The 144,179-nt window shown below is 35.8% G+C and overlaps 5 protein-coding genes and 2 long non-coding RNA genes across 7 annotated transcripts; 4 read left to right on the top strand and 3 right to left on the bottom strand.

Annotated features, from left to right (window-relative positions):
- Positions 1-32,979: 32,979 nt before the first annotated feature.
- Positions 32,980-36,142, bottom strand: LOC145556087 (uncharacterized). Its single transcript, XR_014091733.1, has 3 exons — positions 35,831-36,142; positions 35,526-35,609; positions 32,980-33,302 (listed from the first exon to the last, which is right to left on the bottom strand). It is a non-coding gene; the product is annotated as an uncharacterized LOC145556087 (long non-coding RNA).
- Positions 36,143-73,159: 37,017 nt separating this feature from the next.
- LOC145642997 (protein FAR-RED IMPAIRED RESPONSE 1-like) lies at positions 73,160-74,143 on the bottom strand. Its single transcript, XM_081694158.1, has one exon. The coding sequence runs from the start codon at positions 74,141-74,143 to the stop codon at positions 73,160-73,162; it is 984 nt and encodes a 327-aa protein (XP_081550284.1).
- Positions 74,144-74,414: 271 nt separating this feature from the next.
- Positions 74,415-79,872, top strand: LOC145556086 (uncharacterized). The gene is made up of 2 exons (XR_014091732.1): positions 74,415-74,564; positions 79,421-79,872. It is a non-coding gene; the product is annotated as an uncharacterized LOC145556086 (long non-coding RNA).
- Positions 79,873-94,056: 14,184 nt separating this feature from the next.
- LOC145642996 (uncharacterized) lies at positions 94,057-94,581 on the bottom strand. Its single transcript, XM_081694157.1, has one exon. The coding sequence runs from the start codon at positions 94,579-94,581 to the stop codon at positions 94,057-94,059; it is 525 nt and encodes a 174-aa protein (XP_081550283.1).
- A 5,807-nt stretch (positions 94,582-100,388) lies between these two features.
- On the top strand, positions 100,389-101,023 carry LOC145642995 (uncharacterized). The gene is made up of 2 exons (XM_081694156.1): positions 100,389-100,538; positions 100,589-101,023. The coding sequence occupies exons 1-2, from the start codon at positions 100,389-100,391 to the stop codon at positions 101,021-101,023; spliced, it is 585 nt and encodes a 194-aa protein (XP_081550282.1).
- A 19,440-nt stretch (positions 101,024-120,463) lies between these two features.
- On the top strand, positions 120,464-120,928 carry LOC145642994 (protein FAR-RED IMPAIRED RESPONSE 1-like). The gene has a single exon (XM_081694155.1). The coding sequence runs from the start codon at positions 120,464-120,466 to the stop codon at positions 120,926-120,928; it is 465 nt and encodes a 154-aa protein (XP_081550281.1).
- A 57-nt stretch (positions 120,929-120,985) lies between these two features.
- Positions 120,986-121,933, top strand: LOC145642993 (protein FAR1-RELATED SEQUENCE 5-like). Its single transcript, XM_081694154.1, has 3 exons — positions 120,986-121,086; positions 121,288-121,642; positions 121,703-121,933. The coding sequence occupies exons 1-3, from the start codon at positions 120,986-120,988 to the stop codon at positions 121,931-121,933; spliced, it is 687 nt and encodes a 228-aa protein (XP_081550280.1).
- The last annotated feature ends 22,246 nt before the right edge of the window (positions 121,934-144,179 follow it).

Below are 144,179 nucleotides of genomic sequence, written 5' to 3'. Positions count from 1 at the left end.
GCGATCTTGAACGTCACTTAGGTCTGGAAGCTAAGCACGTATATAGATGAAGTGATTATGAAAATTGCTTAGGTCAAGGAGCTAGGCACGATATGCTTTTATGATTACAAATCAAGACAATATGCTTTGTATGATTACAAATCATTGATATATAAATGTTTCTCAGCACATTATGCGATGGATGAAACAATGAACATTGATTAGGTCAGGAAGCTAAGCAAGTATACAACGTTTCTTCTAATGAATATTTTCTTGAAAGATGATGAAGCATGCGCGGTAGGGAAACAAGATTTCATGATAAAGGGTTCCAAGGGAAAGATGATATGGCTATGTATGTGTGAAAGAAGTGTGTGAAAGTGATACTAAGGTGAGGCTGCAAAGGCTATGGTGAGGGAAATAGATGTGAGAAGAGTCAAGATGGTGACTCTTTAGGCTATGTAGGCTATATTATGTAGGTTCAAGCCCCCCAAGACTAGATCCCGATGGATAGGGTCATAGGGATAAGCATTGGATATTCTTTGACTCGGTCATGCATATGAACGTGGCCGCACCTCGATGTGAGGTTGCCTACGTATCCGTTAGGAATCAGGCCTAACATAGCTCTAGCCGAACTTTGCACAAGTGTATGTACACCTCTAAGAGGTCTTTCAAGGGTTGTAATATGGTTAAGTTGATGGTTTAAGGAAGAAAGGGGTAAAAGGCTCAAGACCCGAGAGAAGCCCCCCAAGATATGCAATTATGTATTGGACTTTGCAAGATTTATTTTCCATATATATTTTTTTGTTTTGAATTTCCTTTCTTTTTTTTCATTCTTTTGAATCAATGTAGGCAATCTCAGATCATGCGGTCCATCACTCACTTAGCATTCATATTTCTCTGACACGGTACCAAGCACTCGATGAGAGACACAACTTGAGATGTGTTCATATCGAAGACATTGGAACACTTGCCTTTAGACATTGTTTTTTTTTTAACTTGCTTACAAATTACACACCTTCCCATCCCAGGGTTAAGTGAATGTGGATTGAAGAAATGAAGGCCAAACGTTACACGATGGTCAAAATGATTGATGAATATGTGATTGAATGGTTAATGGAGAATGAATGGGTTGCAAAGGTTCCTCAAATCATTGGTATACCTTGTGTTCAGTTCGGCAATTGTTTTTTTATTTTTATTTTTATTTTGCGCATGACATGATCGAATGCAAAGGAAAGAAATGCTCATAGATGGAACATGGCATATAGACATAAGGATAAGGAGAACCTATGCTTAACTTAATAGGGGAAAAGGGATGAAACGAAAGAAGAAAAAAAATGAAATCTTGTATAGAGACTTGTCTTGTGCTTCGTCTTCATGGTTGCTTAAGAATTATTTGTTACCGCCAGAGGAACAAGAATTTTGTTATTGCTGATGCTTTGATTGGAAGAAAAGAAGGAAAGAATGACATTCCCCTTATTCTTCCAACTCTTAACTAGTGATTCTTGAACTTGAGTATTGTGTAAGGATAAACTCACTTAATGCATTCACTCAATACTCGAATTTGAAAGGAAGAGTGTATGAAACAATTTTGAAAACTGATGGGAAAAACTCCACTCATTCCTATTACGACGGAAAACAACACATGCGTAGTCCTAATATACGATCATAAACAAAATAGTGCACTACTTGAAGACAAAGTGTGTGCAATGACTCTACATGTGTGATTAGGTGAGTATATTAAGACAGATGGTATGATCGCATGGCTAGACATGAGGACGTTGTGAAAAGCAAAGGACCCGATGACAAAATAGCACGGAAGACTAAAAGACAAACTAACTTGATTAATTTTGTCCAATTTTGATGTTTATGCTATTTACTAGGTGAAAACGGTCCATTGGAAATCATTAGTCATAAATAAGATCAACCACAATCAAAGACAAAGAACACATGTTAAGGTTAGCACAAAAATTGATCACAAGAAACTAGGAAGAGGACTAGAATTCTAGAAGAGCTAGGACTCAAGTGTATAATAAATAAATAAATAAAAATAAATAAAAATCTATAATCCTATGTTATATGAGTTGACACGGATTAAAGGACTTGGCTAAGACTAGCTTGACACGAAATTTTTTTTAAAACAAAATAAATAAATAAAAAAGGTAACGCTTAAAAGACACCTAAACTGGACAGGCTGTAGTATATCGGTTATAACTTTTGATCTGTGACTCAAATTAGGACGAATCAAGCTCCAAATGAAACATAAAACTCGGGGATACAGATCCATAGGTTGCACGACACGTAATTCTTTCTAGAACTCGGCTATGACCGTAACAAGTTGACTCTTGTGCAGGATACGATTATAAAAATCCAGGTTTGATTCAATTTTTTTTTTAAATCTATAACTCGACTCTAAAAAATAAAAAGGGTTTGATAAGAGAAAAAAATAAAAATAATTAAAAAAAGTCAATTAAAAAATGCACATATAAGCATATTGTCACGCATGATGCAATGAAATTCGCAACCTAAAGTCAAGTTCTATGTTCGACTATGGTCAAGCTTTTGGGTGTCAAAGGGTACCATGGTTAAGAGTTTGGACGCGTTAGCAAGGCAGCCTCCCTTGAGGGTGTATGCCAACGGGCAGCTTCGCGAGTTCGTGATGAAATCGAACTCGACTCCATGGTTTGGGTGGATTTAATAACTCGGATGAACCCTTATTGCCATGAGCGTTTTTGGGTTGATAGAGCTCAAATTCCCCGGGGCTAAGACGCATATAGATCACACACGTTTTTTAAGAAAAAATCGAAGGAAGTTCACTGTGAGAAGAGAAAACAAGCTACCGGACTGATTTTAGGACTGCCGTCACACGGCAGAGAGCACCGTGCCACGGTGCTGCACACTGTCAGACGATGTACTGCACCGTGACGTGGCAGATTCAGCCGTGGCACGGTAGCCAAAAAATCTGACTGGTGTCTCGTTTTCCTTCGTACGCAATCAAGTTATTCAATTTTTCCTACGGGACAAACCTAAACGCGACGTCTAAACGTCTATGCTTATGCATAAATGCCAAGTTAATCACAGGAATATTTTTCAAGAATCTTTCAAGTCTCATCCACTCATCTTTATTAAATATCGATCAATCAAATCGATAAATAACCAAGAATCCTCCCTAGTGGAGTCGCCAAATTGTAGGCGTCGCTCAAAGTGCGCCTACGTTAAAGCATGTTGTGAATATGATTGGCACTCATAGGAAGTGGGAATTGACATAATACGATTAGGGACAAGGAAAGTAGGTAGCCACCAACAAATTTTTAATGAACTTGTAAACCGTTCATGGATCATAAAAGGTAACCACGATAAAGGGACAACGATAGGCAACAACGATTGACCCGTGAAGGTTACACCCCATTCATAATCCATGAGATTACTAACTCCATATGGTTTGGAACCACAAAAGGAGGATCGGGGATGATGGTACGAAGTTAGTCATTGAGTCACATTCACCCGTATTGGCCTCTACTCGATTCTTATAGTGAAAAGTGATTCCTGCGATCTCAAATGCATACAAACAAAATTTCAATTTTCTCCATACTATTATTATGCTAAATTGTTTAAATATTAATGCAACACATAATTCTAAAATATTGTGATCACTTGATTTAACAACAAGATTAAAAAGAACCTAAACCGGTTGTCCAAATTATCTTATTAGGCGTGATTTTCAATTACATATTACCTTTAACATGCAATATGGTGATCAATAAAAATAATAATAGAATTATCATTAATATTGGAAGTAATTTGACAACAATAATGCGAGTCAAATCAAATATAAAATAACCTAATCATGATACTAGCAATATTAAAATAAAAGAAGAGTAATTAAATTAATTAATTATTCACATTCCGCGCGTTCCTTTAAATTACTACATCATGAATAAACTCTTAGTAACTTCAATAAAAATATAAATCAAATTGAAAGAATTAAATGAAATAAAAATTAGAATTGATTCATTCCAAACCCTCAGTCAATTATACCTTTCACACCTTGGTTTAAGTATAGAACTTCGGGTATTGTATGGACTCCATGGAGTGCTTAAGGGAAGAATGGTGAGAGAATAGGGTGGCTAGAATTTAGGCTAAATAGGGAGAAGGGAATTATTTTATGATCAAGCTTATTAATCCTTCAAAAAGGGAAGATATGACCTCTATTTATAGAGAAAAAAGAAGGGTCGGAAAAACAAGATAAGATCCGAATTAAATCGGAATAAAACTCGATTGATTGTAGTTTTTACGGTTGTTGTTTTTATCATATCTTTTGGTCCAGATATAAAAATAAGATAAATAAGATATAGATGGAAAGATCTTGAAGTCTAATTTCTAACCCAATTAGAATCAGATAAAAATATTTTGTAGAATAAAAGATATGGCCAAATAGTGAGACGATGTAAGTTTTGGATAGAGTTTTACATTTTATTCATATCTTTTCCGTTATAGCTCGGAATTGATATTATAATATATCATTGGATAGATAATTTCAAGGGATATCCAAACATAGAAAACTTGGATAAAAAAATATGAGGCACGAAAATAATATCTGACTATCTTTGAACGTCTTTCAATTCAGATAGAAATAGGATTTTCAAAAAGAAAAGTTTTTATTCTATTTCAAACTCTTTAATCTTATCTTTTCAAAAAGGATAATTAAGATCTTTTAGAAACTTATAGAAGTTTCTAATTAATCCTTATTGGTTTAGTAATGGGATTAAATAATTTAGACCCTCCACATGAAGATTGGGTCGTAGGTAAGGTGGGCCTAGGTTCGGTTTGGACTCAACTTAATATTTTGGCCATAACTTATTCGTTATAACTCGGATTTGGGCTTATGATATATCGTTGGAAAGCTCTTTTAAATACCCATCCAACTATTCAATCATTGAACCCAGATAATGGATAAAAATAAACTAGAATAAACGTTTTTATAAAAAGGACACGAAATGAATGATTTTAAAGGACGCGAAATGAATTATTTTGGGTTTAAAGGCACGAAAAGAGGAAAATAAGTTATGGTTTTGGGAAATGTGCTAGAATTTGGGTTTGTTTATGAAATGGAAATATGGATTTAAGCACTCAAAGATTAAATACTCAACCCAACCACTAATGGCGTTGAAAGGTTGTTCATCATCGGGTTTGGTTTTGGGGAGACATTTTTAGGTGTCTACACACGCTATAAAGATAGTCCTCGTGAAGTATCGTTGCATGAAAGTAACGTTTACAAGTACGAGACTTATTGGATTGGAAGACCTTTGTGGTCCATTTCTGCGAGTAACCAAGCTCCTCCTCCTTTATCTAGTGCATACAAGGCATGGTTCAATCCTAGAAGTAGAAGGGATCGAGTCGGATCGCGCAACTTTGATGTGAAGGGACTTCTTGGAAGTAAGAAGGCGCCTCCCAAAGATCGTCTAGGTCCGAGAATACAAAGAATTAAGTTTAAGACTCCTATAATGCCTAAAAAGAAGAATTATGTGAAAGAAAAAGGTCAGGAAAAGATGGTTTATAGAGAAAAGCAATCAAAAAATTCTAAGAAAGGTGAAAGGGGTGAAAGTTTAACTAGAGGTGTGAAGGTTTCGGGCTACAAAAGACACATTGATGGTTAAGGTCGACCTAGTTGAAAAAGAGAAGGAGGTTCCTAAAGTGAAGAAGGATTAGATCAATATTGCTTTGCTTACATTATTTAAATTTTTAATTTTTTAAATAAGGCGCATGATGCCAATAATTGTAGTCACATTTATTTCAATAATAATAGCATATTTATTTTTGCCTTAAATAAAAATTGCAATGACTTTTTTTTATTTTATTATTATTATCCGAGTCAAAAAGTCAGACGCAATAGAACAATAATAACAATCTTTTAACAAATATTCGTAAAATAATAAAAGAATTTGCAAAGTCCGGATTTGCCGCGCCACGGAAAAATCTGCCGCGTCACTCTGAAAAATACCATTAAGCGGGGATTGTCTACTATTTATTTTTCCTAGAAATCCACTGTGCCACGGTGAAAACTACTGTGACATGGTAAACATTCCCGGGGAGCGATGGATTTTGATGTGGCATGATGAGTGACATTTATGTCACTCTTAGGGAGTAGTTTCAGAGTTATTTTCGTGTTTATTTTATCTTATTTTCCTTTTAATTCTCTTATTTTCTTTTTAATATAGTTTCTAGTTTATTTCTTAGTTTTAGTACGTTTTAATTTAATTTCTTTATTCAATTAATTTCTAGTTTATTTTCATATTTTATTTGCTTTCGATTCATTTTATTTCGTTCCTTTTCTTTATTACTTTCATAGTTTTTATTAGTTTTATGTTTATTTTGTTATTTATTTGATTTTATTTACTTATATAGTTTTATTTAATTTTTATTAGTTTAGTGTTAATCCTTTTATTTTCTATTTTATTTTATTTATTCCATTTTATTTATTTTATTCTTTGTCCCAATCCTCTCCTCTATCTTGCTCGTGTTTGTAGGTGTGTTCGAGGTTCAAGGCATATGCTACAATATCCAAATGGAGTGAGTTTCGGGTTTAAGATAAGGGCATAAAAAGTTGTTGCCTCCTATCCTTCACCCCACCTCTTTCTTAACCTCCACCACACCAACCTTTCCCCTACTCCTTCACTCAACAAACCAACCACCAGCTCAAACTCCAACCCAATTAACAGTCATAGCCACGCACCTGGCAGCAACCCACCACCAATCTGCAATAGCACCACCTACAACCCAATTTACAGCCATCCCGCAAACACCACTCACCAGCCATGCAACCACCTCCAATCAACCCAATCACCAACTCCCCTGTTGCAACCACCAACCAAATCAGCCCACCAATTAACCGCACCAACCTCAACCATCACCCACCAATTCCACTCTAGCTCCCACGCAACCAACACCCCGCAATATCCCTCACACCAACCATCCCGCAACAGCTACACCGGTATACCACTCACCAGCCACCGCTGCTGCCTTCAATCACCACCAAAAGAGCAGCGCCACATCTCCACCAGCCCAAACCTCATCACATCCGCACCAATTTACATCCTCTAATCGACCTTTGCACCGCTCTATTGCAGTAAAAAATCGCCCACCATTGCATCCCAAATCAGAGCAAATAGAAAATTAATCAAGTTCGAGCAAACCGTTGAGAGTTCGGTCGAAGTACGAGTCAGAAACTTTTGAAGTTTTGTAATTTGAAGAGGTGTAGTCGAACACACCCATGGTTCGACCAAACTAACCCCGTAGTTCGGCCGCATTAACCCATGGTCCGACCGAACCATTTCACGAGCTTCGAGCGTGATAATTAATGAGATCAAACAATTGAAGCTTGGTGATGGTCGTTAATCTTCGATTTGTGATGATGATGTGCGGTGATGATGGTGTGCAGTGGTGATGAAGTTCAAGCAGCCAAGAAAAGTCAAAGAAGAACATTGGAGTCTGTTGGTTTTGTGGGAATTGATTTTTGGGGTTTTATTTTCTTTTTCTTTTATTTATATCTCTTTCTTTTCTTTTCCCTTTTCTTATTTCTTTCTTTTATTTTTATAATTAGTTTCTTATTTTATTTTTCCTTTTTACTTTCTTTTCTTTTCTTTTCTTTTATTTACTTAGTATTTTATTAGCTTGGTATATATGCCCATTTTTTGGGGTAATTAGAGGGGAGGAAAAACAATTACCAATTATTATATTCTCTAATTAGTTTTTAGGAGAGCTTCTCTCTAGGTTAAGGTTAGGATTAGAGTAGTTTAGAGAGATAATGTAAGGGTTTCACCATTGTTGAGCTTGGATATTGAAGAGGAAGATTGATCATCTTGCTTGTAGATTTTCACATTCAATCAATGAGAATCTCTAACTCTCTCTCCTTTATTTTTATTTGCTTTATTTTGATTATTATTTTAGTTGTTGGTATTGCTTCTTAATCATGTTCATTCTTGATTATTTGTTAATTAATCTTGTTATTAGCATGATTAGTGAGTAATTTCCCCATTAAGGGGATGGTTGTGGTGTATTTGGATCTTGATCATGTTCTAGGGTTTAGAATTGATTTATTTGTGATTAAAGTCTTTATATGCTTGATATTCTTTAATCTTCTTGCAAGTGCACATTGTTGGTTGATTAAAGGTGAATCTTTTCTAACAAGGAATGGAAGTTGAATTAGTTAAGGTTCATTACTATCGATTGTTATTTAATAGTACCTCCTAGTATATGGTTCTAATGTGGAAACATAGAGGCTATGTTAGGAGAAGCCAATTGACCCCGAAAGGAGGCTAGATTGGATCCTTTACTTCGATATTAGAGCATGTTTAGTTCATAATTAATTCAATTTCTATGCCTTTGTTTATGTTCAAGTGAATAATATACCAAAACCATTTCACTTAATGTTTTATTTCATGTTTTAGCATCTTTAGAATTTATTTTATTTTTCTCTTATTCCGGACTAGCTTAATTGTCAATAACATTTGGTGGTGTTTATTCGTTCCGTGTGGTTCGACCCCTATGCTTGCCTTATACTCGTATTAGGTTTGTTTAGGTTGTATAAATTGTATTTGATGAAGGGATAGACAATTGACGACGCGTTTATTCCCTTGTCAAATTGGCGTCGTTGCCGGGGAACGGCTTCCATTACCGTTGTGTTATCTTATTAAGACTAGTCAATTGTTTATAATTTTCATTCTATTTGTTGGCTTTTATTTGTGTTGCTTTATTTTAAAAATGACTTATATTTCTATTCCTCAATTTGATAATGAACCGTTTTGGGTGTGGCATTTTTTTTCCTTCCCACGGGGCATTTTGACGTGCGACAGTGGCGGCTCCATGGCGCGGTGGATGCTGAACTGGCGCAGTGTATGATTTTCTTGATTTTAGCTCCGTTTTGTTGCCTTGTGTGTTACACTTGGTCGACAGAGGAAGGATTTTATTTTTTAAATGTGGTCGGGCCCCCTTGTGGGGTTGCCTACGTATCCTTTAAAAGGAATCAGGCCAAACGTAGCTCTATCGGGTCATGAACCCATGCAACTAGGCATAAAATTTCTTGAGTTGATCCAAGTTGGTTAAATTGTGGAAACCATTTCCATTCATGCCTACCAATTGTGTCGCTCTGCCAGACAAAACGAATTTAACAATGTACAGACCTGACCAGTTTGGTCTAAATTTTCCTCTTGGATCCAACACATTTTTGCGAAGTGCCTTAAGCACCAAGTCACCTTCCTTGATGTTCCTAGTCTTGACTTTTTTTTATATAAATGTCGCGCCATACGCTGTTGGTAGTTTTGGACATGATGCAAAGCTGCCAAGCGTTTTTCGTCAAGTAAGAGTAGTTCATCAATATCTTGCTTTAATCAAGTCGGCTTCATCTAGTTGGCTTTCCGACGCGATTCGGAGAGAAGGGATTTCGAGCTCTATTGGTTGTACAGCTTCAACTCCATAGACCAAAGAGAAAGGGGTTGCTCCCGTTGATGTACGAACAGAGGTTCGATAACCCCAAAGGGAAAAATTTGGCTTACTTGGCCAATCCTTGTAATTTTTCGTCATCTTTTCGATGATAGTTTTTACATTGTTGTTGGCCGATTCGACCGCACCATTTGTTTGTGGCCTATAGGGTGATGATATGTGATGCTTTATATGATATTTCTTTAATAGTTCTGCGCACTCGGCTTGGAAATGCATCCCATTATCACTGATTATCTCATGAGGTACCCCATAGCGGCATATGATATTTTTCTCAATGAATTGAGCTACATGTTTTGCTGTGAGCTTAGCATATGAGGCAGCTTCAACCCATTTAGTGAAGTAATCGATCACTACAAGGATGAACTCATGTCCCCCTTGTCCTAGTGGCGTTATCTTTCTAATGATTTCGATACACCAAGTAGAGAAAGGCCATGGGGAAGTGTATGTGTAGAGAAGCGAAGGTAGAACGTGCTGCAAATTTGCGTAGACTTCACATTTCATACATTTCTTGACGTATTTGTTACAATCTCTCTCCATAGTAGTCCAATAATAACCTTATCGTTGAATCTTTTGGACTAACATCTTAGCATTCATATGCGTTCCACATATAACGGCATGAAGGTTTTCCAAAGTTTTGTGTGCTTCTTTCTTAGCTATGCATAAGAGATTTCTCCCTAGTGCAGTCCTTTTGTGGAGTTCTCTCCTGATGAGCACATACTGTGAGGCCAGGAGCCTCAAAGCACGGCGTTCCCTTTTATCAATGTTAGGAGGGTATTCTCCCTTGGTCACATAGTTAAGAATATCTGTATACAATGGCTCTTCATCTTCTTCTTGTGATTCTTGTTCGTCATCAAGTGCATGAACGTAAGCCGGCTCGTATCTTCTTTCTATAATCAATGGCATTCTGATTGTGTCTGTTGGAATTCGCACCATTTATGCTAACTTCGCCAGCGCATCGGGAAACTGATTTTCTTCTCTAGGTAAGTATGTATATTCCACTTCATCTAGTTGCTCCGTGAGAGTTTCCAGATGAGCTTGATACGTAGCGAAACTTTCACTTCTCACTTTCCATCTCTTGGAGATCTGGTTAATGATTAGCGAGGAATCACCGTCGATTCCGTGCTTCTTAATTCCCAAGGCCATAGCGGTTTCTAATCCCAAGATGCATACCTCGTGCTCTGCGGCATTGTTGGTGACATCAAAGTCAAGCTTCATGGAAATTGGGATATGCTCTTCATTGGGTGATACGAGCAAGACTCCTACACCACAACCCTTTTGGTTCGAAGCTCCGTCAAAATAGAGCGTCCAGCTATCATCTTCGGTCATGAGTAGATCTTCGTCAAGGAAATCATACTCATCTTCTTCCATTTCAACTTCTTTTAGTGGAAAATTTGCTAAGAAGTCAGAAACCGCAGAACCTTTGATGACCTTGTGGTACAAATTTCAAGTCAAATTGAGCAAGGTTGACTATCCACCTTGATAATCTGCCATTGAGTGTTGCTTTTTCGAACAAGTACTTGAGAGGATCCATTTTGGACGCGACATGCACTGTATGAGTGAGCATGTAATGTCTTAATTTCTGGGCGGCCCACAAAAGCGCGAGACACAACTTTTCAAGTGTTGTGTATTGCGTCTCATATCCTTGAACTTCTTGCTCAAATAGTAAATTGCATTCTCCTTGCTTTTGATCTCTTGTGCTAGCATTGCCCCCATCGTTTCTCATGTGACCGTAAGGTAAGGCCGAAGAGGAAAGTCGGACATTGATGGCGCTAGCACGAGTGGGTTTGTCAGGTACTCTTTGATTTTGTCGAAAGCTTTTTGGAAATCATCATCCCATGTAACTGGAATGTTTTTCTTAAGCTTCTTGAATATAGGTTCACATATCATCGTGAGTTTTGATATGAACCTACTTATATATTGCAGCCTTCCAATGAAGCCTCAAATTTCTTTCTCAGTCTTGGGTGGTGGCATGGCCATGATTGCTTTGACTCTTGTGGGATCTATTTCAATCCCTTAAGAACTGATCACATATCCAAGTAGTTTGCCTGACGTAACTCTGAATGCACACTTTGTTGGATTAAATCTCATGTTGTACTTGCCGAGTCTTTTAAAGAACTTGCAAAGTGCAATGATGTGGCCTGGGCGATCATCTTACTTGACGGTCATATCATCAACGTAGACCTCCACCTCTTTGTGCATCATATCATGTAATAATGATGTGGCTGCTCTTTGGTAGGTGGAACCCGCGTTTTTCAACCCGAATGGCATTACCGTATAACAATATGCAACCCATTGTGTGATGAATGTGGTTTTCTCCATGTCTTCCTCGGCCATTAATACTTGATTATATCCGGCGTAGTCGTCCATGAATGATATGAGTGCATGGTTTGCTGTGTTATCGACCCGAATGTCAATGTGAGGTAGAAAGAACCCATCTTTCGGGCTTGCCTTGTTGAGATCCCTGTAATCAACACACATTATGACCTTTCCATCCTTCTTCGAAATTGGAACAACATTAGCTATCCATTCTGAATACTTGGATACTTTGATGAAACCTGCAGCCAATTGCTTTTTTATTTCTTTCTTGATTTTGAGAGCCACATCTAGTTTCATATGGCGCAGCTTTTGTTTGACAGGCTTTATACCTGGAATGAGTGGTATTGCATGCTGAGCTATATCCCTGTCAATTCCTGGCATATCTTGGTATGACCAAGAAATTACATCAACAAATTCACTAAGCAAGTTAATTAGCTCTTTGCGTTCGTCTTGACTTAGTGTTAATCCAATTTTTACTTCTTTTATAGTCGTATCATTGAAATTATTAATTGTTTTTGTATCTTCAATTATTGTTGTTTTATTTCCGTGTTCTTCCATTGTTTTTATTATTTCTTTGTCATTTTTATCATTAGAAAATCAATATTGATCAGGGTTAGGGGAATGACACGCATCGTAAGCAAAGGTGCTCATTTCATTGAATTCATTGGTCATTACATCAAGGAGGGCAAGGTCAGATGCGACCTCGCCGAAATTATTTAGGATAGAAAGAGGAGACTCAAACAGAGACTCAGCATTAAGGGGAACTACATTAGACTGTATAGCAGAAAGGAGGTCGGCCTCAGATCCTAAAGACTCGTCTATAGACTTAGACTCAGGCTCAGACTCGGACCCAGATGACTCAGATTCATCGAACATAGGACCTTCGCCAGCGGTCACTTCTAACTTCTCTTCACTTGGCGTAGTGATCTTTACCGTCTTACGTCATCCCTTGAAACATTATCAGCCGGGACAATTAACGTAGAGGGGTCAAAATCTTTACTTGATATCACAGCTTGAATGAGCTCGAAATCATCATTGCAGACAGGCTTGAGTTCATTCTTTTCTAGTCCAAAAAGAAGATTAATGTTAATATCATCAAAGCTTGGACTAGCTGGTTTCTCAGTTGTAAAGAACTCGTTACCTTCATCGACGAAGTCACATTCAAGGAACATCTCGAAACCTGGCTCACGCTTCCCATCGTGTATGAAAGGCTTAGGGAATTCATAGCATGGGAAGTTTTTCTCTTCTTTGTTGTACTGGCCATTGAGAGTGAACGGACATGGGTCCATGGCCATTTCTGTCTTCATAGTTCGAGCATTATTCCGAGCCTTCATTTTTAGGAGATCTTGTTTCACATCTTGTTTTGTTTGCTTGAATCCCAAGCCAAGGGTATCCTTATTAAGTGCACAAGGATGGCCCCAAAGTTCAGCCATTTTCTTTTTGAGTCCAAGGGTCATTCCAGGGAAATGCCCTTGCTTCTTCATAATGGCATTAACATTGGTGTTCAAATAAGGATCAAAATTAAGGTGACACTTCTCTTCTCCTTCGATCATGAGAACATCATCCAACGAAAACCCCTAGAGATCTTTATCTTCCTCGTCATGTTCAACACGGACGATGGGAGTATCAATAACTTGTATACGCATGGGGGAGGAATCAATGGTAATTGGGACCCCTCCAACTATAGCTTTCACCTTTTGGTGCAATGATGATGGGATCGCCTTTAGCTCAAGAAGCCAAGAACAACCTAAAAGCATATTGAAAGAAACCTTAATGGCTCCAGTAGTTATATTTAGCATGATAGTACCCACGGCTTGACGGCGAGTATTATCGTAAGCACGAATACCTTAAGTAGAAGGGATCAATTCTTCATCTTTTATGCCCAACTTCTTTGCAGTGCAAAGTGGGAATACATTGATTTCAGAGCCATTAACAACCAGGCTCATAGGGACATTCATCTGCCTACACACCAAAGTGAGGTGTAAGGCCTTGTTATGTTGGTCCCTTTCCGGGGGCAGATCCTTATCAGAGAAGGAAATCAGATTACTGGTACTTGGCAATTCAGTAGTGATAAAGTTGACCAGTCCTTGAGGAGTCATATCATTATCAAATCCTATTTTTTACCAGAGCATTCATCGCAGCCTTTTAATGCTCATGAGAGGTGGCTAAAAGCTTCCATACATTCATTTTCACCTTAGTCTTTTGTAATTGTTTGATCACATCGTTGTTCACATGGTCGATGGGATCAACTATTGGTTGTGATTGCGGTGGAGGTGGACTAGGTTGTTGCAACCGTCTATTTTTGGTGAGAACCTTGACCTCAAGGTCTCCCAAAACATCTTAACTTGTGCCAAGAGACGAACAGGCTATATCTTTGAGATAGACGTCTTCATCGTCACTATCCCAAATTCCATTCACATCTTCACAGTTTGAAACAAATACAACTTTTGGTAGAGGTTCATTCATAGGTTGAATGAGTATTGACGGATCAAAAGAGACTTCATCTCCCATGATAGTCAAAGCATCAGAAAGGGGACCTGTTTGAATATTGGGCTTCTTGCCCCCTGGAGGGAAAGGAAGTTGATTAGCATCAATCAGGTCTTGGATTGCATCCTTCAACCTCCACCACTTCTTAGTAGTATGGCCCTTTCCTTGATGAAACTTACAATGAGAATTAGGGTCATAGCTAGCAGTTTAGTTCTTTGGTCGAGGTTAATTGGCATACTCAATCCTTGACCATGCAAGCTATCAAAGGAGCATCGTAGGTCATTCCCAAAGGCGTGTAAACCCTCCTTTGCCTTTGGAATCTCTGAGGGGGAGCATTAAGAGCTAGCACATCATTGATATTGACATTGTTGGTAGCATTATTGGGCTTGGAAGACGAAGAAGAAGGAGTGTCATTCTTCTTGTTTTTCCAAGTGTTGTTGTTATTTTTGTTGCTACTAGTAGTTTTCATCAGTTCATCTTCTATATTGATCCTAATATCGTACACAGATTCGAAGGTATTTAAAGGCAGAAACATCAAGTGTTGCTTGTACTTATGAGTCAGATTTGCAATAAACAGACGAACCATCTCTTTCTCCTTGGGAGGATCCACAAAGAGTGCAGCTGTTTCTCTCCACCTACTTAGATAAGTAGTGAAGCCATCATTCTCCTTCTGTTTGAGAATGGAGAGTTCACGTTCAGAAGTCTTGGCTTGGATGTTACACTTGTAGTGGTTCATGAAGCTTTCAGTAACATCCTCCCAAGTCGCAACATGTTTGGATTCTAGAGAGTAGAACTACTGTTGAAAAGCATTCTCCAAGGAAAGAGGGAACACAGAAGGGAAGAGTGTCACATCTAATCCCTTAAGAGCCATGGTCGCAGAAAAAGCCTTCGAGTGGAACACTGGATTATCAGTAGGCTTGAACTTAGGAATGTCAGCAGTGAAAAACTTTTCGGGAAGTTGTCCCTTATGGACGAAGAAGTGACAGGTTGCTTGAACTCTTCAGTGATCTTACTCATCTGTTCTTAGATCTTGTCCATTGCAGTGGAAGTGACATTGTTTTTATTGTCTTGCTCTACCGTGTTGACTCTGGTGGTGAGTGTTTGCATCATGTTAGACAACATCTCAATGGTCATGTTGATGTTCTCAATATCTTCCTTAGTAGTCGTTGGTTGAAAGTAGACTGGAGATGGACTTTGTGGAGATGATTGTGGTGGTTTCCTTGTACGCCTCTTTGGTATAAGAGGTTTTTGAGGTGTTGACTCGAACCGTAACAATTTACCCCTGCTTCTTGACCAAGTGTTGTGACATCGAAACAAATACACCTTTAATGACTAGACTTAACCTTGACCCATCCGAAAAAGAAAAAGAAAAAAAACAAAAAAAAATTTGAAATTGCTTTATTTTAAAAAAAAAAATCATGGGAGGATACCATCCGACTTACACCAAAAAAAAATAAACAAAAAAGACGACACATGACCACCCTGAAGTACTGTCATGAAATGGTGCACGACTAACGGAAGAGTGTGTGAACTTGACACGACATGTACGTGAATGATTAAGTGAGGTTATGGACAAGTGTTATGACCGTACAGCTAGACATAACATCAAACCAGACATACAGACCACATAAGCACGCACAAAGACAAAAAAAAAGACAGACTGGAAAAAATCCTGGGCACCATGTCACGGTGCTGACTGTCGTGACACGGTACAGTACACCGTCAGACGGCAAACTGCACCGTGTCACCGCATTTCACACCGTGGAGCAGCAGACCTGCCGTGACACGGTGCACAATTCCAGGCCTAAACTTTGCGTAATTTCCAGGTTTTAATCAATTTTAAGTCCGTGCTAATTACTATGTGGAAATAAAAATCCTTGATCATACGTTAAACAAAATGAGCAATCACATGTGGGTTATCACCAAATAAAGCATGTAGCATTTAGTCACGATGATGTAAAAAGAGCTCGCAACTTAAGGTCAAGATCTATGTCCAACTATTGGTCAAGCTTTGGGTGTCAAAAAGGGTACCATGGTTTAGAGTTCGGACGCGTTTGCAAGGCGGCCTCCCTTGAGGGTGTATGCCAACGGGCGGCTCCGCGAGTTCGTGATGAAATCGAACTCGACTCCATGGTTTAGGTGGATTTAATAACTCGGATGAACCCTTATTGCCATGAACGTTTTTGAGTTGATAGAGCTTAAATCCCCCAAGGATAAGACGTATGTAGAACACACAAGTTTTTTCAGAAAAACCGAAGGAAGTTGACTATGAGAAAAGAAAATAAGCCACCGGACTGATTTAAGCACTGCCGTGACAGGGCAGATAGCACCGTGTCACGATGTTGCACACCGCATGACAGTGTGCTGCACCGTGACATGGCAGAATCTACTGTGGCGCGGCAGTTAGAAAATCTGACTAGTGCCCTGTTTTCTTTCGTACGCAATCAAGTTATTCAATTTTTCCTACGGGATAGACCTAAATGCGACATTAAAACATCTATGCTTATGAAAAAATGCCAAGTTAATCACAGGTATATTTTTCAAGAATTTTTCAAGTCTCAACCACTCATCTTAATTAAATACCGGTCACTCAAATCGATAAATAACCAAGAATCCTCCCTAGTGGAGTCGCCAAATTGTAGGCGTCGCTCGAAGTGCGCCTACGTTTAAGCATGTTGTGAAAATGCTTGGCACTCATAGAAAGTGGGAATTGACATATACGATTAGGGACAAGGAAATTAGGAAGCCGCCAACAAAATTTTAAGGAACTTATAAACCGTTCACGGATCATAAAAGGCAACCACGATAAAGGGACAGCGATAGGCAACAACGATTGACCCGTGAAGGTTACACCTCATTCATAATCCATGAGATTACTAACTCCAAATGGTTCAGAACCACAAAAGGAGGATCGGGGATGATGGTACAAAGTGAGTCATGGAGTCACAATCGCCCGTATTTGCCTCTACTCGATTCTTATAGTGATAAGTGATTCTTGAGATCTCAAAGGCATACAAACAGAGATTCAATTTGCTCCAAACTATTATTATGCTAAATTGGTTTAATATTAATGCAACACATAGTTCTAAAATATTAGTGATCACTTGATTAACAACAAGATTAAAAAGGAACACACAGAACCCTAAAAAGATAAAAACCCTAAAAAGATTTGATTTGAGTAGAGGGAATCACTTGAGTAGAGGGAACACACAGAACCCTAAAAAGATAAAAACCCTAAAAAAAAACACCATGACACGACATTGCACACCGTGACACGGTGTCAGGCATCGTCAGACAAGGGAAAATCCCGTGACACGGTGGAAAATAGTGTGACGCGGGAAATAATTAGGTTACGGGAGATAAAACGCGTGAAGGGTTTACGCGAAAAGGACATAGAGTGGCCCCGTGTAACAGTACATGCACCGTGTCACGGGAAAGCACACCATGGCACGGCATCTTGCCCCGTGACGCGGGAATCTGTAGTCCATTTTTCCGTCTAAATTCATTTTTGCCCTAATTTCGTTCAGCCTTTTTAAGTGTCGATTGATAATTTCGGGCCATTTTTTATTTATTATTTATTAATTGAGCCAGAATAATAAAATAAATAAAATAAAAAGGTTTGGGACAAAATAATAAATAAAATAAAAAAGGTTTTGACTAAAATTAAAAATAACCTATGCTTTGACTAATCATCATCGGGTTTGGTTTAGGGGAGACATTTTTAGGTGTCTACGGCCCTAGACGTGAAAGGTTTAATATTTCTAAGGGTTTGGTCCCAAATTTCTATTTCAATTATTTAATATAATTTTTTTGATTTAATATTTTCCTTGAAGTTACTAACGTGTATATTTTGTAATTAGAAAGAGGTACGAGGCATCAAAGTAAGTACTTTAATTGTCTAATTATTCTTTTGATATAGAAATCATGCTTAGATTGTTTTATTGATTCCTAGTATCATGTTAGGATGTTTTATTGCTTCCAAGAATCATGTTTAGGGTAATAATTAAGTTTCTAATATAACGTATGATTATTATGATGCTTCCTATTTCTTTCCTAATACCATGTTAGTATCATGTTAGGGCTAAAACTTTGATTTTTATTGTTTAGTGACATGCTAGGGTTTGTTATTAATATTGTTAATATCATGCCTAGGATCTTGCTAATAATATTATGTTTTAACATGATTATTTTAATTATGATTATGATAATGATTGTTATTATGTTGCATGATGCTTCTATTATTTTTATTTCTTGATAACACCTTTTATGCATGTTTAAAGGGAATTTGTACTTGTAATCACGCTTAATAAGATAATTAATAATCTTGTTTAGGCTAATATGATTGTAATTCAAGTGATCGCCAATAATAGTTTTGTTTGTGCATTAATATTCAACCAACATAGATAAACAGGTTTAGGGTAAACCTATTAATTGTATATATGTTAGTCAGAAAGCGCAAATGAATACGAGAAGAATAAAGTAAAGGCCTATTATTAGGGCAGTTTTGATCTCTTTTAGGTTGGAATTGTACCTTCATCCCCGAACTTCCAGTCATGATTCCAGACCTATTAGAGTTAACGATCTCCTAAATCGTTAAGGGGTGTAACCTTCACCCTGTGAACGGTTTACAAGTTTCTAAAACTTGTTGGCGACTCTTTTACTCTAGCTTCCTTCCCTTTAGACGCCACCATGCTTAAGTGTATAATCACAGTGGGGCTCAAAAGTGGGATGGCTTGAAATATTCCCTACGATTTTTTGGCGGCTCCATTGGGGAGGATTTCTATTTTAATTCCTAAATTTTATTTTGGCAATGATTTAGAATGAGTGGATGAGACTCGAAAAGTTCTAAGTATTTCATGTACGTAATTTTGATTGACATTATTGCTATATGCATAAAAAGGTTCTCATTGAAAAGACCATCTGTAATGACTCAAAAACATAGGATTTTTACACGTAGGAATTTAGGGAAATATCTCTCACAACTAAAATCGAAATAATGCTACGAAAAAACTGGAAAATCAAGAACAGAAAGCTGCCGAGGCATGTAGGAATTAGCGCAGAGAAAAGAGCGTCAGCGCCAAACGACGGCGCTGTCGCCTGGCGACAAGCTTGTCGTCTGGCGTCGGTACTAGCGTCGACGACGCTATTTTCTAGCACCAAATTCTTCCACTACATAGCCAAAAATCTACCTCCTAGTTTTGACTAGTTTTCTAGTACTGTTTGCTCGGTTTTATTTCCTGATTGAGTTTATCCCTTTCTCTGAAACCCATATGTGTTCTATATATGGACATAACCCTTTGGGAATTCATGCTCCATCTACCCAATTGAACGATCCTGGCAACGAAGGGTACATCCGAGATTGTTGAATTCACCAAACCATGGAAGCGAGTTTAACTCGCGGGATCCCATCCACATGAGCCAACCCTTCCAAAGGTAATGCTTCCGCACGGTGCATCCGGACTCATAACCATGGACCCTCTTTGACTAACCCATATCCTTAACTTTAAAGAACTAGAGCCATGATTAGGTTGCAAACTCATTGTATCATGTTGTGACTATTTGACTACTTGTGCATTATTTGCTTGTGCATACTTACATTTGATTAAACTAACCGTTTAGTTTGACTTGTAATTATGAATATTCTTAAATAAACTAACCAAGGACTAAAGGACTTTGCTTAATTAATTAATTAATTAATTAATTAATTTGTGTTAATAAATATGTCTAAAATCGAGTCATAGTTCCTTTGATTCATCCCGGATTTTTATTCCCGTATATTGCACAAACGTCAACTAGTTTTGGTCATAGCCGGAGTTTTAGAAAGAGTTATGAGTTGTACAACCAATGGACCTGTAGCCCTAAGTTTTATCTTTAATTTGGCGTTGTTTTCGTCCCAATTAGAGTCACGAATAAGAAGTTGACTAAAATACTACAACCTTTCCAGTTTAGTGCACAAACATGAGGTCTTAACTTAGTCTTTGTTCGAGTCTAGTCACATAGTCTAGTCACATGGTCATGACATAAGTCTTAACATATCACCTAAACTCACTAGTCTTAGCACACACTTTGTACATACTCTTTTCACACCATGACCATGTTTTAGGTTCATGCATGAGTCGTTTTCCCGTCATTTGAGTTGAGGGTCCATCCCAATACTATTTCCTTCCATGTTCTCTTCCCATCCATTGCATGTTTAATAGAGCTTGAGTAAAAATAATTAAAAAAAATAATGCTAACTTCCCTTTCCAAAACACTTGGTCAAGGAGAGAAGGGCGATTAATTAAGGACGATACCTTTGTTCAAGTCTCACTTTTTGATAAACCGATAATGGCGTCTCAGGAAGAAGTTAATAAACTCAAGGAGGATGTGGCTAACCTAACTGAATTAATGAAGAGTATATCTCTTCAAGTAAATGATCCTATAAGGCAACAAAAAATGGAGTTCATGCAAGAAAGCTTGAGCAAAATATCCAGCGACTATAGGATTTTAGGGCATTAGCTTAGTGGACAAGGAACTTCTTCCGTAGAAGTTCAATGCCAGTGACATCCCAAAGTTTAAGCCAACTGACAATACTTACTTTCACTTAAGGGCCTTTGAAACTATAATGAATATTAAGGGGATTGATCGGAAGATTTTTCATTCTTTGTTCTCACTATCTTTAGAAACCGTTTGTCAACAGTGGTTCTTTTCTCTTGAAAAAAGAGAAAACCTCCTCTTGGGATTCCATAACAAACGCTTTCGTAGATAGATTTAAGTGCAACATTCAAAACGAAACAAACCATAGACAACTTGAGATGTTAAAACAAAAATAAAACAAAGGGTTCACTTCTTTTTTCAACAAATGGAGGGAAACTTCTTCTAATATGGTTAAGGTTCCTACCGAAAAAGAGTCTGTAAGGATGTTCATCAAGAAGCTTCAAGAAAAATATGCAAAGCACTTAAAATACCAACATAACTTGAATACTTTCAAGGCTGTGTATAATATAGGCATTGACATTGAAGATGACCTTCTAAAAGATAATAGTGTGAGAGGAAAGAAGAACGACCATCCTTCTTCTTCCTCTCCCATTAACAAAGTACATGCTACGAACACCTCTAAACCAAGAAACCAAAGGTCGAAAAGAGTGTTCACTTCTCTTGATATGAGTTATGAAATAGCTTTCAAAAAGCTACACAACAAAGGACTAGTCATGCCCATAGGATCTATTAAAGACCCAGTTCCAGAAGCCAGGCCACCGAAGTAGGATCCTAATAAAAACTGCAAATATCATCAAGGAAAGGGTCACGACACTGAGGAGTGTTGGAAACTAAAAGAAGCTATTCAAGACCTGATCGATGACAATAAAACTTTCGAGATTCTAGCCATTGCAAAAGATCAAACATCCTTAAATCCTTCACTCCTTATCACACCTGTAGGTGAGCCCATGATCGAGATAGCTTATATAACCTCTATTGATGAAGTGGCCATGATTGAGGAGGATGAAAGAATTTTCTTAGATAATACCGGGGAAAATTTGTCAAGTCTAAAAGAAGATGTTCGATAACTACAAGATGTCACTGCCATGCTCCTGAATGTGGTAGAAGGAATAGCAAATCGGATGATGGTTATTGAACAAAAGTCTCACCAGGGATTTAATAAAGAATTCAATGCTCCTAAGCCACGGGCAAAACGGACCACTGAAGAATACACACCAATAGGAATGACTTATAATGAAGATATTGACTATCTTCATGATCAAGGTCTCATTCATCCCATCGGCCAAGTCAATACCCACCACCTGAGAAACGATCTCCCAATTGAGATCCAAACTCTTATTGTAAATATCATAAAGGCCATGGTCACATAACCGAAAAAGTGTTTTACCCTTAAGGATCGCATTCAAGACCTCATTTATTCAAATCACCTTAATGTTCCTCTTAGCAACAGGAAGGCCAAGAGTAGTAACAATAATAACACTGGCTAGAAAGGAAAGAAGAACGACAATCCTTCTTCTTCCAAAAGTAACCACTCAAAGAACGTTAGCACGTTTAAATTGGATGAGGTCCTTGCCATGAACTAACCAGAGAAAAAGAGAACCTTTACATCTATTGGCATAAGTTATGACACAGCATTCGATCGCCTTCATGCTAAAGGTCTCATAACTCCCATTGGACCAATTCAAGATCCCGCACCTAAGAAAAGGTTACCTAGTTAGAATCCAGATGTACACTGCAAATACCATCAAGGTAGGGGTCATACTACTGAGAACTATTGGAATCTAAAAGAAGTCATCCAATATCTAATTGAGAATAACAAGCTTCCCATACCTCTAAACGGTAAGAAGTCAAAGTGATGATAAAGAATAAGACAAGAGGCAAGCTTTAACGACAAGATTTCGTGACCTCTTGTTCTTTTTTTTTTTTCATTTTTCCTTTCCCCAATAATTCTAGCAATAGGCACCTTTTATTTTTCCTTAGATTTTTATTTTGTATGTTTCTTTTCTCCCTTTAATAAAATGAGCATTTGTTTTCTTGCATATGATCATTGCATTGCATTGCCCAAAAAAAGAAAAAAAATCCATTTCAAACTAAGCACAAGTTATACCTATGATTAGAGGCACCTCTTGTAGCCATGTTATACCTTTCACCCTTCAAATATACAATCTTTTCATGATAAACCACTTTGAGCCTCGTCTAATGATAGACCTTTCTTTCTCCTACCCACATCTACCTAACCTTGGGATGGGATGGTGTATAACTTATTGAATTTTCAAAGAACAAAAGCTTGAGTGAATCAAAATATAAAAATAGCAAATTACAATAAAAGTGTACAAAAAGGCAAGTGTTCCAATGTCTTTGACATGAAAATGTCTTTGATATGAACACGTCTCAACTTGTGTCTCTTATCCAGTGCTCGGTACTGTGCCTAAGAAACATGAATGTCAAGTGAGTGATAGACCGCATGATCGGGATTGCCAACACTTATAGAAAAGATTCAAATATGAAAAATGCAAAAGCAAAAAAGAGAGGAAAATGTAAATAAAAGAGAGTTTAAAAGTGAGAAAAACTCAAGCATAAAAAAACATGGATCCAAATACAAGGTTTCACAACTTGGGGGTTTATCTAGGGGCTTGATCCTTTATCCCTTTTATTACCTTTAGCCTAACCACGTTACAACCCTTAAAAGACCTCTTTAAGGTATACACACACTTGTGCGAGGTTCGTCTAAATCTACGTTCGGCCTAATTCCTAACAGATACGTAGGCAGCCTCACATCAAGGTGCGGCCCTAATAAAAATGCATTCATATTTACGTTAATTATGGATCATATCAAGGAGATCTCCTATGCTCATCCTTATCCATTTAGAGCTAGACTTGGGGGATGGATCCCTACATCATTAGCTTACCCAGCTAAGAGTCACCACCATTTGACTCTTTTCAATATATTTTTCCGCACACTAAGCCTTTGCGGCCTAACTTTAGTGTCAATATCACACACATCAAAAATACATTGAGCAAATATACTTCCTTTAGGAACCCTTTGTCATGAAGTCTTAGCATAATGTTGAAGCATGCCCTGTCATATCAACATCACTCATTATCATAATCATCATTATATCGTGAAGTATGAAGTGCTTAGCCTCCGTGCCTAAGTTACCCAAATAATTTCATCATCAAGTCAACAATTCAGATAGCCTAGGATGAATTAATCCTTTCACTATGAGATACAACATGGACGCATACATTTGACTAAGCTCATTCAACATACCATTCAACACTTCTATTCTTTTGTACGTCCGTCTCATTCCACAATAATGATGGAAAATTTTTGCTTTTTCGCATTTTGAGTCAAGCACATCACAATACAATGCACATTCAAGTCATGAGTCACACGTGTCAATTCACCTTGGGTCAACCTCAAGTCAGTCAGTCACATTGAGTCAACCTCAAGTCAATTAATCACATTAGGTCAACCCTAAGAAAAACATCAAGCCTTAGGTCAATCCTAAGAAAAACACCAACAAAGTCTTTTGCAATCTTTTGATTTTTACTGGATACAACCATTCAGCAAAGCTCCTGTTCGCAGCCAACCAAACAATCTCAACAAACATTTAAGTATCAAAGCTCTATTGTTCAGATACGCGTGGACAATCCTTTCAAGCTCTTTTGTTCAGAGACGTGTGGACAATTCAAAAAACTTTTTTGCTCAGAGAAGCGTGGGCATATAATTCAAAGCTTTTTTTCAGAGACGCGTGGACATGTATTTCAAGCTCTCCTGCTCAGATACGTCTGGACAATCCTTTCAAGCTCTTTTGTTCAGAGACGCATGGACATTTCTCTTCAAGCTCTTTTGTTAAGAGACGCGTGGACATTTCTTTCAATCTCTTTTGTTTAGAGACGCGTGGACATATCAAAAAGGTCTTTTGTTCAGAGACGCGTGGGCATATCATTCAAAGCTCTTTTGTTCAGAGACGCGTGGGCATATCTTCCAAAATCTCTTTTGTTCAGAGACGCATGGACATTTCTTCCAAAAGCTCCGTTGTTTAGAGGCGAGTGAACAATCCTCAAAAAGAAACTCTTTTGTTCAGAGACAAGTGAACATTAGCAGCGGAAAAGCACGACCACAACATCAAAACATCAAGATGGTGTTCCCTAGCTTGTGGAAGGTTATCACAACAAAAAATGCAGCAACAAATCGATTACCCTCAGAGACGTGTGCTCGACGGTGCAAGATACGTGTTTGTTAACTCTCTTATCTGTTTTAACTAACACTAGTTTGCAGGTATCAGCGTTACAAGAATGATTTAGGATTGCAGAACGTTCTGAATCATTCTCCGTCCTTATCGTTACTTTGACTTTTGTTTTCAAAACTTAAGTTTCTCCTAACTCAGTCAAAGTGGGGGCTTTTGTAGGCACCCAAATGTGTCTCCCCAAAACCAAACCCAGTGATGAATACCTTTCATGTCATTTGTTATCGAACAAAGCGAAAGTGTGAAAAGTCAAGTGATGAGGATGTTTTTATTCAAATATCTCTTCTTTCTGTTTTTGAAAATATTTCTTTTTTTACTCTATTTATGTAAACCTGCATTCCAGTTTAGTTTGGTCCATGATATGGGTCCAATAATGGTGTATTTGGATGGGGCTTGAAAAAACCTTTCCAATGATATATTATAAACCCAATTCCGATGAATAATGAAGTTATTATTTTTTAGGTAATTAATTTTAAATAGATAATTACTATTTTTTAGGTAATTAATTTAAAATAGGAATCTATAAATTTGCTAATTTATGTTGATATTAGGTTGTTGGAGTCTTTTTAGGAGCCTTTTTTTTTTTTACAACAACAAAATTGACATTGATTAAAAAGCATTATTAGTATTGTAAAATAAGAAGAAATATAAAGATTGAGAGGGAATTGAAATGTGTATTCTACTTATATTTTATATGATGGAGGTATATACTGTGGTGGAAGGAAGCCAGGGAGAATTGAATCAGACGTAAACCAAGGTCGGAGAGGCCTATATATATATATATATATATATAGTACAATTGATAGAGTTTGCTTGGAGAATAATAAACCCTAAACTCTAGTAAATTCTAGAGTGATACAAGATGGACATCCACAAATATGTTTAGATAAGAATAAACCCTACATCTAGAATATTCCAGAATAATATAAGGAGCATAATGGTCATCCACATGATATTTCATAACATTCCCCCTTGGATGTCCATTATCGAAGACTGTGCCTCGTTTAAACTTTATTAGGAAAAACCCTGTGGGATAAAAACCTAATGAAGGAAAAAGAGTACAACATTCTTCGTAATATGCTCGAAATGTTGTCTCATTAAAAAACTTGCTAGGAAAACCCAATGTGGGACAAAACCATGGTCAAGGGAAAAAGAGTGCAGCGCGTATTTTCTCCCCCCGATGAATACATAACTTGAGGTCTTCTAATGCAATGGATCCAATATAGTTGAGTGTCTTCTCACATGATGAATAATAGTATCATTCCTTGATTTTCAATTCTCTTAACTCTTCACGTGAACAAGTGAGTCTACATATCACCATACCTTCTTTTGGAGGCCGTGAATAATACAAATCGATGATCATTATTTGATCAAACATTCCTAAATAATAATTGTATGGCAACACATGATATTATTAATGTTGTCTTTCAATCTTATATGAAATAATAACATATGTAATTATATACATTGATCATGACTCTTCTAGACCATAAGAAAACAGTCTCACGCATAAGTATCCTGTTTCTTTAGAAGTTTCGTAAATAACTACACGTTAATTTTTCGGGGAATACAAATAGTTTATCTCACTAACTCTTATATACTCAAACCTCAGGTTGAGATGTCAATGATGTACTCATGTAAAATTTTTAAGAGTTTGATAATAATTACAATATTCAAAAATTTGTAGGGCTAGGTTTTTAAATACGCCGTATATAAATTCTTCGGGAACTCTTTTTACATGATTCATAACATGCTATTATTAAATCAACATCACCACTGATTTATCATTAGTGTAAAACCATTGAAATATAAATATTTTTTTATCAAAGTTGTAAATATGACTTACTATATACATATAGTACAAATACTATATAGAAACTAATGCATGCAATTTGAGATATAGTAAACATGATAAAATGCCTAAACAAAATTACAATGAGTAATGCATCTAACAACTTTCGACATATGCAATATAATAAATAATCCATTAACCTATGACTCACACATGTATATGAACATACATATGACTCTTAATAATGCAAGACACTGTACAGTGTGGATTTAAAAAATCCATATTTCATTGGACTTCTGGTCCTTGATAAACTTATGATGATTATCATTATGTCACATCAAAATGAACATATATTCCAGATCCCTTATTTGCTAGTCCATTATATCATGCATATGCATTATTTATTGGTTCCATCATATACCGATATCATCATATAATTCCTCAAGATACAATTTTAATTTGCATGCTATTTTGACAATGATATCTGAACACATTTTTCATTCGTAGCATCATATTTTTTTTCTTACATCATAGGTCATCTATTGTAATAATTCAGATATCTATACCACTTTTAGGGTATTTATACACTATGGTATTTATATACTATTACACTATTAAAAGTGTTAAGTGTACTATCTTGCCACATATCATATCTATAGTTTGGAACCGATTACAACCCACACTTCTGGTGTAGTGATTCATGTATAATTGGCAAAATTTTATCTCAATGTATACACATAATTTTATATGACCAAATTGTATCTTCAACGTTATGCAACATGAGTCATAACTGAATACAAATCAAATGCAACATATCTTGATAGTATATAAACAAAAGTTGGCATATAACTTTTCAAACTACCATTATAAGGATCATCAAAATTTTATTATTTTTTTTTCGATTTTCCCAACTTTTGCTATTTCTTCTCCCCTTAAGTTGGTAAAATATATCTTTTATAAGGGTGTCTAATTCTATACCAACTTAGTATATAAATTTTCATTAAAATTCATTTCATTGGGAGGATCACAATAAAAATTTATCTCTTCTGGAGAACAATTTCTACGAAGAATCAATTATTCATTAACTTAATATTTCATGTGTATTTATTATTAAATTTTCAATAATATTTTCTCTTCTGGAGATCAATGTCAATGGGGAGACATATGTTGTGCAGTTGTACGTTTTTCTTTCTTCTCCTATTTCATATGTGCTGACATATAATAGCCCCAATCAAAAGAATTGTTATACAAGCATAAATCAGTTGCTCGTAATTCTAGTAGATGATGATTTTCTAAATCTTTAAAGACTTAAATAGTGTATTTGGTGAGCTTCTGGTCACCAGATAGTTGACGATAATATATAAGTTATTTTGGTAAACTTCTGGTCAGCCATTACTCCTTTATCAGCCATCAAAACATATTAAATCTTGAATTTTTCATCTATACAAATTATTTTATAACTCACAATCCAAATATAACTCAATCTCAATGTTACGTCTTGCCATTCAATTCATATTATATATTTAACATTGAGAAAGTGTCAGCACAGTACATTATCAAATAAACTTCAAGTTTTATAACGTGTAATTATTATTAAACCCGGATAGCCTAATTTAATTATCACATCCAATAACTTCTCTAAATATGAACTCTGGCCAGTTTTCAACACTAGTGGTCACTTTATTAAACTTACTATATGCATGCCCATGAATGTTATGTGATATTAGAACACCAACATGTATTTCTTTATACAATTGGCAAGACAATCAACTAATTAATATTTTATCTAATAATTATTTATATATACTCTGCTGGAGTTTTGACTATAATCTTGATACATGTTAATCTTGTTGGACATTTCATACTCTTCTGGAGTTTTTTACATAATCATGAAACATATGAATCTTACTAAAAGTGATTTTTATTCTACAAATGTAATGGGATTTATCATTTCCTTATATTTGTCATTGTCAATAGATGCTCCACTCCTTTTCCGAAAGTTCTTATATTTTAACTCTATTAGACTACAACGCTTTGACGTGTTTTAGGTTCATTAGTAACCGATGTTGTCCTTCTAGGACAATATTTTAATTGGAGCATTTATAATTAGTATATGATCAATCATTTATATCCATTTTCAAGATGGTATCATTTAAAAATATTTAAATAACATGCATGTGGCCACTTCTATTAAGTAAATAATTAATATTTGAGTTAATGTATGTTTCAAACTGACCATCAATATATTTTATTATTTATGTGCAAGGATAAAATATTGGAATAATTAATATGGATTCCCCCTAATCCTTGCACGTGGGACATGAAATGAATCCAACAACATTTAAATCTCATCCACAAGGCATAAATTCTTTTAGAAATACATGTATCAAACATAATAAAGTTATTCTTACAAAATTATTCTTACTCGTAATTCTTGCCCAATTACATTAATTTCTTATAAGTATGGGCATAATAAATATATTTTCCAAGCAATGTAAGTTGCTCACAATGTCATGTCTAATTACTTGAACTCATAACATTATTTCTAGGTCAAATAGATGATATATATAATCATGTTTGCAATTTTATGAACTTTATAATTAAGAACAATTTCATGCAAACATGCTTGTTACCTTTTTAATCATTCAAATCTCACCCAAAGTTCAATAACTTGAATACTATTCAATATCTTTTGTATAATATTATTTCATGACATTGTGTTTATAGAATCACGTTAGTATGTAGTGGATATCTAAGCAACATGCTTTATCTTTGTAGATCATGTACATTTCTTTGTATTATCTTTAAGGGTTTTGAGCCCTTTATATGTTCAAGCTAGGAACTTTAAGTCTATGTGTGTGAATACTCTTTATAAATATAAGGAACTTCGGGTCCGCACATCATATTCAATTTACATTCATTTCAATAATCTAACTTCAAGTAGGTACATAATACTATAATTGAATTTAATCACACGTCAATCAATATAATGTGTATAGTATACTCCAGGTTCAATATATGCCTATTTTCAATAATTCATAATAATATAAATTTAATTAATAACATGACCATAGTACTTACCAAGTTTAGATTAATGCGTAGTATAAGTTAATAGTAATAAGTGTAAATAACATAAAATTATGAGGCTTTCATAGGTAACAAATACTCTAAAGTATGCCATAAATTTATATTGATTGTTGCCTCATATAGTAGTCATGTATTTATTTGGTCATGTAATTTATAACTAGTTACATATGAGTATGTCACAAATTAAATTTAGGACTTCATATTTCATACGTAGTATATTATTATATAACAAAACTGAATTGATCATAATATTAATAAACATATATATTTACAAATATGAAAACTTCACCTTTTCAAATAAATAAACTTAATCTTTCGTAATTAACTTAATTCAAATTCATTAATCAATTTATCGACACCTTTTAGAATGAAAAGGTAAAAACAATATGAGAACCTACTACTTCACGCTTTAATAAAAACATACCTGAATCGATAGAATCAACTTTACTATCGGATCAATTAAATCAATATATTGCCAGATAAAGCTTAATTAGAAAATAGAAACAAACACATAAGCAATCAATATTAACACATTCACGTTAGTGGCAAACCACATGGTCCATATTATACTTGAAATTTAAAATTATGCATTGATGGGTGTCATAAATGGCACCCATTTGATGAGAATTTAAGTCGTTTTTACCTTCTTTTCATGGCTTTCTTGCTCAATAAATTTTAGTTTTATGCTTTTGCTCTTTGTTTTACCTTTTACTCTTATTTTGTGGTTTTGTGCATTTTGATAGTTTTTCTAGTCTTTTCTCCTTTATTTGCTTTCTTTTCGTGATTGTAGGTATTGTAAGAGGTTCGGATCTTAATATGGATGGATTACTAAGGTGGAATATGCTTTTAGAGCAAGCTCATGGCAATTGGAAAGCTCAAGATGCAAGAAAGTGATTCTCCAAGTTCTAGCTCTTGCGCTCTCAAGTCGTGCTCTCATAAAGATGGGGTGTTGAACCCACAATCAAGTGCTTTTGGGACTACCTCTCTTAGTGTTCATCATCATCATAATCGTGCGACCTTAGCGAACGCACAAAGCCGCAAAAAGATCGAAGAAAACCGGAAAGACGCGGGCGCGCCACCCCTGCAGCGCGGGCGCGCCTTCCTGGGTATTTGCTTGCTTGGTTTTTGTTTTCGCGCCCTCTACAAATATCATTGTAACCCGATTTTTGGGGTAAGTTTAGAAGAAGTATTATTCTAGTTTTTTATCATATTCTTAGCTTAGTTGAGGGCTTCTCTCTCTAGTTTAAGGGTTAGTTTAGGAGTAGATTTTAGAGAAAGAAAGTGAGGAATTTCAATGGTGATTGGGAGATTGAAGATTCAATGGTGACAATTGTGTTGGAGAACTTCTCTATTATCAATGAGCATTCTTAAATCTATCTCATTTTATTAGTTTGTTTAATATTCAAGTTTGTTTGATTTTATTTTGATGTTTGATTGTTGATTAGTGTAATTGTTCTTCTTATATTGTTGATTCTTGATTTCTTTAGTTATTTGTTGATTAGATAATGATGTTGGAGTAGTTATTTGATAGGGATTGGGTGAAACTTGTAAGATTGATTAATTGTGCTTAATTTGGGGATTGTGTTGATTAAATATTGAGATTAAAGTGATTAATGGAAGTTTGCATGTGTGTAATTCGATTAGGCTTTGAGAATTATGCTAAATTGCATTGTAGTTTCTAATGATACGGACCATTGATTTAGGAATTTCAATTGTCAATTGAGCTTGATTAGTGATGCTCCTAGTTAGAGTCTCTATTAGTTGGCGCTAGTTTGACTTCTAGGAGATAGCTTGTTGACTCTTTTGATTGAGCTTGCCATTAGTCTTCACAACCATTGATTTGCATGTTGTTCCCAAGTTGCTACAATTGTCATGATTACTTGTTTATCCTTGTTCCTAGTGTTTATTTGTTTGGTTCTTCATTTTGTTAGTTGGTTATAGTGCTTTCCTTTTATCCTTAGACTTCGACCTAGCTTAGGCGCATAATTGAGAGCGCTTGAACATTATCGTTCCTTTGGGTTCGACCCTTGACTTGCCTCTATACTAGTATATAGGTTTGTTAAGTGTTTATAAATTTAGTTTGATCGAGGGAGGATTAGTTTCAATGACCTAGTTCCACCCCTCGTCAAAATGGCGTCGTTGCCGGGGAGCGGTGTCTATGTTTGAGTGTTTTTGATTGCTTGAGTCTAGGTCTTTGTATATACTTTATTTTTATTTTTTTTTTTTGCGAAAAAAAAAATGGCATGTCTATCATTTCCTCAATTTGACAATGAGACTTTTTGTAAATATTTCCATAAACTTGAGAGATTTCTTGACTATAATCGTTGTAGTCTTTGGGAGGCTTGTGAGATTTGTTATTTTGGTTTGAATGAACAAACTAGGAATGAAGTTTAATGCATGCATAATGGTAGATTTAAAGCATTGTCAATTGACGAGTCTTGGGATTTTTATGTTTGGTTTGCTAGGGATGTTTATAATAGGGGTATTCATGATTCTAATATTGATGTGCAATGTCTTGATTCTTCTTATATTAGCATGAATTCCCATGAATTGTCAAATGATCCCATGAGTCATCCTAGAAGAAGTATTTTTTTATTCTATTTCCGCTTTTGTTCATGATGATGAGGTACATGCTCAAGTGGATGCTAATTACTACTAGAAATTCCGTGGTTTTTGGACGCTTTTGAAGCTTATTTTAGACATAAAAAAGCGTCGAAAAATATTAAAAACGTGATTCAAGAATTTGATGGACGCCAAAAAGCGTCGTAATTCTCGACACTTTTTATTGTCTAAATTTTTATACGAAGCGTCGTAAATAGTATTAGGTCACGCACTTTCTCAGATTTGGCGACGCTTTTTTGTGTCTATAGTCACAAAATTGGCGACACTTTTTTGTTTCCCCAGTTTCACATACTCGATAACCTATATATTGTCGACGCTTTTTTCTATCCCCTTATTTTCAAATATGGCGATGCTATTTCTAGTCCCTATTCTTTGTAAATATATCTATTGAGGACAATATTTTTAGCAAAAATAAAATATAATTCAATAGCAAATATACACTATCAAAGATTTAACAAATCAAAAGAAAAGTTGACTCAAATTCAATTTTATTCATAATCAAAGAAGAGTACAACTTAGCCCATGTACAATTTATAGTGCCAAAAACCAATTTATTCTAACTTTATTGATCTAAGCTAGAATGATAATAGAAAAGTACAAAAAAAATTATGTATAACACATAATATCTTATACAGCTAAAATTAAATAAAAAAATTTAACTGCAATTCTCCACTTATATCGAAAAATTGCAGCTTCTCACAATTGATTTTGGTACTACTAAAATGTCTTCATAGAACCACTTGATTAATAACTTTGACGTACACTAGGACATATAAAATAATCACAGCAATATCCTGCATCAATAACAAGCATGTCAAAACTAGTACCTTACTACCTTTACCTTTTCGATGTGTGTTCAATAGAGAACTTGTTTATTTTTGAAGCTGTGGAAGGTATAGCGAGCTTATACATATGAGTGTGTATATGTTTAGGAACATAAATTGATTATCAGAAATATACAACTTTTATAATAATAGGATCGGAATTTATATGAAACAATTATTATTGGTTAGGATTAAAAACATGTGAGGAACCCAGGTAAGCAGCCAACTCTTGTTATTTTGACCTCTTACTGAAAAAAAATTCCTTTTGCTCTTTACACCTCTTGTTGATAAAATTCTTGCCTCAGTATAAAATGTAATGACCAAACGAATTCTTCCCCTATTGCTAGTCACTTAATAGTTAATATTCAGTAAAGCACAAAAATCAAGCATTTGTTTACAATGCAAGAACACAACCATACTTCTTTAAGCTAATATATTATAATAAACTGGAGGAAAAATAGACTAAAAGAAATACAAAAAGCCAGAGTATTCAATACAGCAAACCTACCCAACTCAACACAACAACCCAAACGAGCGTCAAGTAAAAAACTAGCCCCACTAAAATATAATTAAGGCAGCAGACCACAGAAATTTCCAAAAGGCATTTCCTAGCACAAAATTCCAAATTGAGAAATTCTTGATCCTAGATTAGAGACTTTTTGAGATCTATAATTTTCATGAAGGGACTAGGGGCCAAAAACAACTGCAGGCCTTTGCCTTCAGAGTTGCTGCCCTTCTTAAACCAGAATGTTAACAAGAAATTAGTGTTTTAAAACAACTGTTATGTTCTACAACTTCTACAGCAATATAGCAAATGGATTTCACATGTTGTACACATTTAATTAAGGTTTCATAAAATTTTAATCAATGTAGCATATGGAGCAAGACGGAGTCCAATAATATCCAGGTAATTTTAACTTTCTAGAAAAATTGAAGATCCAAGAAACCAATAGTCCAATATTAACATGAAAAGACAACTTGTGAGGGAAAAATTACCCAAGAGAGAATTAGCAGAGAAAAGGCCTGAAAAAAAAAAAAAAAAAAAAAAAAAAAAAAAAGAATACTGAAACCAGCTTTTAATATCAAAGACCAAACTTTTCACACAAAATATTAATTAAAATTACCTAATTGACAAATGTGCCGAGATAGACATCCTTCTAAATTATCCATTCTATTATAAAACTGAACTTTAATAGTGACAACATAGACTGACATTCTTTATATTAAATATACAGACACTCAAAGGTAAGGCCCACACAAAATTTTTTCAACAGATACCTCTAGCAAAACAGTCTCCAAAATCAGTTGAAGAGTACAAATTATAATGGTGTGTTACAAAGTTAAATTTAAGTTAGCTCATTGTAACTTCAGAGTATAACTCAACAATCAAACGAACATTTTCTCTCATATTTATACTAATATTTAAACATGGAACTAACTACGTACAAAGCTATAGCTGATGGAGTGATAAGAATAGGATAAAATTAACATTAAACCCAATGAATTAGAGAAAGCTTTTTTTCTCAGCTATGAAGCATAAAAAGTTATCAAGAGCTTAAGCTAATTTGCACTTGATTTAATAGGCATTGGCTATTTCAACAAAAAGATCAGTAAATTTTTTCTAAAAATAATTAACAATAATAAAATGCTAGAGCTTATAGAAAAACAAAATTAAGATGAGTAACACCAATTACAAAACAGTGAGAAATGACAATTGACAATAAATTGATTAAAAACACAAATTACAACCATCATGAATGAATAGAACCCAGGCTATGAAGGTTAGTCATATCCGCCTCTATGTCACTAATGCTACTAAAATTCACCAGTAATCAGTAGAAAATACTTTATAGCGTAGCTTAATAAATGGATAATATTCATGTCAAATTCTGGTTATATATAAATAAATTAGCTGTTTTATGTGAGACCTTATTTATTGACATCTAAGAGTAATGTTTTTTTAAAACTCTAATAAGCAAAAAATTTCAATGTCAATTTTTTTCAAACCGTAATGAAATAGAGCTAAACAAATGAAATTTGCAATCCACTAATGTATAAAAAAAGTTATCTAGAAACTACGAGATTTAATTTAAGAATAGAAACTCAACAAGATCTATAACCTAGGGTTTTGAAATAAGTAAAATTGGGTAATTGCAACTTGCAAGTATTAAAACTTAAAAGAGAAGAATATACCTTTTATTGTTTAGATTTTCGGAAGAATTGAGATAGGTAACTGGAAAAATCATCAAAAAAAATTTCCCCCAATTTGTAATTGATCTGGAAGCAGAAAGATGAAAGAAAAAAAAAGAATGGAAGCGAAAATCAAAGAAAAATTATAGCAAAAAATCAAAGAAAAAGCTGATGCGAATATGCGATGATAGAAATATACTAGTCAGTAGTACAGAAATTCGAATGATTTATTAGCAAAATGACAATATGCAACAAAATTATGATAAAGATCAAGAAGATATTAGCAACGAGTAGAGGAAGGAAATTACCACAACTATAGCCCACTTTGCTGAATTTTTATCAGGTTTTGGGAGGCAAATTTAGCAAATTGAAGAAATTCTAGCGAAAATGACGAGTGCTCTATAATTAGGTTTAGGTTGATGGAGGAATATTTGTGCTGAGGGAGTGGTGTACAGTAAGTAATTTTTGCCGCATATCTTTTATTAATTGAAGTCATGTGTGGATCACATGAATTTCTAAACGCTTTTCCCAGCCGAGACTTTACTTCGACGTGAAAAAGCATCTATAATCTACGGAATCTAAATTTTTATATTGACGCCTACTACACTGTGTCTATCCAATAGTGTCAAAAAACTAAGGGATTTGAAGTAGTGTGGTATGTTTAAATTTTCTTCATTATTTGTCATGTCTTCTTGTGATGTAGTTCATTCCCTTAATAACGAATCTCATATGCTTGATTGTGCCCCCTCTCCCCTATTTAACGAAAATTCTCTTGATTTTAATGTCCATGGTCCTACCCTTGATTGTGAATCTTCTTTTACTATTGATCTACCCTCTTTGCCTTTTCATTCCCCAAACTCTTGTGATGAGTCTCCAGTCCCCTGTAGCCAAATTGATGAATCTTTGAGGGAATTAGAGATGAATCCTAATCTTAGGCCCTTAGAGAGACAAATTATGGAAACTTTAAAGAGCCAATTGGAGATGATTAGAGAGGGTGAGGATCTTTTTAATGACGAAAAAATATTGTGTAGAACGGACTCATGTGAGTCCGTTCTTTTAACAGGCCCGCGCGCGGCCCGTTTTTTAATAGTTCGGCCCGCGCGCGGCCCGACTCATAAATATCACTGATTTTTTTATTTTTTTAAAAAACACCAAAATTCTTCCAACGTTCCGCCTTTCTCCTTCTTCTTCTTCCCCACGTTTTCTGCAGTTACACTTCATTACTATCAACTTACCTACATTTTCCCTAAAATTTCGCATCTCTTCTTCATTTTCTAGCTTATATTTTACTTGCATGTACTTAAATTTTATTTTTTTTACATAAACCCTAATTTTCGTCTTACTCAACTACATTAATGGCTGATCTTCCTCCTGTTTATGATTCTTCTCCTTTAAAAGTTTATATGAAACGAACTAAACGATCATCAAAACAGCCTCCGAAGATAGTTGAAATGGCTGAAAGGTTAATAAATTTCTTAGTTATTTTTAGGTTATACTTTTTTAAAAAAAAATTGTTAGTCATTTATTTTTTCATTCTTGTTCTTGTTCTGTAAGGATGATTCACAGCATCCGAAGAAGCGTGGTCCTAAACAAGGTTCTAAACGAAGTCGATCTATGAGGTGTGATATTCGAAATGAATTCTTTTAAATTCGGAAAAAATCTTGTTTGTATATTCAGATGCACGCCACGTGTTCGATAAAATGCAAATTGTTGTTTTTACTTAGAATATTCATGTGTAGAATTAGGTTATTGTTGATGTAATTACATTTGTTGTAATTTTGATGATACATTATTATTGTGAGTATTGACTATTATATAGTCAGGAATTATATTTTTTATATCAGAAATAAGCATTTTATTATATTATCTTTAATTGTATTATTTTATTTTGATAATAGTATATGTTTGTCAGGATTTAGATGATTTTCATCAGAAATTAAGTTCTTGTTGTCTGTATTGAAATTACTTCATTAATGAATAATTTATGTTATTTTTGATAAAAGTTTATGTTTGACAGGATTTAGATGATTTCCATCAGACATTAACTTTTTGTTGTCAGTATTTTAATTACTTCATTAATGGATAATGTATCTTCAATCAGTATTAAGCTTATTTTGGTCAGAATTTAAGTTAATTTTGTCAGGAAAAAGATAAGTAGTCTCATAAATAAGATTGCTTTTATCAGGGATAACATATTATTGTCAGAAAAAATATAATTATGCTCAGAAATAAGATTATTTAAATTAGGTCTAAGATATTTGTCATTACATTTTATATTGCTTTCATCAGGTTTAACATTATGCCTGTCAGGAAAAAGATAATTATGCTAAGAAATAAGTTTACTATCATCAGGGATAACATAATTATTATCAGGAATAAGTTTGTCTTAATCATATTTTTTATTTTTCAGTGCTCTTACTGAAGATGATATTTCAGACCTTGAAATTGGTACTAAATCTGGTCCTAGTTATCTTTGTATAATTATGGAAGATTTTAGTGATGAGCAAAAGAAGGATGTAATAGAGATTGGTTTTGGTGGATTCCTTCATATGAATTTGCAGGAAAATATCAGTCATTAGTTGTACAACTATATAGTAACTCATTATAATCCTCATGCTAGAAATCTTATTGTTGGTAAAAAGGAACATGTAATTCATGTTGATAGTTCTCATATTGCTGATGTGTTGGGTATTCCTTTTACTGATATACCAATGAAAGAGATTTCTAAAAACAAGAAATCAATCAATCCTAATGAATATTTGAAGATAGAGTGGAGGAGGTTTTTGGGTTTGGATATAGAGGATGACTCTGAACAGGGAAATGAAGCTGAAACACAGAAGCAAAAGAAGAGGAAAACAGACGAAAAAGCTGTTCCAAGTAAGAAGGATTCTGAAAAAGAGGTTCAGGGTAAGAAGAAGAAGAAGACATATGTCAACATTCTTACTTATAAAATGCTGTTTGAGAAATATAGACATGGTGGTCCTGAATTTAAAAAGTTGTTTGTTATGTTTGCTGTGTCTACATTCCTGGCTCCAATTAGTGATAAGTCTCCTAATTTTAATATCATAAAGTCTTTAGAAGATGTGCATTTCATTAAGTCCTTCAACTGGGCTGGTTATGTCATTGACTTCTTATGTGGGTCAATAGCAGATTTTCAAGCCTTTGTTTTGAAAAAAAAAGGAAGGAAAGGAGTTGAAAACAAAATCTAAACAAGTAAATGGTTGTCTAGTTGCTTTTGTAATTGCATTGTTACAAAAGTTTGAGTTTGGGACAACTTTACATCGTAAGCCGTTTATTTTGAACTGGAGTTGTGAGAGTTTGAATGAGAGGATTAAGTCTGCTGCAGAAAATATGGATTATGGTACTATGAAACTGTACCCTGCTGCCATACCAAAACAATATGCTGGCAAATCTGAACAGGCTCTTCTAAAAACTTTAAGGCTGGACAGTATTGAATTTAAGATTGAAGATAGTGATGAAGATGAACATTTGGTTGAAAAGCAAGTTCAAAAGAAGGAAGAAAAGAATGAAGATCAGGTTTTACAATCTACTAGCTTTGAATTGAAGGATAAAGATGACAAAGCTAGATATGTAATGTACAAGATTCCTAAAGAGTATCCTACTGGTGCTGAGATTGATAATATGGATATCGATGTAAGTTTAAAATTCTATCTTTTTATTATTTTTTAGATTTTGTATAATTTGCTTTTATCAGAATCAACATTAATATTGTCAGTTAGAAATTAGATTACTATTATCAGCAATAAGAAACCGTTAGTCAGGAATATGGTAATTTTGGTCAGGAAATGAAATTAATATATTAAGGTTATTGTTGATTTATTTACATTGCTGTAATTTGATAATACATTATTATTTTTAGGATTTACTATTATATTATCAGGAATTATATACTTTCTATCAGAAATTAGCATTATCTAATATTATCCTTAATTCTATTATTTTATTTTGATTATAGTATATGTTTGTCAGGATTTAAATTCTTTTCATCAGAAATTAAGTTCTACTTGTCAGCAATAAGAAACTATTAGTCAGGAATAAGATAAATACCCTCAGAAATTAGATTACTATTATCAGCAATAAGAAACTATTAGTCAGGAATAAGAATTATGTTATTTTATTACATTTTACTTATTCAATTTTTATTTTATTTTTTGATTAGCCTGTGAAGAAGAAAATGATGAAATTTGGTCGAGACTTGAAGATTATATCAGAGAACCAAATAGACTTTGCTATTGATTTGAAGGATGAAGCAAAAACATATTCACAAGAATCTCAATCTCAAGGAGAGGATGATTTCTATTCTAATCCTGAATTTTTAGCAAAAATTGATGCAATAGTTGAAGCAGCAATGCAGACTAAAACTTTAGCTACTGATTTGGATCAATTTGATAAAAAACTTAAGTCTGATGCAATTGTAAGTTTGATTACCTTTATTATTATTATTTTATATATATTAAAATCATATTAGATTTATATCTGATATTATTCTTTATTTTGTATAGGTGAATAATGTTATTTCTTATCTTGGTTTGCAAAAAGATCAAATTGAAGATAAAGAACAAAATTTAGAGGATGCAAACCAAGGAAGCAAGGAACTAGAGAATAAGGCAGATGATTTTAATGTTTTGAATGTTGTTCAAGGAACTGATGTTGTTCAAAATTTGGATAGACAACCAGAATTAGTAGAAGGCACAACACCATCAGAAAAAGAGGTGCATTCAGTTAGTAATGAAGGTCTTCTTAGTTCCACATCACCTCCAAGAACACCAAAGAAACCCAAGGGTCTCAATGAAATTTATTCTTCTGCTATGAATAAGAATCAGGCTAGGCTTGTGCAAGAAGGGAGGAGTTTCCTCAAGGGAGATACTTCTTTGCCTAGATTTACTTTAATTACTCCTACTCCTCCTACTTCTCAAGATCCACAACTATCTGAAGAAGAAAATTCACAAGTTAGTGAAAAAGAACTTCAAGAAACTTCTGAAAAAGAAAATGAAAAAGACAAGGATGATGACAGCACATCTAAGGTGTAATATTTGTATTTTAACTTAATAATTTATTTTAATAGTTATTGTATTTAACTATCATATTTTATATAAATAAATGTGTTTATTTTTCTATTTTATTGTATTTATTTTTATTTGTATTATTCATATGCTTTCAGGTTTTTACTAAATCTGATGATGTAATTAAGTCTAAAGCTACAGAAGAACTTCCTTTAGCTATTTATCAAGCCCATCAGGTAATAATTTTTGTTAAAAATTTTCATGAATTTAATGGTTTTTGTCAGAAATTATATATATTTTTGTAAGGAATTCTGAGTGAATTAGATTGAGTTAGTCAGGAATAAAATTTTTATTGTCAGGAATTAAATTACTTTTGTCAGGAATTACATTATTTATGTTAGGAATTAGATTGAGTTAGTCAGGAATAAACTTGTGGTGTCAGGAATTAGATTGAGTTAATCAGGAATAAACTTGTCATTGTTAGGAATTAGATTGTGTTAGTCAGGAATAAACTTTTGGTAGTCAGGAATTAGATTGAGTTAATCAGGAATAAACTTGTCATTGTCAGGAATTAGATTGTGTTAGTCAGGAATAAACTTGTGGTAGTCAGGTAATAGATTGTATTATTCAGGAATAAACTTGTGATAGTCAGGAATTAGATTGAGTTAATCAGGAATTAAACTACTTTTATTATGATTTATATTATGTAGTATAGATTATTATTGTCATGATTTAGATGACTTCTGTTTGATATTTATATTTTTTTGTCCTTGTAGGAAATACAACCTCGGCCTAGAGATGCATGTGCAGTTTTAGAATTGTTGAGGAATAAAAGTGTTCCTGTTGAATCTATTCCAATTGAATCTCCTACTGCTGCTACTGCTGACATAATTGTAATAGATAAAACTCCTGCTCCTCCTAGTATTGATGATGAGTTTATGGTATTAGGAAAATAACCTCCCAAAACACACATTGAGTTAATTGATGTTAATAGTATTCCTAGTGCTACAGATGTTCCTGGTGAATCTATTCTTATTCCTGCTGAAAAATATTCTGGAAAAAGGGAGAAGAGATTTTATGAATTAAGACAAAAGCAAGAGGAGAGATTGCAAGCTGATTTGGTAGCAGCTGGTGATTCAGATTGGGTTCTACCACGTATTCACAAGATTCCAATTCAAAATAAAGTCATTCTTGTGTGTAGGAATTTGCAAGAAAACAAGCCTTTGTATCACAGAAACTTGTCTGAACATGAAATATACATGTGTGATTACTTGTTTTTTATGCAATATTTTGAGCAGCTTGAGTTAGATCCTACTAGTGAAGATGAGGGAGTTAAGAGGCGTAACAATAGTCTTTATATACAAGATGTAGGTACTGTTATCTGTCAATTTCCCACTGAAGATCTTTCACAGAGTGATATCATTTTGGTTAAGGAGGAGTTCTGTTCCCTACGTCCGTCTGTGTGGGTTAATTCTGCTATTCATGATGCTTGGGCTTCTATGCTCAACATTGAAGAGAGCAAAGTAACTGACAGAGGAGTTTTTCAATATAAAAGATTTGTTTTTAAAACTGAAGTTGCTGTAAGTTTTTTTTTCTTTACTTCATTAAGAAATAAATTTTATTTATAACATAATATATTTAATATATATTTTTTGTTTTTTGCAGAATCTTACATGTAGATACTTGGAAAAGAGAGCTATTTATAGAAAAGAAGTTGAAAAAATAAAGAAACAGGAATTAGTTTTGGAAACTTGAAAAATAACCCAGAAGAGTATGCTAAGTTTAAAGATGATTTGAAAAAAATGGAGCTTGATTTGCAATTGAAACAACATAATGGTCAAGAAATTTATGACAGCATTTGCAAGTGGGTTAGGCGTTTATAACTTTATTTCTTCTTTATAAATTGTATATTCAGGAATAAGCTAAACATAGTATGATATAAGCTTTTATTAGTCAGATTTTATCTTGTTATTGTCAGGTTTTATATTATTTTTGGTTAGGTTTATGGTGATGTATTAGCCAGGTATTACATTATTTAACTAAGGAATTAAATTTGCTTTTATCAGGAATTAAATTACTTTAATCAGGAATTACTTTATTTATATTAGAAATTAAATTGTGTTAGTCAGGAATAAAATTGTATAGTAAGGAATGAAATTGTTCTAGTAAGGAATAAGATTGTTTTAGCCAGGAATAAGATTGTTTTAGCCAGGAATAAAATTTTTTTAGTCAGGAATAAAATTGTGTTAGTCAGTAATAAAATTCTGTAAGTCAGTAATAAAAATGTTTTACTCAGGTATTATGATCTTTTAGTCTGATATTTGCTTCTTTTAGTCAGTTAATAAATGTGTTACTTATTGTGTTTTATTTATTTTGCAGTTAATCTTTCCCATTGCGTACGATGATCGTTTTACTATGCTGGTTTTCAATTTCATTGATGGTATTGGTCCAAGAATAGATTGGATAAATAACAGGACTGATATTGATCGAGATAAATTACATGGAATAGACAAAGTGTTGGTAAGATATTTTAAATTAAATTTGTGAGTATGTTCATTGGAAATTATACTTTTAGATGCTTATAAATTTATAATTTATATATTTATAATTACAGATTAGAGCTGTTGGTATTTTTTTGAAAAAGCATGAACATCCAGAAGGTGACACTAATTTGGAAAAGTTGAAATGGCATGAACCTGAGTTCACATGGCAAACAACCAATGAAAATGTTGATTGTGGGCTAAAAAATATTTTTTAAATTTATAATACTTAAGAATTACCATGTCTTAGTCAGGAATTAGATTATTTAAATCAGGAATTACTAAATACTAGTCAGGAAATAAATCATCTCAGTCTGGTTTAGGATTATATTAATCAGGAAACAGGTAATATTGGTCAGGAATAAAATTATATCATTCAGAAATAATAATATTTGTATCTGATTATAATATGTTGTTCATTGTTCATTATCTTCAGAAATTAGATTATTTTTGTCATTTATTAGATTTGTTTTGTCAGGAATTAAATTCTGTATGTCAGGTATTAAAATATTTTGATTAGGAATTAATTTGAATATATCAGGAATTAGATTGTATATTTCAGGAATAAAATTGTTTCAATCAGAAATTAAATTGAAACAATTTTATTAATCTAATTTCAGTCACAAAAAATAGTCAAAATATTACTCAAAAAATAGTCAAAAAATTGTTTGAATTAGAAATTAGATTATAATAGTCAGGAATAAAATTATCTCAGTCAGGAAAATAGATAATAAATTACTCAAGACATAAATGATATAGTCAGGTTTAAGATAAAAATAGTCAGTTAGATTATTGCATACAAGAATTAGAATTTGAAAAGTCATGACCTTCCCGCTTCCAAAACATAAACACTCAATACACTTAAAAAACACGTAAAATCATTTACCAGACATAAAATTAATTGAATAAAATGAAATGAATTTACTAGAACAGAGGTTAATTATAAATGAAAAAGACATATTTGAAAAGGCATGACCTTCCCTCTTCCAAAACACTGCACCAATTCACGTTCTAAACATTATATATAAGAAACCACAGTGTACAAGAAACTATATTCAGAAAAAAAAAAATTATTGCATACAAGAATTAGAATTTGAAAAGTCGTGACCTTCCCTCTTCCAAAACATAAATACTAAAATAACACGTAAAATCATTTACCAGACATAAAATTAATTGAATAAAATGAAATGAATTTACTAGAACAGAGGTTAATTATAAATGAAAAAGACATATTTGAAAAGGCATGACCTTCCCTCTTCCAAAACACAGCACCAATTCACGTTCTAAACATTATATATAAGAAACCACAGTGTACAAGAACCTATATTCAGAAAAAAAATATCCATATAAAACTATAAATTGATTCAGTTTGAATTTTAATTAATTTTATAAGAATATAACTACTGCTACTACAAAAGGTATATTTATTTTCATATTATAATCATACATTTGTTAGTTTATTTTATTTTGTTTTGTTATGATTTATGTGTTTATTTTGTTTTGTTTAGATGCCTAATCAAATTGCACACCCAATTGATGCCTTAGAAGATGCACATCCAGCACTAGCAATTGAAGAGATATTATGCATGCATATTTTCCCTAGGTGCACCTTCAAAGCCCAGGGGATGATTAATTGTACATGTAAATATTATAATGAATTATGGTATTATAAATTTTGGATTCCAGAAACAGTAAGAAGAAATCATAATTCAAAAGAATGGTGGGTTGCATATGACATTATGAGGCATAATGGTTATGGTTTTCACAATGCCATGGTGCAAGACTGGGCTGAATTTCTTGATGGATTACGTTTAATTTTTGCGGAAGAAGAAGCCAACAAGAGAAAGAGAAAAAGAGAAGAGGCAAGCCAACCAAGCAGAGAGGCAAAAAGAATTAAAATAGAGGATGTTATTAGTAGCTTATCTTCAATGTTTTGCACTTATTATAATTAAAAAACATAACATTTCAGTAATATGTAATTTTTTGTAAATTTAGTTGATGTTATTTTATTTTTTGTTTTGTATGACGTTATAAAATAATTAAATGTTTTTTGAAATTTATAATACTCAGGAATTAGCATATCTTAGTCAGGAATTAGATTTTTTAGATCAAGTATTACAATATATTAGTCAGGAATAAAATTAACTCAGTCAGGTTTAAGATAATATTAGTCAGGAAACAGATAATAATAGTCAGGATTTGTATTATCAATATTATATACACTAATTAAATGTTTTTAAAATTTATAATACTCAGGAACTAGCATATCTTAGTCAGGAATTAGATAATGCTGGTCAGAAAACAGATAATGATAGTCAGTTTTAAGATAATAATAGTAAGATATATTATAGCATAAAGGAATTAGATTTTTTTATCAAGTTAGAAATTTTTTTCTGGTCAGAAATTACAATATATTAGTCAGGAAATATATTATCTTAGTCAGGAAATAGATAATGATGATTAGAAATTATAGGAATTGAAAAGAAAAAAAATAATATTAGTCAGGAAATAGATAATGATAGTCAGGTTTAAAATAATGATAGTCAGTTTTAAAATAATAATAGTCAGGTTTAAAATAATAATATTCAGGCAGGAATACTAGATTTTTTAATCCAGTCAGAAATATTTTGAAATTGTCAGGAATTAGATTATTTTCACTAATTTCCATATAATTTTTTTTAGGAAATAGGTTTCCATAGGAATAAAATTAACTCAGTCAAGTTTAAGATAATATTAGTCAGGAATCATATTGTCTGCAACTACATCAATAAATTACAGAGCATTTGATAATTTTACAGAACATTTAATTAATAGTATACCTATTATACTTGCAGCATCTTCATCTCTTTCTTCATCATCTCTTTCTTCATTGATATTGTCTTCTAAAATTACATTATTTGCTGCATTCATCATTAGTGTTAGTATATTTGAATTTCACTCTAAAATTATAAAAAAAAAAATGGATTCAAATTAAAATTAATTTTCTGCGACATGTAATATATACAATTCGAATTAAAATAGCTTTGCATGCAAATCATAAGTTGAAATTAAATACGATCTGAAATTCGATTGGAATATAAATTAAGCCTGATTTCAAATTATAAGTCGAAATTAACTACGATCTGAAATTCGATTGGCATTGATTGCAAATAATAAGTCGAAATTAACTCGAATTTAAATACGATATGATATTAAATCGAAATTTAATACGATCTGAAATTCAATTTTGCTTGCATGCGAATTATAAGTCGAAATTCATATTTCAAATTCACTATGATACAATCTGAAATCATGAACTAAATTATATGTAATTTGAAATTAATTATATATGATTCAAAATTACATACAATCAAAATTATGAACTAAATTGTACCTTTTTCAGCAGTAATTGAGCTAGAAATTGATTCTATAGGTGAATCAGAATCTCCTTCAATCATCATTCTATTGTTTGATTTCTCCATTTTTTTATAAAATTTGAAGATTTGAATTCTCTGAAATTTGAGGAAATGAAGTGGTTGAAATTCGACGAAATGAAAGCGTTCGAAATTATTAGTGAATGACGGCGCTCGAAATTTTATGAAAATGATGAAAACGAAATATTCAGACACTTTATAAAATGGCGCACGGGCTTTGGTCGGGTTGATCAGGCCCGCGCCTTTTTAATTAAGCAGCTCGGACTCACGTGAGTCCAGTTTCACGCAAAACGCTTTGTTTTAATGAAGAATTAAAAATAAAAGAAGAGTTAGAATATGAATTGTCATCCTTGATCCTTGTATGTGAAAAATCCCTATCCAATGTATGTGTTGAGGATGATGATGATGATTTTGAGCAACCAAGAGAGGGTGAGGATCCCTTTGATGAGCATTTTAGTGATGGTGAAGGAGTTGAAAACCAAGAGAGTGTTGAATTTGATTATCCTGACCCTCCTTCCCATTGATGAGTCTCTTGTGCATGATTGTGATTCTTCTATCCATGAGTATCTAGACTCGTTTGAGGTTATGTCCAATGCGTTCTTTGAGAGTCAAAAGAAAACCTATAGCCTTTTAAATGTGTTCATTGAGGATGCTTCATGGGAGAGAGATGAGTTTGAAATGAATTTGCATCCATTCATGCATGGTTTTGAGACCTTGAGCTTTAAAATTGTTGAGGGAGTTGTTTTTCATAGTTGTGATGGAGGGGATTATGTAGTTCCTCTTGGAAGTTGGATGTTTGAGGGATATGGAGATTATGAGTGTTCTTCTTTTGAGGACTCTATGATTAATTTCCATGCTCTTATTGGTGATTTGAGGCGTGGAGGTGATAAAGATTTCATTTGTGAGACCATAGCCCCCATTCATTCTTCTCATGTCTCTTTTTTAAGGAGATTCAACCATATCCCTTACATTCCTATTTCCCTCTCTTCTTTTGTCCATAAGCCTACTGGGGACCCCCTTGTCTATGATGATTTTTATGTGGCTCATTTGTCCCCAATTGAGGGAAAGGGTGATGTTGCCACCCAAAAATATTGTGAGGAGAGTTTGCCTTCTTCTTCTTCTTATTTTGTTGAATTTTCTTTTGATTCTTCTTCCTTTTCTTGGCATCTCTCTCCTCATAGGTGTGCACTAAGCTTGTTGCATGCCTTATTTTTGTCATGTGCATACTTGATTTCATATGAAATGTGTATTAGTGCCTTTAATAAGCTCTTGCGTGCATTGAATTATTATTTTCTAGAGCGGTCAAGCTTGGACCTTAAGCAAGCCTTTCTTGGGAAGTAACCCGTGTTTATTGCTTTCATTTTCTTCTCTTTTTAGAATAGATTTTCTGTCATGGAAATGTTTTTGTGCCTTTTTCTAGGTACATGACTTGATATATTTTGGTGCTTTGATTTGGATCAAGAATCAAGGAAGTTTGACTCCTATTTTTGCTAGCGTATGGACAGCAAGGTTCAATTCTTGAGGAAATTAGCTTTGAAAGGTTTAATTGGGTCATTTGAGGGTATTTACACCCAACTAATATCCGTTAATATCCTTCCTTGCTCTTTCTCAAGTGGATGATGACTTGTTGGATATATGTTGGTTTGTTAGATTGATCTCCTTGTTTTCCCCTCCCATGGTTTCTATGATTATATTTATGTTTGAGTGTATCGTCTCATTCATGCTTGGGGGAGGGTATTCTATCATGATTGATGGGATGTTGATTCATATATTCTATGCACCTTTGTATATGCATTTCTATGTTCTATATTTTGAAAAACTCCAAAAAGATTTTTGTTTCTATCAAGGCAAATTTGCAATGTATCTTTGTTTTGTTCTTGCTTTGGACAAAATACATTTGGACTTGTATAATTGAATGCTTTTCTTCTTAAATGGTAACGGTGTGCACGGTTTGAGAGTATGCTTGGTTGATTCTAGGACAAAGCATGCTAAGGTAGTTGGTTAGAACTAGTGGGACCATAAAACCGGATTCTACTTGTTTGAGGCATGTTCGTAGTTGCTTCCTATAGTCGAATTGACACCAATAGTGAGTTTTTTCTACATCCATGTGAGGTTCATTATTTTTCAAGCCTTCAACATACATTTGCATGAGTGGCATGGATCCTTGACTATTGCGGACCTAATCTTGAATCTTGACTTATAATTCTCAAACTCGAGACCGGGCCATCTAGGGAGGACAAAGGCATCTTTTCGGGGTGGTAATTTTTCTTTTCTTGGTTAATTTTCTTTCTTTTTAATTCATTGGGTTTACATTTGCCTTCTTGCTAACAATTTGAGCCTTTTCCCTTCTTTTCAAGCCACATCCTTAGATCTTGAGCCTTTTGTTTCATTTTCATTTCTGTTCTTGGTTTTTGTGAAGCAATTGATCATTATTGTTGGAGTTTGTGGTGGAGGTGTTTGGATATTTGTTTATGTTGTGGTATTTGTGTAAATAATGGCAAATGAATAAATGAAAATAAAAGCCGTCCAAAGTAGAAAAGGTAAGGACAATGCAAATGCAAAAATTGTAAAAGCCGTCCTAAGTTAAGAGACATGGACAATTTCTTAGAAAGAAATGAAAATATATATAAAAAAAGGTGAAAATAAGAAAAAACAAAAATATTTGGAAAAATTGTAAATAACCACCTCTTAAATCACCAAAAATTGATTTTACCACCTATTTTTTTCTTTATTAAAAATAACCACCTCTAAAAGTGAAAAACATTAGAAATCAACACCTTTTAGCATTGGTCCGATCATGTTTTCGACTATTTATAAGCTAATTTTTGAAGGTTCTTCCTTCTTTAGTGTACTTTCTCCACTTTTTGTCCTAGTTGAATTAAAATTTGGCTAAAAGTGGTGATTTTTAATGTTTTTCAATTTTAGAGGTGGTTATTTATAATAAAGAAAAAAAGGGGTGGTAAAATCAATTTTGGATGATTTGAGGGGTGGTTATTTACAATTTTTCCAAAATATTTTGATGTGATTCTTTTCCCCTTTTCAAGCATTGAGGACAATTCTTCCTTTAAGCTTGGGGGAGAAGCGTTTACGCTTTTTGTATATATGATTGTGGTTATAGCTTTGAATAAGCTTGAGGGAGTTAGTTTGTTTTTGTTTGGCGATTGCTTGGTTATGAGGTGAAGGTTTGATCACCCTTTGCTTCACTAATTAGGAATAATGCCAAGTTTTAAAATTTTAAGCCTACCGTCACCCTTTTTGCCCTTACGTTACAACCATTAGGAAAGACCTTTCGACCTAAAGGTTGAGTCATATATCGAGGGAGGGCATTATGATTTAAAGCCAAAGGAAAGGGGATGCATTGCCAAGATGTCAAGTAGCCCAAAATTATCTCTTTTTTTGGTTCCTTCGTGGAACTTTTGATATGCTTACTAGGAGAAGATATGAGACTAGTAGGGAGAACGCGGTAAGACCGTTTGGGATGAAATTAGATTGCGTTTCTCTAGTTCCTATGCTTAGCATATTTATGTTTCAATTAACCTCGGGTATCTTGAAATGTGCACTCCTTTACTTGTTTAGAAAGATTTGCATTCATTTGCGCTTGTACATTTGGAAAAGTCCTTTCAAGAACATGTATTTGCTCTTCTTTTCTTTTGATTTCCTTCTCATGCTTTGCCTTGTTTGTATTATTACGAGTTATAGGTTAATCTCATAGGAAACCTTTACGAGAGCATCACTCGTCCTCTAAGGCGATCTAGGCCATGGGTTTAAATGGCTTGTCTTTAGTTGCTAAAATTGACCGTGATTCCTAAGAAAGTGAGTTAGTGTATATTCTTATCTCTTCTCTTCTTTTTGTTTGTCTAAATAAGCTCATCATTTCTGCCTTGGTTTTGTTTTGCTCGAGGACGAGCAAAAGGTAAGCTTGGGGGTATTTTATGGGTGTCATAAATGGCACCTATTTGATGAGCATTTAAGTCGTTTTTACCTTCTTTTCATGGCTTTCTTGCTCAATAAATGTTTAGTTTTATGCTTTTGCTCTTTGTTTTACCTTTTACTCTTATTTTGTGGTTTTGTGCATTTTTACAGTTTTTCTAGTCTTTTCTCCTTTATTTGCTTTTTTTGTGGTTGTAGGTATTGTAAGAGGTTCAGATCTTAATATGGATGGATTACTAAGGTGGAATATGCTTTTAGAGCAAGCTCATGGCAATTGGAAAGCTCAAGATGCAAGGAAGTGGATTCTCCAAGTTCTAGCTCTTGTGCTCTCAAGTCGTGCTCTCATGAAGATGGGGTGTTGAACCCACAATCAAGTGATTTTGGGACTGCCTCTCTTAGTGTTCATCATTATCATAATCGTACGACCTTAGCGAACGCACGAAGCCGCGAAAAGATCGAAGAAACCCGAAAAGACGCGGGCGCGCCACCGCTGCAGCGCGGGCGTGCCTTCCTGGGTATTTGCTTGCTCGGTTTTTGTTTTCGCGCCCTCTATAAATATCATTATAATCCGATTTTAGGGTAAGTTTAGAAGAAGTATTATTCTAGTTTTTCTCATATTCTTAGCTTAGTTGAGAGCTTCTCTCTCTAGTTTTAGGGTTATTTTAGGAGTAGATTTTAGAGAGAAAAAGTGAGGAATTTCAATGGTGATTGAGAGATTGAAGATTCAATGGTGACAATTGTGTTGGAGATCTTCTCTATTATCAATTAGCATTCCTAACTCTATCTCATTTTATTGCTTTGTTTAATATTCAAGTTTGTTTGATTTAATTTTGATGTTTGATTGTTGATTAGTGTAATTGTTCTTCATATATTGTTGATTCTTGATTTCTTTAGTTGTTTGTTGAGTAGATGATGATGTTAAAGTAGTTGTTTGCTAGGGATTGGGTGAAACTTGTATGATTGATTAATTGTGCTTAATTTGGGGATTGTGTTGATTAATTGTTGAGATTAAAGTGATTAATGGAAGTTTGCATGTGTGTAATTCGATTAGGCTTTGAGAATTATGCTAGATTGCATTGTAGTTTCTAATGATATGGACCATTGATTAAGGAATTGCAATTGTCGATTAGTGATGCTCCTAGTTAGAGTTTCTCGTAGTTGGCGCTAGTTTGACCTCTAGGAGATAGCTTGTTGACTCTTTTGATTGAGCTTGCCATTAGTCTTCACAACCATTGATTAGCATATTGTTCTCGAGTTGCTACAATTGTCATGATTACTTGTTGATCCTCGTTCCTTGTGTTTATATGTTTGGTTCTTCATTTTGTTAGTTGGTTATAGTGTTTACCTTTTTTCCTTAGACTTCGACCTAGCTTAGGCGCATAATTGAGAGCGCTTGAACATTAGCGTTCATTTGGGTTCGACCCTTGACTTGCCTCTATACTAGTATATAGGTTTGTTAAGTGTTTATAAATTTAGTTTGATCGAGGGAGGATTAGTTTCAACGACCTAGTTCCACCCCTCGTCATGCATATGTACAACCTAATTCAATACATAAATTATAAATAGTTTCACATGTGCCTTAAGCTTAGTTTGTACAATTTGCAAACATTCAAGGCATTAGACATAGGATTTCACAAACAAATTACATGGGTAAATAATCGCTAAATCTAACCATTCATATTTGCAATCAAGCATAGAGAAATAACCGAACTCATTTACAGATATGAAAAGTAATACAAAAAATCTAGCAAATATATGTACTACAAGTTCATGAAAACCATACGTTCATAAAATTAACACCAATAATAATTCTAAAAACCCTTTTAGATTCAAACTAAGCAAAACTTATAGTCAAAACAAAACTACTATTAGCTAATTAGTTATTTTTTGCATCAAATCCAACTATCACCAAATTGCTCGAACTCCAGAATAATAAAAATATGAAAATTTGGGAAACAATATAAACATATTATGTAAAGGTTTAAAATTAACACTAACAGGATAGTTGAGAATGAACTTTCCTGATATCAAAACCTTTCCCAATATAAAAACTAGCCTTATCGTCAACTTCATGTTGTCGACGTCATCTGCTAGCCTGTAACCCATGAAGCTAATCTATTATATTATGGATAGATGAGAAAGATGATTCAAGATAAACAAACCAATGCAACCAAAAAATAATAGTTCTTTGTAATTAAATAAAGCAGCACTACCATTAACATTCCAAATTAATAATACCGTGAGACTCCTTGTACTAGTTCCAAATTAATTAATGAGGATTGGGAATGATATGACATTCTTGAAACGTGTGATTTCATTATTAAAAGTTCAAAACCCATGATCAAGATTAATCTCCTTCTAATTTCTTCCCAAGATACAACACAACAAGATAATAATGAGTATAATTTAGCACATCCAGTATGCAACGAATTAATCATTAACCTAAGAAATCAACAATAAAATTACATATTGTTTAGAGCTTTGACGCTGATAACGTGTTGTAAAATAAGGAGAAATATAAAGATTGAGAGGGAATTGAAATGTGTATTCTACTTATATTTTGTATGAAGGAGGTATACATATATATACATTACAATTGATAGAGTTTGCTTGGACAATAATAAACCCTAAACTCTAGAAAGTTCTAGAGTGATACAAGATGGACATCCACAAATATGTTTAGATAAGAACAAACCCCACATCTAGAATATTTTGGAATGATATAAGGAACATAATGGTCATCCACACTATATTTCATAACAATTAGCATAATAATTTTTATTTAGGAAAGTTATTAGCATAATAATTGAGGTCAATAATTAAAGTGAACTTATGAACATTTTGAAATAAAAAAAATGTGAAAACAAAAATCCAAATATAAAGTTACTATGAAACACGTGCATCACACGGGTGCTAACCTAGTACTTAACAAAACTGAAGCCGGAGGGCTGAAGGGGGGAGTACTACTGGATTTTTTAACCACATTGAAAACCCCTTATCTCTCCCTCTCTCTACTTACTACGTACTCTGAAATCGAGTGCATCTAGGCGCATAGGAGCTATTTACAATCTTTGTAAATAGGAGGGCACAGGGGTAATTTGGCTAGCTGAGTCAATAAAATGCAATTTGTTTTCTTTTATTTATAGTGTTGACTTTAATATTGACTCCGTTATATTTTGAAATGTAACAGGACATTTTAAAATGTCCTTTTAACTTTTGCTTAACTTTCTCTCTCTTTCATTTAGTTATTTCTCTCTTTTCTAACTTATTTGTGACTCTTAAAGTTATCTGGTTTATTCTCTTCTCCTCTGTCGTCCTTCGTCTTTTAGGCTTCATCAGAGCATATCGTCGGGTTTTGTTAAGTGAAGTGAAGTAGTGAATTCCTGTCTTGTTAGGTAAGTCGTTGAATTTTGCATTTTCTGGTCTTTGTTGAATTTGTGTGGGTGTTTAACTTGGTCGGTGGTAGGGTGTGAGTTAGTATGATTTTGTGTTTGCGAGTGGTTTTGATGTCATTTTTGGTGAAATTGAATAGAATTTAATGTTATTTGCGATCTATTACCTTTTAATTTTCGAAAAAGCAAGTCAGTTAGGGTTTGTGTGTAGTGGTGTTAATCTTGATTCCGTGAATGTCAATTGTGGCGAAATCGTTTAGTGTATAATGGTTTTTCCGTATTATTACCTTCTAATTGTGCTATGGATGTTAGATGAATGCATGTTATACTGTGTTATTTAGTTATTCATGCATGATGAGGTTGAAACCTTTAAGTAGCTGTTTATACGTTGAAGGAATGTTGAGTATTGTAAATTCTTGGCTTATGAGTAGGGTAATGATGTCCTCCCTTTTTCTAGATTTTGGTCTTAGCTGTTTTCTAAACATTTTTTAAGATATTGTTGAAGTTAGGATGTAATAACTGTGTAAATGAAGTTTATTGATTCCAGTGGTTGTATGAAATAGGATGATTAAGTGCTTATGTTAACATGGCAGGATTGGATAATGACTAATAGGAAATGTTCTGAAGCCGGTGGAAGTGGTGTTGGTGGTAGAAAGGATGTGGTGAGTTGATGTGCTCGTGTTGACTGTGTTTTTTGTTTGTTTATGGTTTATGTAATTTTGTGTTAACACTGTTGTCGATTCTGAAATTTTTTGGGTTGCAGGGAAAATCAGTAAAGGTGAATGATGGGGTTAAACCCAAACACTACTACAAAAAACCCTTGTCGAGTCGCCTGTAAATGACCTAACGAGTCGTTTTAAAGGCGACTCCATAGCCACCGACACAATAGCTTCCAACTTTAGGAGTCGCCTCTGAGGCGACTTGATAGCTTTTATATAAGTCGCCTATTAGTTGTTAGGCGACTCTATTTTTTAAGCTATTGTGTCGCTTGTGTTGAAAGAGGCGACTCTATATAGGTTAATCTATTGTGCCGCTTGTGTTGAAAGAGGCGACACGTAAAAAGTCAACATTTTTTCCAACTATTTTTATTAGCTCATATAATGTCAGTGTTTATGACACTCAGCATGCTTGATCTCTGGTTCTTTTCCTGGAAGGTTGATGTTCTTGCCATTATGCCAAAGTTACTTTTCATATATATATGATATTGTAACTATTTTATATACATTTTTAGAATCAACCTATCAAGTCGCGTCTTACGTATTAGGCGACTTATTAGGTAGTGGTCATATAATAAAGCACCTAATAAATGGGACTTTTAGAGTCACCTATATATAAGGTGCGACTTGTAAACATATCGATCCGAGTCGCCTCATACTTATTAGGCGACTTGTTATGTTGGGGTTAAAATCAACAAAGCACCTAATGAGTCGCCTAATATACATGAGGTGACTTGATAGGTTTACAAGTCGCACCATATATGCATGTGACTCTATAACCCGACTTATTAGGTGGCTTAAATTTGATTTTTAAAGTCACCTGTATATAAGGTGCGACTTTTTAACCTATCGAGTCGCCTTATGAATATCAGGCGACTCATTAGGTGAGAGTCATAGATAAGAAAACTCACCTATTGAGTTGCCTAATATGTATAAGGCGACTCGAAAGGCTTTCGAGTTGCACCTTATGTACAGGTGACTTTGAAAATCTAATTTGAACCACCAAATAAGTCGGATTATAGAGTCGCATGCATATATGGGGCGACTTGTTAACCTCTTATATATTAGGCGACTCGTTAGGTGCTTTGTTGATTTAACCCCAACTTAACAAGTCGCCTAATAAATATGAGGTGACTCGATAGGTTTATAAGTTGCACCTTATGTACAGGTGACTCTAAAAGTCCGACTTATTAGGGGTTTTTTATAGTAGTGAAAGGTGCTAACAAAGGCAAGAAGAAGGTAAATTTTGATCATGATCCTGATTTTGAGCAAGAGGAATTGGAGGATTCCAGTAGTGGGGACGGTTATGAAGATAAACGATCTGAAGAGGATGATTCAGAGTCATCAGATGGTGAGGGAGAGGATGGTGAGGGTGATGAACAATAGGATGATACTCCTTCTTCTGCTCAAAATAACAAGTGGCAGGAACTATGTATGCAGTTGCTGCAGGAATGACTTCAAAATGCAAAGAGGAAGGGTGGTAAATCAGTAAACAAAGCAGCCAAAAAGGCAAAGGTAATGGTTGTGATTCTTGTTGTATGCATAGTGTGTAAGTTTTGTGTAGTTAATCCATGGTAAAATCCTTCTTATGTTCAGAAAAACTGAGGTGATGTAGTGAAGGAGGAAGAGCTGGTTGTTAAAACCCAATCTAGAAGGACTCAGAAGGTAATGTATCTAATCTGTGTTGACTCATGTGTTGGTGTAAGTACACTTAGGGAATGAATGATACATTTGAGGTAGTTGGAATGTACCATTAGTGTACTCAGTGGTGTTTTTTTATTAACATATTGTTGAAAGTGATTCCAAGTAATAATATTGTTGAAAGTGATTCTAAGTAGTCAGTGGTGTTTTTTGATTAAAATAATGTTGAAAATGATTCCAAGTAATACTAATGGCTAAAGAAATGTATTGTACAACCAATACTAAATTGATAGTGGATTTATTACATGCAGTGCTATGACTAGCTTAGATATTTTGCTTGAATAGGTTTAAGTTGTTTATGCATTTGAGGTAATCATGTGAAATTAAATTAAATGTACCACCATTATTAAAGTGATAGTGTATTGAGGTATTAGGACAAGCTTAGATATGTATCTGGAATGAGATCAATTTGATCATGCATCTGTTTTGTATTATGTAGGCCTTTAATATGAATGGTGTAAAGGCATTTGGAAGTTTGGTTAAGCAGTTTGATAAGACGCGGAAGGATTTGGTCAATGAAATGGGGTTTGGTGGGCTGTTAAGCATGCCATTGGAATATTTGCCTCGTAAATTTGCTTACTGGATGTTGTCAAGGGTTGATGGAGATGGTTCCATGGTATTTGGAGATGAGTATGTATGTCCTCTGTGTCCAGCTTAGGTGGAGTGGGTTCTTGGTATACCCAAGGGTTCCAAGCCAGTTCTATCTACCATTCCGAATGATGATGAAGTGATGAAAGCTGAAATGAAAGGTATTTCTGGACTTTTTGGCAAGCCTGGGGAGAGCATTCCTGTGACAGCAGCTGCGGCTGCGGTGGTTCGTATTGATAAAAAAGGGAAGCTGTTGCCTATTAAAACAGACAAGGAGAAGGCTGAGTTTAAGATTGCATTTCTGGTTGTTGCTCTTGGGTACATACTGTGTACCACAACAAATTCATCAAATCTGGCTGTTTCTCTAGGACCTTCTTTAACTGTTCATAATGATGTTGCAAACTACGATTGGTGCACTTTGACTCATTCTTGGTTGTGCACAGCAGCAAGGAAGTTCCAGAAGAAATTTACTGAAAAAGGCTATGTTGCAGGCTCTGGAGGCTGCATTTTGTTTGTGCTGGTAAGCAATGTGGTACTATATCTTATAAATCGTAGTTGATTAATGTTTTAGATTGTTACAAGTTGAGGGATTGTTTATTATTAGTTGTTGACAAAATCTTTAATGCATTCTTGTTGTAATCCCATGTTGTAGATATTTTATATTGACCATCTGGATCGGGTACCCAAGTCTTGGGGACTGACTCCAAGGTTGGCGGCATGGTCACAGGAAGAAATTAACAAAGTTGTACAAGATGATAAAAAGAAGACGGGGGACTATGGTCTGTCGCTGGTTAGTGTTAAAATCATTGTTTTGTTACATGACATCAGTGTTTATTGTGTAGTTGTGTATTCATTTGATTAAGTTTGTTTGCTGTGCAGTCAGTGAATATAGCCTATGGGGAGGAGCATCCTCTGGCACCTCGTGACGGTCCAGTGGTAGCTCCTGCACCTGCACCTGCTGTTGATGTGGATGGGATCACTGAGCAGGTCTGGAATGAATTAGATGGCTTTTTGTTCTATGTTATAGTTCGATAATTTTTTTCTTGCTTAGGGCCTGAGTTGGTTATCTTGCATTTGTGTCAACTAGTTTTATAAAGGCATTTGTGATATAATTACTTTGTCAAAATGGATATCTTGTAGTTAATTTATCAAAATGGAAATCTTGTAGTTAATTTATCAAAATGAAAATCTTATGTGACATAGGGCTGTGAGAAAATCATTCCTTTTAAGTATGTTGATGGCTGTGGTCAATTGTGACATATGGTTTTTCAGTCTTTGATGAGTGTCATTTATGGCACTCATAGGGTAGTCTTTTAGGGTTATTTCTTTCCCTTTTTCATGCTTTATTCTCTTATTTTTGGTCCTTTTTCCTTTAGTTTCTCTTTCTCCTCTTTTCTTTATGGTTCTCGTGTTTTCCTCGTGTTTTCCTTTTATTTGGCTATTTTTCCTTTTATTTCCTTTCTTTGTTTGCTTGTGTAGGTATTTGGAGAATCACCTTTGCAAAGGAATCAAGTTGGGGCCTTAATGATCAAGTAAGGAAGAAGCATTTGGCTAGAGAGGGCTTAGAGAGGCCTCAGAGAGGTCTCCAAGGTATTTCCAGCAGGCCGCGGGCGCGGGCTCAAGAAGAGCAAATTGCAAGATTTTGACAGGAGCTTCCCGCGGTTGCCCCGCGGTCTCTCCGCGGGCACGGGAAGTTTTGGAGAGGGCGCGTCATGTTTGGAGAGGGCGCGGCCTAAATTCAAGCTCATTTGGAACTCCATTCCAGGGACTTCCCGCGGTTGCCCCGCGGGAGGTTTTGGAGAGGGCGCGTCATATTTGAAGAGGGCGCGACCTAAATTCAAGCTCATTTGGAACTCCATTCCAGGGACTTCCCGCGGTTGCCCCGCGGGAGGTTTTGGAGAGGGCGCGTCATATTTGGAGAGGGCGCGGCCTAAATTCAAGCTCATTTGGAACTCCATTCCAGGGACTTCCCGCGGTTGCCCCGCGGTCTCTCCGCGGGCGCGGGAGGTTTGGAGAGGGCGCGGCAAATCGGGAAAGGGCGAGGCTATCGAGGTGTCCGTTCCCCTCCGCGGGCGCGGCCGATTTGTCCGCGGGCGCGGGTTTCTGGGTCTTTTACGATTTTAAGCTTCTTTTCTCCTTTTGTTTATATAGTTTTTGGTTTCCTTTATTCTTGATTCATGTAATTCTTTAGTTTTAGAATAGTTTTCTCTCTCTTAGGTTGAGAAATTCTCTCTCTAGATTAGGCTAGATTAGGAGTAGTTTTAGAGAGAGAAAGTGAGGAATTTCAATGGTGATTGAGAGATTGAAGATGCAAGTGTGACAATTGTGTTGGATATCTTCTTAATTATCAATGAGCATTTCTAAACTCTATCTCATTCAATTGCTTTGTTTAATTTGATGTTTGTTTGGTTTGATTTTGATATTTGATGTTTGATTAGAGTAATTGTTCTTGATATTTTGTTGATTCTTGTTCTCTATAGTTGATAGTTGATTTGATGATGTTGTTTGAGTAGTTGTTGGCTAGGAATTGGGTGAAACTTGTATGATTGATTAATTGTAATTAATTTTGGAATTGTGTTGATTAATTGTTGAGATTAAAGTGATTAATGAAGGTTTGCATGTGTGTAATTCAATTAGGCCTTGAGAATTATGCTAGATTGCATTGTAATTGCTAATGACACGAACAATTGATTTAGGGATTGCAATTGTCTATTGGTTTTGATTGTGATTCTCTTGATTTGTTATTCATAGTGAACCCTAGCTTAACAATTAGGAGATAGCTCTTTGATTCCAATTGATTGCTCTTTTCATTAGTCCTCACAACCTTTGATTGGCATACTCTTCCAAGTTGTTGCAACTAACATGATTACTTGTTGATCCCCATTCCTAGTGTTTTATTTCCTTGGTTACTTGTTTTGTTAGTTGTTAGTATTCTCTCTTACCTTCGTCTTTGACCTAGCTTAGGCGCATAATTGAAAGTGCTTGAACATTACCGTTCCTTTGGGTTCGACCCTTGACTTGCCTCTATACTCGTATTTAGGTTTGTTAAGTGTTTATAAATTTAGTTTGACCGAGGGAAGATTAGATAACGACCTAGTTCTCCCCTCGTCAGTCTTCATCTAGATTACCATGATGATAGCCTAGCCTGGTGATAATTTTTCTAGTTTTAGTTTTATTTTACGGCTAAAAAGATTTTCAGTTCATGGTTGGTTGGGTATTGCTTAGTTAATTCTTTATGTATACAGGTTGTTTCTAGGGTGGTGCATCAGTTGACTCCAAATTTCATGGATGCAATTGATGAGAAAATGGGTAAGATGTTGTACAATATGAATGAAATGTTTAAAGAGAGTTTGGCCGCATCGGCCGAAATAGGGCAACCACTGAAAAGGGCTATTAAGAATACTTTACCGATGGATAAACACACTAATGTTGATACCATTTTGGGGGAGGTTGGTAAAACAGTTGGTGCAGCTGTTGATGATGAGAAAACCACTGAGGTTGATGTTGAGAAGGTCGCAGCCGAGTGTCTGAAGGATGCCTTGTTGGAGGGTATTGATGGTGAGGATAGCGAGCAGGGTAATAAAGGGGGTGTTGTTTCTGCAATCGCTGAAGAGGATGATGTTAATGACAATGAGGGTGATAGTCCTCGTTCTGATGATGATGAAGAAATGGATGATGCTGATGTTCCCCAACCAGGAGGAGAGTATGTTGTGAAACAAGTTGGATCAAGGGGGATGAATGTTTTGGTGGCCGCCGGTTGTAGTGAGACAGACTCTGACGGTGAAGAGGAGTCTCCGTCCCCTGGCAATGACGATTCAGGTACTGGTGATAACAAGGTTGTAAAACCTACTGTTGTAGCCGTCGCTACGATGTGTAGCAAAGGGTCTGACACCCGTAGGCACACGACGCTGAAGGCAAGGATGCTGCTGTACGTACGGCAATGGAAAGAGTTAAAAGACCCTAATTGGTATGTGTTGCTGATCTCTGTGTAATGAAGTTGTAAATTTTTCCATTTATAATCACTTAGATGGTTTACAAAACAATTATGTGTGTATATGTTTTTGTATATGCGTCTAGCACTGGTGTTGTCCTCATATCCTGTGATGAGATGACTGCCGACCAGAGGGATTGCTTTGGTGTTGTTCATCCCAGAGCAAGGGTCGCGTCAGGCTACATCCGGATGGCTAGTGTGCTGTACACAAAGCATTGGGCTACTCGAGAGTTTGTCAACCGCAACAAGCGTATCATGCTTGATCCAAGCTTTGCAGTAAGTACAATTATTTTGTTAGTTTGCTGTTATCTATTTGTTGTGTGTTGGGTTGTGATATCTAGAAAGCAAATCTGATATTGAGTGTGTGTGTTGTAGAACTGATTGCTGCTGAAGGAGGGCAAAGAAGAGCACGTAGCGAAGACGTACGGGAAATTGTTTTTAAGCTATAATTTTCAACGGATTAAAAAGGTAATGGGGAGACCAAAAACTACAACTAATTAATGAAATTGTACAACTTAAAGTTCATGTTATTACCCCTGTATGAAATGATTACGCAGGTTTTTATCCCGGTACATGAAGTCCCGAAAGAATCTCCTGATGATGCACATTGGTGGTGCCTAGCCCTTGACTTGAAAGCAAGGAATTTGTGGACGATTGATTCCCTCTACCCCGAGCCTTACAGCACACATGCTAAGGAGGTTGAGATTCTGGTATGTATTCTCTTGTTTTAATTCATCTGTTACGTCTAGCTGTTGTACAAAAAATTTATATGCTAAGGAGGTTGATATTTTGGTGTGTATTCGAATACGCAGCTACATGGCATTGATGTGCTCTTCAGCCTTAGTAACCCAGAATGGATAACGGGAGAAATTAGTGGTTGGAAAAAATGCACAATTGAGGTTATCAGACCTTCTGATGCGTGAGTTTTGATTTTCTATTGGATTTGAATATTCTTCTTATATGTCTGCGATTCGTTTGAGCTTATGCATGCTTCCCCTTGTTTTTAATATGTAGGGCTTACTGTGGTGTCTACATTTTGGCCTGCATAAAGGTTTGTGCTGGAAGGTTCACAACTAAGTTCAGTGTGGTGAGTGTTAATGTGTAGCGTTAAAGCAATTTTCCCTCAGTGGGTTTCTTTGGGAAGTGGCCTCACCATATGCATTCTTTCTTTGTAGGAAAAGATTCACAGTGCAAGGGAGAACTTATTTCTGGACGACCTGCAATGTGAATCTAATGACTTGGTTGATAACCTAGAATCACTGATTCCCTCGGTTAGAAAGACACTGAGGCAGAGATAGGTGGAGTACGTGGATGGAATCATGTTTGGGGCTTTGGATTTTTTGGAGGTTTTATGATTTGCTTCTTTGTAGTGATCAGTGGTTTTTGAACAATGTTGATTATGCGATGAACTTACTACTTCAAATATCTAGATGTCTTAATAATTAGTTGGAAATTTGGCTTTGGTACTAGGTGGCCTGTGAAACTGTTTATAAGTAGACATGTTCAGTGGTACATTTTTGGGTTGTTATTTGTACCATTGACGGTATTATGCCAAGTATTTGTAGTTACTTGGTACCTACTGGGACATATACATTTTGTACGCTTTTATGGCAGTGGTACATTATTTTTATGTGTACATACTACCTAAGTGTGGGAATGTACCACTTATCATGTAGTTTATGATATTTCAGTTTGAGTCATCTTTAACTTCTTGATTTTGTTTCTTTTCTATTACTCTACAAATGTAGGACATGTACCTTGAAATTCAATGGTAATACTAGTATCCAGATAGTGAAATTAGTACTTAATAAGTTAAATTACTACAAATACTATTAAAAGGTAACACTAGCTATAGTACTGACATGAGTGTCTTACTAAATCATGTTCGACGCCAAAGATCTCAATCTTAACAAAAGAAATACATGAAATAATAGTGCTTAAAGTACAACCCAAGTGAACATATGTCTGAAGTAAATAGAAGAACCAGTACCCGCGACGGCGCCATCTTCAACTAGGATCTCCTCCACATCAAAGGTCCTTCCCGAACTTTTCGTGGTGCGACCCATCAAAAGCCAAGCCTGATGAGAACCAATGGCTGTTTATGTCAGGATCCTCGTCTAAGCTGCATGGGTCGTTGTTAAGTTCTGGTTGCTGAGGAGGTGGTATGTAAGTCCATGTAGGAGGTGGCGACTTCAATTTCAAAAATATTTTTATTAAGAACACTTAAACGGAACACATCGTAATAAGTTTGAAGTAATAAGTGGTACGTACTATACTACTATGTGAAGCAAAGACATGACATACCAGAAAAACCGCATCCAAAACCATTCCCTTTGGCCTGGTTAATATGTACAAGAAAGTAGAAGTACTGCCCTTGACCTCCAAAACGCCAAAACTCCCCCTGGGTATGTCCATCGGCGACCTTCAATACATGGAGCGTATCCGTGTATGACCCAACAAAGATATTACGCCACATCTTAGGGAAGGCATATATGGGTACCTCAAATATGTTCTGAACGGGCTCCAAATCAATTGCTTCAGCCAATTCGGAGGGTAACGTGCGCATCGAAGAAAAGAAATAGAAGGCTTGGAGCAGCCAAAATATCATGACAACTGCTCCCTCATTGTAGCAGCCCACTAAATCCTCTAAAAGGGGTAAATGTCCGAGAACAGGGTTGCCGTCCTCGAGAACCATGAATTGAGTTGGGGAGCACATTCCTTGTAGAAGACGTGCTCTCAAGTTTTGGATAGGGTGGAAAGAACCACTTACTAAGTGGTTAGTTGTCTTCACATAATTCACAACATTTAAGTTTAATTCGTTGTATTCACACTCCGATTTCTGGAAGTACATTATGGGCAATTGTGGGTGGGGTACGACATGAACAAATGAAACGGGAAGGGGATGATAGTTTTCCATTGATGTGAAGAAAGCAAAGGTTGGAAGAGGATTGACAAGAAGGATGAAGAGCAATTGGACTTGAGTGAGGAATAGAACTAGTACTGTGGGAAGGAAGGAGGGAAAATTTAATTTTGAAAATTTGCCAATTACCATGTTACCGCAGTAATCCTACTACAGTAGGTGTACTAATAAACGTCATAGGTGCAGCACTAGGCCACAGTGCTGTCTTGTCAAAAGAAGCACAAAATCGAAAAAAATGGTATATATATGTACCGTTTACGAACTACCTTCTATGTTATTGTACCACCACATAGTACCTACTTAAATAAAATAACCTCTTACAGTAATAATGGTTGTTGGGGAGGGAGTTCATCTGGTGGTACATTTTGGAAAAGTCACATGTACCATTTATATAGAAAATGTCCGGAGTTACTTACCCTTTTACCAATTAGTGTAACAAGTACAAATTAATATGCAATAGGCACCACTACTAATTTTAGTAGTACAGTATTAATGGTTTTTGTTCCAGGTGGTACAGATAACCTAATGTAATTGCCAAAAAAAAAAAAAAACTAAGTATAAAACTGATATAAATTATGTAGAAACAGGCATTTGTTAAAATAAAAACACACACACAACCATAGGAAACCATGATGATTACAATGTCAAAGGTAAAAGCAAAAATTAAACAAACACTATAGTATTAATTAAACTATTTAAATGTTAAAATAGGAAAACTAACTAACCCCCAAAAATTAAACAAACACTAAAGCATTGATTAAACTAGTAATTGGAAAACAAAATAACCCCTAATTAACTGCAAATCAAATCTAGGCCAATTTAATAAAAAGAGACAACCTTTTCTTGATATTTAAAATACAAAATGGAAAAAATATAATTGGCATAGATTAATTACCCCCCCCCCCCGCCCCATCAGTTGAGTTTTTCAATTGTTGAAGTTGAGTGCCCATAATCACCAGTTTGTTGGCCGGAAACCTCTGGAGACCAACGATCACGGACATGGTACCCAACGTAGGGAACGGTGTCCTTGGGGCAGTCGGGACTCCTCTGCCTTCTCTGTCTCCCCCTGCGCCTGGTCCTCTCCACTGCCGAGACCTGCACCGGCGGTTGCACTCCTCCCCCACCCTGCGCATTTGCTGCACCAACGTCTGTCGCTCCTTGTCCACCACCAGTGGCCTCTAGTCCAGAACCATGACCAACTGTTCCCTGCCCTGCTGCACCACCAGCACCAGACACCCTCTTCATTGCCGCTGACTTTCCTCCCTTGGTAGGTCTGTTCCTCGCACCCAACCTCACTGGACTTTTGTTGACGCTGGTGTTCTGTGCAACATTGGTTTGTGCCTTTTGCTTGTTGATGTTAGAAATTTCCTTAGACACCTCATTTAATTGAACCTTTAAGCTTCTGCATATGAACTGGTGGTTGTTTAATTGTTCTGTTAACATCTCCTCCTTCAACTTAAGGTATTCTAGCTCTGTGTATTTGGGTTGATCTGTTTCGGCTTGTTCCATTGGCTGCTTACCTTTGTTGGGTTTCACCATTTTTGGTATTAAACAAATAAAAAAATATGGAAGATCTCAAATTGATATTTGTGGGATTTGAGAAGAACAACGACGAATAAAACAATCGTAAAATGAGAAAGAAATTGGAGACAGGTACATATAATAGGAGGGAAGTTCAATAATTAGTGGGAGGAGGAAGTTATTTTACATTGATCATGGGATGACGTCACACGTAATTCTTAAACTCCCTCTTTGAGTCTCCCTCTTTATTCGCACTAATTTAAGTATCATAAATAAAGTATCGTTCAATGTACCAACCTTTGAGGTGGCACATACATTAGTAAATAATGTACCATTTCACATTCATAAGTTTTTATTTTACTTCGTTAGTAAATAATGTGAGTAAAATACATATAATTAATGTGTTAAATTTTACTTCGATAATTGATTAAAAATACATGATAATACGGTCCGTTAATAGGGATAGCAAACGGAAAAAATTGGTAGATAAGTCATGATCTAATAAGTAACTTACTTCTTATATAATTGACACATTTCATAAAAGACTACTTGAGAAAGACTTTTAATTTCATTACATCAAATAGAGTACTTGCTTCTTATATAGTTGACACCTTTCATAACATTAATTTCTAATCCTAGCTAAGTACATCAGTTGTGTTACCATACTAGCCACATTACTTGAATTACGATTTGAAATACAATAACAATAACACTGCAATTAATAAAATTGTAATCCCAATCTTGACGATGTTTATGTTTTGTTGCTCCAACTCCTTGACCCTACGAACTACACCACCGATGTTGTTCGGTGGTCCGTCCTTGACAAGGTCGGAATCCACAGCCCATTCTCAGTAACCGTTGTGGCGACATTTATAGTAAGCCCTTTTTGGATTCATTTCGGACATCGAGATGCGGAATTCGAAGAGGGTAGCATCTTCCCCGTTGCAGTTGCAAATTTTTGCGGAAATCCATGAGATGTCAGCAGATGTACACGGTCGGCGAATTGCCCGACTCCCCGAAGAGGTTGATGACATGGTTGACATAGTTTGTGGAGTACAAGTTTCTCAAGTAAGATGGTGAATGGACATAACTAGAATAGTAGAGTCAAGTGAATAAGGGATTTATCAATGGTGATGGGTAGAAGGAAGAAGTATATATAGGGGTAAATGATTAAAACACAGAGCAGGAAAGTTGTTATTCTTTCGCGCTTGATTTTTACTTGGACCCTTAATTTTTAACGAGCTAAATTTTGACTGTTTATGTTCACTACAAATATGAACTTAAAATGTCTCACTACAATTACGAACTTCAAATGTCTCACTAGTATACTATATCATGTTAAATGGTACAATATGTAATAGTAAGAGTACCACTGTGAAAGTCCCTTTGGTTAGAGTCATTAAGATTAAGGTGCAAAGAACATATTTAGGGTTTTATTAAGTACCCTAATTGTCCCTAAACTTATTATTATGAATAAGGTTGTAAATTAAAACACTAAAAATTGGATTCCAATTATCGATGACCACTGAGTCAATAGAAACTGATTATCTATCTAAGCAAGGGTATATGGAAGTGTATCTTTTGTTACAAACTTACTGAATACAGGAATAAACTAATGAATCCAATAGTATGCTATATCTATTTAAAGTACACGTAACCCCGTCCTAAATCACGTCACCATTGACTAGTAAGGCCATTATATTGACTTTATAAGCCTCCAAACAATACAAATTATAAAGTTTCAATTGAATTTCATATATTTTCACAATTAGTCACTACCCGTATGGCAAGGAATTATTACTATTTGCAATTAGGTGGTACCTTTATTCATATTATTTATACCTTAAACAAATAAGTGGTACAATAATGCCTCAAGTGGTACCCTAGACATGTGTGCTTTTTAGTGGTACCCTAATTAAATTGCGTTGTGCTATACCTTTTGTAATGGTACAAAATGTAGCAGTAAGAGTACCACTTTGATAGTCCCTTTGGTTAGGGTCATTAAGATTAAGGTGCAAAGAACATGTTTACGGTTTTATTAAGTGCCCTAATTGTCCTTAAACTTATTTTTAGGAATAAGGTTGTAAATTAAAACACTAAAAACTGGATTCCAATTAACGATGACCACTGAGTCAATAGTAACTGATTATCTATCTAAGCTAGGGTATATGGAAGTGTGTCTTTTGTTAGAAACTAACTGAATACAGGAATAAGCTAATGAATCCAATAGTATGTGTTTGTATTTAAAGTACACGTAACCCCGTCCTAAATCACGTCACCATTGACTAGTAAGGCCATTATATCGACTTTATAAGCCTCCAAACAATACAATTTATAAAGTTTCAATTGAATTTCATATATTTTTTCACAATTAGTCGCTACCCGTATGGCTAGGAATTATTACTATTTGAAATTAGGTGGTACCTTTAGTCATATTATTTATACCTTAAACAAATAAGTGGTACAATAATGCCTCAAGTGGTACCCTAGATATGTGTGCTTTTTAGTGGTACCCTAATAAAATTGCGTTGTGCCTGGATATACCGTGGCCTAATCACCATTCAATTGTATGCATTTATTTTTTACCCAACCCATCTTAGGTGGGAGGGAGGGAGGCTCAGCTATCAGCACTAGGGGACAGAACTATCTTGTCATAAAAAACACAACTACCCATTATTGGTATAATATATGTACGCAAATGTACCATGTGATACAATTTATAGACCAAAGGGTTTTTAAAGTACCACTGCAAAATTATGTATCAAATCTACTCCAAATACTTCAACCCTTTGACTTTGACATTATAATTACGGCAGTAAGGGGAGTTATTTTTTGCAGTTATTATCCAACTAACTACTTCAGAATTACACTACTGCAAAAAATGAACCATTATATTCTTTATCTATACTATTGGCACATTTAATCTTCCAGTAGGAAATATATAAATTGTTTAATTTCACAAAGTAGTTGGGGGGTAATTTAATGAGGCTTTTGTACTATAAAACGTTGGCAGAGGACTATCTACTTCTAAGTCAGTCCATACAATAGAAATGTTTTTAAGAGAAAAGGGGAAAAAATGGGGAGAAATGGGAGCAAGAGAGTGTTTGCCTCCAACCGATTGTGTGATGAAAAGAAAGTGGTTGTTCGCAAGACCCCTAGGGGATTATGAAGCGGTTAGAGTTTATGAAAAAAATGGATTTCACGATCCAAACGGCGTTGTCCGAGACTTTTACCTCCTTAAAAGAGGTAAAGAAATGATGTTCTCGCACCAATTGGCGACTATTGCTCGTGGTGGGCTACAAAATCCCATAACGGGAATTGATTTCCATCCCGAGTACCCTGCCGTTTAAAATAGGAGGTCCCGGTCATTTTCTCAAAGAGGCATATTGTTTCATGCACTACCTTGTGGATGCTTACAAGATTGCGATTACTGTTAACCTTCGAGAATTCTATGATAGAATGATAGATTGTGTGCGATCTTCGTACTACTGTAGGGATTGGCTTAGGTTTTGGGAGTTGTTTATGTCCTACTATGATTGGTGTGCAAATGTGGAGTACGTGCTGAATAACCAGTGTAAGGAAGGTGAGACATTTGGTCTTCTTCTACTTGGCCATGATTTCACGTCCGACTATGACAAGGACATGATTCATGTCACTATAGAGTGGATGAATTTCTCTCATGAGAATCCTTGTGATATGATCCATTCGAGTGAGGAGCAAAGCATGTATTTTAGAAGCAAGATGTTGGCTGAAAATGGGTACGATGAGATGCAACACTTGGATCTCATAACTAGGGAGCCATTTGAGTACGACGACTACCCACAGTGGTATGTCAATAGGCTGACCGCGGCCAAGGAAAGGGTCGATAACAAGGTCAATCCAGATTTCAAAGACTATTGGGACGGACATGAGCCTGATTATGGTGACCCTTATGTTGATCCTTGGATTGACTACCATGATTTCGGGTTGGATGACGATTAATATCAGAAATTTAAAGTTGTTAGTATTGTGTTTCATCTTGCTGGTTTATTGAACTTTATGTGACAGTTTTTTATTAATAATCACTTTTGTTGTTTTTATTATGTATGTCCTTTAAATGTTGTTGGGTTTAAATCAGTTATATTTGTCTTTGGGAAATATTATCACACTGTAAGTGGTACATTACACCACCTGTTTCAGTAATGTTTACCTTTTCAATATTAGTTGTACAATAAACTTTGTGTCAACGTATCATTTCAAATATTTGTTTTACAGTATTAATTTTTACACATAGCTGCTTAATTTACAGTAATAACGAGTTGAAGTACAAGAACAAGAAATTAGTACGATTTTCATTAATTTGGTTTATAAAATGACAGTATTATATACCATTTACAATCAATAGGTACAATCATTATCTATGAAAGTACCACTTTATAATGGCCTTTGCTTAGGGTCATAGTGTTTAATTGATTATGGTGTACGGAAAGTGTTACGTGCAATTTATAGTATGCCTTGTTAACCCAAAACTTTGACCCACATTATTCACCATGGAAATAACACGTGCGACGAGATTTTTATGACTCACAGAATATTAGTACATTACAGGGTAAAATATATACCATTAACCATTTAATGGTATAAATACGAAGCATTTTATTCAACATATGCAGATGAATAATTCAACGGTATTTTAGTTACGGCCTCATGTGCCATCTAGGAATTGAATCTGTCCAATAGTACATTTTATAGGAACTCAACGTGGCCGTTATATAACTGGCGCGAACATAGAGGGAGAATGAAAGAGGTAGTTTATTTTTCAAATAAAAGAGAGGGAGTTGATAGTTCATTCCATGATCAAAATAACTGCTACGGCTTCCTCCCTATATAAATTCAACTTCCATCATCAAATAACTTCCCCCATTACCATATAACTTGTCATGTTGTGTTTTTCTTTCTGACATTTATTCTTCTATCTGTGTCCTCTTCTTCTTAGATTTCACCCATATCCTATAAGTATTTGCAAATTTTGTAACTCGCTTTATTTCCATAATGGTGAAACAAAGCAAAGGAAAATAGCCAATGATACAATCGGAGAAAGATCAGCCCAAATACTCAGAGTTACAATTCCTTGAGTTGAAGGAGGAGATGTTAATAGAGCAATTGAACAACCATCAGTACATATGCAGTAGCTTGCAGGCTCAGTTGAATGATGTTTCTAAGTCCATATCTGACATTCGCAAAGACAAGGCATAGAGCAATGTCGCAAAGATCACAAGGGTTAAGGAAACTCCCCTAAGGTTGGGGCCTAAGAAGAGACCAATGAAGGCAGCGAAGTCAGAGGTTATCAAGATGGTTTCTGGTCAGGGTGGTGTTGCAGTTGGAGATGGTTCCAGACAGGCGGCTACTGGTGGTGGAGAAGGACCTATAGGTGCTGGTGGGGAAGGAGAGGCATCGCTAGTGGAGGTCGTCCCACCAGAGAGGCCCAGGAGGAGGCACAAGCAGATAAGGCAGAGGAGTCCTGACAGCCCCAAAGACACCGTTCCCGTTGCACCGTACCATGTCCGTGATCACTGGTCTCTAGAGGTTTCTGGACAAGATTCTAGTGCATACGGTCACTCTACTTCAACCATTGAAATACTAGACTGATGGAGGTTATGTAGTGAAATCCAATATTCGTCCAATTTCAGTGTGGTTTGATCATGGTACTGTAGAACAACTTGCTTTAATTTTGGTTATGTTTAATCTTCGATTTTAGAACGGTTTGTTTTATTTTGTTTTGGTTATGTTTATTCTTCCACTTTACAACGGTTTGTTTTAGTTTGTTTTGGTTGTATCCATTTGAACAATGAAGTCATTTTTCTATAATTTTCTACAAAATTCCATTAAAAGTTGATGTTGTTTTCTAATCCCCTTACTTTAAATATATTCCAATATGATGTATGCACCACCTGGAACACAAACCATGCCATAGTCTTCTTAATAGTACATTATCTAAACATTGACGTTGTTACTCAACAATTAGTACATTACTTCCTTTCTATAAAGTACCACTGGTTTACTGCATACAACATGCAGGACTCTAATTCGGACTGGACCTTCCTGCACTAGGAGTTACACCAAGTAGACTTGCTAACACCCCCCCCCCACCAGAGTTTCTTCCCCTAACAGCAGTAAAATAACCGACAAAACCATCCAAATCCCTCAACTGTATACCTCCAACCGATCGCATATATTCATTGGATGACAATGATACACTGGTTTGGGTTTGCTGGAGTGCTTGTTTCTTGGCAGCATTTCTAGCCCTATCAGCTTTTTCTTTGCCTTTTTTCTCCATGCATGATGGGTACCTGGAATTTGTAGTACGGTGGGCCTTCTTCTTTGGTAACGGTGGATCTTTAATCCTCCTCGGGGCTGATGCTTCACAGCTTCCCTGGAAACCACTTACTGGAGTGGTGGTCTTTGGAAGAACGTCACCTGTGAGTGGAGTAGTTGTGGGCTTAGGCACCTTATTTTGCGCCACAGAAGAAGGGGTCCCAGCAACACCTGCACCACCTTCCTCTTCAACAGCATCAGCATTGCCCTTAGCTGCCTCTTCCTCCTTTTTCGCAACCATTACCAGCACTTCATCAACTCTCAGGTCCAACAGTTGCAGCATCTCTGTAACAGCCTGAACAGCTTCCATACAAATAGACGCCTTTGAGCAAATTGGTTCATAACTCCCCATAAGTTTGTGATACTGCCTCACCTCTTCGCTTTTAAGTGGATCATGGTACGCTACTTTTACTCGTGTGTGTTTCCGTTGAACGTCCTTTCTCCAACGATGCAAAATATATTTCTCAAGAACAATTCCAACACCACTTAGGTCATACGCCATAATCATATGTCGACAAATTATTCCATGGCACTCAAAGTGTTTACAATCACAAGTAGCTTTATATGTGGTTCTGTCAAACAAAAGCCTATAGCATCTTCAAACCTTCGTCATAGACTCTTTCTTTGCATATTTTGGCTTTATCCAAACACAGTCCTCCATTATAAACTCAATCACAGTGTCTCCAATTTCTATTTGATCTAAACAACGCACATACAACATCTTGGTGCACTCCCACTGAACTTCTTTGAATTTCGTGTCCGTATAACACTTTTGGAACACCTCCTCTGCAGGAAAATCAGTCACTAATTTCCTCACATAGCGCATTGTATTCGAGTCAGCAACTATTTCGGCCTCAGCCCTTATGGTCATAGCATCACAGTAGCACAACACAAACTCAGACAAGGTTGTGTTCTTGTCAACATAACCTTTGAAGAAATGATTGAAGCTTTCCGAACGTTGTGTTGTTTTCATCCCAGCTCAGAACAATTCTTTCAAATAGGCTGGGATCCACATCCGCCTTTCCTCAAATAGACCTGCAAGTATCATATACAAACATGAAATCAGTACCTCTAACACACAATACACATAATTTAAGAGTAGCCTCTGCCACCAACAAATTCAGTAGCACATTAGAAATTCCACCTGACACCTAAAAAATTGCGGCTAATACATAAAGTGGTACATAATAATACAAAGACAATGAACAACAACACACTAGGGCTACACCAGAATTGCTTCAACCATGAAACACACTAAATCACAGTCCCTGATTCAGTGCTTCATTGATATCATCACAACCAAAAATCTACCATAAAAGCATTTAATTCAAACAAATAAAATAAGGCTCGTTACCCTTACCTTCAAACCAAGTGTTGTCTTCTAGTTTATAATAATCCACTTCGTCCGTCCAACGACGTACAAATTCTTCGATATCTAAACTACCATAAATGATATTCTCAAACTCATCCTTCACAGCATCATAGTGCTCATGCTTACCCACATACTTCCAAAACTTCTGAAGGATGTGCCAAATGCACCACCTATGCTAAGTTTCACTCATGGTCAAATGCACAACTTTCCTAATAGCTGGATCTTGATCCGTCAGGATCGACATTGGAGCTTTGCCTCCCATACAATGCAGCCATGTCCTCAACACCCACTCGTAGGTCTCAACCGTCTCCCGAGAGATCAATGCACATCCAAATAGAATACTCTGACCGTGGTGATTCACACCTACAAACACAGCAAAGGGAAGGTGAAATTTGTTCATTAGGTATGTACTGTCAAAACAGACCACATCGTCAAACTCCTCATACGCAGCTCTACTCCTAGCATCTACCCAAACAACATCTTGTAACGCACCATCCTTCCCAAACCTACAAAGATGGAATTTTTTTTTATTGTCTACACTCATTTTGTTGAAGTACTCTACCATTCTATTGGCATCACCCTCAGTTAGCTCTAGTCTTTGTTTCTCAGCCACCGCATTCTCCAAGTCTTTCTGCGTAAATGACATCTCATCCACCCCATTCTTCTCCCGTGCAAAACAGCTATACATCTGAGATACCTTCACCCTAGACTTCTTTGCATTACACACACGTTCCACCAAGTGTCCATTCTTTGCCTCCAACTCATGCTTCCTGAACATTGTTACATCCTTTGCTTTTCCCGGTGTAACTATGTGACCTTTGTGCTCCAAGTGTAGCCTTCGAACAACCCAATTCCCATCCTCATCAACACTAGCATACAACTCGACCTCACACCCGCACTTTTTACTCTTCCTTTTCACAACTGTTTCTTCATCTTGCAACAACCCTTCCTTAAATACATCCACTTTACGCTTCCTCGAGGGTCTACCATAGCAGTCACAAGTCCACTTAACATTCCTTTTCAGCTTACAATACCTTCCATCCCCTAAATCAGTCTTCACCTTCCCAAACCCAGCTGCTGCCTTCACTATACCAAACCCCCTTTGCCTAGCATACCTCCAAAAATAACTATCAAACTCATCCAAACTTCCAAATACCATACCCAAAGTCGAAATGGAGAGAAAGGAAGGGAAGAGAAATGGTGAGATGGAGTATCTTTCATTTGGATAGCAAATGAGGAAGGGAGGGAATTGGAGGGGAGAGAAATGGAAGGATTAAATTGTAGGAAATTGATCCCTCCAACAATGGAGAGATTTGGAAGGAAAACTCATCCTTCTTCCCTCCCCTTCCTTTCCCAGTTTCCTCCCCTCGTCTTCTCCTCCCTCCCCTTCTTTTCCTTCCCTTTTCTTTATCCAAACAAACCATTAAGGACCCACCAAGCTTTGATAAAGTTCCACTTATTCACAACTTTGCCATTCTATATGTTTGGAAATCAATAGGAAGCGCTATAGTTTCCCCTCTGAAATCCTCATTCAACTATTCAAGCGGCTCCTGAGATTTCTCACCATTGTGGCTTCCAAGGTAATTTTTCTTTTCAATTCTTTTCATTTTTAATAGTTGAATATCAATTTCACAAGCTAGGGTTTGTTTCAAACTTTCGTTAATAGTTATAATAATCAGTTTTTGGCTATTTCTAATGTGGATAATTGAGCTATTGATTATAATTACCGAATATGTGATTGATTATAACAAGCAATTTTTTTGGTAGGATTTTTCTGTGTGCATTTATGGTGATATTCTCAAGTTGATATGATAATTGAGTCAAAAGTGGTTGATAATGTGTTCCAGGTTTGTTTATAATGCTTTAATGTTAGCACAAAACTATGAAAATCCACCTTTTCGACCCGGGAAATCGATTCGACTTGAATTGATTAGTACACATTGCATTCTAAGTATGTTTGGATTATTAAGATATAAAATTAGATTAATTGTTCCAATTTCCTTTTAAGTTTTAGGGTACAATCTTAGACTGTTTAATTGGTCTTTTGGAGCTCCCCATTGAACAAATTAAGCAAAAAATAGCTTTAATTACTAATTTATCATACAACCAACTTTAGGAGATGGGCATGATCAATTGTTTTCCTAGTTATAATAAATTGGTTTGTAGATTTTATTCATAATGAAACAATTATAGAGTATCATATTGTATCTTTGATTTGTTGAAATTTAAATGTGTCTTTTTGTGTCTTGAAGGTAAATTTGAACTTGTTTAAATAATTTCGGAAAGGAATTTTAATCGTATTAAATTTATTAGGAGTGTGGATTGTGTATTGTTTAAGTTTAAATCTATGTTAGATTCACTTCCTGAGAGAATAATGCGTCTCATTAGTCGATCAGAGGATAAGACAGTCTTATAATTATAAAATATGTGATTAGTTACTGTGAATTTATTACATTTTACCATAGGTGAACATTCGGATTCAAATGTTCATGTTGACAACATGCATTCAGATGCCTAGCTGAGCCATTTCATAAAAAGTTTGGCTGCAAAATTAGTGAGGGAAAGAGAGAAAACCGTTTTATGGCATGTACTTTAGAAAAGCTTTAACTTTCTTCTTACCAGGATATTCTATGGTTCCCTTTGATTTTAGCAGGATGGCTTAGATATTATTTATAGATCTAATTTCTTCGTGATTGAATAAATGTATTTGTCGTATGATCTATTGAGAGTAATATATTACTAAATAAGACCGGCTTACTGATGGTAAGCTATATGGTTTATTTGCTCAAAATAGCTCTTCCTCCTTTTCTAAAAGTTGTTTCTCATAACTTTTCCTAGGCACATTTTTAAGCATTACCTCTAACTATGTATCAATTAAAATTATAAAACTTAAATAATCCAAATCGAGACGAATAAAAGAAGCCATCATGAGTATGATTATTGTATATATCTTTTAGTACTCATTGTTAAAGTTTGAGCTATTTTAACGAGACACTTCATGAAAAAAATCTTATAGGATCGAAGGTTGTATAAAAGATAATTTAAATACTCCCTCCGTCCCTTAATACAAAGCCTCATTTCCTTTTTAAGTGAACCAAAATACAATGCCTCTTTCTATTAAAACATTGTATTTTTTGACATATTACCCTCTTTTATGAGTTGTCATCTTTTATCCTTTATTTTTTTGTACTTTTAACATCAATTCCCAATACTTTCTCTCTCTATGAGGATAATGTAAGAGAGATTGTGTGGAAATGTGTAGATGTTGTGAGCTAAAAAGGTTAGTTTAGTAACCCAAAATAGAATTAAGTAAAAGGAAGTCGAACTTTTTGAAACACCCAAAAACGGTAGTGAGTAGAAATGTTGGAAATGGTGGGAGTATTAAATAGTGCCACAAATCAAGTTAAACAATCCATTTATGCTTAATGAGAAGGAAAATTTGATTCTAATAATCCAACCTTTGCTCTATTTTTTTTTATTAATCCAACCTTTTGATTATTCACTAATAATCCAAGCTTTACCCCCCATTCTATTCTATTAGGCCAAACCGGTAACCTACCTCTAATAGCAAGTCATCTTGCCACGTGTCACACTATAATTCGTCCAAATATAAAATTCAGAAAAAATTCAAATTATTTTTAATTAATAACAAAAAAAATATATTTTTATTGTTTCCCCTTCCTTCAACCTCCATCCTTCTCTTTCACCCTCATCAATGGCCCAGCACCCCCATCCTCTACATTCCTTCCCTTTTTTCCGGCAACCTCACCTTTCCCTCCCTTTTTTCCGACAGCACGCATCCTCCTTCCCTTCACTTTCTCGGTAGCCCTCTTAATCTCCACCGCAGCCTACCCTTCCCTCCATTTACCGGCAGCCCTCTTAACCTCCACCACCTCCCTGCTCTACCTCGCACCAACACACGCACCGCAACTCTCACATAGCCATACAACCCGCAACACCAGCAGCCACTACTACAACTCCCAGCAACTATGAGATACAGAATTGTAGATCAATTTTCCGACCACCTTCCCTGGGCTCCCTCTTATTGAATTTCCAACCCGAAAACCCCAATTAACCCAAAAATTTAAAATCCCACTCCATGATCCAGATAAACCCCCAACCCGATCCCAAACCCAGAAACCCCCCACCTGGCCTCCTCAAAATTAATAAACCCACATTCGCATTTTTAAAAAAAAAATTGGGTTGTTGTTGGAGTATTTGTCAATTGATTTTAATGGTAGAAGGATGAGGTGGATTTGCAAGGAGTAAGAGTGTGTGAGAGAGAGAGAGAGGGGTGGACTTATGGGAGGTAATGAGGTGGCTGAGTGGGTGGTCGGAATCGGAAAACGGACGGGAAGGGGCGGCAGGAAGGTGGGGGTGGTCACGGAAAGGGAAATTGGGTGGATGGGGAAGAATTACTTTTGTATTTTTTAAAAATCCTTATTTAAAAAAAAAAAATTGAAAATGAAAACAATATAAAAAATTTACCTAAACAATAGGTAGCAGGTCAACTTGGCCTAATAGAATAGAATGGGGTGTAAAGCTAGGATTATTGGTGAATAATCAAAAGGTCGGATTAATAAAAAAAGATGGAGCAAAGGTTGGATTATTAGAATCAAATTTTCCTAATGAGAATGGAGATTTTTCAATAGACTTTCACTTACTTTCCAAATGCTTCTGAAACCTCTGTTTACTGAACTTGTTTAATCATGTTGCACATGAGTGCAACTCTAAGTGTTAGACTTTGGCTATTTTATAACATTTCTTATCTGGGTTGAAATGCACTCGATGCAGTGTGAGTCTCAATTCCATACCCATGTTAAGAGTTTGATAAATATGACATGGATACTTGAGATGAAGTGAAGAGTTGAATTCACATAATTTTCAACACATAAAAATGTTATTGAACCTCTGTTAATCCTGCCATCAAGGACATTTGAATTGAAGAAAGAATTAATGGTAACAAGTGTACGGGTGTCATTGTCATTCAATACCTTATCAACCCATTTTTAATTTGTGCCTTCATGAGAATTATGACTTCATATGCCTACAAACCATATTCATCATAACAAAAGTTTTTTGGATGTGCACACATATTTTTGCCTGAATATCCAATGTAAACTATAAATTGTTGAAAATCTAACAGACTGTGGGGATACCTCCCCTTAGATGGAATATTGAATATTGGTCTTGTTGGATAAAACCTCTGATTCAGCCCCTTTCAGCAATGTATGATAGGCACATATTTCTCACTGCGGTTCCAAAGCATCTACAACATTGGTTTTGTATCAATGCACTTCTATTACATTGAACTTATATTTGAAATACATCTAAGCAAATTTTAAGTACTCTTTGATCCTTGTCTTATTTCTTCTTCCTATGTAAATATGAATGAGTGCACCAAGGCATATTATAATCATTCTTGTGAGGTCATCATAAAATGTAGCATGCTTAAGACTGAGAATGAGGGAAGGATGAAAAGATTATTGAGAAGAATATGTACAATGATGATGTCTGGATTTTCACTTTTGTGCATAAAATTGGATTGTGAGGCTCACTGTATTCCAGTTGTTATAATGGATAAGCCATAATTGGTGATCATAACACCAAACAGTAGTTAGAATTGACTGATAGTGTTGCTAATTTAATTGTATGTTGCTGTAACTGTTGATGTTGGTGAATTCCTTCATCTGTGATTGTAATATGATGAGTTTTATCAGTGATTTTAATACAGCTGGTGCTTGGTAGATCAAACTTGGGGCGTTTCTGTTTTTTTTTATATATGTGCTTTAGCTGCTATTACAACATTTGTTCCCAAGCTTGAAGACTATTGCTAAGCAGCATAAGTATGGTAAGCTAGCCATTATCTTATTGTCCAACATAGAGGTAGGCTTTCATAATAGCTAAAGACAGTGGGGTAGCTAACATGGGAGTGTCTTAGGTTTTTCCAGTTGTGACGGGAACAATAGTTTTTAGTTGCTTCATGTCGTATGTTTAAAAAAAAAAAAAAAAAAAGGTTCTGTAGGAACATAGTGTTAGACCGGACATCCTTTGTATCTTATCCATGTCACACAACACTAGATGATAGACTTCCAATGGTATTTTAGGTTGTTTCAGCTCTGTAAGCTCTATGAACTTTTATCTGATCAGCAGAAATGTTATGAGTGCTATTGCTGGGCTGTTGTGTTTGTGATTTACAGAGTAATATTTATGAGTTATTCAAGTTATTTGTTACTTTTTTCTGCACCTAAACAATGTATTAATGTGAATCATGCCATAAAAATTTCGCCCAATATGCTGTTTATTTTTGTTTTTTTGAGGAAATATGCTGTTTATTTAAGCAACTCATACTCTGTATTTTTGTTCAGCTTGACAGTTTAGTACGTGGCTGTAGCCATTTTTTCTAATGCTATTATCTGTGTATTTTCTCATTCAGCCATTCAGGTATCTAAATTCTAACAAAAGTTTCATGGAACCTTCATATGTCCGAGCCACAATTCGTCTTGGATCTGAGAATCATACAGTCGGTGGAAGCACAGGCCGTCTCTCAGAACAGTTGGTTTCAATGAAAGAAGAAAGCATGACCATATTGAAGGAATACATCACCAAAACTAATGCTCCAGCTGATGTTCCTGATGAACCACTTGAAGGCTCTTCAGGAGATGAAGATGAAATTTCAAAGAAGCCGAAACCAAAGAAGCAAAAATGATGTACTATTTGCTAGTAACAAACATTCTTGGAAAATGTTGAAACTGAATACTCCGTTAAAAGCTATATAATTAATTATTGATTGTAGAAGTTAAAGAGAATATGTACTAAGTACAAATTTGAGAATTATAGAGATTAGCATAAATTCCCCTTGCAAGAAAAAAGTTATGTTTGTGTTCTCGCATTTAGTCTTGAGAGTAGACGGTCTCCTAATTAACTTTGGTTATTGCTCTCGCAATATATGACTTCATGAGATTATAGCTTAGATTTATATTCATTCATAAATTTCCTTATATGTTACCTCTATTGTTCTCATTTTAATTTTCTACTTAAATTAGTGACTTAATTTTCAATATAAATAACTACCTTCGTTAATTTTTATGTGTAACTTTGGGTTATTATTTGTGAGATAAAATATTTTAAAGTTGAACATAAAAATTAATGGATGTAGTATTATGGCATTTAAATATGGAGTCGGTTTACAATCTTTAAGAGTACATTGTTTTGGGTAGCAGATTATTTCATGTTTTGTATACACCAAGTATGTATATACACAATACACCCCATATTGGCCATATAACAGACGTTTGTGTTGTGAAATTGACTTAATTTAGGGCTTGTTCTCATATGTTTATTTTCAGTTCAGTTCAGCTTAGTTCAATTCAGTTCAACTCCTAATTTCCTCCTCTTATAAAATATTTATTTCAGTTCAATTTAATTCAGCTCAGTTCAGTTCAGTTTCAGGTGAGTTCAGTCTATGAGAACAGACCCGTAATCTCAACTAATTTTACATGTTTTGAGGTGACATTTAGAATATAGAATTGATAGAATATTCGTTATATACATGTTTTTGTGGTAAACCAAATATATATAGAAAAGCAATTTAAAGAATCAAGCACCTTAAATTACTTTAATATTACAATGTACCCTCAGCACTCTGTTTCTTAAAATTCTTATATAAGCCATGAATGTCTCATAAAAAAAGTTCAAAACATATATGCGTAGTAACTTTCATAAATGGAGGGAGTACAAGTTTAACTAGAGCATGCTGAAGTGTTGATAATAGAATAGCTTGCATTTGGTATATTGGAAATGCTTACCACAAAATGAGAGCACATATATATATAGTAAGGTAACTCAACAAGATAACACATACGAAGTATATATTATATATTAATTTGTATATATCCCTTCATCTATACCCAAGTAGAGTACAAAAGGGACACATTTAAACTACATCTCACTCAATTAAATAGCAATACCAATGATATTTAGGCCTTTAATAAGCTACAAGCTAATAATAGCCAAGTAGCTCTAGCCAACTATAATACAAGATCATGATCTACTAATAATACACTTAAATAAGAGGATATAAATAAATTTAGCACTTGGGGAAAGGTGTACCACATGACCTAGCAACCTTCCATGCATTAGGAGTATTAACAAACTTTTTAAGGTAAGGATTTTTCATGTATTGGCAAAGGCATGGTTTTTGCTCTTTGATCTTGCTGCAACAAACTGCTGTTGGTGGGCTTGCTGAAGTGATCGCGTTCACGCAAGGGCTAAGCTGTGCAGGGCTACAACTCACCGCGTTGGCTACCTCAACCGTGTTGGCCAACACCAGCACTAGCACTGCACAAGTAGCCATGTTAATAAAGGATGGCTTCATTTTTCAGTAGGAGAATAGGGAATTTCTATTAAATAATGTTAATTGTGTGCTTTTTTGGTTGTGTTTGTATGTGTTGGGTGACTTCTGAAATATGGATTTCACATTTATTTATAGATGTAAAAAGTTGTTGCTTTGATTGTTGTGAAGTACATGTGGAATAGATATCATATTATGTACTAGAGGATTTATTAGATTTACCTTTTTTTGGGTGCTCATGTCCTAGAGTAATTATGGGTAATAAACCCTAGTGCTTGCAATAATTAGCTGGCCAAATCATACACTATGCTTATAGGTTTAACTCAAACTTTAGAGCAAGATTGCTATGACATACAAATAACACAATATGGCATTCTCTACCACTGTGTAAGGAGTTCGAATTGTATGTGTAATCCTCAAAATCCACCTACTTGTAGCGGACTACTTCTTACCCTGTTATCCAAATAATATAAAAGGCCGTAATTGTTATAAAATAACGAAAAATATAAAAGATTACGAGGGAATTGAAATGTGTATTCTACTTATATTTTATATGATGGAGGAATACATATATATACATATACAGTACAATTGATAGAGTTTGCTTGGAGAATAATAAACCCTAAACTCTAAAAAGTTCTAGAGTGATACAAGATGGACATCACAAATATGTTTAGATAAGAATAAACCATATATCTAGAATATTCCGGAATGATATAAGGAGCATAATGGTCATCCACACGATATTTCTTAACACTCCCCCTTGGATGTCCATTATCGAAGACAGTGCCTCGTTAAAACCTTATTAGGAAAAACCCTGTGGGATAAAAACCTAATGAAGGAAAAAGAGTACAACATTCTTCGTAATACGCTCGAGATGCTGCCTCATTAAAAACCTTACCAGGAAAACCCAATGTGGGACAAAATCATGGTCAAGGGAAAAAGAGTGCAGCGCGTATTTTCTCCCCCTGATGAATACATAACTTGAGATCTTCTAGTACCGCAACAATGAATCCAATATGTTTGGATATCTTTTCATATGTAGTAAGTAAAATATCATACGTTGATCTTCGAATCTCCTAAGCTGAAGTTGCATCTTCAATTCTTCAAGACTTCACGTGAACATGTGAAGTGTCTTCATTTCACCATACATGTGTTTATCTCTAATATCATTATTTCAAATCTCTGTTTAATAGTTGATTTGAAAATTAAACTTATGTGATTATGACTTCTTCTGGAAGTTGTTGATAATAGAAATTGATGATCATTATTTGATCAAACATTCATTAATAACCATTTGATGACAAAACTTGACATTATTAATGTCATTCTTCAATCTCATATGAATTATAATATAACATATGTAATTATATACATTGATCATGGTTCTTCTGGACCATAAGAAAACAGTCTTACGCATAAGTATCCCGTTTCTTTAGAAGTTTCGTAATTAACTACACGATAATTTTTCTGCGAATACAAATAGTAAATCTCACTAACTCTTATATACTCAAACTTCAGGTTGAGATGTCAATGATATAGTCACATAAAAGTTTCAAGAGTTGATAATTGTAATATTCGAAAATTTGTAGGGCTGGGTATTTAAATACGTCGTGTATAAGTTCTTCAAGAACTCTTCTTACATGATTCATAACAAGTTATTAAATCGACGTTTCCAATAATTTCATCACAATTATAAGCCCATTGAAATATAAATGTTTATTTGTAATTTCCTTCAAAGTTACAAATACGCCATACTATTTATATTTTGAACAAACATTCACATATACCACAATTATTGTATAGAACTAATGCATCAATATGAGATATAGAAAACAAAATATACAATGAGTAATAATGCATCTAACAACTTTCAATATACGTAATGAATAATCCATTCACCTATGACTCACACGTGTATATGAACATACATAAGACTCTAAATAATGCAAGACGTTGTACAGCGTGGATTTAAAAATCCATATTTCATTAGACTTCTGGTCCATGATAAACTTATGATTATTATCATTATGTCGATATCAAAATGGACATATATTTAACATCCCTTATTCACTAGTCCACTCTATTATGCATATGCATATTATTCATCAATTCCATTGTGTACCAGTATTTTAAAATTCCTTTAACGTACATTTCGCATGCTATTTTACTATGATATCTGAATACATTTCTTATTGGTACCATCATAACTTTCTTATATCATAGGCCATCTATTATAATAATTCAGAAATCTATACCACTTTTAGGGTATTTCATTCACTATGATATTTACATACTATTACACTATTAGTGTTAACTGCACTATCTTACCAAATATCATATCTATTAAATATATCTTTATTTTGGAACCGATCATATACAACCTACACTTCAGGTGTAGTGATTCAAGTACAATTAGCAAGATTTTATCTCAATGTATTCACATAATTAATATGACTAAAATGTATCTTCAATGCTATGCAACATGAGTCATAAATAAATACTTATCAAATCATCAATGTACAACATATCTTGATAATGTGTATACAAAAGTTGACATATATATAACTTTTCAAACATATCATAAATATTCTTTTTTATTTAATTTTTTTTTCGATTTTCCCAACTTTTGCTATTTCTTCTACCCCTAAGTTGGTAAAATATCTCTTTTATAGGGGCGTCTAATTCTATACCAACTTAGTATATAAATTTGCATTAAAATTCATTCATTTGGAGGATCACAATCAAAATTTATCTCTTCTGGAGAACAATTTCAATTAAGAACCATTTATTCATTAACTTTATATTTCATGTGTATTTATTATTAAATTTTAAATAATATTTTCTCTTCTGGAGATCAATGTCAATGGGGAGACATATGTTGTGCAGTTGTACGTTTTTCTTTCTTCTCCTATTTCATATGTGCTGACATATAATAGCCCTAATCAAAAGAATTGTTATACAAGCATAAATCACTTGCTCGTAATTCTAGTAGGTGATGATCTTTTGGATCTTTAAAGACATAAATAGTGTATTTGGTGAGCTTCTGATCACTTGATAGTTGACAATAATATATAATTTATTTTGGTGAAATTCGGTCAGCCATTACTCCTTTATATAAAAAAAAAAAATCAAAACATATTGTAGACACCCATTTGTGTCTCTTCAAAACCAAACCCAGTGATGAGTGCCTTTCACGTTGAATCATAATCGAATGAAACGAAAGTGTGGAAAGGTCTAGTGTTGCGGAAAGTTTTATTTCTTTTCTCTTCTCCCTGTTTTGGAAAACTTTATTTTAAGAAAACAGGCAATCCAGTTTGGTTGGTCCATGATATGGGTCCAATAGTGGTGTAGTTGGATGGGGCTTGCAAAGACCTTTCCAACGATATATTATAAGCCCAATTCCGATGAATATTGAGGAAGTTATGGCCAATTTACTAAACTGGGCCCGGTTTGAGCTTTATGTACGGTCCAATGATCTAGGGGAGGGCCTAATATGATTTATCATTCCTAATGCAATTAGGAATGGTTTTGGTCTTCTAGAATATTCTAGAAGGTTCTTTTCATTCCTAATTCAATTAGGACTCTTTTCAGAGTTTTAATCAAGATCAAATAGCATTTTCGAAGAAATTATATTATTTTATCTTCCAGTACGGTAAATTTATCAGATTTTTGAAAACGCGTTGAAATCCAGTTTGGCGTCTAACCCCAGGCCTTGGCGCCTGGAACCAGGCTTGGCGCCAAACGCTAGCCATTGGCGCCTGGCGCTAGCCACTGGTGCCTGGTGCTAGCTAGCCAGGGTTGGCGTCAGTCCTGTTTTGCGATCTTCAGACTCTGTTTTGTTAAATTATCTTTTTTGGCTGATTTTCTCTATAAATATCGTATTAAAAACTCCGTTTTCATTCATCAACTCTCTTCATTCACAAGTTTTCATTCATCAACTCTCTTCATTCACAAGTTTTCATTCATCAACTCTCTTCATTCGTTCTCTTTCTTTCACCAATTTTCACGAATTCTTATCAACAATTAGTTTTAATTAGCTTTCCTCTACAATTCATTCATCATCTACATCTTTCATTCATCAATTCTCAACAAACATTAATTCTTTAGCATTCTTTCTTTCTTGCTTTTTCATACAAAGTTCCGCATTCACAAGATCTAGATACACTTAGCCATATTCGAAGTTGCCTTCGCCCTAGGCGTGAAAGGTTTTAATTTCTGAGGGTTTGGTTCCAAATCTCTCTATTTCAATTATTTAATTTAATTGCTTTGTTTATTATTTTCCTTGAAGTTACTAACGTGTGTATTTTGTTATTAGAAAGAGGTACGAGGCATCCAAGTAAGTACTTTATTGATTTATTGATATTATGATGTAGATATCATGCTTAGATTGTTATCTTGATTCCTAGTATCATGTCTAGGGTAATTTTAATATTAAGTATGATTGTTGTGATGCTTCTTACGTTCTTCCTAATATTTATGATTGTTAGTATCATGTTAGGGTTAAAGATTTGATTTTTATTGCTTAGTGACATGCTAGGGTTTGTTATTAATCTTGTTAGTATCATGCCTAGGATCTTGCTATTTTTATTATGCTTTAACATGATTATGAATATTATTATTGTTATTATGATGATTATTATTTTAATTATGATTTATGATTGTCATGATTATTGTGATTATGATTATTATTTTTATGATTATTATTATTATAATTTTTATTGTCATGATTATAATTATTATTTTGTTGCTTGATTATTTATTTATTATTTATTGCTTGATCACCTTTTATTGCATGTTAAAGGGAATTGGTACTTGTAATCGCGCTTAATAAGATAATTAATAATCTTGTTAGGGGTAATTTGATTATAATTCAAGTGATCGCCAATAATAGATTTGTTTGTGCATTAAATTCAACCAACATAGATAAACAGGTTTAGGGTTAATCTTATTGATTGTATGTTAGTCAGAAAGCGCACATGAATACGAGCAGAATAAAGTAGAGACCTATTATTAGGGCAGGTTCAATCTCTTTTAGGTTGGATTTGTACCTTCATCCCCGAACCCTTATTTGGTTCATGACCTTATGGAGTTGACGATCTCTTAGATCGTTAAGGGGTGTAACCTTCACCTCGTGAATGGTTTACAAGTTCCTAAAAAAACTTGTTGGCGACTCTTTTGCTCTATCTTCTTCCCTTTTGGACGCCACCGTACTTTAGTGTACGATCACAGTGGGGTTCAAGCTAGTGGGATTTTAAAGGCTTGAAATTATTCCCCACACATATTAAATCTTGAAATTTTCATCAATACAAATTATTATAACTCACAATCCAAATATAACTCAATCGCAATGTTACGTCTTGCCATTCAATTTATTTTATATATTTAACATTGAGAAAGTGTCAGCACATTATCAAATGAAACTTCAGGTTTCCAATACGGGTAATTATTATTTAACTCGGATGGCCTAATTTTATTATCACATCCAATCACTTCTCTAAATTTGAACTCTGGTCAGTTTTCAACACTAGTGATCACTTTATTAAACTTACTATATGCATGGCCATGAATGTGATGTGATATTAGAACACCAACATGTGTTTCTTTATACAATTGGCAAGACAATCAACTAATTAATATTTTATCTAATAACTACTTATATATACTCTGCTAGTGTTTTGACTATAATCTTGGTACATGTTAATCTTGTTGGATATTTCATACTCTTCTTGAGTATTTTACATAATCATGGAACATATGAATCTTACTAAATGTTATTTTATTCTAGAAATGTAATGAGATTTATCATTTCCTCAAATTTTTCATCGTTGTCAATAGATGCTTCATTCCTTTTCCAAAAGTTCTTATATTTTAACTCTATTGGACTGCAAAGCTTCAGACGTGCTTTAGGTTCATTAGTAACCGATATTGTCCTTCTGAGACAATAATTTAATTGGGGCATTTATAATTAGTATATATATGATAAATCATTTATATCCATCTTCAAGATGGTATCATTTAAAAATATTTAAATACTATGCATGTGGCCACTTGTATTAAGTAAATAGTTAATATTTGAGTTAATGTATGTTTCAAACTGACCATCAATATATTTTATTATTTATGTGCAAGGATAAAATAATGGAATAATTAATACAGTTTTGTCCTAATTCTTGCTCGTGGGACATGAAATGAATCCAATTACATTTAAATCTCATCCACAAGGCATAAATTCTTTTAGCAATACATGTATCAAACATAATAAAGTTACTCTTACTAACTTGTTCTTACTCGTAACTCTTGCCCAATTATATTAATTTCTTATAAGTGTGGGCATAATTGTAGACATCCATTTGTGTCTCCCCAAAACCAAACCCGGTGATGAATACCTTTCATGTCGAATCATAAATCGAATGAAGTGAAAGTGTGGAAAGTTTAGTATTGCGGATAGTTTTAATTTCTTTTCTCTTCTCTCTATTTTTGAAAACTTATTTTAAGAAAACAGTCAATCCAGTTTGGTTGGTCCATGATATGGGTTCAATAGTAGTGTAGTTGGATGGGGCTTGACAAGACCTTTCCAACGATATATTATAAGCCCAATTCCGATGAATATTGAGGAAGTTATGGCCAATTTACTAAACTGGGCCCGGTTTGAGCCTTATATGCGGCCCAATGATCTAGATGAGGGCCTAATATGATTTATCATTCCTAATGCAATTAGGAATGGTTTTAGTTTTCTAGATTCTTCTAGAAGGTTCTTTTCATTCCTAATACAATTAGCATTGATAAATTGACTTTTGTTGACTTTTCAGAGTTTAATTAAAATCAAAGAACATTTTTGAGGAAAAGATACGATTTTATCCTCCTGTACGGCAAAATTTATCTGATTTTCGAAAACGCGTCAAAAACAGGGCTAGCGCCTGACGCCAGGCATTGGCGCCTGACGCTAGTGTTGGCGCATGACGCCAATTAGCCAGCGTCGGGGCCTGCTCTGTTTTAGGTGTGCCAATGCTCTGTTTTGATATTTATCTTTTTGGCTGATTTTCTTTATAAATAATGTATTAAAAACTCCGTTTTCATTCACCAGTTCTCGTCAACATTCATCTATATTCACCTACAACCAGTTTTCATTCGCAATCATTAATTCTCTCATTCTCTTTAATCATCCTCCATCTCTCTCTCTTTCTCTCTTTTCTAAAACTTGCTTTTACATACAAAATTCCGCATTCACAAGATCTAGAAACACCTAGCCATATTTGAAGTTGCCTTCGCCCTAGACGTGAAAGGTTTAATTTTTGAGGGTTTGGTCCCAAATCTCTCTTTCAATTATTTAATTTAATTGTTTTGATTTTATTATTTTCCTTGACGTTACTAATGTGTGCATTTTGTTATAAGAAAGAGGTACGAGGCATGAAAGTAAGTACTTTAATTGATTTATTGATGTTATGATGTAGAAATCATGTTTAAGTTGTTATTATGATATTCCTAGTATCATGTCTAGGGTATTTTTAATATTAAATATGATTGTTACGATGCTTCTTATGTTCTTCCTAATACTTATGATTGTTAGTATCATGTTAGGGTTAAAGATTTGATTTTTATTGCTTAGTGACATGCTAGGATTTGTTATTAATCTTGTTAGTATCATGCTTAGGATCTTGCTATTTTTATTATGCTTTAATATTAACATGAACATGATTATGATTATAATGATTATAATTTATGATGATTATGAATATTATTATTATTATTTTGATGATAATTATAATTTATTATAATAATTGTTCATGATTATTTATTATGTTACTTGATATTATTTATTTATTGCTTGATCACACCTTTCATGCATGTTTAAAGGGAATTGGTACTTGTAATCACGCTTAATAAGATATTTAATAATCTTGTTAGGGTTATTATGATTATAATTCAAGTGATCGCCAATAATAGATTTATTTGTGCATTATATTCAACCAACATAGATAAACAGGTTTAGGGTTAATCCTAGTGATTGCATGTTAGTCAGAAAGCGCACATGAATACGATCAGAATAAAGTAGAGGCCTATTATTAGGGCAGATTCAATCTCTTTTAGGTTGGATTTGTACCTTTATCCCCGAACCCTTATTTGGTTCTAGACCTTATGGAGTTGACGATCTCTTGGATCGTTAAGGGGTGTAACCTTCACCCTGTGAACGGTTTACAAGTTCCTAAAACTTATTGGCGACTCTTTTGCTCTATCTTCTTCCCTTTTGGACGCCACTGTACTTTAGTGTATGATCATAGTGGGGTTCAAGCTGGTGGATTAACGCTTGAAATTTATTCCCTCCAATTATAAATATATTTTCCAAGCAATGCAAGTTACTCACAATGTCATGTTTAATTACTTGAACTCATAGCATTATTTCTAGGTCAAAATAGATGATATATGTAGTCATGTTTGCAATTTTTATGAACTTTATAATCAAGAATAATTTCATGCAAATATGTTTGTTACCTTTTTAATCATTCAAATTCTCACCCAAAGTTCAATAACTTGAATACTATTCAATAACTTTTGTATAATATTATTTCATGACATTGTGTTTATAAAATCACGTTAGTGTGTAGTGGATATCTAAGCAACATGCTTTAGCTTTGTAGATCATGCACATTTCTTTGTATTATCCTTAAGGGTTTTGAGCCCTTTATATGTTCAATCTAGGAACTTTAAGTTTATGTGTGTGAATACTCTTTATAAATATAAGAAATTTCAGGTCCGCACATCACATTCAATTTACATTCATTCCAATAATCTAACTTCAAGTAGGTACATAATACTATAATTGAATTTAATCACACATCAATCAATATAATGTATATAGTATGCTTCATAATTTTATCAACTTATAAGGATAATAATAATTTAGTTAACATACTTTCAAAACAATTAGATATTTTAAGGGCATAAATATATTGTCATAATGGAACTCCAGGTCCATATGTACAAGTATTACACCAGGTTCAATATATGCATCTTTCCAATAATTCATAATAATATAAATTTAATTAGTAACATAACCGTAGTACATACCAAGTTTAGATTAATGCGTAGTATAAGTTGATAGTAATAAGTGTAAATAGCATAAAATTATGAGGCTTTCATAGGTAACAAATACTCTAAACTTCTAAAGTATGCCATAAATTTATATTGATTGTTGCCTCATTTAGTAGTCATGTATTTATTTGGTCATGTAATTTATAACTAGTTACATATGAGTATGTTACAAATTAAATTTAGGACTTCATATTTCATACGTAGTATATTATTATATAACAAAACTGAATTGATCATAATATTAATAAACATATATATTTACAAATATGAAAACTTCACCTCTTCAAATAAATAAACTTAATCTTTCGTAATTAACTTAATTCAAATTAATTAGTCAATTTATCGACACCTTTTAGAATGAAAAGGTAAAAACAATATGAGAACCTACTACTTCACGCTTTAATAAAAACATACCTGAATCGATAGAATCAACTTTACTGTCTAATCAATTAAATCAATATATTGCCTGATATAGCTTAATTAGAAAATAGAAACAAGCACATAAGCAATCAACATTAACACGTTCACGTTAGTGTCAAACCACATGGTTCATATCACATTTGAAATATAAAAACAAATTATATGGGTAAATAATTGCTAAACCAAACCATTCATATTTGCTATCAAGCATAGAGAAATAATCGAACTCATTTACGGATAGGAAAAGTAATACCAAAATCTAGCAAATATATGTACTACAAGTTCATGAAAACCATATGTTCATAAAATTAACACCAATAATAATTCTAAATATCCTTTTAGATTCAAACTAAACAAAACTCATAGTCAAAATAAAACTACTTTTTCTGCATCAAATCAAACTATTCCCAAATTGCTCATTGAACTCCAGGAATAATAAAAACACGAAAATTTGGGTAACAATATAAACGTATTATGTAAAGGTTTAAAATTGACAATAAAAGGATAGTTGAGAATGAAATTTCCTGATATCAAAACATTTTCCACTATAAAAACCAGTCTTATCGTCAACTTCATGTTGTCGACGTCATCTACTAGCCTGTAACTCATGAAAACGTCAATGAAAAGAAAATACAGTTAAGGCTAATCTATTATATTATGGATAGATGAGAAAGATGATTCAAGATAAACAAACCAATGCAACCGAAAAAATAATACGAGTAGTTCTTTGTAATTAAATAAAGCGGCACTACCATTAACATTGCAAATTATTAATACCATGAGGCTCCTTGTACTAATCCCAAATTAATTAATGAGGATTGGGAATGATATGACATTCTTGAAACATGTGATTTCATTATTAAAAGATCAAAACCATGATCAAGATTAATCTCCTTCGAATTTCTTCCCAAGATGTGACACAACAAGATAATAATGAGTATAATTTAGCACATTCAGTATACAACGAATCAATCATTAACCTAAGAAATCAACAATAAAATTTACATATTGATTAGAGCTTTGGTGCTGATAACGTGTTGTAAAATAAGGAGAAATATAAAAGATTGAGAGGGAATTGAAATGTGTATTCTACTTATATTTTATTATATGATGGAGGTATATATATATATATATATATATATATATATATATATATATATATATATATATATATATATATATATATATATATATATATATATATATATATATATATATATATAGTACAATTGATAAAGTTTGCTTGGAGAATAATAAACCCTAAACTCTAGAAAGTTCTAGAGTAATACAAGATGGACATCCACAAATATGTTTAGATAAGAATACACCCTATAACTAGAATATTCCGGAATGATATAAGGAGTATAATGGTCATCCACACATAACAGTAATGACATTCATAGGTTTTTTTTTCACAAAAAAATTGTCTCATACCCTCGCCGTGTTCTAATAAGTGTTATACTTAATAAATGCAACCGTGTCATTTGGCAAGGAAAGTAACAATAAAGTTGTCTTTACGAATGTCATCTCATATTCTCATACCCAAACCTATGAATTTCTTTATAAAATTAAATTCCTAACCAATACCTAATCCCAAATGGTAACGGATGTTAATGGAGTAGAAAATGAATTACCTACAGAGAAAAGCATTTACATGGGGTTCCATCATTTATTCGGTGATTTCACTAGTTACCTAGTGTATGTCAAATTAAATCTTTCACGATTTATTAAAGATGTCAAAAAATAACCCATATTAACTTTAAAATTCAATCTTAAAAAGATGATTGTTTTGTTAAGTATAAGAAGTTATTCATATTAGGTTCTTTAAACGAAGAGACCTATCAATTTATCAACCTCAATTTAACTCATGATCACAAATTCTAAGATTTTTTTTTATTATTTATCTATTTATTTATTTTTGTTTTTTAATTTATTTTATTTTGACAAAGGCATAAATTCAAGATTTGAAATCCATTATTTGCCAATCCGATATGGATTTAATTACTTTAAATGGTTTCAAATTATTCAAATCTATACACGTCGCAATAACAGTACAATATTATAATGAACCTAACTTGCTAATATGAATGTGTTTAAATTGCAATGTTCTTTGCTTTTTTTCTTTTTTTTTTTTTTTTTTTTTTTTTATTGATATTGCTTTGCTTCTTTGTTGCCCCCTAAAAAAAGCACAATAAATTAATATGTAAGTTAAAATAGAAAACTTTAACTGCCCATTTAATATTCGTGAATAATTGAAGAACAGTAATGGGAAAGAATTTTTTGTTGTAAATATGTAAGAAAGTTACATACTAGGTAACTAGTGAAATGTGATTAAATCGCAATGTTCTTTGCTTTTTTGTTGCCCCCTAAAAAAAGCACAATGAATTTGTTACATACACTGATACAGTAGGTAACTAGTGAAATCACCGAATAAATGATGGAACCCCTCACGAGTCATTAAATCATAGTACGAGTGTTTAAATGTCACAATAAATCAAAGATAGAGCTGATAATTATTGCGAAGATTTTGTCTTTTAGCAATAATTAATTCGGTGCAAAGTGATTCTTTACATTGATTTATCTTGCTTTGTTGCCTCTTTTTTCGAATTGCTTTTACTTGCCTCTACTTTTACATTAAGCACGCTTAGAGCATTGCCACTAATGGGCATTTTTTTGGTTGCCCAATCTCTCTCTAACCACTTTCTCACTCTTCCTCCCCATGGGCATTTTCTTGGTCATTTTTTTTCTACACCAATGGTAAAAAATTATAATGCCCACCATTCTCTCTCCTATTTTTAACCCTATACCCCACCAATATTTATCTCTCCTACACATCATTAAATTTGTAATTTAGTATTTCTTAATTTTATTGTTAACAAAATTTTGTATTGATTAAATTATTTAATTATTTTTATTATTAATTTATGCAAAATGTATTTTTTAATAAAATAATAATATTTATTCTTTAAGTAATACTTATTCGATCTGTAAAAAAAAAATATAATAAAAAGAAATAAATAAATAAATCATTTTAACTAATTTTTTTTATTGATTAAATTATGTATGAGTACAATATTAATTATTTTTATAATTATTTTATGCGAAATTTCATTTTTCATTAGTACAACATTAACGATTACAACATTGGAACATAATGATCGTACACCTATCATACAAACCAAATAAATTAACGTTTACAAAACTATTTATTCATTTGTACGACCGTATTTTTGCCAAATATGCTCAACTAAATCATCCTTCAAAGAAAAATGGGTTTGGCTATCACGCAGGGTAATTCTTCTTTGAATATACCCGTCAAAATCAACGTTTGGTGGTCGGCCAACGTCAAATTCGAAAGGCTCGTTGTTATTCACTGTGGCACTTGTACTCGGACCGGACTTTGCTCTATGAAGCTGAGGGCGATCTTCTTCATAATACCTTCTCAAAACTTCGGCACGAGTGTAATTGTGTCGTTCATCCTCGACAATCATGTTGTGCATAATGATACAAGCTTTCATTATGTCGCTCAAAATGTCTTCGTCGAAAGCAAGTGAGGGTTGTCGTAATATGGCAAACCTAGCCTGTAGAACTCCAAACGCACGTTCAACGTCTTTCCGAGCTGCAGCTTGTTTATCTGCAAATAACTTGTCCTTCTGGAGTTGAGGATATGTGATACCTTGTATAAATGTTGCCCAGTTCGGATATATACCATCTGTTAAGTAGTATCCCATGTTGTACTCATGGCCGTTTACCATAAAACTAATTGGTGGTGCCCGACCTTTCAAAACATCGTCAAACACCGGAGAGCGGTATAGGACGTTAAGATCATTACAAGAGCCGGGTATTCCAAAAAATGCATGTCTTATATACTCCCTTTATCCCACTAAATTTATTCTTATTCTCGTTATTAGAATTGTTCATATTAGATTAACCGTATCGTTTAACCGTAAGAGCGGTTACTTAAAAACACGAACCATAATCGTACCGTTAAGGAACGGTTAACCGTAACGGTATGGTTACCGGTTAACCATTAACCAATAAATAAATTATAAATCAATACTCTTTGTTTTTCCTTTTGTTTTTCAAAAATAAGCTCCAATTAGTTGATTATAAATCAATAAAGATTGTTTTAGGGTTAACTTGCTTAATTATACTTGTCTTTTCCTAAAAAAAACATATAAAAAAGGAAAAATTGAAAAAAATTATCCACCTTTGGCAATTGGCACATAATCTCAAAATAATCCTACCTTAGTGTATTACAGAAATAATTCCATCTTTATACCCCCATTTTCTTCAAATGATCCTTTTTCATTTATTGACCGGTTGATTGAATTGGTACCCTGTTTTAAAGGGTAATTGGACACATGTCACCTTTTAATTGGGTTATATATATAATTTTTTTTTTTGGAAAAGTTGTAAAAAAAAAACCTTTTAAAAAGGCCATTTTGCGAAATAAAAATCTTTTAAAAACTTTTTGGTTACAAAAAAAACCATTAGGTTCTGTTATGGGTAATTTCCAGGCTCGTCTCGACGCATAACAAGTCGCACGTTCAAAGGGACGACAAGCAGTGAGCAAAACAGATTCTCCTTAAAAGGCGGATTGCCCAAGTCTCCAAAAGATATTCGTTCAGCAGTTTTTTTTTCCAAATTCAAAGATATTCTCCTTTAGATATTTATCGCCAGCAAAGAGATAAGCTCGAGACTAGGTCTAGTAACAGCCTCCGGATTCTAAGGAGGTCGTTAGACGGCTCCAACGGCTCTATGAACAGCTTAGTTGACCTAATTAGCTCTTTTATAAATAGCTGATTAATTGTATCGCTTAGTCATCATCTTATCCACAGTTCTCTAGAATTAAAACTCTAGCGTTCTCGCAATCATAGTAATCACCATTGTAATCATCAGTTTTTCATAGTGAATCGGTGGTCTTGCATCCACCCGCAGTTTTTCCCGTGTTTGGGTTTTCTGCGTCATCAAAATCATCTTGTCTATTACTTTTTACTTTTCAAATACTCTAGCCGTCATACGTCCCAGCCTTAGATCACCATTGGGCGAAGAAAACGTGACAATTGAGCAGCTCATGGAGCAGATCCGCAAGACGCAAGAGGAGCTCGAGTAGCAAAAGGCGGAGAACGCCCGGATCGCTGAAGAAAGTCAGAAGACCGCATAGACGCTCAGGAAAGAATTGGACTCTGTCTGCAGCAATATCCCCCGACGCCGTCGCCCTACCGACGACATACCCACCATGATCGACCTAGCTTAGATACTGACGGGGAAGACAGAGATGACGAGGAGGAGGAACAATTCGATGACCAAGAAGTGGAGGACGAGGCAGACCCTACGGCCCAGAGGTTGAGCAAGATCGAGGCTCAGAACGCCAAGCTGCTTCGCTTGTTGAAGAGGCTGCCAGGAGCGCCCGTCTCGACGATTATGAGAAAGCGGATGGTTTTGCCGCGTCACCGTTCGTAGAAGAAATTGCAATGGCACACGTCCCTAGAAAACTCAACATCCCTCCTCCAGCGTCGCTCTATGACGGAAGCACCTGACCGCTGGAGCATGTCAATCATTATAAGCAGCAGATGTGGCAATACTCCATCCCTCGCAACCTGCTCGAGTCAGTCCTATACAAATCTTTCGGAGCTACCCTTACAGAGCCTGCACTTGAATGGATGTGTGACATCAAACGTGGTTCTGTTGCTAACTTTCAGACTTTGTGTAACAGGTTCTATAGTAAGTTCAATAATAGTTGCAAAGTTGAAAAGCAGACTAGCAACCTCTACCGCGTCATGCAAACAAACGGCGAATCTATCAAGTCTTACTTTAGCAGGTACAACAAGGAAATGATCGGCATCAAGGATACGACGTCCGTACAGCCATCGAAGCTTTCAAGAGAGGATTGACGGACGACTCAGAACTCTACAAAGAGCTGACCAAATATCAATGCACGACCTTTGAGGAAGTCAGAACCCGCACCCTAGCACAAATGCGATTGGAGGACGACCTTGCCATCCGAAAAGGCATCAATCCGTCGCCATTCCCTAGCAACGACAGAGTTTCTAGGAGGCCCAACGACAAGAAAAACTGGCGTCGTAGGCCCTATGACAGGCTAGGTCAGGTAAACGCAGTGAATAATGTTAAAACTAACGTCGCCCAAAGTTTTGTCGATAGGTCCCAGAAGCAAGATGCCGACTCATACCCCGACATTGCTGAATACGGATTCTGCGTCAACATCGGGGGCGTGGTGAATGCACTGCACTCTCTAGGAAATGTCGCTCGATGGCCAAGGAAGAGCGATTGGCTAGAAGAGAGTAAGGACAAATCTAAGTGGCGCGACTATCATGCTGATCATGGCCATCGAACCGAAGATTGCAACGCCATGAGGAAAGAAGTAGCCTTCCTCCTGAAGAAAGGTCATCTCAAAGAACTGTTGGGAAAAGGCAAGTCAAGCAACAAAGAGGCGTCGCCCCAGCAGCAAAGCGAGTCCCAACAGCCGCCAAAAGGACCAACGATCACTAAGGTAGTCAATGTTATTACTGGTGGATCTGATATTTGTGGACTAACCTATTCTACAGCTAGAAAAATAGCAATAATAGGTAAACCCGAAGAAGCCGTCCCCATGGACGCAAGATCAAACCAAGAAAAGCCCTAGAAGCTATGGTCCTCGCCTTCGACAACTGCGACTTGAGAGATAATCGAGAAGAGCATCATGAATCCCTAGTGATATCCTTGACCATTGGCAATTGCCTGCTGAAAAGAGTGCTAGTCGACGGAAAAATCTCAACCAATGTCCTTTTCAAAAGCACCTTGGAAGACATGGGAATCGACGCTAGAGATGTCATCAGAAAGTCAACAGTCCTCGTAGGTTTCAGTGGATAGGGTTACAATACAAGCGGAGAGATCATGCTGCCAACCTTTGCTGGGGGCGTCAACCTTTCAACGCATTTCAACGTCGTAGATTGCCCGTCAGCCTACAATGCCATCATCGGTCGCCCTTGGATCCATAGAACGAAAGTCGTCCCATCAACATACCATCAAGTAATAAAATTTCCAACCAGATGGAGTGTGCAAGTTATCAAGGGAGAAAGGCAGGAAGACAAAAAGTGCTACAACACTACATTGAAGCCATCCTAAAGGACGGTACAGCAATTACAGCAAGGACCAGCGTCAGAAGAGCCCGACGAGCAAGTAATCGATGAAGTGGCGCTGGATCCCAATGAACCAGAGCAGACTGTCTGGATTGGGGCGTCGCTCGACCCAGGTATAAGGACTAACTTATTGAATTTTTTAAAGCTAACAAAGTCTGCTTTGCTTGGTCGCATGAAGACATGACAGGTATCAGTCCCGACGTGATTACTCACAAGCTGAACGTGGACCCCAATCATAAACCAATCAAGCAGAAGCGACGTAAGTTTGCGCCAGAACGAAATCAAGTGATCAACGACGAGGTCAAAAAGCTAATCGAAACAGGGAAGATAAGAGAAGTCAAGTACCCCGACTGGTTATAAACGTCGTGGTAGTCAGCAAGAAGAACGGGAAGTGGAGAGTCTGCATAGACTTCACAGACTTGAACAAAGCATGTCCCAAGGACCCATTTCCTCTGCCACACATCGACGCAATGGTCGACGCAACCGCCGATCACGAGCTGCTTACATTCATGGACGCATATTCAGGGTACAACCAGATATTGATGCATCTAGACGACCAAGAGAAGACAGCCTTCATGACGGACAAGGGAAGCTATTGTTACAAAGTTATGCCGTTTGGACTGAAGAACGCAGGAGCAACGTATCAAAGGCTCGTCAACAAGATGTTCAAAGAGCAACTAGGGGACACAATGGAAGTGTATATCGACGACATGCTGGTCAAATCCAAAAGAGCAGAAGATCATATCGGTCACCTCAAGCAATCATTCGACGTCTTAAGACAATATGGTATGAAACTGAATCCCACTAAATGTTCTTTCGGAGTGTCTGCAGGAAAATTCTTAGGGTACATCATGACTCAAAGAGGGATCGAAGCAAGTCCCGACCAGATCAAAGCCATTATCAACATCCAGTCCCCTAGGAACGTCAAAGAGGTACAAAAGCTAACAGGACGCGTCACAGCGCTCAATCGATTCATAAGCAAATCATTCGACAAATGTCGCCCTTTTTATGACGTCCTGAGGAAAAACAAAGAATTCCTATGAACGGAAAAGCATGAGGAATCCCTACAAGACCTTAAGAAGTACATGGCATCACCACCTTTACTGTCCAAGCCAAAAGAGCACGAGACACTGCAGTTATACTTAACAATCATCAGTACCACGTCTGTTAGCGCGGTCTTAGCTAGGGAAGACGACAGTCAACAACTGCCCGTATATTACGTCAGTAAGTCTCTGCTCGATGCAGAGACCAGGTATTCCGCCCTTTAAAAATTAGTACTTGCTTTAACAACTGCTGTTAAAAAGTTGCGGCACTATTTTGAAACCCACCTAGTGGTGGTACGCACTAATTTTCCTCTTAAGTCTGTATTGTGTAGCCCAGATTTGACAGGAAGGTTAGGCAAGTGGAGCGTCGCTCTTAGTGGGTACGACATCAAGTACCAGCCAAGAACGACCATCAAGTCCCAAGCCCTCGCAGATTTTGTTGCAGATTTCAGCCCGGAACTAGAGCCCCTAGCAGCCCAAGAACTCGAAGAAATAAACAGTGCACAAAAAGAAGCGATCTGGACAATGTTCAGCGATGGCTCGTCAAACTAGAGAGGCGCCGGGTTAGGCGTCGTGCTAAAATCACCACAAGGAGACATGATCGTACAATCAATCAGTTGCGACTTCAAGGCAAAAAATAACGACGCAGAGTACGAAGCACTAATTACAGGCATGACTGTCGCATTAGACCTAGAGGCAACAGGCCTAAATGTTTACAGCGATTCATTGTTGGTCGTCAGCCAACTAAACGGTGAATTTGCAGCCAAAGATTCAAAAATGACGGCCTACTTGGTGATCGCCAAGAGGAAAGCCAAGAAATTCAACCCGTTCACAATTAAGCAAGTCCCAAGGGACAAGAACACCCAAGCTGACGCCCTGGCCAACCTAGGTTCGGCGCTCAGAAAGTCGCCTTTCAATACCATCCCTCTGGTCCACCTTCAAAAGCTGTGATTCGACATGTCCCAGATACTAGATGTAATGGCGATAGACACAACTCCAAATTGGACGACGCCAATCATCCAATACATGAAGGATGACGTTATACCAAACGATCCACTAGAACTAAGAAAAGTCAGGTATAAAGCCTCTAGATAAACAATTAAGCAGGATGTATTGTTCAAAATATCATCTACAGGTCTTTGGCAAAGATGTCTCGTCGACGACAAGCAACAAGAAGTCTTGCAGGAACAACACGACGGAGAATGCGGCAACCATTCTGGAGGTCGCAGTCTAGCAAACAAAGTCCTGCGAGTAGGCTACTTTTAGCCAACTTTGAAGAAAGACGCCGAAACATACGTAGCAAAGTTCGACAGCTGCCAAAGATTCGCAGGGTTAACACACAAGCCACCTGAGATGATCCATCCCATGCTGTGCCCATGGCCCTTCATGAAATGGGGTATGGACATAGTAGGGAAGCTACCAGTCGCCCCTGGACAAAAAGTATTCATGCTTGCACTGACGGACTACTTCTCAAAGTGGATTGAGGCAGACTCATTCACTCAGGTACGTGACAAAGAAGTCATTTCATTTGTATGGAATAACATCATTTGCAGGTTTGGCATCCCTTAGAAATCATGTGTGACAACAGGTCACAATTCATAAGTGATAAGACCAGAAGGTTCTGCGACAAGTGGAACATCAACCTTTGCACGTCAACACCCCGATACCCACAAGCCAACGGCCAAGTTGAGTCAAGCAATAAGACGATCATTCAATCGCTCAAGAAACGACTCAAGGAGGCCAAGGGAAAGTGGGCAGAAGAACTCCCGTTAGTCCTTTCGACGAATAGGACGACCCCGAGGACGTCAACAGGGCAAACACCATTCTCACTTGTCTATGGGTGCAAAGCAGTCTTGCCATCTGAGGTACAGATCCCAACCGCAAGGTATGGTCTTATGACAGGTGATCAAAACAACATAGAGATGTCATCCAACCTTGACACATCTAAAGAACTACGAGAGGCAGCCTACCTAAGGATGGCAGCATAGCAGAAAATTGTCGCACGAAGCTTCAACAAGAACGTTAAAGCTAAGGTATTCAGGATCGGAGATTGAGTGTTAAGAAAGGTGTTTCAAAACACCAAAAACCTAGTAGACGGAAAGCTAGGACCGACATGGGAAGGACCATACCAGATCCTCGATGTCGCAGGTAAGGGGGCATACAGACTCATGTCCCAACAAGGTAAAGTTGTTCCTCGAAGCTGGAACGCGACACACCTCTAACTTTACCACTTTTAGGTAAAGGCAAAGGTACTCGAACGCCCGATCTTAAGTCTTAAATTCATTCGTTTTTTCATTTCGTTTTTTCTTGCATTAAGTGTTCTGACTTAGGCATCGGAGGGCCGTTGGCAAAAACGCCAACGGCCAGTCCTAACGCATGTTTTGCAGAAATAACGCAAGGGCATCAAGACGCCAGCTCTAGGACAAGACGTGACAGAAAGTCAGTCAAAGCCTAGTAAATGGGCGAGACACGACAGAAAGTTAGTCACGACCCAAGAAAGCCACGGCAGTATAATATCTCATCAACGACGTCAAATTTGGCCAACTGACGTGCGACATCAGATATTGGGGGCACCTCCCAAGTATACAAGCAATCAAACAACTTAGCGATAAAATTCTCTGTCTTTTTCTTCGTTTTTTCTTAATGTAGAAGTGCATTTTGAAAGCATTACTTTTAATTCTTGTATCTAATTCAAAAGATCAAATGTACGCAAGACATGCAAAAAGGTAATAAAAGCAAAGTCATTTCAACACACGTACAGGAGTCAAAAGTTTTCTTTGCAGGAAATAAAGGACTAACTGCCCCATGACAGCTAGTAAAGATAGAAAATAGTGTTCAAAAGTGCAGCAAAGCATAAAACTGATCGTCCCACGATGACCAGTAAAAGAAGCAAAATACAAACGAAGTTCAATACAAACATAAATTCAAAAGATAAACAAAAGGCAAAGACAACAAAAGTCACGCGTCCTCGGCAACAACGTCCTTAAATCCAAAAATGCCAACCCTAGTGGCATTGTAGGGAATATTTCAAACGTTAATCCCTAGCTTGAACCCCACTGTAATCATACACTAAAGTACGGTGGCGTCCAAAAGGAAAGAAGATAGAGCAAAAGAGTCGCCAACAAGTTTTTTTAGGAACTTGTAAACCGTTCAAGAGGTGAAGGTTACACCCCTTAACGATCCAAGAGATCGTCAACTCCAATAGGTCTTGAACCATGACTGGTAGTTCGGGGATGAAGGTACAAATCCAACCTAAAAGAGATTGGACCTGCCCTAATAATAGGCCTCTACTTTATTGTGATCGTATTCATGTGCGTTTTTTTTACTAACATGCAATCAATAGGATTACCCTAAACATGTTTATCTATGTTGGTTGAATATTAATGCACAAATAAAACTATTACTGGCGATCACTTGAAGTATAATCAAATTAACCTTAACAAGATGATTAATTATCTTATTAAGCGTGATTACAAGTACAAATTTCCGTTAAACATACATAAAAGGCGTGATCAAGCAATAACAATAAATATATAATCAAGCAACATAATAATAATCAATATAATAATATATAATTATAAATATTAATAATAATCAAAACAATTATAAAAATAATCATGAATCATGGTAAAGCATAATAATAATAGTAAGATCCTAGGCATGATACTAACAAGATTAATAACAAACCCTAGCATGTCACTAAGCAATAAAAATCAAAGCTTTAACCCTAACACGATACTAACAATCATAAATATTAGGAAGAACATAAAAGGCATTGTAGGGAATAATTTCAAGCCTTTAAAATCCCACTAGCTTGAACCCCACTGTGATCATACACTAAAGTACGGTGGCGTCCAAAAGGGAAGAAGATAGAGCAAAAGAGTCGCCAACAAGTTTTTAAGGAACTTGTAAACCGTTCACGAGGTGAAGGTTACACCCCTTAACGATCCAAGAGATCGTCAACTCCATAAGGTCATGAACCAAATAAGGGTTCGGGGATGAAGGTACAAATCCAACCTAAAAGAGATTGAACCTGCCCTAATAATAGGCCTCTACTTTATTCTGATCGTATTCATGTGCGCTTTCTGACTAACATACAATCAATAGGATTAACCCTAAACCTGTTTAATCTATGTTGGTTGAATTTAATGCACAGATAAACTATTATTGGCGATCACTTGAATTATAATCAAAGTTAACCTAACAAGATTATTAATTATCTTATTAAGCGTGATTGCAAGTACCAAATTCCCATTAAGCATGCATAAAAGGCGTGATCAAGCAATAAATAATAAGCATCAAGCAACATAATAATGAATATCATCATCATAAAAATAAATTATAATTGAAATAATTATCATAAATAAAATAATCATCAAAATAATAGTATTCATAATCATTATAACAATTATAATTATAATCATATTCATGTTAACATTAAAGAATAATAATAATAGCAAGATCCTAGGCATGATTCTAAAAAGATTAATAACAAACCCTAGCATGTCACTAAGCAATAAAAATCAAAGGTTTAGCCCTAACATGATACTAACAATCATAAATATTAGGAAGAATGTAGGAAGCATCGTACTTTTAATCATACTTGATATTAAAGTTACCCTAGACATGATACTAGGAATTTATTGTTGTCACCCTAAACATCAAATTAAGGAAAACATCCTAACATGATACTAGGAATCAAAATAACAATCTAAGCATGATTTCTATATCATAATATCAATTAAACCATTAAAGTACTTACTTGGATGCCTCGTACCTCTTTCTAATAACAAAATACACACGTTAGTAACTTCAAGGAAAATAATAAACAAACAATTAAATTAAATAATTTAAATAGAGATTTGGGACCAAACCCTCAGAAATTAAACCTTTCACGTCTAGGGCGAAGGCAACTTCGAATATGGCTAGGTGTTTCTAGATCTTGTGAATGCGGAATTATTTATTTGAGAAAAGGCTAGTTTAGAAAAGAGAGAGAGAGAGAGAATAATCAAGAAAATCTTGATGAGAGTTGGTGATTGAAAAAGGGGAGATATGACCTCTATTTATAGGAAAAAAGAGGGTCGAAGAATTAAGAAAAGAATCCAAATTCGAATCGAAATAAAACTCGTAGACAACAGTTTTTGCGGATTTTGTTTTTATCATATCTTTTGATCCAGGAATCGGAATAAGATGAATAAGATTTCTTTGGAAAGATCTTGAAGTATACTTTCTATCCCAATTAGAATCAGATTAAAATACGTTGTAGAATAATAGATATTAACGAAATAGTGAGACGGTGTCAGTTTTGGATAGAGTTTGATATCTTATTCATATCTTTTCCGTTATAGCTCGGAATTATTATTATAATATATCATTGGAAAGATAATTTCAAGATCTATCCAACCATATAAAATTTGGATAAAAAATATGAGGCACGAAAATAATATCTGACTGTCTTTGAAAATGTTTAAATCCGAATAGAATTAGGACTTTAAAAAAGGAAAGTTTTATAAAAAAAGGAAAGTTTATATTTAAATCAAATTCCTTAATCTTATCTTTTCAAAAAAGGATAATTAAGATATTTTAGAAACTTATAGAAGATTCTAATCAATCCTAATTAGTTTAGGAATAGGATTAAACCTTTGGACCCTCCTCATGATCATTGGGTCGTAGGTAAAATCCGGTTTGGGCCCAGTTTAGTATTTTGGCCATAACTTCCTCAATATTTATCGGAATTGGGCTTATAATATATCGTTGGAAAGGTCTTTGCAAGCCCCATCCAACTACACCATTATTGGACCCTTATCATGGACCAAACTAAACTGGAATGGACGTTTTCATAAAATAGAGTGGGTTTTTGAAAACAGAAAGAAAGAATTTTAACAAAAACTAACCGCAACACTAGAATTTTCACACTTTCACCTCATTCGATTATGGTTCGATGGTTCGATGGAGGTAATCGATTTGTTGCTGTATTTTGTTTGATGACTTTCTACAAGCTAGAGAACGCCATCTTGCTATTTCGATGTTCACTCGTCTCTGAACAAAGAGCTTATTTTTGATATGTTCACGCGTCTCTGAACAAAGAGCTTGATAATAGAATGCCCACGCGTCTCTGAGCAAAAGATCTTGAAAATAGGAAATGTCCACGCGTCTCTGAACAAAAGAGCTTGAAAATAGGAAATGTCCACGCGTCTCTGAACAAAAGAGCTTGAAAATAGGGAATGTCCACGCGTCTCTGAAGCAAAAGAGCTTGATGGAAATGTTCACGCGCCTCTGAACAATAGAGCTTCGGTGCTTGAATGTTTGTTGCGATAATGTCTTGAAGAAAAAATTTCCGAAGACCAACATTTGTCAATCTCTAAAGCTCGCCTAAACTTTATTTCCGCTAAAACCAGTATGTCGGTGTCTCCGTGATTAGGCGCTTTAAGCTAAATGAGACGATCTTTCATCAGGTCGATCACTCATTGCGATTGTAATCAAACTGACTACTTAATCATGTCAAATTGCTTATAGGGGCTAACTGGCGTACCAAGGAACCCGAAATTGTTGTATGAGGTCGAAATCACCTTTCTGAGAGGCTTCAAGCTCTGTCATTGCTGAGATATCTTTGGCGCTAGGAATTGGAGTAGGGTCCTCCCTATTCTGCTGCACCTGTATTTATTTTTGACTATAGAACTTTGCCAATTTCTTTAACCATCTTAGGGTTGACCTAAGGCTTAATATTATCTTAGGGTTGACCTAAGGTTTAATGTTGCTTGACTCATCGACTTGGCACGACTCAAGGTATAAACTTGACTCGAGGTTGACTTGACTCAAAGTGAAATGACACATGTGTTAGACTCATGACCCGTGTGTGCATAGTGTTGATTATGCGACTCGAAAAATGCAAAAAAGCAAAAATTTTCCGTCATTTTTGTGGAGGGTACCGACTTTCTCCCGAAAAGGAAAGACGCAAAAAAGAATCGAAAGTTTTCGAATGCATGTTGAATGAGCTTAGTCAAATGTTGTTTGATACTATCTCTCAAGATTCAAGGATTAACCCATCCTAGGCTATCTCAACTGTTGACTCCATGATGAAAGTATTTGGGTAACTTAGGCACGGAGGCTAAGCACTTCATACTTCGTGATGCAATGATGATTACGATTGATGAGCGATTTTGATATGACAAGGCATGCTTCAGCGTTGTATTAAGATTTCATGACAAAGGGTTCCTAAGGGAAGTATATTTGGTCATGTATCTGTGCAGTGTGTGATAGTGACACTAAAGTTAGGCCGCAAGAGCTAAGTGTGTGGAAAAATATATTATTGAAAAGAGTCAAATGGTGGTGACTCTTAGGCTAGGTAAGCTAATGATGTAGGGATCAAGCCCCCAAGTATAGCTCTAAATGAATAGGGATGAGCATTGGAGATTCCTTGATATGATTTTGGTGTAAGTGTGTGAATGTGAATATGAATGCATGTTTATTACGGCCGCACCTCGATGTGGGGTTGCCTACGTATCCGTTAGGAATCAGGCCGAACGTAGCTCTAGCCGAACCTCGCACAAGTGTGTATACCTAAAAAAAAAGGTATTTTTAAGGGTTGTAACGTGGTTAGGCTAAAGGTTATAGAAAAAAGGGATAAAGGCTCAAGACCCTAGATAAGCCCCCAAGGTGTGCAACCTTGCTTTTGAATATTTGTATTTTTATGCTTGAGGTTTTCTACTTTTTTTTTTAGCTCTTTCTTTTCTTTTGCTTTAGCATCCATTTTATTTTTATAAGTGTGGGAAATCTCGATCATGCGTTCTATCACTCACTTGGCATTCATGTTTCTCAGGCACGGTACCGAGCACTCGATAAGAGACGCAATCTGAGACGTGTTCTTATCGAAGATACTTTCATATCAAAGACATTGGAACACTTACCCTTTTGTACACTTTTATTTATTTTTTATCATTGCTTATTTTTAATTTTTTTTGGATTCACTCAAGCTTAGAATTGCATAAGTTACACACCATCCCATCCCAAGGTTAGGTAAATGTAGGTTGAAAAAAAGAAAGGTCTATCGTTAGACGAGGCTCAAAGTGGTTTATGAAGAAAGGATTTGTAAATTAGAAAGGCGAAAGGAGATATGATGTGACTACAAGGGGTGCCTCAAATCATTGGTATACCTTGTGCTTAATTCGACATGGTTTTTTTTTTTTTTTTGAATGCAATGTAATGAAATGATCATATGCAAGGAAATAAATGCTCATTTTATTAAAAAGGGAAAAAGGAAAAATCTACAAAATTAATCTAAAAGAAAATAAAAGGTGCCTATGCTAGACTTATTGGGGAAGGGGTAAAATGAAAATAGAAAAAGAGGTCATGAAATCTTGTCATTGAAGCTCGCCTCTTGTCTTGTGTTTGCCTTATCATTACTCGTTCTTCTTGTTGACTGGAGGTATGGGAAGCTTGTTGTTATCAATCAAATGCTGGATGGCCTCCTTTAGCTTCCAACAACTCTTAGTAGTATGACCCCTACCTTGGTGGTACTTGCAGTGTTTGTCTGGATTCCAACTAGGCGATCTTTTCTTAAGTGGGGGATCTTTAGTAGGTCCTATGGGAGTAATGATTCCCTTGGCATGGAGTCGATCGAAAGCATCATCGTAGCTAATTCCAATAGGGGTAGATTCCCTTTTCGGTTGCTTTCGATTTCCCATGGCTAGGATCTCACTAAGGTCGAAAGTACCAACACTATTACTAGAGTAGGTGTTTTCAGAAGAAGAAGGATAGTCGTTCTTCTTCCCTTTACAGCCCCTATTACCATTGTTCCTAATCTTGGCCTTCTTGTCGCGCGGAGGAACATGAAGGAGATTTGAATCAATGAAGTCTTGAACATGATCCTTGAGGGCGAGACACTTCTCAGTAGTGTGACCGCGACCTCTATGGTATCGAGAATAGGAATTTGGATCCCAATTAGGAGAACGTTTTTCAGATGGAGGGTCTTGACTGGGACCAATGGAGTGTATAAGACCTTGATCGTGAAGACAGTCAAAAGCTTCATTGTAAGTCATTCCTATTGATGTGTATTCTACAATGGTCCATTTTTCCTGTGGCTTAGGAGCATTAAGTTCTTCATTAAACTCTTGACGAGAATTTTGTTCGATGGCCATCACCCGATTTGCTAATCCTTCTACCATATTCAAGAGCATGGCAATGACATCTTGTAGTTTTCGAATGTCCTCTTTTAGACTTGACGAGTCTTCCTTGGTATTATCTAAGAAAAGACTTTCATCCTCCTCGATTATGGCTACTTCATTGAGAGAGGTCATATAAGCTGTCTCGATCATAGGCTCTCCTACAGGTGTGATAAGAAGTGATGGATCAAAGGATGCTTGGTCATCTTCGATGGCTAGAATTTCGGAAGTTTCACTGTTATCGATCAGATCTTGAATAGCTTCTTTGAGTTTCCAACACTCTTCAGTGTCGTGACCCTTTCCTTGATGATATTTGCAATGCTTATTAGGATCCCACTTAGGTGGCCTAGCTTTTGGAACCGGATCTTTGATGGGCCCTATGGGCATGACTAGTCCTTTGTGATGTAGCTTCTCGAAAGCCGTTTCATAACTTATACCAAGTGGAGTGAACACCCTTTTTGATCTTTGGATTTGTGGTTTAGAGGTGTTTGTAGCATGTACCTCATTAGAGGAAGAAGAAGGATGGTCGCTCTTCTTTCCTCTCGCACTATTATCTTTCAGAAGGTCATCTTCAATGTCAATGCCTATATTATAAACAACTTTGAAAGTATTCAAGTCGTGTTGGTACTTTAAGTGCTTTGAATACTTCCCTTGGAGATTCTTGATAAACATCCTCACGGATTCTTTTTCGGTAGGGGCCTTGACCATATTAGCAGAAGTTTCCCTCCATTTATTGAAGAAAGAAGTGAACCCTTCGTTTTCCTTTTGTTTTAACATCTCGAGTTGTCTGTGGTCTTTCTCGTCTTGGATGTTGCACTTATATATATCTATGAAAGCGTTTGTTATCGACTCCCAAGAAGAGGTTTTTTCTTCCTCGAGAGAAAAGAACCATTGTTGACAAACGGTTTCGAGAGATAGTGGGAACAGAGAGGGGAAAACCTTCTTATCGATACCCTTAATGCTCATTATAGTTTCAAAAGCTCTTAGATGGAAGTAAGGGTTATCTGTTGCCTTGAATTTAGGGATGTCAGTGGCGTTGAACTTGTGCGGAAGAAGTTCTTTGTCCAGCGAGACCCCTTGCGAACTCATGCCCTAAAATTTGTAGTCACTAGATAGCTTGCTCAAGCTTTCTTGCATGAGGTCCATCCGTTGTTGCTTCACGGGATCATCGATCTTGAGTGCGAGAAACTTCAGTGTCTCAGTCACAGTAGCCAATTGGTTCTTAAGATCATTGACTTCTTCTTGAGTTTCCATTAGCCTTCCTCTTTTGACGAATCGGTTTATCAAAAAGTGAGACTTGAATAAAGAGGTTGTCCTTGATTAATCGCCCTTCTCTCCTCGACCAAGTACTGTGGGAAAGGAATTTGGGGATACTTATTGTTAATTATTTGACTCAAACTTTATTCAACATACATGGATGGAAGAAGTGAAGAAAGATGGAAGAATGTGAAGAAAGATTTAGATGGAGGGATATGAAGAACTAGGAATAGAATGTACCCCCTAACTCAAATGACGGAAAAGACCGACTCATGCATGAACCTAAGACATGGTCATGGTGATGTGCACTCAAAGTGTGTGCTAAGACTAGTGAGTGTAGGTGACATGTTAAGACTCGTGTCATGACCATGTGGTTAGACTATGTGACCAAGACTCGATTAATGACTTGACAAAGTGTTATTGACAGCGAAAATTAACCGAATTAATTAGCAAACTGGTTAATTAGACCCTAGGTGATGACTCGACAAATAATCCGAACTGTCGGCCAAGCGACAGGACTGGCGTCACACTATGGTGGTTGGCGCCAGACTATTTAGTTAATGTCTGGCGCTACACACTATATTGTGGCGCTACAGCTCAAACTTTGGCACCAATATTGGAGCGTCGGTCTGGGACAGTTTTCGGTATTATTAGTCAACTGGGGTATGCCTAAAGTCGTACTAGGTCAATTCCGATTGAAAAAATAAAGTGGACTTTATTGACTCAAATTAATTAATTAAATAATTAATTAGGCAAAGTTCTTTAAGTCATCAATTATAATCTCAACACAAATCAACAAACGGTTAAGAGGAGCATATAATATATATGCACAACCAATAATGCACAATTAGTCAAGTAGGCAAAATATGATGCAATGAGTTCGCAACCTAACCATGGCTCTAGTTCTATAAAGTTCGGGATATGGTTTAGTCAAATAGGGTCCATGGTTAATTGTCCAGATGCACCGCGTAGAAGCCTATCCGTGAAGGGTTAACGCGTGTGGATAGGACACCGCGAGTTTTTAGAAAAAACTCACTTCCATGGTTTGGTGAATTCAACCTCTCAGATGTACCCTTTGTTGCCAGGAGCGTTCAATCGGGTAGATAGAGCATGAATTCCCAGAGTGTTATGTCCATATGTAGAACACATATGGGTTTCAGAAAAGTGGGAAAAAATTCAACCAGGAAGTAGGATCGAGCAAACAATACGAAAAACCGGTCGAAATTAGGACGCATATTTCTGGCTCGGTATTGGGGGAAATTGGCGTCAGCAAACAGAGACTGGCGCCAACTTTTAACTGTAGCGCCTGGCGCCAATACTGGCGTCTGGCGCTACGGCTAAAAGTTTGGCGCTAAGCTCTGGCCCCTGACGCTACTTCCCACATGCCTCAGCAGCTTTCTGTGCTCAATAAAATCATCCAGTTTCGCGCGGTGTTATTTCAGTCCTAGTTGTGAAAGACATTTCTCAAATTTCCTACGTGTAAAATCCTTATGTTTTTGACTCATTACGGATGGTCTTTCCAATGAGAACCTTTTTATGCATATGACACAATGTTAATCAAAATTACGCACATGAAATACTTAAAACTTTTCGAGTCTCATCCACTCATTCTAAATCATTGCCGAAACAAATTCAGGAATTAAAATAGAAATCCTCCCCAGTGGAGTCGCCTAAAACTGTAGGGAATAATTTCAAGCCTTTAAAATCCCACTAGCTTGAACCCCACTGTGATCATACACTAAAGTACGGTGGCGTCCAAAAGGGAAGAAGATAGAGCAAAAGAGTCGCCAACAAGTTTTTAAGGAACTTGTAAACCGTTCACGAGGTGAAGGTTACACCCCTTAACGATCCAAGAGATCGTCAACTCCATAAGGTCATGAACCAAATAACGGTTCGGGGATGAAGGTACAAATCCAACCTAAAATAGATTGAACCTGCCCTAATAATAGGCCTCTACTTTATTCTGATCGTATTCATGTGCGCTTTCTGAGTAACACACAATCAATAGGATTAACCCTAAACCTGTTTAATGCACATATAAACTATTATTGACGATCACTTGAATTATAATAAAAGTTAACCTAACAAGATTATTAATTATCTTATTAAGCGTGATTGCAAGTACCAAATTCCCTTTAAGCATGCATAAAAGGCGTAATCAAGCAATAAATAATAAGCATCAAACAACATAATAATGAATATCATCATCATAAAAATAAATTATAATTGAAATAATTATCATAAATAAAATAATCATCAAAATAATAGTATTCATAATCATTATAACAATTATAATTATAATCATATTCATGTTAATATTAAAGCATAATAATAATAGCAAGATCCTAGGCATGATACTAACAAGATTAATAACAAACCCTAGCATGTCACTAAGCAATAAAAATCAAAGCTTTAGCCCTAACATGATACTAACAATCATAAATATTAGGAAGAATATAGGAAGCATCGTACTTTTAATCATACTTGATATTAAAGTTACCCTAGACATGATACTAGGAATTTATTGTTGTCACCCTAAACATCAAATTAAGAAAAACATCCTAACATGATACTAGGAATCAAAATAACAATCTAAGCATGATTTCTATATCATAATATCAATTAAACCATTAAAGTACTTACTTGGATGCCTCGTACCTCTTTCTAATAACAAAATACACACGTTAGTAACTTCAAGGAAAATAATAAACAAACAATTAAATTAAATAATTTAAATAGAGATTTGGGACCAAACCCTCAGAAATTAAACCTTTCATGTCTAGGGCGAAGACAAATTCGAATATGGCTAGGTGTTTCTAGATCTTGTGAATGCGGAATTATTTATTTGAGAAAAGGCTAGTTTAGAAAAGAGAGAGAGAGAGAGAATAATTAAGAAAATCTTGATGAGAGTTGGTGATTAAAAAAGGGGAGATATGACCTCTATTTATAGGAAAAAAGAGGGTCGAAGAATTAAGAAAAGAATCCAAATTCGAATCGAAATAAAACTCGTAGACAGCAGTTTTTGCGGATTTTTTTTTATCATATATTTTGATCCATGAATCGAAATAAGATGAATAAGATTTCGTTGGAAAGATCTTGAAGTCTACTTTCTAACCCAATTGGAATCAGATTAAAATACGTTGTAGAATAAAAGATATGAACGAAATAGTGAGACGGTGTCAGTTTTGGATAGAGTTTGATATCTTATTCATATCTTTTCCGTTATAGCTCGGAATTATTATTATAATATATCATTGGAAAGATAATTTCAAGATCTATCCAACCATATAAAATTTGGATAAAAAATATGAGGCACGAAAATAATATCTGACTGTCTTTGAAAATGTTTAAATCCGAATAGAAATAGGACTTTAAAAAAGAAAAGTTTTATAAAAAAGGAAAGTTTATATTTAAATCAAATTCCTTAATCTTATCTTTTCAAAAAGGATAATTAAGATATTTTAGAAACTTATAGAAGATTCTAATCAATCCTAATTAGTTTAGGAATAAGATTAAACCTTTGGACCCTCCTCATGATCATTGGGTCGTAGGTAAAATCCGGTTTGGGCCCAGTTTAGTATTTTGGCCATAACTTCCTCAATATTCATCGGAATTGGGCTTATAATATATCGTTGGAAAGGTCTTTGCAAGCCCCATCCAACTACACCATTATTGGACCCTTATCATGGACCAAACTAAACTGTAATGGACGTTTTCATAAAATAGAGTGGGTTTTCGAAAACAGAAAGAAAGAATTTTAACAAAAATTAACCGCAACACTAAACTTTTCACACTTTCACCTCATTCGATTATGGTTCGATGTGAAAGGTATTCATCACTGGGTTTGGTTTTGGGGAGACACAAATGGGTGTCTACAGGCATCATACTTTTAATCATACTTGACATTAAAATTACCCTAGACATGATACTAAGAATCAAAATAACAATCTAAGCGTGATTTCTATGTCATAATATCAATAAAAACCATTAAATTACTTACTTGGATGCCTCGTACCTCTTTCTAATAACAAAATACACGCGTTAGTAACTTCAAGGAAAATAATAAACAAATAATTAAATAAAATAATTGAAAGAGATATTTGGGACCAAACCCTCAGAAATTAAAACCTTTCACGTCTAGGGCGAAGACAACTTCGAATATGGCTAGGTGTATCTAAGTCTTGCGAATGCGGAATTTTGTATTTGAGAGAAGGCTAGTTTAGAAAAGAGAGAGAGAGAGAGAGTAATCAAGAGAATCTTGATGAGAGTTGGTGAATGAAAACGAAGTTTTTAGAAAACTATTTATAGAGAAAATCAGCCAAAAAGATAAAAAATCAAAACAGAGTTCTGACGCGTAAAACGATGTTAGCGCCAAACGCTGACATTAGCGCCAGGCGCCAAGCTTAGCGTCAGGCGCTAATGCTGGCATTTGGCGCGAACTTAATTATCGACGCGTTTTCTTAAAACCAGATAGAAATTGCCGTACAGGAGGATAAAATCGTATTTTCCTCAAAAACATTCTTTTATTCTGATTAAAACTCTAAAAAGTCAACAAAAGTCAATTTATCAATGCTAATTCAATTAGATGAAAAGAACCTTCTACAAGAATCTAGAAGACTAAAACCATTCCTAATTGCATTAGGAATGATAAATCTATATTAGGCCCTCCTCTAGATCATTGGGCCGCATATAAGGCTCAAACCAGGCCCAGTTCAGTAATTTGGCCATAACTTCCTCCATATTTATCGGAATTGGGCTTATAATATATCGTTGGAAAGCTCTTTTCAAGCCCTATCCAACTACACTACTATTGGACCATGTCATGGACCAACCAAACTGGATTGGCTGCTTTCTTAAAATAGGTTTTCAAAAACAAAGAGAGGAGAAAAGAAATTAAAACTATCCGCAACACTAAACTTTCCACACTTTCACTTCATTCGATTATGATTTGACGTGAAAAGTACTCATCACTGGGTTTGGTTTTGGGGAGACACAAATGGGTGTCTACAAGCATCCTCAGCAGCGACGTCCTTAACTCTAGAGACACCAATTCTAGCAGCATCCTCGGCAGAAACTTTAGCCGCGACATCAAGGATGACTTCAGCAAAAACGCCATCAAGAGTCTTGGTACCTTCATCATTTCCTTTAGAATCTGCAGTGGACTTAGCATCATCTCCAGGGACGTCACCTTCAGAAGCCAAGTCAGCCTCGGTGCCCAAGGACGCCAGAAACTTATCGAGTTCTCCTTGAGCAGCATCAACAGTCAAGCGACCAGACAAGAAGTGCTTTAACAACTTAGCACGAGCTGTCAGTTGATCAAGGCACTTGGAGTTTACAGCATCTTCCCGAACCTCAGCCAAGGTAGTTTCCATGTCAGTCACCTGTCTTTTCTTCTCTTCCACAGATTCCTCCAATGCGACAAGGCGCTTTCTCCTTAACTCCATAGTAGTGTTGAAACCGGAGATCTGCATGTCCTTCTCCTCGACTTGCTTCTTCAACTTCTTCACCTCATCTTCAGCAACTTGCTTTGCGTTGCTTAGAGTCCCAACTGAGGCTCAAAGAGAATTCAGCTCCTTTTCGTTAGAAATAAAAAGCACCCGAATGGCGAGCAAATTCTGTAGAGACTGCGAAAACCAAAAAGCAGGGTGTCAAAACAAAGAGTGACCTGAGAAAGAGTAAGACGTGAAAAAGAGACTTACGTTTAGTTGAAGAGACACCGCTTCACTGAGAATTTGAGCAGGAGACATCTTCTCTAGACGCCTCTCAGCACCAGGAAACAACAACTTCTCTACAGCCGGCCAAAGCGACGTAGACATAGACGGACCAGCAAGAAAGTTAGAAGGGACACGCACCACATAGTCGACATCCTTTGGGGCCCTAGGAATCCCCTTAGCGCGAGGACTTTGCATTGTTTGGATGGGAGGAACGCCCAGTACCACGTCCTCAGAACTGTTTGAAGATTGCTTTCTTTTCTCCCTCCCAGCGCGTTCCAACATCTCCTCATAAGACATCGTTGACTTCCCAGATTGAGATTATGAAGCAAAACAAAATTAAACATCCCAACACGAAAGCACTAGAGCAGAAGCAAGATATCGGGGTAAGTGCGTTCTTACCAGCAGCCATTTTTTCTCCTTCACTAGTTTGTTCGGTGTTCCCTGTCGCACTAGCAGGACGCTCGAAAGTCCATTTCCCGACTGGGATGCTTAGAACAACCTCAACCTTCTTCAAGCTACTCCTCCCTGGTGAGACCGCAGCAACGTCGATATCTGCGACAAAGTAAGCCATAAGAACCACGTCAAAATAAATTAAACAGTTAAGCGACATAAGGTATAAGCAATACCTCCATCGCGCCAACAACAACAAATCCAACTAGCTTCTACACCCAAAGACTCCCTATCAACAAACAAATAGCGTGACTTCCAGCCACGATCACTCACCTCTGCTCGTTCGACAAGAGCGGGATGCCCTCTTCTCAAAACTAAGGTACATCTGTTCCTCTTAGAGAAAGTTAGTTTGTATGCATAAACCAAGTCAGACAGGTTAAAAGGGTCTTCCCAGTCTTTAGTTGCCTATTCAAGAGTACGAGCAACCCTCCAAAACTGCGGCATCACCTGCCCGGGGCTGATATCCAACACCTCCATCAAGGATCTAGCTAAGCGGCCAAATTGGAGAGTGAACTCCAATTTAAAAGGATACTCGTACAGCACAATGTGGCCTTCAAGATAGTCTTCCGGCCTTTCATCGTCGGTTGGAACTTGGATTAGAGCACATTCGGGGAGCCCAGCTAGAGCCTTAAAAGTCGGGACATCACCCTCACCAAGATCGCAAGGAGGATCTTCATTATCAGCCATATCTCCAACAATCTTACTTTCACCCCTTTCTAGAACCCTGAAAACCTAGTCCTTTGAGGTAAAATTAACTTCCTAGTCATACGATAACTACACAATCAAAAGAAATCAAAGACCGAAATTAAGAAAGTTACCTGAAAAAGTTGCCGAAATTCGAGTGAGTCGCCGGAAAAATGCAGAGTTAGCAGCGTAAGAACAAAGGAGCAATTTGGGAATTTTCAGAGAGAGAAGGAAAAAGTGAAGGAAGTGTGTAGAAGTGGACGAGGCACGGTTATTTATGTATCAATTAGGTGGAGAAGTTATTACAGTTTTTGAAATTATAGTGGGTAAGTGGGAAGTTAATTGTTCCCTTGATCTACCCATGATCAACCCAACAATTGGGGGCAAATTGTTATGGGTAATTTCTTAGCTCGTCTCGACGCATGACAAGTCGCACGTTCAAAGGGACGACAAGTAGTGAGCAAAACAGATTCTCCTCTAAAGGCAGATTGACCAAGTCTCCAAAAGATATTCGTTCAACAGTTTTATTTTCTAGATTCAAAGATATTCTCCTTTAGATATTTATCGCCAGCAAAGAGATAAGCCCGAGACTAGGTCTAGTAACAGCCTCCGGATTCTAAGGAGGTCGTTAGACGGCTCCAACGGCTCTATGAACAGCCTAGTTGACCTAATTAGCTCTGTTATAAATAGCTGATTAATTATATCTCTTAGGCATCATCTTATCCACAGTTCTCTAGAATTAAAACTCTAACGCTCTCGCAATCATTGCAATCACCATTGTAATCATCAGTTTTTCATAGTGAATCGGTGGTCTTGCATCCACCCGCAGTTTTTCCCGTGTTTGGGTTTTCTGCGTCATCAAAATAATCTTGTCTATTACTTTTTACTTTTCAAATACTCTAGCCGTCGTACGTCCCAGCCTTGGATCGCCCTTGAGCGAAATTTGGCATAAACAGGTTTTTTTTTTTTTGGCAAATAGAAACCTGTTTACCTAATTACTCTCTAATTACATAATTATTTACTAATTTTCTTGATGCCTTCTAATTACCCTCGAACCCACTTGATTATTTACTAAATAAATTATTTTCTAAAAAAATCACCCGCCAACCACCATCTTCCCTTCCCCTTCCCTTGGAAGCAACCTCCTCCCCCATCGGACCCATCGCCAAGATCTCCCCACCACTGGCAACCAACCTCCACCGCCTATCGACCTCCCCTTTCCCCCTTATCCCCGCAAGGAACCACCCGCCTTCCTAAACCCTAACCTTGAGATGTTCTCCGATTCTAGCTATTTGTAATTAATAATAAAAAAAAATGCATTTGTGGAAGGAAACGGCCATGTTGATAATGTCAGGGAGAGAGAAAACATTAAGGTGGGAATCTTCCATTTGAGGTTAAGGAGTTTGGTGGAGAGGGAGATGGTAATGGTAGGTTTGATAATGGTGACAACCTACCACCACAAAAAATGCTGCCAGTGGGGTTGAGGAGTTTGGTGGGTGAGAGGGGGGAGATGGAGGTTGAAGGGAGGAGAGAGAAAGTGGTGAATGAGAGTAAGTGCATGTTCACATTTACTGAACTAAGCTCAACAGAACTAAACTGAACTGATTGGAGCTGAAATGAACTGAACTGAACCGAACTGAACTGAGCTGAAATGAATATATATGAGATAGGAAAATTAGGAGCTAAACTGAACTGAACTGAACTGGACTGATTAGAGCTGAATTGAACTGATTAGAGCTGAGCTGAAATTAAGTAAATGTGAACAAACCTTAAAGCTAGATGGTTCGCCTTTTGCCGCTGAAGATTGGTTGCCGAGGGTGGCTGATTGAGGATTCTACGCAGTGGCTTAGTTGGGGGAGAAGCGTGCCAGGTGAGTGGGAAAGGCAAGAGGGTAGGGATGGACGGATGGTGGTGGAGTGGTGTTTTTTGTTTTTAATTCATAAATTAATTTAATTATTAAATAGTTAAGTAAGTGTTAGAAGTTAATTAAAAAAATAGTGGTTGATTGAGTAAATTAGGGATACTAGGTTTCTTTTAACAAAAAAGCTAGATGAAGTTCGTGCGATGCACGGTTTGTTTGAATTTTTTAAAAAATATATTTTTTATTGTATGTGCTAAAATTTGTTATATATTTAGATAAAATTCATAATATCCAAAGATAATATTTTATATTTAATTAATTTAAACATAAAAATCTTATTCGACAATTTTTGCTTACATGACATTTGAATTATTTAATTTTAAAAGAAATTAATTATCTCTTATTTTATTGGCTACAGTTAAAATTTATAATTCTACGTGACGCGTTAAGAAAATTAAATCTTATATGGCTTTCTAAAAGCTCGGAAAAAAAACTACCATTATATATATATATTAGATTTCACATTTGGGTTTTTTTAAACCAAAAAGGTTTTAAAAGGTTTTTTTCCGCAAAATGGTGCTTTTAAAAAGTTTTTTTTTTTTTTTTTTTTTTTTTTTTTTTTTTTTTTTTTTTTTTTTACAAATTTTCCTTTTTCTAATTGTGCTATATATATATAATTTTTATAAAAATTAAAGAATAAACAAAAAAAACCTTCAGTGCCACCCGCTGACTGGCCGAATCCAGCCGCGCCGCTGGAATAGCTAGACCGGCCAGCTAGCCACCCTCCCTTTCTCAATTCCCATTCCCTTCCTCCTTGCATTCCCAGTCTCTCTCCTCCATATAAAAAGACAATTTAAAAATTAAAACAAATTAAAAATTGCAGAAATTTGAGAGAGAGTGATGCCCAGTTACTCTCGGTGATTTTTTGTTTTCGGATATCTCACCTACCACGTGGGATTTGTTATTATTTTATTATTTTTTGTAAATGTTGGGGTTTGAGGTGAACTAACAGCATCAAGTTCCCCCCTACCCAACTGTTGCTCATCCTCTTCATTCTCTCTCCACTGTCGTCCCAATTTTTGCTCCCCCTCTTGTCGCATCTCCTCAATTTTTCCTCACTTTTGTCATGGTTTAGATCGCCATGGATCACCAGCTGCTGTAAATGGTTGCTTCGAAGGTTAGGTGAAATTATACTAAGCTTTTTCATTTCAGTTACTTGCAATTTGCTTCTTTTGAGATTGATTTGTGTAAAAATTGGCGAAATTGATGCTTTAATTTGATGAAATTGGTGTTAATGTAGGTTTAATCGGTGTTATGTACTTTATTGACTGCTTGATTTGTGTATTCTTTCACGTAAATTGGTGAAATTGTTTCTGTAATATGGTGAAATTGGTGTTCATGTTGTTATACATCTGTTTAAATTGGTGAAATTGTTTCTGTAATTACCTCATAATCTGGCCACATTGTTGTTATGTAGTGTGTTGGAGTTAGGCAGTGTTCTGATAGTATTGTTTTGAATCACATTAAATAAATGTAGGGTTTCTAAATTTTCCTGTGAATTTTGATTGCGAACTTGTTTAATTATATAGTGGTTTTGATTGAGTTGATGTGTGTATGACCTAATCTTATTTTTGGATTTCTACTGTTTTGGCTGATGTTGGGTGGATTTCTACTGGTGTCTTCGCAGTGACCTGTGGTGTTAGTAGTAATTTAGGAAGAAGGTCAGAGATGGATGAGTTAGGGGCCCTAATACAGACAAGTTGGACAACATTTCCCTTACACCAATGGGGGAGACCTCTTCCCCAATTGGGCCAATTCAGAACATAGAGAGCCCTGAAACTGTTTCTACAAAGTCTGTGATGACCTCTGTTGAACCTCCAAAAGTTGGAATGGTGTTCAGTGGCTGGCAGGAAATAGAGGAATATTATAAATCATACGCAGAGCAATGTGGCTTTGGAGTTAGCAGGGTTCAAATTGCATTCATGATTAAGAAAAAGAGAAGGGGAATGACCTGGAAGTGTGAATGTTGGGGTGCCCCAAATATGAGGGCAAAGCGTGACGCAAAGAAAAGGGCAAAGTTAATGGAAATTGGCGGATGTGTTGCTAATGAGAATGGTGACATCTTGGAGAATGATCTTGCTAGGGGCAGAAGGAAGTCGAAAAAAATGTTATTTCCAAGTTAGGATTTACGGCAGTGTTAATCGTGAAGGGCTTTGGGTCTTGATAACGGTGGAGTTGGAGCATACTCATACCTTGGACCCCGTTTTGGCTAAGTTAGTTAAAGAATATCGTATGAAGAAGATGACGCCGTCAGTTCGTAGGAAATTGATTAATTATTATGAGGTTAGAGTACCGGTGACTCAAATTCGTGGATGTATGAGCATGGAGAATGGAAATTTGCCTAATGTGAAGGATATGAAACATGAGGTTTATAAGGATAAATGGTCGAAGATGGCGGGTGGAGATGCAAAAGCGATGCTGACATTTTTTGACTACATGCAGGCTGACAATCCGAAATTCTTCCATGCTCATAGGTTGGATGAAGAAGGTCGCTTGAAGGATGTACTTTGGGTTGATGCTAGGAGTATAATAGCGTATGAAGATTTTGGAGATGTTGTCTATTTTGATGCGACTTATCTCACAAATGAGTACGATCTCCCATTTATTAACTTTGTTGGAGTGAATCAACATGGTCATTCTCTGTTGTTAGGATGTGCTCTTGTTTCGCGTGAAGACTGTGACACTTTTGCTTGGATTTATCGATAATGGTTGACTTGTATGGGCAAGGCTCCCGCAGCTATTTTAATTGATCAAGAAGCTACAATGAGGAAGCCACTAGCCGAAGTTATGCCCAACACCCGACATCGATGGTGTATATGGCATATACTGAGGAAATTTCCTGAGAAACTTGGGAAGTGTGCCAAGTAAGTAATTTATGTGATAAGCTAAAGAGTTAAATGTCTCTTGTATTCTAAATGGAATTTTGATGATTTGGATTAGGTTGTGTTGCTTTATAAAATTCTGTTTAACTGATTTGGATTAGGTTTTGAGTTGTTTTTCCTCAGTTAATTACATGTGCATTATAAGCTGTGGAGTAATAGAAAACATTCTGACCTTATTTCTAGGTATAACGATTTCAAGAATCCTTTGAAGAATGTGATATACGACAGCTTCACAATAGATGAATTCCAAAGAAGGTGGTGTGAAGCAGTGAAGTTGTATGATTTGGAAGAAAATGAATGGCTCCAAGAGTTGTTTGTAGAGAGGCACATGTGGGTGCCTGCGTATATGAAAGAGTATTTTTGGGATGGTATGAAAACGACGCAGAGGGTTGAGAGCATTAATAGGTTCTTTGATGGATTTGTTAATAGGCACACTAAACTCTATGAATTTCCAGAAAAATATTCTCAAGCTCTGAAAAAGCGTGTGGATGATGAGATAGATGCTGATGATAGGGACCGCAAATTCATCAGGCGTCTTGTTAGTATATTTAAAGTGGAGAGATTTTTCCAAAAAAATTAAACTGATGCAAAATTTCAGGATGTCCAAAGAGAATGTGCTCGAATGTTGTATGTTGTTCCGAAGGTAGAGGACATTATAAGTGCTACTGCAATTCAGTACTTGGTTGAAGATCGAGTTTGGATCAGGAAAAGTGGCACCAATGAAGATGTAGTGACTGAGTGGTACAGGTTTTACTCAGTGACATTCAATCCAGTTACAAAAGAATGTAGTTGTGACTGCCGTAAGTTTGAGAAGGATGGGACTATGTAGGCACGTCATAAGAGTGTGGGATCAGAATAAGGTCAAAGATATTCCCCCGAAGTACGTAATTTTCCCGATGGCAGAAAGACGTGATTAGGAGGCACACCCGGGTCAAAGTTGCATACCATGATACAAGTCAAACAGAGGAATGAAAAAGGTACAACACCTTGCTACCTTATCTTGAATCTTTATGCGAGGAAGCTTCTGCAGTAAATGATGACACAGTAGAGACCGTCCGAGCAGTAGTTAAAAAGCTACGTTAAGAGGTCAGAGCAAGTCGCGCAAAACTGATGGAGAATACTGCATTACCGACCTCTGAAATTGGGTCTTCACTTCCATTTCCTCAACCAACCACCACACCAAGTTCAACTCCTACTCACCAATCAACTCCCAAAGCATTCACACCAAGATCAACTCTTAGTCACCAATCAACTCCCCAAGCGATCACACCAAGATCTACTCACCAAGCATCACCCCATGCAGTGACACTGAACACCGGTTGTGCCAGACCTAACCCCAATATCAGTAAAGGATCTACAACTAACAATGATGGAGTTAAAGATCCAATTATTACAAAAAACCTCGAGGCCGTCCAAAGGGATCTCGGAACAAAACCCTTGCTGAGTTAGGTTACAATACCACCAAGCTTATCACAAGAAAGGTCTTACATGTAACACTAGAAATTTTTATTTTTCCTTAATTGCATGTATTCTTCTGAATATGTTAACTCTATTATGTTATACTTGCTAGCAGGACTTTGACAATCAGTCAGTTGAACCCCAACCTAGTAGCTCCAATGTCAAAACTAAGTTACCGGTAACATTCTGGAAGCTGTTTCACCCAAAGCTGCTATATGTTGTTAACATTCTATATGATGTTAACATTTTTTCATTGCAGGTGAAGCGTAAAAAGGGTCATAACCCATATGCTGAGTTTTGGAATGTTTCGACTGAAGTTCAAGTATCATGTGAAGAACTTCCTCTGCAGGCACTGACTGAGGAATATTCTACAGACTCCCATTTATTCTAATTAATTTGGCTTTGTGAGATATCACATATGTGGGCTTAAAACGTTTGATCCAAACACTAGTGTGAGTTTATTATCATGGTGAATGTTGTTATTATCCAAACACCCGAGTTATGTTAATTGTGAACTTGATTAAGAAACTTTGTGTTGTTAATGGTGTTCTCGTTTCATATTTAGATACTGTGTGATCTAATCTCTTTACTTGATCTATTCTACCTATCATGATTAGTGTCATTGAAATTTTGAGTGTAAGGATTATGGTAAGGAATACGAAAGTAACTTTCTCATATTCTTGACAGTGGGATCTTTACAATTTTGACCCGTTGCGTGCTATCCCTCGTCAGAAAAAACTTAGTGTTGATGTCCTTTACTTATTATGTACAAAATTTATAATACTTGAATTACTTGTTTACATTAATGAATAATTAAGTCAATGTAATAATTAATATAAATGAAAAAAATTATAAATCATATTAAAACAATTAGTAATTAAATTAAATCAATTAGTAATAAAGGACTCATTGTATTACTAATTGACTTAATCGTTCATTAGTGTAAACAAATAATTTTATAATACTTGAATTATTTGTTTACACTAATGAACGATTAAGTCAATTAGTAATATAATTAATAAAATTTTGTAAAAAATATTTTCTACTTATGCATGTATAGAAGTTTATTGTGAATGGACATATGAATGACAAAAAACATATCTACTAATTATTACTATGTTGAATTTTTGATGGGAATATGTAGTTTTTTGGAAAAGAATCTTACTTATTGATTTCTGCCAAAGATATATTAGTATTTTAGTACGGTGTTAACCTTTTTTGAAGATTTTTTATATAATAGCCAAGGGCTAAGTCTTTGATTTTCCATTTGCATATAGGCTTCTATATGGCTTCACTCACTGCCTCCTTTACTGTTGAGTATGCTACTGAGCATCAACGTAGCGTGGTAAGGATTTAATAAGTCAGGATTTTCATTAATCTTAATTAGTGTTGCAACAATTAAGTTGGATTGTGCTATTCTAATTGTGTTATCCCTAGTATCTTATATTTTATAACTGTTGAGTAGTATGCTTTTCAGCATCAAAGATTTTAAGTTTGGTGAATTTTGATTATAAGTTATTTGAATTTTTATAACATTTAATTGTCATTGAATGATTTGCTTTTTGGTTGCTGATCTAATGAATAAAAATTTTCTACTTATGCATGTGTAGAAGTTTATTGTGAATGGACATATTTTCTACTTATGTATCTACTTTGACCTCTTATTCTTACTATGTTGATTAATTATTACTATGTTGAATTTTTGATGGGAAAATTAGCCTGGTATGTGGTATGGAAATACCAGAGTTTCCATCTTATTTCGTTTTAGTTTGTAGTTTTTTTTTTTTTATAATTATACTCTAGTTTGGTGCTATTCCAATTATCACCTACAATGATTTTAATTCAAATGTGTGTGTATACTCAGCCCATTCCTGGTGTGTTCAGAGATGTTTTAGACAATGGTTCTTTGCATGTACGCATATTGTTGCATGGTAGTGTTAAAGAGTGGAAAGTAACTATGGTGCATGAAGAGGATGACGAGGATGTCAATAATGGCTGGAAAACTATCTTGGAAGCTGGTTGGCCTGAGTTTGTGAAGGATAAATGCTTAAATTCTAGGGACAGTTTGTATTTCACTTACTCAGGGCACAATGCTTTTGTAGTCCAGATTTCAAGGGGAAGCATGAGCAAAGGAAAAGGAAAAGGTAAAGACGTAGGGAGTTCTAGTAAAAGACGTATTGGGCGTATACCGGCTTATCTGAGGTCTTCTCCGGAAATGATCGAGACCAATGAATGGATTGATGATCTTGTGCAAGGTTGCCCTTCACCTAATTTCCGATTTATTTTTACTGCAGCCTATCTTCGTAAAGCGGTTATTGTAAGTATCTTGATTATAAGACTTTGATAAGTTTACTTGTCACATGGTATGAGCTTATTTAGTGAAATCACGCTTTAATTATGTGAAATCACGCTTTTCTTATTCTACTTTTTTATGCAGAATATCCCAATTGATTTTGCAAGGCATTGGCTAGTTCATTACCCTGAGACAACTTATCATGTTGTACTCCAAAACTTTGACACTCAGTTTGATGTGGAATTATACATTAAAAGGAAAAACGGTGTGATCACTGAGTGCCTTATAAGAAAGCTGAGGGATTTTCTCGATCGCTACAATGTTCAAGAGAACAAAGGTGCTTTCATAACATTGTCTAGGACAGCAAATCATCTTATATTTGATGTAGACCTTGTACTAGTTTAGGTGTTTTCTGCACTTGTTTTTCATGTGTTTAAAAGTCTAGTACCTACGTCCTAATCCGAAATTGCTTTTATGATTTCAAATGCAATCTAATGCAATCTTATGCATCTCTATTATCTAGTGGAAATGAAAATCGGATATTTGGATACGATCCCAAAATCCCAACCAAAATATTTTGTAATTTTTTGTCCTGATTATTTCTTTATAAATGCTATAATAATCCGTTATTTGAAAGAAATATTTATATTCAATATTACATATGTTAAAATAAAATCTAAATTCACAAGTTTACCAACAATCAATTCACAAGTTAACCAACAATCAAAATATAAGCAGTAAAATCAACTATAATTCTTCCAACAATTCACCAATTAATTGTCTACTAAGTTATTGAAATAAAGCATAATTTCAAAAGTTTACCAACTAATAATTAAGAAAAGAAATGCTAGAGAAATTACATAAGTTAAACATCTCCAAAATGGAAATTGACTACTAATAACACAAATTATAGAAAGCAGACATTGCTAGCAAAGCATCCATTTCATGACATCCAAAAACAATATTACAAGTACCTAATTTGCAATGCACTAAGGAAGAAATTAATCCACAACTTCATAGTCTAAATCAAAGTCATATAAACTTACTGCACTCACCGTTGCTTTCATATCCTTTTCCTTTGACACCCACAATTCTTCTCTTCCTGACTGGCTCCTCATCCGTATCACTATCAAGATCAATCGGAGACTTAAAATCGCTACCAATTTTTAAATCCTTACCCTTTTTTTCATTTTCGCCATCCTCAGCACATTTTGTGTTCTTTTCTTTGTTTTTGTTTCTCGCTTCCTCATCACATTTAGCAATTTCAGCATCAATGTCTTTCATCTCTTCCATAAGCATTTCAAGCTTATGCTTTAGTTGAAAATGAATTTGACTGGATGCAATGAACTGCCCCTTTACATTATCTTTCCTTTTTACAAGGAATTTTCGGTACCAATCATTGAACGGGGTTTCATCATCGCTTCCTGCCATAGAGGTTTGAAGCTTTGAAGTAAAAACAATAGAAGAAGAAGATTGATATGAAAAGGCGTTTCTGATTGCAGAGGAATGATGGGTAGATGTGTTTAATTGCAAAGGCAAGCCGTCAGTTATTAATTGTCCTTTCGAATTCCTTCTTTAGGTTACAAAAGGGAATAGTTGACTTTTTCACTCAGTGCACGTAAAACGAAGTCACACTTAAGATAATAATAACTAAGAGTGTCAGTCGGGTTTTTTGTTCAGTTTTGTGTTGGTTTATCGGTTTTCGGTTTGTAACAGGATGTATTTAAAGTGTTGGAATTATTAACTATTAACTTTGGGTCGCTCTTAAATGGTTTAAATACTTGATTCTCGGTTTGGGGTTGTATTAGTGCGGCTTGGGTACGGTTCATTAATGATTGAGTATTTGAAATAAATGAAATTAATTTAAATAAAATTTGGGTTACACATTTTAATACTACGTACTTAAATATTAGTACATATCAGATCAGAGATTAATCTTCTCATCATATCTCTAACCTTTAAATTAGGAGTTTTGCCAAAAATTACTCATAATTATGTTATGTGTTCGATTGTGATGTGTGACTTTACTTGCATATATTGTATGTTATTTGATTTTGATGTTTTATTATGGTTTTATTTAATTTCAAATGCTAAATTTTTTACTGATTGCGAAATATTTTACTGATTTATTGCATGCATTTTAGATTGATTAGAAACTAATGCATTATTAATTCATAATAATTTTAATAAATTAAATAGTCATATTATAGTATAACTGAACATGGTCTGGTTTGAGTCTAAACCAAACCAAACCGTAAAATACGGTTTGGTCAATTTTCCAAACCAAACCAAACCATATTAGTATAGAAACCAAACCAAACCGCAAAATACAGTTTGGTCAATTTTCCAAACCATATTAGTATTGAAACCAAACCAAACCAAACCGTAATAATGCGGTTTTGTGCGGTTTGGTATGCGGTTTATGATGAGACGACATTTTTTCCTAAAAATTGTCAAATATTAATAAATTTATAATAAAGTTCAAATAATTAGTCCAAAAGGGATTAAATTTTTACATTTGTCCAAAAAAATAATTCAGACTACATTATAGTTATATGACCTATTGAATTTTAAGTATTGATATTTGAGATTGAGTATAGAGTATAGTAGTATATTGACTATTTAGTCTTCTAATGATTTTTCATGTTTTTTTTATTTAAATTTTTTTTAATAATATGTAATAACTATTATAATTTAATAACTATTATAATTTATTTAAAAATTATATAAATATTAAACCGCAAACCGTATTTCCCTAAAAATCGAAACCAAACCTTATTTTTCCAAACCGTAAACCAAACCAAACCGCTAAAATGCGGTTTGGTCTGGTTTGGTTACGGTCCAGACCAAATTGTGTACAACCCTAACTTTAATAGTCCCGTAAACTTGCAGCATCAATCAATCATTAATTCATACTTAATCAAGACGCATAATAAGTAATTATAATTGGCTAATAATAATTTAAATATTCATAGTCTACGATATGATTTAGTTGACAAACCAATTGAGATTTACAACTGAATTCATCTAGCCTTTCCAATTCCCTAGCCCTTTTGTTATATTTCTTCAAAACCTCATCCAATTCCTTTTTTTCATTATCTTTATCCTCTTTCAACCGTTGAAGTTGAATAGCACCTTAAGCCGCTGTTTTTTCTACTCGATCTAAAAACCTGACAAATTCAGGAACCACATGAGGTGCTCGAGCATCAGCTCCTTCTTGACCTCCAGACGCATTTCTCAAAATTGAATAAACTTCAGCCGTTTTTCTTTCTGTCTCCATCTTCAGTGAATGCGCTCCATCTCTAATGACCTCCATGATACGGCCATTCATAGCAAAAAAATCCTCATACTTAGCAATAGCATCATCAACTCCTTTGAGTCTCGCATCCTTATGTTTTTTTGGACAAAAATAACTTAATAGTAAAGATCTCTTTGCCAACATTAATCACCTTCAAATAATAGACTTTCTAAGTCAAACACTATGTTAGGATACCAATAGGGCAATGTGGTAATTCTTATTTTAATTTTTTTAGTGCTACAACTCTCATGAGTCAAGAACCTCCATATTTGTATTGCACCACATATTTCCTCTAGTAATCCAACCTTCCTTATTTATTTCTATACTTCTCTATTCTTATGTCACTTCAAATTAGTATTTTTACAATCAAATCAATTCAATTACCTGATATTGTAGTGTATAGTTCTCTATTATAGAATTTTCGACGAAAAAAAGTTAACTACGGTCAAATTAAAAATAAACAATTCGTATTCCTTAAGTACGGCAAAGTATTATTCAAGAAAATAATTTTGACTAAACATTATTATTCTTATCAAGTTGATACATATCTTCCAATATATAAAGGGCCCTTTTATTCATTTTAGAACAGCAAATTGCAACGGCCTTGCACTTCAATATCAACTTCATGCACAACAAATCATCATTACCTCAAGAAAAGAGCACATTTTTTTTTATCCCAGGTAAAATATAAAACCACTGTAACATGCATCACACAAACAAATTTTAAGCATCCACAATACAGAATAATAATTTACAGAAAGTGCATCTCAAGCATAATTTAAGCAAAATCGAATTGCTTAAATTATTCTTGAGATGCACTTTCTGTAAATTATTATCAAAATATCAAAATTTTAGCATCCTACATACATAAAGTGCATCTCAAGCATAATTTTAGCAAAATCGAATTGCACCACATCATAATTCCATAAAACATAATTGAACCTCCCATAAGAAAAGCATTCATTACCCTAAAACATAAGAATGTATACTAGATAATTCACAAAATCAAGTTAAATGTTAAGTACTAACCTTAATCAGACGTTTGTCAAAGTGATTCACCACAAATTTCGCTTCAATGAGCTTCACAATTCACAGGGGAGAGAGTTTGGAAGTTGAACGATCAAAATGTTTTCCCTATTTTCTTTTCTTTAAAAAATTAGTTTCTTTTGTGAGAAGACATAGAGGCAGCAGTTTGGAAGACATAGAGGCAAGGGGTAGCACGTGCTACCCTTTAAAAATTATAAAAAAAAAAAAAAAAAATATGAACTTTAAATAGTACAAATAAAATATACTAAGTTTATATATAATTTCTTGTATAATAGCACATAGTAATGTGTGATGGTTTGGTGGTGCGGAAGTATGTATATTAAAGTTGTACGCATGAACTGGAGGTCAGAAGATCGACACCTCTTCGAACATATTTTTTCATGTTTTTTTTAATCCTTTCAAATGAAAAATTCCCATAATATGAGTTAGCTTTCTAATCTACCATACTCTTCCCATTATCTTTTTTAAAACCCCGTATTTAATTAATAAATTTTGTAGTATTAAAAAGCGATAATAATCTAACCAGTACTTTAGAAGGAATTAGAGAAAGTCATAAAGTAATATACTATTGAGGTAGTTGGGTTAGTAGAAGGTAAATTAGAAAAGAGAGAATAAGTATAAATTTCATTTAAAGATGTTTTAATTGCACATATTCCTCCCAAGGTTACGCAAATTTAAATCATTTTTGAATCCCCAAAAAACATCTAATTCTAAACATGCTTAATTAAAGTCATATATCAACTATATTCATGTTTGATAATACAGAATAACAACTTACCGAATTACGTCGTATAAATGTAATATCAATTAAACGAACAAATGTTCCTAAAACTAAGTGAATATAAAGCAAAACAAGTTTCATATATGAATTAAGAATTGTAAAAAATTAATTCAGTGAATTAAGAATTGTAAAAACTGTTAATCTTATTCTCGGACGCTTGAGAAAATGAAAATAGTAAAAATTTTAAAATTTTAGACTTTGGAAGCCTTAAAGTCTATATTCTTTCAATATTTCATAATTATTGCTATTTATTGTACGTACTCTTAATTACAATCAAAATGTGGGATTGTTTGATTGACTACATCCCCCGTATTTTTCTTCAAATTTTATGAATATAGACCATACTTAGAATTTTCTTCTCGTAATTCCCTGATTCATTGTCTAAAACCCTTTGATTTTCCTTAGATCTTTTATTTAGGTGTATTTTCAAAGCCCTATTCATACTTTGATATTTAGGTACATCTTTTGCATGGTTCATAGATTGTACCCTAATCTTCTGCTCTGTCTTTCATCTTCTTTTTCTAGTTTGTTATTTTATTAAAAAATCCAAAAAATTTCTTTTCTGTATAATAATGGCGGCTAGCACTGGTAGCTCCGCCGCTCCTGGTAGCATATTTGCACCGCCAGTTTGGAGATTTGATGAGGCAAAATCACAAGAAGATAATGCTGCAAGTTTCCGGGTGTATGTCACCGCTATGTCGAACAAGATGAACAATCACTTAGAATATCTAGAACAAGGAATTTCAAGGGTGACGAAAAATGAAAAAGAAAATGGAGAAACTACTAGCCCAAAAAAGCGACAGCATGTAAGGGATGGCTGTGGTGAATGGCCAGTTATGATTGTTGAATCTGACAGTGATGAAGTTCAGAGCAAATCCAATGACGGAGGTACAACTAAAAAGAAAAGGGAGGATACTAACCAAAAAATTGAAAATCAGAAAAATGGTGCAGAGGAAAATGATGAGCCAAGTGAAAAAAGGGAATAATTAAAGGTAATTCTGTTAGGGGTGGTTTAGAATAGTAGCTTAAGTTTTTTTTTTAAAACATATTACTTAGCTTAAGTTTTTTTTTTTAATAATTTCTAAATAATGAAATTGTATATGTCTTATTTTGAAATGTTAATGTTAATTTCTCTAATCTACAACTTGGATGCCCTACTCTTTGATGAAACTTAAAACTGATATACATATATTGGCAATTGAGATTTTTGAATTTATGCATAGCTCTATTTTCACTCCAACCTTAAGTTACGTTTACTGATGTTTCGGGAATATTGTTATTATAAAAATGTTACCTTCATGCCCGTTGGGATTATATAAAAATTCTAATCGTACATATTTTAATTTGAATAAATAACATGATATCTGTATTAGAAAAATTAAGATGATGTTAACTACTATTGCATAGTCTATAATATCGCTAATCGAATACCAAGTGAACTTCACTTTTGTAAAAAAAAAAATTAAAACCAATATACGGGAAGTGAAAAAAATGGGATTTGGGATTCAAACAAGGGACCTCTCAAATACGGGCCTGCTTACTTTACAAAGTCAATTCGTATGACTAGGAATAACTCACTTTGCATCGGTCCATTCTACTAGAGTATATTATAAGTTTCATATTTCAAGACGTTTACTTATAGATAGTCAAGACGATTACTTATATGTCATATACAATCACCTATGATCTGTACTCATTCTAAATTTGTTTACACGCTCTTAGTACTCTTTATGGAATCCTTTACTCCCTCCGTTTGGTTTTGTCTACTTTATAATAAAAGAAACTATACAATCGAAGCATCAATAAAATAATAGACGCATTAATAAAACAACAATAGAAGCATCAATAAAATAATAGAACCATTAATAAAACAACGATAGAAGCATCAATTAAACCGAATCTAGCTTGAACCTATTGACTAATTTAGATAGTCGAATCCAATGTAAATCAAGCTGAATCATTGTAAATATAACTTTACGCACCTATGAGTCGTAACCATGATCGATTAGTAACATGCTAACCCTATAACACCAAAACCAAAATAACACAACCAACATACTTAATAAACAAACTGAATTATAATCATAATCCAACAAACCAGCAACTTAATTGTTCAACAAAGAAATAGAAACGTAACAACAAAGAAATAGAAACATAATTGTCCAACACTCACCTAAGGCAGCCTAAGAATAATTTTTCAAAACATAAGAAAACAAACCAACACCTACCCTAAGCCAACTACAACAAAAAATTACAACATGTTTATCAACATCCAAAATCAGATGTAGTTGGCATAGATTTAACAACCTCATTAGTCAAGCTTTTCGATGGTTGATGTCGAGTGCTCGTATGCACCTGAATCCGGTCCAGAAACCTCCGGAGACCAGCGGTCACGTACATGGTATGGAGGGTACGAATCGTCGGTGGGACTTCTAGATCTCCTCTGCCTCACTGCCCTTTGCCTTGGCCTGCGCCTATTTCCCACTAGTTGCACTCCTTGACCAACTTGCCCAACAACTTCTCCTGCACCAGGGGTTGCCTGACCAGACGCATCACCCCACTGCATCGTGCCCATCCCCATACACTAGTAGAAAATAAGTGATGGGAAGCCCCAAATGGCAAGCGGTTTTTAAAATCCGCTTGCCATTCACCCTTTTTTTTTTTTTTTAAATCCTGTAATTTTAAATGGCAAGCGGTTTTGGCGCGAACCGCTTGCCAATATATATAATGACAAGCGGTTTTGGCGCGAATCGCTTGCCATTAGATATATTGGCAAGCGGTTCAACCCCAAACCGCTTGCCATATAAAAAAAAAACCCTAAACGCGCATCACCTTCCCCTTCTTTTATTTCTCTCTGTCCTCTTTCTTTACTCAGCTCTCTCTCTCCTCTTTCATTTCCGCCGAGTTCATCTCTCTCCTCCTTCATTTTTACTCCCGTTTTTCCTCTCTCTCCTCTTCTCTTCCCTAATTCGCCCCTTTCTTCTCTTTCACTTTCTCTTTGTTCTTTCTCATCTCCTTAAATTCGAGCCAAAACAAGGTAAATTCGAGCAAAATCGAACAAAAGCCCAAGTAAAATCAAGCAAATTTCGAACAAGATCGAGCAAATTTCGAACAAGATCGAGTAAATTTGTGCATGTGTTGGTGTTCAAGTTTTTTAGGTCAAATTCGACCATGAAAACCCTAGATCTAGAGTTTTTATGGTCGAATTTGACCTTTAAAACCATAATTTCAAGCCCAAATCGGTTTTTTGTTGGTCGTTGTGGTTAGATGGTATGTTTTTTAAGGTGGGTCGATTTTTTTTTGTCCAAATCGGCATTTTCTAATCGTTGTTTGGGTGGGGGTGTGGTCGTGGTGGGCGGGGGTTGTGGTTTGGGTTAGGGTCGTGGTGGCTGTTGTGGTTTGGGTTAGGGTCGTGGTGGGCGGGGGTTGTGGTTTGGGTTAGGGTCGTGATGGCTGTTGTGGTTTGGGTTAGGGTCGTGGTGGGCGGGGGTTGTGGTTTGGGTTAGGGTCGTGGTGGGTGGAGGTTGTGGTTTGGGTTTGGGTCGTGGTGGTTAGGGGTTGTGGTTTGGGATTGGGTTTGGGTGGGGGTCTGGTCGTGGGTGGGGGTCTTCTTTTCTACTAGTGTATTGTGGTGGCTGTTGTTGTGGGTGGTTGCTGGTGGCTGGTCGTATTTTTTTTTTTGTTGTTGGTGGTGTGGGGTGGTGGTTGGTGGCTGTTGTTGTTGTGGGTGGTGGCTGGTGGTGTTTGGTGGCTGTTGTTGTGGGTGGTGGCTGGTGGTGTAAATTAAATGATATTATAACAATTAATTAATAAAAATATTAATGTTTTTACATTTGGATTGATTATGTATCAATTTAATTGAAAAAAAACCCAATTTTTTTTTTTAATTTTTTTTTATTTTTAAAACCCCTAATGGGCAGCGGTTTGGCGCCAAAACCGCTGCCCTTTCTTTACAATTGGCAAGCGGTTCAGAACCGCTTGCCATTTTAAAGGCCAATTGGCAAGCTCCCTAAAGTCATGCGGTTCAGAACCGCTTGCCATTAGGGGGTTTTAACCGCTTCCCATTATGTATTTTCTACTAGTGCCAGCCCCACCAGCAACCCTCTTCATTGCCTGCGACTTTACCGCCTTTGTGGGCCTCCTCCAACCTTCCCACTTAAGAGTTGTGTCCTTAGACGCCTGTTCCTTTTGTTCCTTCTGTCTTTGTGCTTCAATGGCTTGTGCCTTTTCAGTATGAATTTTGGAAATGGCTGTCTCAACCTCGTTCAATTGACATTGAAGGTTGTTGCACTGGATCTGGTAATCAGTTAATTGCTCTTTTATCAGTTTCTGCCTCAACTCAAGGAATTGAAGTTCAGAATATTTGGGCTGATCGTGCTCTGACAGTATCATGGGTTGTTTCCCTTTGTTTTGTTTCACCATTTTGAGTAAAAGGATTAGATAGTAAGATTCTGGGAAGAGAAATGAGACAAAATACTAAAATGTAAAAAGTAAGAACAATTTTTAGAAGAGCAGTTATGCACAAAACGGGAATGGAAGTTGAATTTAAGATAGTGGGAGGGGAGAAGTTATTATGTCATGGGATGATGTCATACGTGACCTTTCAATTCTCTCTTTCAATTCCCACATTCATACCTTTTTTGCCCACAATCATACCCTCTTTTTTTGCCCTCTTTTTTTGCCCCTTAATATTTTAAGTTTTTAAACCAAATATACAACCTTAAGATTACTTTAACTACAGATTAATTAATTTAGCGACATTACCCAAACTCAAATTTAATTAGCACGTCCCTGTAGACACCTAAAATTATCTCCCCAAAACAAAACCCGATGATGAACAACCTTTCACCGCTACTATTGGTCGGGTTCAGTATTTAATCCCGAGAGTGCTTAAAAAATCGTATTTGATTACATTCATATTTTTGAAAAGTCCATGGATTAGTCTTGATGTTTGGAAAAAGCATAGTTTTAATTTCAGCCCAAACTTATTATTTAATTTTAGCCCAAACCTTTTTTATATTATTGTTTTGTTATTTATTTTTTGCCCGAACCTTTTATTTATTTTTATTTAATTATTTTCGTATTTTAGCCTAAATGATAATAAGTCAGAAAAGGCTCAAAATTATCAAACGGCACTTAAAATGCCGAATGAAATTAGGGTTAAAAATGTATTTACACGGAAAAATGGGCTGGGAATTCCCGCGCCACGGCAGATACCTACCGTGTCACGGGAATCAGTCCCGTCAGACTGCCGTGACACGGGAATTTCCGTGTCTTTTCCGCGTAAACCCTTAACGCGTTTTCTTTCCCGTTTTCTTAAAATTTCCCGCGTCACACCAAAATTGCACCGTGTCACGGGAATGTTTCCCGTATGACGGTGGGACTTCCCGTGTCACGAGATACTTTTTTAGGGTTTTTATCATTTTAGGGTTCCGTGTGCTCCCTTAGCACTTTTTCCCTATAAATACCCCGTCATTTCTGATGTACGGGGCATCAATTAATTCTCTAGTTTATTTTTATCTCTTCTATGCTTTAGCCTAAACACTAGCCTACCCTTTTCACTTCAAAATTCCTTCTTCAAGTACTCAAAGGAGTCCATACTTTACTCGTGGTTCTGTCCTTAAGCCAAGGCATGAAAGGTAGAACTGTTTGAGGGTTTGGCCCCAAATCAACTCTACTTTATTCAATTTAATTTAATTATTGTTTTATTGTTTCCTTGAAGTTACTAACTCGTTTATTATTTTAAAGTTGCAAACAAACAGAATCAAAGTAAGAATTATGTTCCTTTTATTTCTATTATTTTTCTAACGATTTTATATTGATGGAATTGTGGTTAAATTGTTTCCAATATTAATGTTTATTCTATTATTTTTTATTGATCACCATATTGCATGTTTAAAGGGAATATGTAATTGAAAATCATGCCTAATAAGATAATTTGGACAACCGGTTTAGGTTCCTTTTTAATCTTGTTATTAATTCAAGTGATCACCAATATTTTAGAATAATGTGTGCATTAATATTCAACCAATTTAATAAAATAATAGTTTGGAGCGAATTGAATATTTTGTTTGTATGCCTTTGAGATCACAGGAATGCTTTTCAACATAAGAATCGAGTAGAGGCCAATACGGGCGAATGTGACTCCATGCCTCACTTCGTACCATCATCCCCGATCCTCCTTTCGTGGTTTCGAACCATATGGAGTTAGTAATCTCATGGATTATGAATGGGGTGTAACCTTCACGGGTCAATCGTTGTTGCCTATCGTTGTCCCTTTATCGTGGTTGCCTTTTATGATCCATGAACAGTTTACAAGTTCCTTAAAAACTTGTTGGCGGCTCCCTACTTTATTTGTCCCTAATCATTGTCCCTAATCGTATATGTCAATTCCCACTTCCTATGAGTGCCAAGCATATTCACACATGCTTTTAACGTAGGCGCACTTCGAACGATGCCTACAATTTGGCGACTCCACTGGGGAGGATTCTTGATTATTTATCGATTTGAGTGATCGGTATTTAATTAAGATGAGTGGATGAGACTTGAAAGATTCTTGAAAAAATATTCTTGTGATTAATTTGGCATTTTTGCATCTGCATAGACGTTTTAACGTCGCATTCAGGTTTGTCCCGTAGGAAAAATTGGATAACTTGGTTGCGCACGAAGGAAAACAGGGCACTAGTCAGATCTTCTGACTGCCGTGTCACGGTATAGTGCACCGTCTGACGGTGCACAGTACCGTGGCACGGGAATTTTTGTCGTGTCACGACAGTTCTAAAATCAGTCCGGTGGCTTATTTTCTCTTCGCACAGTCAACTTCCTTCGATATTTCTGAAAAAACGTATGTGTTCTACATGCGTCTTAGCCCCGGGGGATTTATGCTCTATCGACCCAAAAACGCTCATGGCAATAAGGGTTCATCCGAGTTATTAAATCCACCCAAACCATGGAGTCGAGTTCGACCCAAAAACGCTCATGGCAATAAGGGTTCATCCGAGTTATTAAATCCACCCAAACCATGGAGTCGAGTTCGATTTCATCACGAACTCGCGGAGTCGCCCGTTGGCATACACCCTCAAGGGAGGCTGCCTTGCTAACGCGTCCAAACTCTTAACCATGGTACCCTTTTGACACCCAAAGCTTGACCAATAGTTGAACATAGATCTTGACTCTAGGTTGCGAAATTTTTTTACATCATCGTGCCTAAATGCTATGTGGTTGTTTGGTGCAAACCTTCATGTGTTTACTCTTTTGTTTAACCCATGACCGAGGGTTTTTATTCTCACATAGTAATTCGTACGGACCTAAAATCGTTTAAAATCTGGAAAAATCACATAAATGACCTGGAACTGTGCACCGTGTCACGGCATGTTCTGCCACGTCACGGTGAACTGTGCCGTGACACGGGGCTTTCTACCGTCTGACGGTAGACTGCACCGTGACACGGTGCCCAGGAAAAGTGTCCTGTTAGTTTTTTTTCGGTTTTTGTGCGTACGTATGTGAATGCTGTGCCCAGTTTGGTGTCATGTCTAGCTATACGGTCAAAACACGCGTCCATAACCTCACTTAATCACTCACATATCGTGTTCAGACACTTTTTTCCTTAAGTCGTGAACTACTTTTTGACCGTATTTTAGGGTAGTCTTGTTTTTGTGTCGTTTTTTTTTTCGGAGTAAGTCGGATGGTATCCTCCTATATTTTTTTTTAAAAAAAAATAAACAAGTAGAATTTCAAAATTATAGATTTTTAATAAAAAAAAAATAAATCTTTTTTCCTTTTTTTAATCCGGATGGGTTAAGGTTAAGTTTGGTCATTAAAGGTGTGTTTGTTTCGGTGTCACAGCACTTGGTCAAGAAGCAGGGGTAGATTGTTACGGTTCGAGTCAATACCTTAACAACCTCTTATACCAAAGAGGCGTACAAGGAAACCACCTCAATCATCTCCACAAGATCCATCTCCAGTCTACTTTCAACCAATGGCCACTAAGGAAGACATCGAGAACCTCAACCAGACAATTGAAAAATTGTCTGACATGATGCAGACACTCACCACTAGAGTCAGCACGGTAGAACAAGACAATCAAAACAATGTCACTACCGCTGCAATGGACAAGATTAAGGAACAGATGAGCAAGGTTTCTGAAGAATTCACTTATGTGGAACAGCCTGTCACCTCTTTGTCCATAAGGGACAAGCTTCCTGAGAAGTTTTCCACCGCTGACATTCTGAAATTCAAGCCTACTGATAATCCGCTTTTCCATTTGAAGGATTTTTCTGCAACTATGGCTCTTAAGGGAGTAGATGTTCCCTCTTTCCTTGGAACATGCCTGTCAACAGTGGTTCTATTCTTTGGAATCCAAACATGTCGCGACCTGGGAGGATGTTGATGAAAGCTTTATGAATCGTTACAAGTGTAACATTCAGGCCAAGACTTCTGAACGGGAACTCTCCATTCTCAAACAGAAAGAGAATGAAGGCTTCACCACTTACTTAAGCAGGTGGAGGGAAACAGCTACGCTCCTGGTGGATCCCCCCAAGGAGAAATAAATGGTTCGCTTGTTCATTGCCAATTTGACTCATAAGTACAAGGAACACTTGAAGTTTTTGCCTCTGAGTACTTTTGAAGCTGTATACGATATTGGAATCAATATCGAGGACGAACTAATGAAGGCTATTGGTAGCAACAATAATAACAGCACTTGGAAAAACAAGAAGAACGACACTCCTTCTTCTTCGTCTTCTAAGCCCAATAATGCTACCAACAATATCAATATCAATGATGTTCTGGTTCTTAATGCTCCTCCTCAAAGATTCCAAAGGCAAAGGAGGGTTTACACGCCTTTGGGAATGACTTATGATGCTTCTTATGACCGTTTGCATAGTCAAGGACTGATTATGCCAATTGGACCATTTCCAGAACCTCGACCAGAGAATAGGACCGCTAGCTATGACCCCAACGCTTATTGCAAGTTTCATCAAGGCAAGGGTCATAATACTGAGAAGTGTTGGAGATTGAAAGATGCAATCCAAGACCTAATTGATGCTAATCAACTTCCTGTCCCTCCAGGGGGCAAGAAGCCTAACATTCAAACAGGTCCTCTTTCTGATGCTTTGGCTATCATGGGAGATGAAGTCTCCTTTGATCTGTCAATACTCATTCAACCTGTGAATGAACCTCTGCCGGAATTTGTATTTGTCTCGAGTTCTGAAGAAGTGAATGGAATTTGAGATAGTGACGATGAAGACGTCTATCTCAAAGATATAGCCTGTTCATCTCTTGGCACAAGTGAAGATATTTGGGGGGACTTTGAGATCAAGGTTCTCACCAAAAGTGGACGGTTGCAACAACCTAATCCACCTCTACCTTCACCACAATCACATCCGATAGTTGATCCCATCGACCCTGTGAAGAGCGATGTGGTCAAACAATTGCAAAAGACCAAGGTGGAGATGAATGTATGGAAGCTTTTGGCCACCTCGCACGAGTATCGAAAGGTTGTGATGAATGCTCTGGTGAAAATAGGAGTTGATGATGACATGACTCCTCAAGGACTAGTCAACTTTCTCACTACTGAATTTCCAAGTACTAGCAATCTGATTTCGTTTTCTGACAAGGATCTGCCCCCGGAAGGGGACCAACATAATAAGGCCTTACACCTCACTGTGGTGTGTAGGCAGATGAATGTTCCTATTAGCCTGGTTGATAATGGCTCTGCAATCAATGTGTGCCCACTCCGTACTGCAAAGAAGTTGGGCATAAAGAATGAAGAACTGACTCCCTCCACTCAAGGGATTCGCGCTTATGATAATACTCGCCGTCAAGCCGTGGGTACTATCATACTGAACATAACTACTGGGGCCATTGAACGTCGCACTAAATTTCAGGTGGTGGACATTAAGGCCTCTTTCAATCTGTTGTTAAGACGCCCTTTGCCTCATGAGCTAAAGGCGATTCCATCATCGCTGCACCAGAAAGTAAAAGCCATAGTTGGAGGGGTTCCAATTACTATTGATGCTTCTCCTATGCGCATTCAAGTTATCGACAGTCCTATCGTCCATGTTGAACATGACGAAGAAGATGAAGATCTTGGGGATTTTCACTAGATGATGTTCTTGTGATTGAAGAGGAGGAAAAGTGCCATCTCGACTTCGATCCCTATTCAAACACCAATATCAATTCTCATCTGAAGAAGCAAGGTCATTTCCTTGGAATGACCCTTGGACTCAAGAAGAAAATGGCTGAATCTTGGGGCCATCCTGGTGCACTCAAGAAGGATACTTTTGGCTTGGGATTCAAGCCAACAAAAGAAGATGTGAAACAAGCTTTATTGAAGATGAAGGCTGGCAATAATGCTCAAATTACGAAGACGGAAATGGCCATGGATCCATATCCGTTCACCCTCAATGACCAGTACATCAAAGAAGGGGAAGACTTCCCATGGTATGAATTCCCAGAGCCATTCGTCCACGATGGGAAGAGTGAACCAGGATTCGAGATAATTCTCGATTGTGACTTTGTTGATGAAGACGAAGAGCTCTTCACAACCGATAAGCCAGCTAGCCCGAGTTCTGATGATCTAGGCATCAACCTACTTTTTGGAATGGAAAAGAATGAGTCTAAGCCCGTTTGCAATGATAACTCCGAGCTCGTTCAAACTGTCATAGCAAACAAGGATTTTGACCCCTCCGAGTTAATCGTCCAAGCTGACAATATTTCAAGGGGATGGCGCAAGACATTGAGGATCACTACGCCAAGTGCAGAGAAGTTGGAAATAACCGCTGGCGAAGGTCCTATGTTTGATGAGTCTGAGTCGTCTGGGTCCGAGTCCGAGTCTGAGTCTAAGTCTGTAGACGAGTCCTTAGAGTCTGAGGCCGACCCTCTTTCTTCTATAGAGTTCAACCCTGAGTCTCTTGTTGAGTCCCCTCTTTCTAGTCAAAATAATTCCGGTGAGGTCGCAGCCGACCTTGCCTCTCTTGATGTATTAGCCAACGAATTCAATAAAATGAGTACCTTTGCTTACGATGCGTGTCATTCCCCTAGCCCTGATCAATATTGCTTTGCTAATGATAAAAATGACAAAGAAATAATAAAAGCAATGGAAGAACACGAAAATAAAACAGCAGTTATCGAAGATATAGAAACAGTTAACATTTCCAATGATACGACTGTTAAAGAAGTAAAAATTGGATTAACACTAACTCAAGATGAACGCAAAGAGCTAATTAACTTGCTTAGTGAATTTGTTAATGTATTTGCTTGGTCATACCAAGATATGCCAGGAATTGACAGGTATATAGCTCAGCATACGATACCACTCATTCCAGGTATGAAGCCTGTCAAACAAAAGCTGCGCCGTATGAAACCGGATGTGGCTCTCAAAATCAAGGAAGAAATCAGGAAGCAGTTGGCCGTAGGTTTCATCAGAGTATCCAAATATCCAGAATGGATAGCAAATGTGGTTCCAGTTCCAAAGAAGGATGGAAGGGTCAGAATGTGTGTTGATTACAGGGATCTCAATAAAGCAAGCCCAAAAGATGGGTTCCCTCTACCTCACATTGACATTCTGGTCGATAACACAGCAAACCATGCACTCCTATCATTCATGGACGGTTACGCCGGATATAATCAGGTATTGATGGCCGAAGAAGATATGGAGAAAACCACATTCATCATGCAATGGGGTACATATTTCTATACGGTAATGCCATAAAGGTTGAAAAACGCGGGTGCCACCTACCAAAGAGCAGCTACAGCATTGTTACATGACATGATGCACAAAGAGGTGGAGGTCTATGTCGATGATATGATCGTTAAGTCTAAAGATCGCCCAGGCCATATTATTGCACTTCGCAAGTTCTTTGAAAGACTCCGCAAGTACAACATGAGATTAAATTCAGCAAAATGTGCATTCGGAGTCACGTCAGGCAAATTGCTTGGATACTTGATCAGTTCTCGAGGGATTGAAATAGATCCTACAAAAGTAAAGGCGATCATGGCAATGCCACCGCCCAAAAATGAGAAGGAGATTCGAGGTTTCATTGGAAGGTTGCAGTATATAAGTAGGTTCATATCAAAGATCACAGCGATATGTGAACCTATATTCAAGAAGCTCAAGAAAAATGTCCCAGTCACATGGGATGACGATTGCCAAAAAGCTTTCGACAAAATCAAAGAGTACTTGGCAAACCCACCGGTGCTAGCGCCAGCATTACCTGACTTTCCTCTTCGACTCTACCTTACGGTCACAAGAGAAACGATGGGGGCAATGCTAGCACAAGAGATCTAAAACAAGGAGAATGCAATCTACTACTTGAGTAAGAAGCTTCATGGATATGAGACGCGATACACACCACTTGAAAAGTTGTGTCTCGCACTTGTGTGGGCCGCACAGAAACTAAGACATGCCATGCTCACTCATACGGTGCATGTCGTGTCCAAGATGGATCCTCTCCAATACTTGTTCGAAAAAGCGAAACTCAATGGCAGATTCTCAAGGTGGATAGTCAATCTTGCTCAGTTTGACTTGAGATTTGTACCACAAAAAGCCATCAAAGGTTCTGCGGTTTCCGATTTCTTAGCAGACTTTCCACTAGAAGAAGTTGAGAAAGAAGAAGATGAGTACGATTTCCCTGACGAAGATTTACTCATGACCGAAGATGATAGCTGGACACTATATTTCGATGGAGCTTCAAACCAAAAAGGATGTGGTGTAGGAGTCTTGCTTGTATCACCCAATGAAGAGCACATCCCAATTTCCATGAAGCTCGACTTTGATGTCGCCAACAATGCCGCAGAATACGAAGCATGTACCTTGGGGTTAGAAACAGCTGTCGCCTTGGGAATTAAGAAGCTCAGAATCTACGGTGATTCTTCACTAATCATTAACCAAATCTCCAAGAGATGGAAAGTGAGAAGTGAAAGTCTCACTACGTATCAAGCTCATTTAGAAACTCTCACGGAGCAACTAGATGAAGTGGAATATACGTATTTGCCGAGAGAAGAAAACCGATTCGCCGACGCACTAGCTAAATTAGCATCAATGGTGCGAATTCCAACTGATACAATCAGAATGCCACTGACCATAGAAAGAAGATATGAGCCAGCTTATGTTCACGCACTCGACGATGAACAAGAACCACAAGAAGAAGATGAAGAGCCATGGTATACAGATATCCTTAATTATGTGACAAGAGGAGAATACCCTCCTAATACTAATAAATGGGCACGTCGTGCTTTGAGGCTCCTAGCCTCACAGTATGTGCTCATCAGGGGAGAACTCCATAAAAGAACTGCAATGGGAAGAAATCTCTTATGCATAGCCAAGAAAGAAGCACATAAAACCATGGAAAACCTTCATGCCGGTATATGTGGAACGCACATGAATGCAAAGATGTTAGTCCAAATGATTCAACAACAAGGTTACTATTGGACTACTTTGGAGAGAGATTGTTACGAATACGTCAAGAAATAAATGAAGTGTCAAGTCTACGCAAATTTACAGCATGTTCCACCTTCGCTTCTCTACACATATACTTCTCCATGGCCTTTCTCCACTTGGGGCATCGACATCATTGGAAAAATAACGCCACCAGGACAAGGGGGGCATGAATTCATTCTCGTAGCAATCGACTATTTTACCAAATGGGTCGAAGCGGCCTCATATGCTAAGCTGATGGCGAAACACATAGCTCAATTCATTGAGAAAAATATCATATGCCGCTATGGGGTACCACATGAGATGATCAGCGATAATGGAACGCATTTCCAAGCCGAATGCGCAGAATTATTACAGAAGTATCATATCAAGCATCACAAATCATCACCTTACAGACCACAAACAAATGGTGCGGTCGAATCGGCCAACAAAACTGTGAAAACGATCATTGAAAAGATGACAGAAAATTACAAGTATTGGCCAAGTAAGCTACATTTCTCCCTTTGGGGTTATCGAACCTCTGTTCGTACATCAACGGGGGCTACCCCTTTCTCTTTGGTCTATAAAGTTGAAGCTGCACAACCAATCAAACTCGAAATCCCTTCTCTTCGAATCGCATTGGAAAGCCAACTAGATGAAGTCGACTGGATTAGAGCAAGATATGATGAACTGGTCTTACTTGATGAAAAACGCTTGGCAGCTTTGCATCATGTCCAAACCTACCAACAGCGTATGGCGCGACATTTTAATAAAATAGTCA

The sequence above is a fragment of the Chenopodium album genome, chromosome 8 (genome assembly GCF_948465745.1).
Source record: "Chenopodium album chromosome 8, dcCheAlbu1.1, whole genome shotgun sequence".
Lineage (NCBI taxonomy): Eukaryota > Viridiplantae > Streptophyta > Magnoliopsida > Caryophyllales > Amaranthaceae > Chenopodium > Chenopodium album.
This window is presented reverse-complemented; position numbering and strand designations above follow the sequence as displayed.

Coding starts and splice junctions, on each gene's coding strand:
- LOC145642995 (XM_081694156.1), top strand. CDS start 100,389: ATGATCCATCCCATGCTGTGCCCATGGCCCTTCATGAAATGGGGTATG. Junction 100,539..100,588: donor AGGCAGACTCATTCACTCAG/GTACGTGACAAA, acceptor CATCATTTGCAG/GTTTGGCATCCCTTAGAAAT.
- LOC145642994 (XM_081694155.1), top strand. CDS start 120,464: ATGACGCCGTCAGTTCGTAGGAAATTGATTAATTATTATGAGGTTAGA.
- LOC145642993 (XM_081694154.1), top strand. CDS start 120,986: ATGAGGAAGCCACTAGCCGAAGTTATGCCCAACACCCGACATCGATGG. Junction 121,087..121,287: donor AAACTTGGGAAGTGTGCCAA/GTAAGTAATTTA, acceptor CCTTATTTCTAG/GTATAACGATTTCAAGAATC. Junction 121,643..121,702: donor GCAAATTCATCAGGCGTCTT/GTTAGTATATTT, acceptor GCAAAATTTCAG/GATGTCCAAAGAGAATGTGC.
- LOC145642996 (XM_081694157.1), bottom strand. CDS start 94,581: ATGGGATACTACTTAACAGATGGTATATATCCGAACTGGGCAACATTT.
- LOC145642997 (XM_081694158.1), bottom strand. CDS start 74,143: ATGGTATTTGGAAGTTTGGATGAGTTTGATAGTTATTTTTGGAGGTAT.